The sequence below is a fragment of the Pieris napi genome, chromosome 8 (assembly GCF_905475465.1).
Source record: "Pieris napi chromosome 8, ilPieNapi1.2, whole genome shotgun sequence".
NCBI classification, from domain to species: Eukaryota; Metazoa; Arthropoda; class Insecta; order Lepidoptera; family Pieridae; genus Pieris; species Pieris napi.
The window spans coordinates 8,076,293-8,205,438 of NC_062241.1; the positions used below are offsets into that span (position 1 = coordinate 8,076,293).

At 32.4% G+C, this 129,146-nt stretch overlaps 14 protein-coding genes and 1 non-coding gene across 18 annotated transcripts; 7 read left to right on the top strand and 8 right to left on the bottom strand.

Moving 5' to 3' along the window:
• The first annotated feature begins 4,611 nt into the window (after positions 1–4,611).
• Positions 4,612–4,683, top strand: Trnap-agg. The gene has a single exon. It is a non-coding gene; the product is annotated as a tRNA-Pro (tRNA).
• A 3,994-nt stretch (positions 4,684–8,677) lies between these two features.
• LOC125051916 (uncharacterized histidine-rich protein DDB_G0274557) lies at positions 8,678–28,063 on the top strand. 2 transcript variants are annotated; one of them, XM_047652545.1, is made up of 5 exons: positions 8,678–8,995; positions 22,199–22,282; positions 25,688–25,751; positions 26,696–26,847; positions 27,664–28,063. In XM_047652545.1, the coding sequence occupies exons 1-5, from the start codon at positions 8,975–8,977 to the stop codon at positions 27,979–27,981; spliced, it is 639 nt and encodes a 212-aa protein (XP_047508501.1). In that variant the 5' UTR covers positions 8,678–8,974; the 3' UTR covers positions 27,982–28,063. The 2 variants fall into 2 exon arrangements, with proteins under 2 accessions (XP_047508501.1, XP_047508500.1); XM_047652544.1 differs by lacking the exon at positions 8,678–8,995 and adding an exon at positions 20,794–21,187.
• A 2,992-nt stretch (positions 28,064–31,055) lies between these two features.
• Positions 31,056–33,577, bottom strand: LOC125051830. Its single transcript, XM_047652407.1, has 5 exons — positions 33,356–33,577; positions 32,904–33,071; positions 32,615–32,732; positions 31,975–32,060; positions 31,056–31,131 (listed from the first exon to the last, which is right to left on the bottom strand). The coding sequence occupies exons 1-5, from the start codon at positions 33,428–33,430 to the stop codon at positions 31,114–31,116; spliced, it is 465 nt and encodes a 154-aa protein (XP_047508363.1). The 5' UTR covers positions 33,431–33,577; the 3' UTR covers positions 31,056–31,113.
• Positions 33,578–34,383: 806 nt separating this feature from the next.
• Positions 34,384–43,912, bottom strand: LOC125052007. The gene is made up of 8 exons (XM_047652648.1): positions 43,778–43,912; positions 42,989–43,162; positions 42,537–42,651; positions 41,998–42,080; positions 37,736–37,903; positions 36,208–36,325; positions 35,169–35,254; positions 34,384–34,521 (listed from the first exon to the last, which is right to left on the bottom strand). Exons 1-8 carry the CDS (start codon positions 43,835–43,837, stop codon positions 34,504–34,506), a joined length of 822 nt encoding a protein of 273 aa, XP_047508604.1. The 5' UTR covers positions 43,838–43,912; the 3' UTR covers positions 34,384–34,503.
• On the top strand, positions 39,783–41,581 carry LOC125051833 (general odorant-binding protein 28a-like). Its single transcript, XM_047652410.1, has 4 exons — positions 39,783–39,992; positions 40,642–40,756; positions 41,174–41,259; positions 41,474–41,581. The coding sequence occupies exons 1-4, from the start codon at positions 39,819–39,821 to the stop codon at positions 41,489–41,491; spliced, it is 393 nt and encodes a 130-aa protein (XP_047508366.1). The 5' UTR covers positions 39,783–39,818; the 3' UTR covers positions 41,492–41,581.
• A 1,015-nt stretch (positions 43,913–44,927) lies between the features above and the next one.
• Positions 44,928–52,433, bottom strand: LOC125052009. The gene is made up of 10 exons (XM_047652649.1): positions 52,279–52,433; positions 51,945–52,033; positions 51,622–51,733; positions 50,678–50,754; positions 49,181–49,185; positions 48,593–48,695; positions 47,615–47,690; positions 47,206–47,294; positions 46,684–46,795; positions 44,928–45,892 (listed from the first exon to the last, which is right to left on the bottom strand). The coding sequence occupies exons 1-10, from the start codon at positions 52,352–52,354 to the stop codon at positions 45,804–45,806; spliced, it is 828 nt and encodes a 275-aa protein (XP_047508605.1). The 5' UTR covers positions 52,355–52,433; the 3' UTR covers positions 44,928–45,803.
• On the top strand, positions 47,863–58,154 carry LOC125051829 (general odorant-binding protein 72-like). Of its 3 annotated transcripts, none has more exons than XM_047652406.1 (5): positions 47,863–48,121; positions 56,549–56,624; positions 56,985–57,073; positions 57,709–57,820; positions 58,048–58,154. In XM_047652406.1, the coding sequence occupies exons 2-5, from the start codon at positions 56,549–56,551 to the stop codon at positions 58,134–58,136; spliced, it is 366 nt and encodes a 121-aa protein (XP_047508362.1). In that variant the 5' UTR covers positions 47,863–48,121; the 3' UTR covers positions 58,137–58,154. The 3 variants fall into 3 exon arrangements, with proteins under 3 accessions (XP_047508362.1, XP_047508361.1, XP_047508360.1); XM_047652405.1 differs by lacking the exon at positions 47,863–48,121 and adding an exon at positions 55,804–55,911; XM_047652404.1 differs by lacking the exon at positions 47,863–48,121 and adding an exon at positions 56,289–56,458.
• Positions 53,354–55,662, bottom strand: LOC125051832 (general odorant-binding protein 72-like). The gene is made up of 5 exons (XM_047652409.1): positions 55,522–55,662; positions 55,377–55,452; positions 54,831–54,919; positions 54,346–54,457; positions 53,354–53,491 (listed from the first exon to the last, which is right to left on the bottom strand). The coding sequence occupies exons 1-5, from the start codon at positions 55,579–55,581 to the stop codon at positions 53,403–53,405; spliced, it is 426 nt and encodes a 141-aa protein (XP_047508365.1). The 5' UTR covers positions 55,582–55,662; the 3' UTR covers positions 53,354–53,402.
• An 808-nt stretch (positions 58,155–58,962) lies between the features above and the next one.
• LOC125051831 lies at positions 58,963–61,945 on the top strand. Its single transcript, XM_047652408.1, has 5 exons — positions 58,963–59,574; positions 60,041–60,205; positions 60,625–60,742; positions 61,735–61,820; positions 61,889–61,945. The coding sequence occupies exons 1-5, from the start codon at positions 59,524–59,526 to the stop codon at positions 61,907–61,909; spliced, it is 441 nt and encodes a 146-aa protein (XP_047508364.1). The 5' UTR covers positions 58,963–59,523; the 3' UTR covers positions 61,910–61,945.
• Positions 61,946–66,153: 4,208 nt separating this feature from the next.
• LOC125051595 lies at positions 66,154–70,788 on the bottom strand. The gene is made up of 5 exons (XM_047652021.1): positions 70,238–70,788; positions 69,611–69,756; positions 67,931–68,009; positions 67,189–67,398; positions 66,154–66,569 (listed from the first exon to the last, which is right to left on the bottom strand). Exons 1-5 carry the CDS (start codon positions 70,532–70,534, stop codon positions 66,477–66,479), a joined length of 825 nt encoding a protein of 274 aa, XP_047507977.1. The 5' UTR covers positions 70,535–70,788; the 3' UTR covers positions 66,154–66,476.
• Positions 70,789–72,924: 2,136 nt separating this feature from the next.
• Positions 72,925–78,423, top strand: LOC125051842 (nonsense-mediated mRNA decay factor SMG9-like). The gene is made up of 8 exons (XM_047652424.1): positions 72,925–73,004; positions 73,125–73,356; positions 74,508–74,639; positions 75,078–75,314; positions 75,725–75,938; positions 76,856–77,026; positions 77,579–77,745; positions 78,102–78,423. Exons 1-8 carry the CDS (start codon positions 72,969–72,971, stop codon positions 78,302–78,304), a joined length of 1,392 nt encoding a protein of 463 aa, XP_047508380.1. The 5' UTR covers positions 72,925–72,968; the 3' UTR covers positions 78,305–78,423.
• A 35-nt stretch (positions 78,424–78,458) lies between these two features.
• Positions 78,459–80,072, bottom strand: LOC125051841. The gene has a single exon (XM_047652423.1). The coding sequence runs from the start codon at positions 80,070–80,072 to the stop codon at positions 78,492–78,494; it is 1,581 nt and encodes a 526-aa protein (XP_047508379.1). The 3' UTR covers positions 78,459–78,491.
• A 5-nt stretch (positions 80,073–80,077) lies between these two features.
• On the bottom strand, positions 80,078–87,200 carry LOC125051843 (protein Flattop homolog). Its single transcript, XM_047652425.1, has 4 exons — positions 86,986–87,200; positions 82,051–82,264; positions 80,719–80,870; positions 80,078–80,168 (listed from the first exon to the last, which is right to left on the bottom strand). The coding sequence occupies exons 1-4, from the start codon at positions 87,010–87,012 to the stop codon at positions 80,115–80,117; spliced, it is 447 nt and encodes a 148-aa protein (XP_047508381.1). The 5' UTR covers positions 87,013–87,200; the 3' UTR covers positions 80,078–80,114.
• Positions 87,201–95,498: 8,298 nt separating this feature from the next.
• On the top strand, positions 95,499–96,343 carry LOC125052010 (helix-loop-helix protein 1). The gene is made up of 2 exons (XM_047652650.1): positions 95,499–95,617; positions 96,046–96,343. The coding sequence occupies exons 1-2, from the start codon at positions 95,499–95,501 to the stop codon at positions 96,341–96,343; spliced, it is 417 nt and encodes a 138-aa protein (XP_047508606.1).
• Positions 96,344–97,555: 1,212 nt separating this feature from the next.
• LOC125052041 (NPC intracellular cholesterol transporter 1 homolog 1b-like) lies at positions 97,556–101,454 on the bottom strand. The gene has a single exon (XM_047652689.1). The coding sequence runs from the start codon at positions 101,396–101,398 to the stop codon at positions 97,679–97,681; it is 3,720 nt and encodes a 1,239-aa protein (XP_047508645.1). The 5' UTR covers positions 101,399–101,454; the 3' UTR covers positions 97,556–97,678.
• Between the last annotated feature and the right edge of the window lie 27,692 nt (positions 101,455–129,146).

Here is a 129,146-nt window from a genome sequence, read left to right on the forward strand (position 1 = left end):
ATAATGAGAGATAACAATTTTTTTTTTCCCTTTTGGTTCGTTTCAAGTGTGTAATGCGTGTGTGCTGAGGTTGTAATTGGCACTGTATTATTCTGAGGAGCAGACTTTTCCACGACGCAGGTGACCACTTCTTCTTCTTCTTCCTGCCAGAGACCACAGCAGCTAGTTTCAATTTCAATAGCGATATCACCCAATATCGAGCTTTTCTTCCGCGTGATCCCGAGATTGTGACATCAGCGCCACGGATATTGAGAGAACTACGTTGAACTTCATTCAAAAACGTCGGTATCATCGCTATCCCAATTGGGAGCTACGGAGTATGGTCGCTGCTAATGTCAACATTGAAGTCGGTTCGCTATAGCTATTGAGGGTTTTTAAAATAAATTTTCTTTGGCTAATTCCCCGACTATATTCCCCGATTATATAGTTCCATAGTACCGACTCTCGTATATACCTGCTCTACCATCTGCATATACCATAGTACAATATAGTGCCGTTTGTAATTACAAAACAGAAACTCTCGTCTGCGTCAAGCTAAATCCATCAAGCCGGCGCCGAATAAACAATGTACGCAATATTGTGATATCTATACGTGTTCGGTGTGATTGACTCGACGTGTATTGTTTGTGAAGTTCACTCGCAATCACTCAAAAGTACTATATCAGATAGTGATGTCGCTAAACAATTTTTCTATCGATATCCTTAACCTTAAACCTTGCGGTAATAACACCTGTAACATTTCGTAACAGTTCTTAAATTATTCCAAATGTTTTTCGACATAAGAATTGTAAATGCTTGAATATATTTTTAGAACTAGTTAATAATAGAGAAGCGAACGCAGGAATATCGATAAACATTGTAGGTAGCACTATTTCACTAAGGAGAGGGTAGAAAAGGGGTTGGTTTTAAGAACTAAAAGCGCAGTATACAGGAAACCACAAAAGGCCTCAGTCACAATGTCTGTACAAAGAAAATGAGGTCTTTGCAATATGAAAGGAATATTACAATAGTTTCCACTACTGAATGATGCCTTGATTAAATTTTTTCAATGGAAGTTTAATATTAGTAATATTTTTACTCATTCAGCGTTGTTATTATGATGAAATGTTGCATAGCTTTTAAAATCCATCATTGCATCTACTTTTTCAAATAGTTTTTGTCGAAATATATCTCAGTAATTTTTAATCAGTATATATATATTAAAGAGCGATCCAGAAACGTATGTATGTAACGTGAAAATACAACCTAAAAAAACACTTTTATATGATTAAAATGTTCTTTTTTTAATTAATTGAGGTTTTCTGAGAGATTGAGCAGAGTTGGCTTAGAGGCAAGCGACTCTCACCCTGAGGTCGTAGGTTCGATCCCCGGCTGTGCATGTGTGTGTGTTTCTTTCTATGTGCGCGTTTAACATTCGCTAGAACGGGTAAGGAAACCATCGTGCGGAAACCGAAATGTCTTAGCCCCAAAAAGTCGACGGCGTGTATCAGGCACAGGAGGCTGATCACCTACTTGCCTATTAGATTGCAAAATTATCATGAAACAGATTCAGAAATCTGAGGCCTAGACCTAGAGAGGTTGTAGCGTCACTGATTTGTTATTTTTTATTTTATTTTTCTGAGAATATGTCCCAGTGTTTGTGATTTACAGCTAAAACACTAAATATAACTTTGTGTGGAAGCGAAAACATATGTAAGTAAAATATGTATCGCAAATATATTTACTATTAAGCTTCGAACCAAGCCTCTATCGTAGACAAAGGGGCTGCCATGAGCAGATTGTGGTGTCTGCGTTTAATGGTCAATTTTATATTGAATCTGTTAATAGAAAAATAAGTTATGATTAAAGATTTAGGTCCTTTGAAAATTGGGAAAATATATTTTAATGTATTATGAATGTAGTCCTAATAGTCAATTTAGGTAATAACCTGGCAATATGACATTAATATTGACATACCTCCGTTTAAATAAAGTATATGTAAAAAGTTTTATTTATCTTTACACTTCCAAAAAATAATTCATAAAAACACTTAGGAATCACGCCGTCAGCGCTCTTCGCCATTTAATTTATCATTCCCACACCGGTTTTTAAAACTTCTACATTTGTGAGGGGCTCGTGTCTTTTGGGAAATTTACGTTAAAGTTACGCTTTAAATATTTTAACTCGCATCAAGTTCGAGGAAGCATTTTTAACATGAATTTTGCTGCAAATTTTAAGTTGGATTTCAAATGGGGAGTTCTGTGGTTAGGGTGCTCGTTATTCATAAAGCTTTGTTTTGAACTTCAGTATCTGCTGTGGACACGTCTGTTTCTGACATAACCAAAACTAATACTGCTTTTCATCTATATTATGATACAAATTCCTTTGTATGAGCGGTAGTAAAAATCATATGAATTATGTATCTTATATGGTAATAGAGGGTGCCTGAACGAAGACCTGTCGTGCAAAATAATAATCCTACTTTGTATAAAAAGAGACAAAAATCATACTCAAGTTTGGAACTCACGCCCCAACGGTTACGAATCGAAGGTTATATTAATATGATATTCAGTGCAATATGTTGTTATTAATCTAATATATAAAATTCTCGTGTCGCGGTGTTTGTAGATAAACTCCTCCGAAACGGCTTGACCGATTCTCATAAAATTTTGTGTGCATATTCTCAGACATACCCAATGTCTGAGAATCGGACAACATTTATTTTTCATCCCCCTAAATGTTAAGGGTAGTCCACCCCTAATTTTTATTTAATTTTTAGATACATTTTTTTTTTGATACAGCATTAAAAAATACATACAACCCCCAATTTTCACCCCTCTACGATCAACCCCTATTTTTTATTACAAACGATATACATGGCAAAACGACGTTGGCCAGGTCAACTAATAAATATATATAAAGATTACTTAACGACAAAAGTTGTTTAGTTTTTCCCTTACTAGGAAGCCTGGAAGAGATCTCTTGTTAGCGATAAGGCCGTCTCTTATATTTTTTTTGTTTTTATTTGTTTTTGTAACGAAGTGTGAATAAATAAATAAAATAAAAGGCACTATAGGAATGTAAAAGACCTTTGTTGTTAGCACTAATTGAATTGATACAAGATAAATGGCCCGTGTTTGATTATTTGACGTATAAATTACGTATTCTAAATAGCATGAGTAATGAACGATTTTAAAACAGATTTAACACTTTGGATTAATGAGTAAAAAGTACGCATATAACTCCGCAATAAAACGTAATACCACGGTTACCTTCAGAATATATTCGTTTATGATAATTCCACACCGGTCGCATAATGTTATGGTGTGTTGGGTAGATTTGCGTAGATTTTTATATGAAAATCTGTGTTCTGGGTTTTTATGGAGGTGTAAAAATACCTCTCACGGAATATTGTTTTTTACGCTCGCTTTGTATTCAGATCACATTATGATATACGCATAACCAAGTATACGTTTTTAAATGTAATAAGGGTAGAGTCTTCAGGTACATAAGGCTCACAGTACAGTTGAGTTCTATTAAAGAAAATAAATGAAAGTGTAATTAGTCTAAATATTTTTGTTGTCGAATGTAAAACGTATCTGCTAGGTATCTAAAGCATAAGTTCAAAAAAAAGTAAGCTTGAACTTTAATGTATTAGCTTACAACTTCAACATTCATACAAAAACTTCAAAAAAAAACCTTTGTTAGCCCAAAACCAGCTTCTAACATACCTTTTATTTGGTATCTTAATTAAAAGTTTTAATATGACAAACCAATAAAACAATTCTATTATTCGTTATAAATACGTTTTAATTATAAAATATATATATCTCTACTACCCAGTTACCAAAACTGGTAATAAATTATTGAATAAAATCAATCATACGTCGAATAATCAAACACGGGCCATTTATCTTGGATCAATTCAATCAGTGCAAAAAGTGCCAACCAATTGTTTTAGCCCCACGCCTGTCAGTTCATATAAACGGTCCAAGAGTGATTTCACGTGATTCATGCCCATTGTTGTATTCCATTTTATTCCTATCACTGAACAAAAACAATGGGGAACACGCGCCATTAGTATTTCAATGAATATTTGTCGTAGCTTTTCAATCACATGTACTTGCTAATTGTTTGGAGAAATAGTACTCTCGCCACGCATTGGGCGTTCTATTCCGCAAAAAACTAACCTAAAAAATTGTGAGCTTCATCTAATACCAAGTCGGTTAATTTATTCAGTCCCTAATTAAGAGACCTTCTGTCTTAAGTTATTACGTACCTAATTAGCTAACCTAACAACATAATATAGGTAGTGGCCAAATATTACAAACTTTTTTTTAAAAGTTAATACATTGACTTGACCATCGTGCATAGCAGGGAAACAAAAAGTATCTCACAAGTTATACATGTTATATTAAATAAGATTGTTTAGTGCTTAACTTTATGATTTCATAGTTGTATTGTCTGAGTGCCGTCGCTATAAAAGGCTAACTTTAAATATAATAACAAAATAAAGCGATAGTAATAAGAGCGATTCAAATCTTGTTATACACATGCTCTCTTGTGAGTGAAAGGTATCTTTTCATATGCGTATAATCAACTTGGACAGATATTTTAACTACTATATCAAGCGGCTCGTTGGTCTAGGGGTATGATTTTCGCTTAGGGTGCGAGAGGTCCCGGGTTCAAATCCCGGACGAGCCCGCAACCATCTTTTATATTATTTTTTATTATGTATTCAAAACCTATTTATTCATCTAAGTACCTACACAACTTATGCAAGTGCCTTATAGTGTAACTTAGGTTGTTCGATGTGCACATGTGTGGACGTAGATTTATAAATTTACAAATAAAATTATAATAAATAAACTATATAATATTACCTGCATGTATCCGTGCAAATTTCTGTGAGCATATCTTCCAAATCGGATGACAGTGTATTCAATAACTAGAACAAAAGAAACATGTTACTTTCACATTCATTTATCAAATAGTAAATTAGATCAAGACTCCTTGATAGCATGGAACGTCGCGTTAATTCGTAGTATGACCAGTATAGCCGTTCGATTTCCTATTCACCCCTGGGCACATGTGGGTAACGGGAAATGAGTTAAGCCATGTTCACCACAGCTTCAGGTTTAGCTATTTGATGTATTGACATACAGACATACAGCCTATTTCATTTAGAAATAACTTTATTTTTTATAGACAGATATTTTCAATTTAGGTTCAGTGTTGGTGAAGCAGGACCATGTGGCTTAATCGTGCAATCCAAAGTTGACGATCCGAAAATAAAAATGACCACAGAACGGATTTGAGGCCAAGACACGATTGTAGCGATATTCGATTTTTATTATTAGTCGCAAATACACTTCCTATAAGCTACACGACAAAGAAATTCGAAAGAAAAAGCACTTACTAACAAAAAGCTTGGAAATATTGCAATTGTGGTATGATCCAAATATGAAATGATTTATTATGTCAATGTTGCGCAGAGGCGATGAGAACTTGAAGAAACTGATCGTGGTTGGTAACACAGAAGGCAAAAGATTACGTGGCCGTTCACCAACCAGATGTACCGATCAAGTGAAAGACTTATCGTCCTCAAAGCTGTCATAAGAGAGGCGCTGGACAGAAACCGGTGGAAACAGATAGTCCGCTCTAAATGCTTCGTTGATGACCACGACGGTCCGACATGACCTGCCGATTAAAGAGAGAGATGTCAATTATATTTTGGCTCAATTATACTACCTAAACGATATCTATAAAACATTTTTCGAGCCCGTGTGTATATTCTGTTAGGTATTTGCTTAGTTCGCAGACGGGGTGGCAGCGTAAAAAGTTTCTCAAATAAAAATCTCTCGTCAACCACTCCACGCTACGTGTTATGCTGACTCGGGGTTTCACTCGCACCTCCCCTCTATAAAACGACAAATTACCATAATTTCCCGGCTCATGTTGAATCATTCAAAATTTTCATATATAATTTTCATTACGCTAAAACTTTTTCCACTTGAAAAAACGAATGCGACACACTGTCTTTTATCGGTTACGTATTTTAGGTTTCAGTTATGTAGGTAAAATTATTAATAAAGAAAATATTCACTAACGAATATGTAGGTATATATGTGAATTAGTGTGTGTGAATTTAGTAATATAAAATGAAAGTTGTAAGGACCTCTTCACGAGTATAGGCCTAAAAATGATAACTAGATTTTCAAAGATTTAAGAGAATGGTTGAAGCGACCTTAGTACGGAAGTTTATGTTTAAAGAGTCAGCGATTTATGTGTATTTTTTCAAAAGTCAAAAATCATTTATTCATGTAGGTAACACAATGTACACTTATGAACGTCAATTTTAGTATCGTAATCAAAGAGTAAAATATGTGTGAATATATTATCCATTAATTACATTCGGAATATTAAAATAAATACAATCAAATTCTTTTTAAACCCATATTTATTATGTATGAAATAATTGTCAAATTACACTATAATCAGTTAAACAAAATTTTAAAACAAAGATCATTTATCCGTTTTTACCTAAATGTAGTTGGAGTTAACACCTGGCTCCAAGAAAAATTTCTAGTAGTTTTCTAAAAGTAGGCCATCGACCTCCCTTGTTTGTTTTCATGTTGCTTAGATACCGAAATATAACATTGAAAACGATCGAAACCAGGATGTAACGTAATTATGGTTAAAGATTACTTTTTAACGGTTTTTAAAACTTGTAACATCAGTGTTAAACTTATTACAGAATGGCTTCTATCGAAATTATCATTCATTAAACTATTTTTACAAGTACATCCGAACAAAGGCAATAACAGAAGCTTTAGGAAATATTGAGAGATATTTTAACTACATACTTGAACATACTACAAAGTACCAATTTATTAAGTCAGGATCGATATTATAAATCTATCGTCTTTTAAAACCAAGCATATTAAACGTCCGTAGAATCTGGAAAAGAAATAATTATAATAATTAGACGCGCATTAATTCTACATATATGTACATAGAGTGATTTTGAGAGGATATTATTATAAATGTCAAATTTATATACTACTAGTAGACCGGCCAAGCGTTGCTGTGGCTAAGGTTTTTGATATATTACATAGTAGCAAACTATTCAAGGGAAACGGTAGGAAAACATCAGTCATGGGGACCACCATGCTTTTTTGGTTATGCCATTAAATTGTAGCTTATTTCCAACGTTGGTACTTTCAACACAGCGCCATCTGTTAGAATTGTGACTATCAAATAATAAACAAATATTTTGCAATAAAATAATATTGCTGGTATAAATTGAGATGTAAGCTTTCCTATCTTTTAAGTTGGATCAAACTACACACGGTGTGCAAATTTGATTGATATCGGTTCGGTAGTTTAGGAGTCCATAGCGGACAAACAACGTGACACGTAATTTATATATATTAAGATTATAACTCTTTCCCTAATGATGAAGTGGTTGCCGTCTACTTCCTATCTATAAACAATATTTAAATGTAACCCACAACACAAATTAAATAAAAGAGCAATTCAGCGTGAACTGGCTATTCGACGGAAAATTGTTACAATTACGTTTACATACGAATAAATTAACAAAACAGAAATACAGCTTCCTTGTATTTTTGCTTAGCTAGTATATTAAGTTCATGGAGTAAACTTGTATTTTAACAGTAAATTACGGTCCCCGAAGCGGTATGAAGCTAACGAGGCAACTCTAATTGTTTGGAAGTGTCCCGTAATACCCAGGGCGGGCTCTACTTATTTCTTTTTAACATTTAATGTTATGAGATAATATTTCATACAACATAGTATATGAAAGATCAGATGCTGCCTAAAAAATATTTCACTTTTTAAATAGCATGATTTTGCTTTCATTCTGGTGGTACTGGTTTCGGAAACCATTAAAATATAATTGGGTTTTTGCATGTTTAACATTCAATATATATATAAAATAATATTATTGCTACATTCGAACTAATAACTATCTTATATTAATGTAGTGCACTAATTATTAATTGAAGATATAAAAAGGCGCTGTTATAAAAATAATAAAAAATTTCTGCTGACACAGCATATACAAAGTTATGCAAATTCTGACATTAAACTGGTCGTCCCCCCAGACTCCGCTCAACACCCATCGCATTATGAATAATGTGTTTCGTTACAGTTGTGAAAAAGCGTCATTTTCCGTGATAAATATAATGACATACATTAAATGACAGTACTTTAAAGTTAGCGCAATGTGAATGTCAAAATAAACACAATTTAAGATAAGTTATTGCATGTTACATACAAACAACATATATTAAGCGTTTTTAATTCTTTTATTTGCCATCTTTCATTACTGACAAGCAAGGTATGATTTCCCGTGGCTGAGTAGTTACTCTTTTCGCATAGGTACTCAAACCCAAAAGTTCGCGCCAAAACTATCCAGTGCGTGCCAAAAGAACATTTATTTATTAATCATACATATTATGCAATTAAATTAAAATAATTAATTAAAAAATAACTCATAATGTAGTCTATAACAGAAGAAAAGGCTCACTTGATACTAAGTGAAGAAAAATCTAATTAACTCACTATAGTAGCCTAGAATATTTAGTCTATGAAATATTGTCTGTGCTTGTCTGACAATTGAAATCTGCCGCTTTTCGCTTTTGGGCGAACAAGGTTAGTGTAGGATGTTTTAATAACCAAATAATATTTTATCCAATTTATTGTGGCTTATACTAATAATATAAAGCAGTTTGTTTATTTTTATAATTTTCTTATAAAAAACAGATTTATGTGCGTTTTAATAAAATAGGACCAGCAATTTCATTCCTGTGATATATTATTCTCATCCGCTAAGATCTCATAACAAACCTTTGTCCGATCAATATAAATGGATGACATTAATCTATTCTTGAGCTCCGCACGCTTGGGAATCTATAGGAAAGTATGAGCTTTAAATATCACTATTTCCTAACTGCGAAACAACGGCGGTATGAATCTATCTTTATTGTTTGTAAGTACTCCACTTAAACTATTTTGATGAGTAATTACGCGTAATTTGCAAATTTTATGTGCTTTAAAATGTGGGAAAATACTTCTCCTTTCTACAAATCAAGTAACCGACATAGTTTAATTAACAAAAGCGAAACACTTTATTAGATATATGTTATCTCAATCTGTTTGAAGATGGGATATAAAACCTAAAGATAATTTCTCTCGTCAACTAATATTTGTTATCAGTATTTAGAACGTCATTCAAACGTAGAACTCGCATAAAAAACCTTATTCATTTTGTTGCAATAAACAACAGAGCAAAGCAAACCTCTGTTTGCAATGTTGCAGCATAAATTAAGAAAGTTGTGCCGATCGTCGTCTGGTACGCGAACGGAAAACAATGAATTTTTCTAATTAAACAGGATTTTCTGATTCCAATTTCCCAGTGGCAATACCTTTGTTTATGAATTCCCCCTCGTTTGTATTGTTGATGCATATAAAATTTTTCTTTTTAACTTTTACGGACAAGAATGATAATAAGCTCATTGTCGCGACGAAATATATGGATTTTTGTCCTCAGCTTAGGGGCTGGTTTGTATTGTGTATACAAACTCATTTTTATTTACGGAAAAATACAATAGTCATAAAGACACTATACTTTTTTAGAGCGATACATCCGGTTACCTTCAGATTTCTAGAAAGTTTGTAGGGAATATCAGTACTAATGAAACCTTTATTTTGTTTAGATTCAACTTTGGTGAATAATGACAGGGGTTGTAAGCGATAGGTCAACACAAAATTCGTCTAACTACGTTACGAGAAACCGTTAGTTGAAGCAATTGCCTATGCCGATATAGTTTTTATAAAATATATAAACGATCTTTCTACCCAGTGCTTTCTTAAGCCAGTCGTCGCGGAAAATCGTAATCGCGTTACACCGTTCTTATATTAAAATGTGTAGTCTACAATTAGAAAAATAAAAACGAAAAATCTGAAGTTTTGTAACGGTAGATAATTTTGACATTTGAATAGGTAAATCAAAATTAAAGGAAGTTCCCAAGATTCTACGAATCGTATAAAGTTTAAAACTTTACTCCAAGTTCCAAAATGATCATTAAAACTTTGACTTAGTCGTTGAAATAGTCCATTAAGGGTCGTAGCAATTTGTTCCATAAACAAACGTTATAATTAACTGTTGATGATTTACCATTTACCCTCTTTACTGAGAAGCGTTTGTTATTTTAACATTTAGCTTCGAGCCCCGGTCCATTACTATTAATATGTAGATATAGGTATTATTCATATATCAAACAGAGTAACGTAAATTTTAGAATTTACAGATCACCCTTATATGTATATATATATGTCTGCCCCAAGCCCCTTAAGGCCATGCCTTAATTACTTTATAATATTTGGTTATAATTTATGCACTGAACCGATTTCGTGTGTAGGTATATCACTTACGTAGTATTTATTATTTGATTTGATTCCTGCTTGATTGTCATCTACATAATAATAATTTACAAATTTCCAACGATAGTATACGATGCTAATTACGAATTAAATATACATATATATATGTATTACGAAAAATATATTTCAAACAATTCGTTGGAATGTTAGTACCAGGCGTTCAGAAATAAAAGGCGTTAAGAATCGCGTGCGAATACAAAGCTGTCCAATTTCCTTCTTAGCCACAAAGCGGCGCCGCGCGTTCTATTTTCGATTTCCAATCATAGTGTTTGTCTATTGAAACGTGAATTTCAAATATTTACCTTTTTAATATTAGAACTTTACCTCTACATGATTACTGTTTGTACTGCTTTGCTTTAATTAAATGTTCAGGCGCCAACAAATAGTTATAGCTTGCTGTTTAACTACTGTAAGGTCGAAATCTTAACATACATTTAATTCAATACTCGTTGTTTGCAAAAAACAGGCACATTTTTCGTCTGTTTTATTCTTGTGATTGCCCAATACAATTATTGTGTTGCCGTACTGAACTGGCAAACAATTTAAGTTCGCGTTTTGATACATAAACTGTTCCATTTATTTTATTCGGTAAACATATTATGAAAATTAATTTTCACTTCCCCCTTCCAAGCGTATATTTCCTACCCTATAGATTTTAATTTAAACCTAGTCATTCACGTGACCACAAGACTGGACTGAAAACGGGAAATGAAAGTGTCAAATACACGCAACCCTTGGCCAAAAGTCTATTATTACTGTTATTATAATTAAACTTTTGCTATACAACTAGGTATTATGAATGTTACTAAATATGTTATAACATAAACTTTTATATTCCTACATAGTTTAGGTTTAGAATATTATTATTTTCTTTTAAAGAAAGGTTAAGAGTAAATGCAACCAGGTGGAATATCATAAGTTAATTATGTTTAAAGCGACTTCGTATTCACGAGATACACTTGTCACGCTAAATCCTGAGGTCATGCGTTCGAATCATGTCGCATCACAGGATTTTACTTTCTATGTATATATATATGTGTATAATATGTCACCGTAAAATTGTAAATACCGTTAGATTGTAATCTATCTCGCGGAATTGTGAACTGTCGCAAGATTGTGAACTTCAACGTACTGCTTACAATTTAACGTATTATTATTCGGTAGATTGTAATCTATCTAAGCCGCGTATCGACTACGCGCTCCAAGAGGGCGAACATTGGCGCGCGCTTCAGCCGCGCGCAATGGATACCACTTTGGAACGCGCGCCAATGTGTTCGTTGGAGCGCCCGAACGCGGAGCGGTCCGTTCCGATGGGTGTCGGTTTTTTACCACGCATCAATCGTGGCGCGCGCGCCAGTTGGGACGGACATATCGTATTTTATGTGTTTGTTGCGCTCCCAATTATGGATAACCAAAGTTGCCGTAAATTAATACAACTGTATGGTACAAAAGAACTACTGTGGAATAGCAAAAGTTCTTCGTATCATCATAAATCGCTTAGAGAAGATGCTTGGAGAGAAATCAGTAGTGAAATGGGAGTCCCTATGCCGGAATTAAAGAAAAAAATGACTGTGCTCCTTTCATCGTACAGAAGAGAAAAATTGAGAGTATCTAACCAAGCCAAAGTGCCAAGCTGACTGGCTTCCATGATGAAGGGTCGAACACTGGAATGGTTGCCACGCGCGCCAGGCGCGCTTAGTTGATATACTTCAAATATTTGGAACGCGTTTCACGGAACGCACTCTCGGAGCGGTCCATCATGGCGCGCGCGCCAGGAGCGCGTAATCGATACCCAGCTCTATATATACAGCATCAAGCGTATGTTATATTTATATACCTTCATGTAAGACCCTCCAGTCTTCTCCTCGCAATGTCGCCGTATGTACCGCTGACAAATGTTTGACATTTTGAACACTGAAACAAAAAATAATTGGATTAATTAGCATGACCCTGCAATAAGTTTTGTAAAATAAATATATAAAATATATTTGATAAAATAAACAGGAGATTTGTTCATTGTGTATAAATGATTCTGATGAACAATAATTCCACGTCCTGGCACATTTTTTTTATAATATTCGCAAATGGTATATATGCTATATAAATCTAATCAAGTTTGAAAACTCCCGCCCTAAAACAAAATAGGTTTTTGTGTAGCTTTTCCGACGGTGTGGTCAGACTACGCAAAAATTACGCGTCGCGTTGAATTGATAACCTTCTCTTCCACTTTTTTTAAATCGTTTAAAAAAGGACCTTAAGGAATGAAAAACTAAACTATTAAAAATTCAAACCTTCTTTTACACTGTACCTGTATCAGGTATATTCTTAATCGAACTAAGTGTACAACGAAGAGTTCTAAACAATGTTCTAAATATAAAGCATACAATTTAGTTATTTTTAAACAATATTTCCTGCCAGCTTTCATAAGTTCAAACAAAACATCCTGGTATTTCCTTTTTATAAGTTTTTTGTTTTTTGGTTTGATTTTGAGCTTTACTTTTATTTAGTTTCCGGTAAAACTTTTTTCATTATTAAAAAGCTTTACCTCTAGCAGTGAATACTGTAACTATTTCACATATTGCTTAATAATGATTGGGGATTATATGAAGTAGCTAAACGTTGATTGAAATATCTTAACTCTACAATTTCATGAAACGATCAATTCTGCTATCCAGCCACGACATATCCTTGCCGAGTTAAATTTTTTTCACACATAAAACCGTTTTATTAATACACTACTATAATAAGGTGCTGATTTTAATTACAATAATCACATTCCAGTGTTGTCTTTAAACTTTATATTAAATTCATGATCGTAAATTGTATTTGAATCTATAACTCAACGTCAAAATGTTAAATTATGTGTCGCCGCTTAAGGATTCTAGTTAGCTGTCGCAATTTCCTTGTTACCAAAAATAAGCGTCATTTACAATAGGGGTAGCTATAAATATACAGAGTGTTCAGAAAATGAAGCACGAGTTTAATATAGAAATAATTATTTATTTCAAATTATTATACTGTCCTGACTCCTGACAGTCAAGCATGCTTGCCATATATGTACATCACGTACAGTTCAACAATTTAAAAAATCATAATCAAAGTCATTTTAAAACAGTAAGAAATCTTAATTTCGTGTAAGTTACATGATGTAGCATTCTTTTTAGTAAATATTATATATTTAATCTCTTTGTAAGCCACTTCTCAGGCGTCTTCTTTGTAGAACCAGCAGCCATTAGAAGTTTTATGAACCAAACCAATATAACTTAGGCCCCTTCCAGAGTAGAGCATATTCTCTAAAGACCAGCGACACACCCGTAAACCTTTAGGCAATGCACTTCTTTCTAATTGCCCTTCTGTCCCATTAAAAAAAACGACGTGTTGCACTCCGGGAGTGCCGGCAGAAGTGAAAACTTGAATATTAACGTTTTTGATATTTTGGAATGTTTAGGGAATAATTTTGCACGAATTGCTTTAATTATCAGTATAAAAGTACTATCATTTATGTGGTAGAATACAATATTCATTTATTGCGCTATCGTACACAAACATGACAATTTATACTACATTAAATACGCCGCGCCAGCTGTCTACTCTCCATCCGTCTTACGAATTTTCGATCAGGTCTCGTGTCCTGACGCGAGTTTAACATTTTTTACCCATTCCAATAAAAGTGTACAACGCCGCTAAAGAAGTTTTCACTTCAAAAATATACATATCCGGAATCATACAGCAACAGCTTAAATAATAATTCCTAAAAAACACCCTGTCTACACCGACCGTGCGTGAATGTAGTCCTACCATAAACTGTAACGATTTACATAAAAGGATAAAAGCTTTCTCGAGATGAGCGTTTATTATACAGGGATAAACAAATTTACACAGTCGCAGTACCAAGTCACGTAATTTCATTCATCATAATGGTTATAAGGAAATTACTAATACAATGATTACATTGCATTATTAGCTTTGGTTAGTTGGTTTCTATAACAAGTAATCAAAATAAGTATGTATTACTTTGATTTAATCTCTCGATGCAGTAAGAAATGTTGAGTTCAGGACTCACGTTGAAATTGATATACTTGTCGTACGTAATCGATGTCGGAAACCTTAATTAATAAATAATCAAAAATATGAGAAAAGGAGTTACACCGTTAAACAAGAACAGAAGTAAAGAACGCATCATACAACTATTGGAACGAAGTTCCTTATCGCGCGTTGTGAAAGGGGGCTAGACGGAAAAAATTGTTACGAAAAGTTGTCACGACACTTTTTTGCTATTTGCTATTGTAATTCACCGGTTCTCGTCCGATCACCGAAGTTAAGCAACGTCGGGCGAGGTCAGTACTTGGATGGGTGACCGCCTGGGAACACCTCGTGATGTTGGCTTCTTTTTTTCGTCGTAAGATTGGTGTCGAGAAAATCTATCATACTGTTATGATACCAATTAACATATAAAGAAATCGAAAGGAATTTCGTTCCATCCGGGCGTCCCTTGACACCTCTAAAGTTTTTTTTATTATAAATCTTATTTATTTTGTTTGGTTCTTTATATTAAAGGTGAATTTATAACATTATTTACGAGTTTCGAGTGCTATTTTTACTGAAACTCCGTTCGTATAACAGTATCAAATCCAAATTAATTCAAACGACAGAACACCTGCCCAAAATGAATACCGCAGGATTTGTTCATAGATATGAAACGTGCCGATTGCACTACACTCAATAATCCTTCGCCGCAAATTAAACGTATTGTGTTGCTAAATTTTAACTCAAATTGAGCTCCTCGTAAAACTTTATCGCTTTATTTCATGTAAAATGTTTGTTGAAATAGCTTAGCATGTAAATGATACGTTAAAACTATTATAATTTATATAATACTAGCTGACCCGGCAAACGTTGTTGTTATGTTATTATTATTTCTAGGATACATTTTTATATAAAGAGTAGGAGTTGATCGTAGAGGCGATCTTGAGAAGGTGAAAATTAGTGGTTGTGTGTATTTTTGTATGCTGTATCATAAAAAAACAAAGAAAAATCTAAAAATTAAAAAACAAATTTTGGACACCCCTTATCATTTAGGGGTTTGAAAGATAGATAGTAGCCGATTCTCAGACTTATACTGAATATGCATAAAAAAATTCATAAGAATCGGTCGAGCCGTTTCGGAGGAGTATGGGAACGAACATTGTGACACGAGAGTTTTATATATTAGATTGATGATGTTTCTAGGACAATAATAACTCACATACATTTTGCGTAAAATATTTCATAGGTATGTAAATATACATTATTTGAAGACGATAATTCAAGAATCTCGTCAGATATTTGCCGTTATATTTACGATATTAAAAGTGTGTACATAATTAATTCAACATCGAAAACAAACTAAATAGTAAAAACACCAAATATCGGCAAATATGGAAAAGCCTTCATAAATACATCTTAGTGCTTCTGCGCAAATCCACGCGTCTGTCCGAGGTGAGGATTATGGGATTGTCCGGAGCATTTTAGGTTTGCGATTTATTTGAATTGAACCTTGCATGATCACAGATTTTGTCTGGGGTTGTATGATTTATGTTTTGATAAACGTTCTAGTTTATGTTTTGTCTCGTATAGCTAAACAGGCAGGCAATTACGGAATTTGAATGATTAATTTTCTTAAATTCTATTTAATGAATATCTACAATTCTAAAATTCCATACTCCACTAATATTTTTAACTTGATTTGTATTTAGTATAAAACAAAGACAATTTTCAGCGGACATATACGGAGTATATACATAAATTATGTTGGTGTAGTAATGTACTTATTTAGTATTGTCTTTTATTGACATAACTTTTAGACATTTAAAAACACTTTTTTACCGGATTTGAAGTTATGTTTTATTATAAATTTACAATTATTTTACATAATTTTAAATTTAACCGACGTTTCAGCGTGCGTGGTCACAGTCACCGTGTATCCGGTAAAAAAGTGTTTTTCTTGATTTGTTTTATTAACTGGCAGTAGTACAAATAAAATATGATACATAGACTTTATATATCCCGCTGGATACGAGTCAAAAGATAATTATTGCCTAATTTAATTGTTTTGGCCTTAAAATCTTTAAAAAAATATAGCAAAACATGGCTATATATGACAATATAACGTTTACCATCTTGGGTTAAGTTTCAGAAGCAAGATTTGTGACGCGTGACTCCCGAATGTCAAAGTACATTACTTTTTTGTCGTACTAACTCTCGACGAACTTAGCTCTATGCCTATCTGAATCTTATCCTTAGTTCATTTTATAACCGTAGAATCCCACTTCATTTGAATTGACTTTACATTAATTATGATTTATTATTTTTCCTGTTATGAATAAAAACATGAATTGCATACATTCCTTGTTATAAATACTTAAACCCGCCGGTACCCATCTTAAGATTCAATAAGATTGATTCTGTACTTAAAAAGTATAAATCTTTGAAGTGTATTAGTACTAGTTCAAAAAAGTGCTAAGTAAAAAAAAGTTTGATATATATTAATCCTTATATTAACCTAGAGCTGGCTTTAACAGTAGAAGACTGTGACTTCAATGTGAAAGTATCGGACACTATTCTTATATAAATCTACATTAATTGATTTACAAAAATATTTCCTAATAAATATGAAGGCAAACTTCATATAAAAATCCGTAAACAAACGCGTCTGCAGGTGATGCGTCTCATTAGCCACTCGCATTTGTCAACGCTCCCATTTCCCAAATACACGTTTTTTATTAACGCCAATTCCTCGAACTCTAATGAGTGTAATTTTTCACCAACCGCAGGCTTTCCTTTTTCTGCTTACGCAATCAGTTACCGGTGTTTACTTTTTGCACTGTGTATGTTAACTGATTCTTTGTATAAGTTGAATTTAGAATTGAGGTTTAAGTTATTTTTAAAACAATTCTTTTACAACAACTTATATATATCAAATTTAAATATACAATCCGGAATTAGTACCTACCTTCAATTGTCATGGGTTGCTCGATAGACGAAAAATATAGCACAGAGCGCCCTACGCTTTTTCACAATAATACCAGTATTTTTTGTTCATTACCATTTTCAGCCTAAATTAGGAATTATTTACATTATTCTTAATTAATATTTATTAAAATTTATTTTCTGTTTTTTAGTTTAGTTTTCTATATAAAGCGTGTGTTCTAGTTTTTTTTAAATATTATTTATTTTTTTAGTTAATTTTTTTTATTTTTTTTTTCGGATTATTGCATTGTCATCGATCTTTGACAGGTGCGCAAAGTTTGAATTAAATCTGTCCGTTAAAAGTGGGTCAAAATCGAGTCCGAAGGAGTCGGTTACATACATACAGGTGAAGCGTATAATAACTAACACACACTATTAAGGCGTACATATTTCCTACTCAACGAATACTTAAGTTATAATATAAATCCAGCTAAATTATTTTTTTATTGAACTCTTTGTGTCAGATCAATATTTATTCATATTGGTAACAATGTACACTTATGATGGCCAATATAAAAAAAAGAATATTTTCTACTAAACCATAGACACCGACTTAATCATAGAACATCTTATTTGGCTATTTAGATTTATAAATTATTTTATTCTTGCAGTTGAAATTATGTGACTTCCTAAGTCCTCTATTCAAAGTGATCGGCATAGCTTTCAGTGTTATTGGTTTTTTCATTCATATCTCAAGCCCTCATTTTCATTTCGAATCTCGACACATTTGCACCCCTACATCTGCACTAATGTTTGAAACATGACATTTTTCATATGAATTCCTCCTGATATTTCTGAGACGTCATTTGACGCTGAGAGCTTTTATACTTAAGCTAATGAATGCTGGAATGTCGGATGAAAAAGATTTATTTTTCAAAACAATTTTTCTTACAGCTTTCATTTGTTTTTGATGAGATAAAGTTTAATTGAAAGCCTACCCAGCAAGCAACTACTAACTTTTAGTTTTTAAAACAGTTACTATGTTCTCGTCGTATTTTTTTGTAAACGTTTTTCCGAGCCGTGGTAACTATATATTCACGCTTGAGTAATGCTTTGTAAAAAGGTTTTTGACGATCTACAATCACGCCAATCAAGACAGGACTGATTCCTCACCATCAGTCAAAGTAAACCTGGAGAAGCAAATCCCATCTCGATAACTACTCCATCCATCAGGTGACATTTTCCAATAGCTAAGTCAGTGATTGATGCTTTCTCTAGATGTGAATTGGATAACAACGTTAATACGTTCCTTTAATGTTAAGTACTCCGACACGAGATTCAGAAGTAATAAAGTGTTTCTGGAACGAATCTAGAATTATTTCATATTTGAAGAAAATTTATTTTAATGAAAAATCCTCTTAATTGTATATTTTTGTATTTATTTAGATATTTATCTACATAATAACAAACATATTAAATTATATAGTTATATTACTTTATGAAGAAAAAAGAAAAGGTGTAGAGATTAATCATTTTTTATTTCGATAATTTAACGATATCAATGAAGAACATGCGCTTAATATTCGGACACAAACTCTAAAATTTAATTGTAATGAATACAAGAAAATATCTTTTCTAATCTTTAAATTCTGATTTCTATTAATTGTATTTAAACAATATCATTTTACATTATTAGAATATAGTTACACAATTACCAATTCCTTTAATCAAATACTATCCTAGCAAGTATAAAGGCAACCATTGTAATAGTCTACTTTTTCACCTTAGTAGGTACCACGTGAGGAATTTAAGCCATAAAATAAGAGGGAAGCGAAATGGGTAAGGAATACACCTGAAGCTGATAATATAGGATTTAGTGATACTGGAAGAAACAGGAAATACTTCCTGCCTACTGCATACTTTTTAGGTCCGGGCCTCAGATTTATATATCCGTTTCATGATCATTTGTCAATCAAAGGCAATTTGGTGATCAGCCTCCTGTGCCTAAAACACGCCGTCGACTTTTTGACGATGTTTTCTTTTATCGTTCGAGACAATGTTAAATGGGCACATAGAAAGATCGAACACACATAGAAGAATCGAACCTACGACCGCAGGGATGAGAGTCGCACGCTGAAGCCATTAGTCCAACACTCTTTCATGTACATGTTTACTTTATCTTATTTCTCTAGTTCAACTATGCTTACATTATTACATATTTATATTATTATTCGTTACTTTACCATAATATCATTATAATAGTTATATGTTTTTCCTCTAACAATACAACCCCTGAGTATGAAAATAATTCAAACTTTCTAAAACATTGCAGAAATCATATATTTTAATGACAATATATCACACCTAAAACCGCTTTAACAATAACAGTAAACTAAAATACTAATCTAGTTGGTCATGGCATTACACGAGTTTAAAATCTAATTCTTCGTTGGTAGGAATTTTATTGGCTGGGTTGGTAATATATCGCGGTGCAAACCGTAAATCTGATGCCGCGAAATAAATAATTTAAAACCAATAAAACTGGCCTTTTACGGAAGGTGGGTTAAATTCGTTAGATTCATCTCAGCGAACACAATTTATAATTTATTTGTACTTTATTTTTTATTGATTTTAGCCATAACTTTGTGACATAGGTTTTTAAAAAAATTCAAAGACATTTAAACAAACATTTAGATAAACATTATACAGTCGACAAGAACGAAATCTCTATTAATTCGATTTTTTATTACATTAATAGAGTTTCGATCGCTATACAGCAGTCGGAATGCAGAAGTTTTATTCAATTCAAACCAAAAAATGTGTATATATTACAATGATAATTCGTATATTAAAACCCAAACATAACACTCAAATATACAGTACATATTTACAATTTGCTTAACCTACATAATAATAATTAATAATTATTTTGGTCCCTATGGCAGTGTACCTTTAAGGCTGGCAGCATTTCCTCGCTGTATTGCAAGGAAAACACCAGCTCTGGGGTCACCGGTACTATCTACCAGGCGCCAACTCAAACTCTACTCCAAAGGGAACAAAATAGGAGGTGGAGGAAAGACTTATATTTGAGCCGTTTATTATTTCCCGCCTGCTCTGCGGCCGCCCCAGCTTTTTTTCCTTTTTGCCGAGGGAGGTGAGATGGGGCTAATGTGTGCCACATAAGTAGCATCCCATACCATAGCCCGTCCCATCCTCCAAGGGATCAACGACATCCCATCCCGCTTGCCATTGTCTCTAGCGATGCCTATTGGCTCCAAAATGGCTGGAACATTGACGTCAGCAAGAGAGCGGCCTACCAAGTCAAGAAGTCAAAAATCATTTATTCATATAGGTAATGTACATGAGCGCGGCGTGGCGTGAAAAACGACCTGCACTCTTTTCGCTATGGAGGCCATGGTGTCCAAGGCTACATACTTCAAAGCCACAGGGACACTTATATATGTTAGTTGTTATAATAAAAACATCCCTAACAATGTGCATCCTCCGCGAAGGAATTTGCAATACGACTATCATAACAATGAAATTACTGCAAGAGTCAACTATCTGTAACTATGATCATTGTGTATCAAATTATCTTACCCCTCCAAGGCAATTTTATAAAACAAGGCATTTTCATCAAGCGGCTTATTGTATCTTTTGATTCGGAGTCATGTCTGACAGTCTAGAATTTATTCTTGTGTTCGGAATTTTACTGTCTTCAACCGAATCCAATCCTATTACGAATACCAATTTCAACGAACACATCAGGGAATATTCTTTGAAGGATAATGTAAGTTATATTAGTTTATGTATTTTGTACGAGCCAAGGATTTTGTGTGGTTTTTGTACATATGAAAATAGCAATATTTAACCTCTACTTGCCTGAAAAGAGTTAGCAGTGTTAGTCTAGTGGTATCGGAGTGCGGCACTCATCTCAATTCAATCCCCAGCTATGGACTTTGACTTTTTGGGCCTGTCGTACGATGAAAGAAAATATCACACTTAGTCACAGACCACCTACTTACTTGCCTATTAAAAATACTATTGATAACGATAGATAAATCTGAGGCCTAGATCTAATAGGTTGTAGTGCCACTGGTGTTTTTGCGTGAAAAGAAAACCGGACCATACAGAGTCTTCTCATAGCTACTAATAACCGAATTAAATTAGCTCCATAGAGCGGTTAGAGTACGGGGCATAGAAACGATAATTCAACTCTTGATTCAAATAGTTTCATACTTTTACAGTTTTAATTTTTATTGTTGTGTGTATTATCACTGTTTTTTGTACTTTATTTCGCTTGTCGTGTCCGCATATTGTAGAGACGATACGGTACACATTTTCATATTTTTGTTGAACGTCAATTTGTTTGTTGTATCATGCGTTTGTCCTAATTCTGTAGTAAAAAAATGTTTTGAGAACGTATTTTCTTACATGAATAACTTAACATATATACGAACGAGATACACATCGCCATCAGACAGCCGTCTTAAGTTTAGTCTACTAGGCTCAGTCTGATGTGTATCTTTAATGCCCTTTTGAATTGGTTAAACATGCCAATATTACAAATTTTAGACCGCAATTGCAAAAAATATAGTATGATCCTAGGGTCAGACATTTGCTGTGACCCAATCGAATTTCCTTTCCGTGTGCAAACTTACCGGCCTGTTTTATTTTTAAATTCGACATTTGTCGGGCATATAAGTTTCATGTACTTTCCTAAACATTTTTGTGGTTATTATAATATATATTGTACTCTTGTGTTACAATATAGCTGAGTGATATTACGATCTTATTTCAGAATTCTACTAATGCTAAGGCATTGCATAAAGAGGGGTTAGGACAGTATGCTAATTTTGCTCGAAATAATCCTGGAAGCATTAAGGTAAGATATCTGGTTACTTTGATGTTACATAAATCGAATATATCCCTGACTTATGAAGAATTGTTTATTCGTACACATTTGAGTTCATTAATAATGTAGCTTTGTTAAAAGTATTTCTTGCTATTGCGTATTATCATTATACATGTCTGTGAATTTATATTCATTTTAAATAATTAATTGTTGATGATGATAATCACCATTTCCTAGTCATTATTCCCAATTGCAATTTTTTTTATTTTAATTAAGACTGTCAAAGGCGGAGATTTTTCTTACTTTGATAAGTACTTATTTCTTGTTATTTTTCTATCATTCTATTCTGTGGCTATAATAGTATGAGGGTGGCAAATCCGCGCGTAGTTCTGTTGGCCTCTCATATTTTTCTTAACGCGCATATAAATAATATCCTCTTATCTTTGAGCTATAACAAAGTACGTTCTATAACTCATGTTCATATTTCGTTGAATTTTAAACCTTATAAATTATTTATTACTCATATTAAATAGCGTCACACAACCATCTAGAACGTATGAGAGATCTGTCCTTCCTCCAAACAGAAACAAATGTTCTCTATTTGAATATCGACAAATTTACATATTACTAGCTGATCCGGCAAACGTCGTTTTGCCATGTTTATCATTTATAATAAAAAATAGGGGTTGATCGTAGAGGGGTGAAAATTAGGGGTTGTATGTATAAAAACAAAAAGTTTTGTCTAAAAAATAAAATAAAAAATTTAGGGGTGGACTACCCCTAACATTAAGGGGGATGAAAAATAGATGTTGGCCGATTCTCATAGATACCGGATAAGCACAAAAAATTTCATCAAAATCGGTCGAGCCGTTTCGGAGGAGTATGGCAACGAAAACTGTAACACGAGAATTTTATATATGTATTAGATAAATGCATTTAGCATATAACTTGAAATGTTAATTGCGTCGAATAGAAATACAAGGTAGGTGGGAATATCATGGCCCACATTCCAGATAACTTGTCGGAACGGAAATGTGAGTCAGTGCGCAGTAGCCGATATATTTTTTACCACATATCAATTATAATATATATTTTATATACATTTGAGCTTACCACTTCCATTATATATGTTGCATACTATGATTGCATAGACATTACATTTATTACTAACAAAACACACAAAATATAATAATCAAAAAAATAAAAAAAATAATGAAAGATAAAAAAAAATTCTTTTAAAAAACAAGGTTGTAATTGGCCCTGGCTCAGCATTATGCTGCGAAGAATATAATAATAATAATAATACTTATTAGAAAAAAATAATATGAGTAAAAGTTAGCAGTATAAGTAATGAAGTCTTGTGTAAAAGTATATATATATGGAAAATAAAATTAAAAAGAAGAATAATTTTTAAGAAATAAATAAATATTTTATTTTTCGGATTTAAAGATTTAAAGCTAGATTCCCTGGTATGTGTTGTTATAAAGTTTCGATATGTATAATTAAAGGTTTATTATACCCTGACACATCACTAGTAGTACGACTATACTTCTGACCGGCCGTGGCTGGTTTGGTCCTGTCCTGTCCAAAGTGGCGCATCGAGAGGCAACCCCCATTAGCACAATACGAACTGAATTACAGGTTGATTTGTTAAGTCGCTTCCGTGACGGTAAATTTTGGTGAATTGGCTTACAGACTATAGAAATGCCTGTAATAACTTTCAGTCACACTAAAAAACACAAATATGCAACATCGAAATGTAAGGTAGAGTAATAGCACTGTGTAGCATTCACAGATTTGATCTTCTGTGTCTATACAGCGTCTCGAAAAAGTCAAAAGAGATAAAATCCTGTCCATATATGAATGCATACATTTGATTGTAATATCAGGGACTAATTTTAGTACTATAACTAGGTACATATTATATCTATTACATTCCCCAACGTAGAACAAAATATGTTATTCTGAATAATTAGTTTTGGTACCTATAGCAAGCGTTTATTGCATATACAATGGTGGACAACAAGTAGGTCTAAGGTAATTCCCACCTTGTTCCACTCCCATCGTAATGGGGCCAAAATTGCTCGCGGCATACCTCAGAATAGCCTCCCATGACCAGTGCATTGTGGTGTAAAACATTTCCCAGAGCTCTCCCGAAGGACAAATAATGAACCTATAAACCCGGGACTTCAAAAATTACTGCTTTATATAAGCAATTGAAATTGATTAAATTATGATAATTATTAATAATGTCCGAAAAAATATCATAAATAAAATAAAATAAAATTGACAAACAGTCCTGGCTTGTGTCACGATTTATATCGAAGAAACTGTTTTACTATAGTTCGTATCACTATAAATAAGAAGTCTGAATCGGAAATCAAATTTCTTGCTCCTATTAGATGAATTCTTAGTATAGGTTTTATTCGCTATATTAGCTAATATTTAACATTGCATTTTAATATTGATAATTCTATTTTTTCTTCTTCCTGTCCCTTGTAGAGTTTTCTTTATTTGTTAACACAAATACACATACATACATAATATATAACTGAGTTTGACTCACTGATACTCTCCCGTGATTCATTAATTATCGACAGCATTCTCGGAAACAACTGTCTAACAGGTGACTGTACGTAGAATTACCGAATATTTTAATTCATGCGTTTGAATAAACATTATTTGTTATCAAAATAAGATTACATTGCAATACAAGCCTAAAATCGCCGCTTGTATTTGCTTCTACTATCGTGAAGCATTAAAAATTTCTTTATGGCGCAAAAACTTAACAAATTTCTGTGTTATTTATATTTAAATATTCGCAAATTTTACTCATGTTATCAGCCCGGAAATCGAACTAAAAGCCGCCTTAGCCATGCATATTTTAACCAACATAGCCATGGGAATAGCACTAATACGTACCAATAATGATTCACGTCAAAACGTGTTGCGTTTGACATACAGAAGTCATAGTTCGCGCTAAGTCTGAATGTTACCTGTCAGGTAACATTCAGACTTATGAATTACGTAGTAATTTAGAAGTCTTAGATTAGTTAGGTATATCTTCGCTACTTCTGGAACTATTTGCTATTTAAAAATTAAACTAAAGAAATAGTGTGCTCTTACAGGTTCTAATACCATAAACAATAAGAGCTTCAATCGGAAAAGAAACATTAAGGGCCGTGAGAATAAAGGGCAGAGCTCTGAAGCGTCTTGATAACGGACCCTAATTTAATTGACCTATGAGAAATTGAATGTCGCAATTGTTCATAAAGCCATGTTTTATATCGATAATAGAAAATTCAAAACAATTCCCATTGTTTCTATAAATTAATATGCCTATAGTGTACACAATAGCGATCTAGAGAAGTTTTTGATCGAAACGGCGAGTAATAAAAATATATATTGTTCATTGATGAGTTATTTTAATTTCAGTTCTCTGATAATGCCATAGCTGCCTCGAGTTACAGCAGAGGTTTCTCACATCATGAATATCCAGGTATAATATTATACTAAGGTATCTTCTATTTACTGGGTTGGGTAAAGTTTTTCTACGTCATTTAATGCTAAACTACTGGACTTGTTTTGACGAAACATATTTTCGTATTTTATCAGTAAATAAAGCGTTTAAAACGTTTCAAAGTATTCCAATATGATTCATCTAGTACATGCAGTTCCATTCTCTTTGAACTTACGTTATCGATGTTGTGGTCTGATCGTAAAATTGATCATTTGTGAAAAGGCCAATATTATGTAATAGTTGTATTGAAATGGCGAGCAAAACGAGATAAATTATACTTCAACCAACGTACATTGAACAAATGGTTCGTGTAAGATTAGGTCTAATTTTGACGCCAGTTGTAATTGTTTGATGCTCCTAAGAGAGTTTTGTCTATTTTTTGGTTAATTAAGCTCTGTAACTTTAAACAAATTCTCATCTGATTTTGAACAGCACATATTTATCTACTACGGTAACAAATAATATATATGTAGAACAAAGCGTCTAGTGAAACCGGTATCTTATTTAATACGAAAAATAATAATTTTGTGAAATAGCCACACTGTAAAGTGATCAACGACATCTACAGTATTTTACTGAGACCCTATTAGCCAGGGAGATTCGCTACAAAAAGCCCTTATTTTTGGGCTGCAGCCCAGGGCCCCCAGACAAAAAGGTAACAATAGGCGATATTATTAATTAAAAACTAAATAAATAACTGACATTTTAAGAAAAGCAATGATAAAGTTGGAATCCCTTAGATCTCAACCAACTTATGTGCGATGCGCGTCTATCGAAGGGATCGGGGAAATCCCCGCCGGTTGCTTTTGGCAGGTTATTTTTTTTCGCGTGTGCAGAGCCCCACAAATTCACAATCCGCCCATGCTATTAGCATAATAAAAGAACTGCATTTTGTAAAACAATATATTTTCCGTTTGAAATAGGTAATGGAATATATGATCACGAAGAAACTCCATATTATTACGGTCAAGAACACCATAGGCCAGTTGATCATGGGATCCATGGCTTTGAGCATGATTACCATGAATCACATGGTCATCCTAACCACGGTCATCATGTTGGACATTATCATCAGGTAAGTTTCAAATAGAATAGTCTTATTATAAATTATTTAGTTTTAAACTCTTACACCTAGAGGAGCTTTTCTGGTTCAACGAAATCTTTTAATAACATCTATCACAATTTTATTATTTTAATGTACATCAGTAGGGTTTACCGTTAAATTAAGGTAAATTCTAATTATGTTGTTAATAATATATTAAGCATATTTTCGGGTAAAAAGAGCATAAGGATACGTAGATGTATTAGATGCGTATATCAATGTAGACATCCTACTAATATTATAAAAGCAATTGTTTGTAAATATGTATGGATGTTTGTTACTCATTAACGTAAAAAATACTGAATGGATTGTAATGAAACTTTACAATAATATAGCTTATACATCAGAATAACACATAGGCTACAATTTATAAAGATACTGTGTGAATTGTCCGAAATATCAAGTAAGTAGGAAAAAATCTACCATCTGCGAGCTATTCTGGCGTGCGCAGCCAAAACCGCTAATTACACATATGGAAATGTTTATCTCCAATAGTCAATATATTTTGTAGTTTTTTTTTCTACGCCACGCTAATATAAGATACTCGAAATTCTAATTCTGCGCAGACGAAGTCGCGTGCACCAGCTAGTTATTAATAAAAATCGCAGCAGTAGTATTAGAGGAAAATGTAAATTAATCAAACGATATATGTACCTGATATTAAGCACGTGCATTTGTTTCGTCATAGCTCATTAACAAGAGGAATAAATTCAATTATAACGTAACTAAACTATTTAGTTTCATTGGACATAATTAAATCTATCTATCTAACTATTTTTTATATTCAAGTCATTAGCAGCAAAAGCAGTTTTGTGGCCGTTAGCAGGGATTGCCCTCCTAGGGGCAGCTGCTGCCCTGGTTTCCAACCCAGTTTTACTTCAACTTGGGGTGGCTACTGGTAAAAGAAGACGACGAGATGCAGATAGAGAGCCCGACGTGTCTTTAGATTGGATACAAAATACTCCTGAAACGTGTGTCGAAGAATCATGTATTGAAACTAAATCAGTACAACCTAGCCAAATGCCTAGCAAAAGAGTTAAGAAAAAAAGGAAAAATAACATTGAAAGGGATGTAGACTACATACGAATACCGATTCAAACAAATTAAATGATAATTACATACATAGTGACAACTTATTAACGTAACAAGAAAAACATCGAATTAAACCTTTGACTATTTAAAATTGTTTAAAAACCGTTCTTGCAAAAGATTTAGATACAATCTTCTATCAAATTGTATATGTAATTCTAATTTAAAAGAGATATATACATTACAAGAAAGTATCTACTGCCTACTACTAACTTACTACACTAAATTAACATTAAATTAAGCAAATTAAATGACAGCATGTAAAAATAAAATAAAATATAGCGCTCATATTGAATTGTATTTTTCATTAAAAGTTTACCTTTTCTACTCGCCAGGCATTCGATAATGCTGTGTTACACACACTGTACAATATATTTGTATTAAACACAATAAATATCCACATAAATCACTATTACACATAAAAACAAGAGAAAATCTCACTAATTATCGACAAAATTTTGTTTGTAAACCGTGAAGTTGCAACGCTCAACATAAACTGTCAAATCACAAATGCATGAAGTTGTTTGACCTTTCTCTGTGTGCGACGTGCGTGTGCGTTGAATAACTTGCTCTCACATGCGTTTATAATCAATACATGCACTGTACTACATAATAGTATGGTTTAATTTCAATAGGTAGCTGAAGAACATGGGGGAGAAATATTTTGAATATGCATTTCTTAATTAAGCGATGAACTTTTCTTTGTAGTTTAAATATTTAATAACTTGTAATATTATTGTTTTTTGCTCTTATATACAGTCTGAAATATAGGTTTAAAGAATATTTAAATTGTTGATTAATTGAGTATACAGTGTACACGCTTTATAACGTTATTCGTTATAAAGAAAAACAAACAAACAAATATAACGTAACTCTCTAAAACGCTCTATAAAAAAAATTGTTACATTTGTGTGGTTTAACACATAACACACATTAATTGACTCTTTATAACTCCACAGCCAATCTCTATAACGAAGAAATATTTTCGTATTTAGACATCAACAACATACTTAAGTGTAATTGTTTTTATAATCAGCTTACAAAACTAACCTTTTGAGGTGCCGAAATTTCTAAGAAAGACCCCTGAGGTCATAAATAGCTAGGGATGTGAAAAAATAATCGATTATTAAAAAAATCTATTAAAATCGATTATTTTAATCGCGGTAAAACGCGATTTTTATATTTAAAGTAATCGATTAATAATCGATTATTTTTATAATTGAAAATCAATCATAGTCGATTTTTCATCTGCCACCTCCCGACAATGTCTGGTCTTTTATAACCCGGACCTCGAACTATTAGGGATATTCGATATACATCGATGTTTACAATGCGATACATTGAATCCGATTCTTTGAAGATGTATTGATATACCTACTCGATGCATTGATATTTTTTTGTAAAACATCGAAAGGATGATAAAACCAGTTAATTTTACAAAAACTCAAGTTTGAATGGAACACTATAATTTAAAAGTAAAATAAATTTATTCAGCAGCACAAGATTACATACAATTAAAAAGACAACAAAAATACTGCAATGTGCTACTGAAAAGGCATACTCAGCATTTATCAAATTTCGCCTAAAATCTATCAAAACGAGATTAAGTTAATTTCGATTTTGATTATTCTTAAACGTTAATTTGTGTTTATAATTTCTATTGTTAATTTTTAATTTAAAAAACCATGAAAAATAAAATATTTAGGGTGTTTATTTTGAAATTAATTCAAAAAATTGGAAAAAGTCGATTATTTTTCAAAGAAAAATCGATTATTTATTAATAGATTTTTCATGCTAAAAAAATAATCGATTAATAAAAAATCGATTTTTTATGCAGAATGTCACATCCCTCTCATAAACAGCCGTCTCGCCTTTGTTATTGTTAATTGCATTAACACGTGTGCAATTATTATTAGATTACATGCAGGAAATTTTGGTCTCGGTTACAAAACGCACCACACGTGTATTATCAGTCGTAAACAAACTTTGAAACTGTCAAGATGGTCAGTAAAAGAAAAGTGTTATTTATTATATGTTTAGAATAATTTACCTATTGATAGTAATAAAATTAGAAATTATTTGTAATTGATTAAATTTGGTTGTATTTTCTCTCTCTTCCCTATAACGAATACTCTCTATAACGAATAAATACCTAGTCCCTTGACATTCGTTATAAAGAGTTTACACTGTATTTAGTAAAATACAATAATATTGTACAGTGTTGGCCAAGTGGCTTGAGTGTGCGCCTTTCAACCATGAGGTGTTCTACTCATCGTTGAGCATCAACGGACTTTTCTTTCTATGTCCACAATTTATTGTCGCTCGTACAATGAGGGAGACCCTGAAGAAACCGACATGCCTTACATCCAAAAATCGTTTCATCTACTTGCCTATTTAAAAAAACATTACAAAACAGATACAGAAATATGAGGCCATAAATAGATATTATAACGCCACTGCTTATTATTTATAAGCACCAAATTCTTAGTATTATTTATCTGTTTATATTATATCACAGCCAATTCGTTCATTGGATCGTTTTATAATACAAAATGCTGTATACGTTCACTATAATTTTATTATGTCATAATAATATACATAGGCAACTAGGAAAAAATCAAATAAATGAAGAGCTAACAATTAGTTTTGAAATAGAATTATTAATATTTCATTCCTAATATATATTTTAGTTGAATAATGTTTTTTTGTTAAATTTAAACAATACATATACCTAAATTTTATAAGATAATAAACCTAGTATTAACAAGCATTTTCTTTATTTCTCATGTTTAAATTATTAGTGATTTTAGCGCCATCTATCGTCATAATATAATAATTCCATTTGAACGTTATGATTCTGATGAAACATTTAATTCATTTGTAATTTAAAAGGTGTCTCTAACATTAATAAATATTTTTAACGTATTGTAGCGCCATCTTTTTTACAACAACGCGTCGGAGGTGTTATGGCGCCATACGACTGTACAATAACTCTTACAAAGTTTACAAGATGGCGCTAAAATTAATAAAAGTTTTCAATAGAAAAGTTAGATGTCTATGCAGTACGTAGAATATTAAAAAACCATTTCATTCATCATATTCTTTAATTATTAATTACATACAGTGGAGCATTGTAGACCCATAGCTGCATTAAACTTTGAATCCAAACTGAAACAAATTAGTACGTCATACACGAATGAAACATACATTGATGACTTTATATTAAAATTAAGATTTATGTTAAGTCTCCCGACAGAAATGTACTGCATTAAGGCCGTTTCTCCACTGCTCCGGTCCGTCAAACGTTAATTACCGATCCGATTTAGAAACTCACAACAGTACTTACGTGCTTCTCCACTACTCCGGCATCCGGTTTTTAATGATCCGATAACTTGCTAGATCGGAACGCGGTGTTTTATGTATCCAAGTTTTAAATTATTATTCACAGGTTTATTTATAGTTTCTTTAATTTGAAAGAATCTGGATAACCTGGACCAAACCAAATTATGTTGCTATTTATGTATATTTTTATACCACAGTATTAGTGAATTATTTATTAAGTAGATTATAATATTTTAAGATAGACAATATAAAAAAAAATAATAAACTTGTCAGGGCAATTAAATACATATTCAGAATTTAGAACGTTTTATTAAAAAATAAAGTATGTGGGTTTTAGTTAATATAAGTGTAGCATGATAAATATACAAGTATCGATTATTGTCGGATCGGATATAGTGGAGAAGTGCAATCCGGCGTCCCGATATTTTTGTCATGACTCATTCCGGTATCCGACGCCGGACCGGAGCAGTGGAGAAAGGGCCTAACAGTATTTAAATATTAAAGTGTGTCTATTGACTTATTTCTTCATATTTCCCTAGTGACACAGACAAAATACACAAATTACTCGAACATCAATCAGTCAACCAATAACAACAGTGATTTCCATTATTATTAAATACGTCATGCCTACACAAAGATAAACGTAAACATAATTAAGTAAAATCTTACCTTAGGAGCATTTTTGACGCTACATTCAAATATTAATGCAGCTCTGTCACAGCCTTTCTCCCCGTCAGTTACTGTTTCATCGTTCACTGAAATAAAATAAAATAATCATTCCAATAGACATAATAATGGAAATATTCACAAAATGTAACGTTCAAACCAAAGACAGTTTAGGTACAAAGGTTTTAAGTACAAAACATTTAAATGAACTTTATATTACATGAAAGTTGTCTCTCGCTGACTGTTAAGAAATTTGTGTGACAATTAATTAAGTTAATTTAAATAAAGTAACAAAGTGTTTAGTATTATTAATTGAATTTATTAAGTGTAACTAGTTCGCATACTGTTTATTGTACTTAGATAGATAAGTTTATTATTAGGTATAAGATCAAAAGATTTCCCATGATTATACTTTGTATTTTTATGAGAAGTAAAAATCTTTAAACCTGAATATAATGTGCATAGAAGTAATAAAAATATAAAGTCAGCATTTCTTTTGAGATACTACTTCAGTTTAGGCAAATTTACATTATTACAAAAACATCCATATCGTTAAATGTCAGACTAAATTGTCTCCAAAATTTTGTATTAAAATTTAAAATGAGGTGAAATAGAAGAAGAAACCCGCATAATCATTATATACCTAAAGAACACGTTTTGGCCAATTCCTTTCCTTTCTGGATCCTCTTTTCATCGCCTTTCTGGAGTTCTTCAGATATTTTGTATGCCCTTTCCAAATCGTAAAGCCCCTTGTCATTCATCTGTGAAAATACGCTTTATTTTATTAATTAGTGATATACGCATTCAAACGCAATTACTTGGTATCCCATAAAACTCTACAAACCACCATAATAAGCAATTATGAAGACGGAAAATTGATTTCAAGCATTATTAAATAGGGCCTGTAAAGGGGAGATTCGAAATTATCTTACCGTTCCTATATCACGATAAGCACAAGCCAAAATGCATTTTACTTGAGGATCGGTGGGCGTTTGTAGAGACGCCAAAGTCATCATATCTTTCATGTCCGCTTTGAATTTGGAAGCACATTTTAAGATTACTTTGGTGAACATAGCCTTTACTTCTTCATCGGTCATTGCCTAAAAAAAATATCCGAAGAAATAGAAAGTTAAAACGACATAGAAATTAATACAAAAAATGTGATGCAATATACGAGTAGGTATATTATTTTATCAATCGTGCCATAAACAAAAAAAAAACGATTTCTGTTGAAATCAGGGCATTTATGAATTTTATCATTATCAATCATCAATTATGTTTTTTTTAAGATTACTCTAAAATACACTTTAAATCGGGATTCAGCAACGTTTCAATAATGCGAATTTACATGTTTAATTAAATTCACTTAATAAAAAATACTTACTCCACTCACAGTTCCACTGCATGAAACCGAAAAAATGAAACAATAAATAATAAACGACCCTAAATTGCTCAACATGGTTGTTGATTCTACCAAATCGTGTGTTGCCTTTCATTTATATACTAATATGATTTTATCTTTATAATAACATAAATTGTTATATTTTTACTTAAAAATTAAAGATAATTATATTATTTTTTATTGAAATTTTGTTTGGTTCAGTACGTCAACCAATTATCCTACAAGATGAACGCACAAAAATACTAAGGGTCAAATGCGCTAAACAATAAGTAGTACTGAATTAGTTTAAAATTCTTAAGGTTTCTTGGTACACAAGAAAAAAATAAACATAACTTTTTTTATAGAACAGACATGAAGACCTGATGTTAAGTTATAACGCCTCACTGCCACACTCAAACTCACAGAGGCAACGGGCAACTGCTTGTTGCGTTGTCGGTTGCGCTCTTTTCTTGAAGGACCGTAAGTCGAATTCGTTCAAAAATACTTTAGTGAATGCAATAAACCGTGGCGTGATTTGTTTTGTTTTGTGTCGGAAAACGCAACTCTATTATGAAATCTAAAATTAGATAAAAATAAAAATAAATCTTGGTTTCCTCGCGATTTTTTCCTTCACCGTTCGAGTAAATGTTAAATGCGCACATACAAAGAAAGTCCAATGATGCACAGCTGGGGATCGAACCTACGACATCAGGTATGAGAGTCGCACGCTGAAGCCACTAAGCTACAACTCCACGGCGCTGTAGCAGATTTGTATTGTATAAAATGTTCAGTTCAATACTTCAAAGTAATAAGATACGTAGGATCAAAGGATGGATCAAATAAGGATTGCTATTTATAAACAAATATGTATTTGCAAAAGTATCTACGTACGTGCATATAAATGAGTTCATGATTGCACAATTTATAACCCTAATTCGTTATACAATCTTCCTATCTCTTTGAATAACAATATAAATACAGTTAGAAAGTTACAAATGAGAAGGTATTTCATTAAATATTGTTAATATTTCAAAAATATTATTGTTTCTATGAATTAAGAGGGATGTTCTACATTTTGGATATTGATGACATCAATTTCGTTGGAATCCTTTTTAACTGGTATATGAATGAATAATCTTCTCTCTCTCTATCTAGAACGTGAAGCCGTACTGAAAAAAAGAACAGAATTAAATAAACATTCAGTTTAACAAAAGCTTTTGTGTTGCCATAACCCGCTTAGTATTAAAGTAGTGTTTTAACCTACTTTAAAAAGGAAGGCTATTAGGAATAAATTCAGACTAGGGTTTTATGTTATTAATTTATACATTCACGAAACATTTACATTTAAGTAAGTACCGTGATAAAAATAATTTAGCGTATATTAGATTCCAGTAGGCAACATACATCGCAAGAGACGATGGCAAGCGGCCGGATGGGATGTCGTTGATCCCTTAGAAGATGTGACGGATATGGGATGCTACTTGTGTGGACACGTAAGCCCAGTCTCACCTCCCTCGGAAAAGTAGAAAAGCTGGGGCGGCCGCAGAGCAGATGGAAAATAATAAACGGCTCAAATATAAGAGATTTTCTCCAACTTCGATTCTGTTCCCTTTGGAGTAAAGACTCTTGGGCCGTGGGGTCAAGTTCACAGGCGCTAATTAAAGATTTAAGTTGGCGCCTGGTAGATAGTACCGGTGACCCCAGAGCTGGTGCTTTCCTCGCTCAACGAATAAGTATCGAAATACAGCGAGGTAATGCTGCCAGCGTTATAGATACTTTTATTAATTTTTAATTTTTATTACAATTACATAATTACCTCTTTAGCTTTGTCATTGCTGCATTTAAAAATCAAAGCAGCTCGCTCGCAACCTTTAGTACCATCGCTAACTTCTTCGTCATTTACTGAAAGTAAATAAAAATACGATTCTTAAGAATAATTCACGAACATAATCATTTTTATTTCACCAGGACGCATCGCCGAACTGGGGCTTTATAGCGACAAAAATTAAAGAAATTTATTGGCTATTTAAAGATTATAGTTATATGTCAAGCCGTACTATTAACTAGCCATCTATTCATATATATTCTTCAGCAGTGTTGGCCTGGTGGCTTCAGAGTACGACTCTCATCCCTGAGGTCGTCCCCTCGATACCCGGCTGTGCACCAATGGACTTTCTTTCTATGTGTGCCTTTAACATTCGCTCGAACGGTGAAGGAAAACATCGTGAGGAAACCGACATGTCTTAGACCCATAAAAGACGACGCGTGTGTCACAGGAGGCTGATCATCTACTTGCCTATTAGATTGACAAATAAACAGATACAGAAATCTGAGGCCCAGACTTAAAAAGGTTGTAGCGCCACTGATTTATTATTAATATTAACTATCATCCATAAGGCCTATAAAAAACAGTGGCGCTACAACGATCGGTCTTGGTCGCAGCCTTGCGATTCTGTAACTGACTTTTCGAAGAGTGATCTGATTCTGATAAGGAGGGAGCTTGTAGTTTATTGTTTATCAGAATGCCAAATCGTAAAATGACTGCTTCACGTCTGATTTGAGCGCGACCGCCGCTGCGAAAACCGCTGTGAGAGTTCGAAAAGTGAGTTACAGAATCGCAAGGCAGATTTCTGTATTCATTATTTTTTCACAGTTATTTTTTTTCTAATGGGCAAGTAGATCAGTATTTTGGCCATGACACACGCCGTCGACGATTTTGGGTTTAAGGCATGCCGGTTTCCTGACGATTTATTCAGTGTACTTGCATTACAAACCTAGTAACATTATGATAGTGACAATTTTATGCAGATTATCTTAAAGAAATTTATCTGATCTGTATTTATTTTCTTTCTTACCAGATTTGCAAGCGTCAGTAAACGCCTTAGCCCTCTTTAGTTGTTCTTCGTCGTTGGCTAAATAAGTTTCAGCCAGTTTGTTTGTACCCTCCACAGATAGCTTTCCGTCATCAGTCATCTGAAATTAGATCAAAATAAAGAACCGCTTTTCCAAAGAAAATAAAAAAGCATGTGTGTGTACTTATGTACACGCGTTGGAAGTTATACTTCTTTGGCGTAACAAGATAAAAATATTTTTAAAACTTTTATCTTTCGCCTTATTCTACGTTTGTAGAAAACACGACACTAACAATAGAAAATGTATTTAATACATTGAAAGTTTTATTATAACGCATTGTAGTTAAATAAAGTTTATTTAAATATCCGAGCCTTGGCAAGCTTTTATAAATAAATAAATAAATAAAATATTTCAAAAATTTTATTTTTGTTGATTCATGAGCACCTCAAAATCAGGACTGTCAAAGAGGAGATCAAGACCTGGAGTATGAAATACAGAAAAAGGCCAGAAAAGCATCCTAATAAGCTAGCCACGACAAATCCTAAGTCTTGATAGACACGGTTGAAAGAGAGGAGCAGTCTCGATGGAGATTTTGCTCTGAACGCCTAAACAGGTCTCAACACATATGCTCATATTCTAGCTGACTAATTGCAAGATAAAGACTTATATTAAAAAAAATATCTCAAAAAAAAAATTCTACATTATTAAAGAAATAGACATTTTTTATTTTAAAATGTTGACTATGCTAACTTCAGGTTGTCGGTGTTTTGTGACGATGTGCGCGCGCATCGTAAAAATTTACTATCTTCATTATTCCCTAACGCGCCACAAGAAGTATAACTTCAAAAATTATGCTTGAAACCAGAAAAATGTATCCGGTATGTTTTTTGTTTCTAGTGTAATGTATTTTTGTCATATTTTGAAAACTAATATTGTTTTGATTACACGGATCTCTGATTCACACATCCGGTGTGTTCATAATGGTGGAAATCCTAATTTGTTGTGACATTTAGGCGTGTAATTGTTAATAATAACCTTGCTCTGTATATCGTACGATACACAAAATAATTGTCACTGGCTGAATAAAAACTTCATAGAAAATAAAATTTATGATTTTTTACCTAAATTGTTTGTTAATTCTCACATCTTGCACAAAACAATTGTTCGATTTTACCCCATAAATAAAGACAACCTAAGATAATTCTACTTAAAGTTCTATAAGAAAAAGCGCTTTCTTAAGAGTCCGGCAATGCACTCGCGAACCTTCTGGCATTCTGAGTGTCCATGGGTGAGCGGTATCAATTAACATCATATAACCCTCGTGCCAGTTTAAGCCCTTTTATAAAAAAGAACAACGCAATTCATTCTTTATTATTCTTATTAATAATGAAAAAAAATATTTAAACAATAGGTATATCTTTACCGAAAGGTTTAATTTTTCAATAAGACACATGAGTCACATAATTCCAATTACTATGGTTTAACGTAGTTAAAATTAATTTTCTATTCGGAATGTTATAATGTACTCACCATACCCGCCTTCTTATATGCACACGCGAACAAGCATTTGACGGACTCCTTGTCAGGCATTTGTAGGTTCTTCAGTTGTTCAATGTCACTTTGATCGATAGGATATTCTTCCATACAACTCATTACCAATTCCGCATACTTCTGCTTAAAGGCATCCATAGCGTCGCTCTAAAATAAAAATAAATAAAAAATTGTGTCAGTTTTATACTTGAAGCGTCACATTATCAAATGTTATATATGCTAGAAACTTTAATTATGATATTAAAAACATGACAACTAAAAGGAAAAGGCATGAAAAATCTTCCACACCACGATAGACGTAGACAAAAATAGTACAGAACCTTTTCAAAGTACATTGAAATCGTTGACATGCATAATTATTTTACCAACCTTAACAAAAATCATATTTATTATAGTAAAAAATAAAATATAATGTGATTTATACATCGTAAACACTTCTCACTTTCACGATTGCAATGTGAAAATGTGTGAATTATTATAGAAATTATATTTATATAACATTATGCCTATTATTATAATGGAATACAAAAGGAACGTATTACAAACTGATGCAATACGCGTTTATTGAAATATAGACTGTATGTTATTGGAATAAAATATAATTTTAATAAAATAAAACAATGAGTTCATTGATGGAAATGGCTCATTATCGCCATTAAAAGTCCCTTAACATAGCTAATGTCCCTAGAAATCTACAGTTATTGTTAATTTGTTTTATATGGTGTCAATATGAATCTACGCATTAGGCTGTTTCAAAAAACTAAACGAACTTTGTTAATCCAAGCTTAATACCTTGAAGATTAGAATGTCTTATAATTCAAATTCAATGGGAAATCTCGTAGATAGTTTGGTATACCAGTTGATAGTCCGTTTGAAGTCTACGCCGCTGCGACATTTATAAATCCAAACTAATAAATGAAAACAACCCTCGTAGCCTAAGCCGTCAATGCCCTATGGAAACCGGCGCCTGAACATTGCCATTTGGTGATGATGGTGTAATGAAATTATTCTTTATAACATACCGATATTTAAACCGACTTAAATAACCCAATGAAGGTAGGTAATAACAAAAAATAATACGGTTACCGAAATCGACATTATCATATATCATCTGGGCATTATAATAAGCTATATTTTTACAACATACTCTTTTCACCTTGCTATTTACCACTGGCATGAAATATGTATAGATTTTTCTAATAATCACATTTTAATAACGTTATCATCAAAAATTCAAAACTACAAAGCATAACGTCAAGTTAAGTTAAAAGCTAGCCTTTTCAGCAAATGATAATTATATACTAGTATCAAGGAAACAAAAATTACGCAGTTTTTACCAAAGTCATATTCGAAAATTGTCAAATAATGTATGTAATTAATTAACATGATTCTCATTTATCTTCCATAAATAATGGCTGCCCAAATATGAATATACATTGTCTTTTCTGTCGTAAACGAAAACACACAAGTAGTAAAATGTTTTTAAAAGTATTGTTGACTTTGGGTCTAATCAACATAAACTTATATGGAACTTACGTGAGTATCCAGAGACAAGGGAGAGAGGTTTAGGGTTACATTCAGAAACGAGACTTATCACGAATATGACTCTTGTTTCCGCATCGGGGGTCGCTCTCAAATCAGTCCTGAAGCAGTCATTTTATGATTTGTCATTCTGATAAGGTGGGAGCTTGTAGTTTATTGTTTACGACTGATTTGAGAGCGACCGCCGATGCGAAAACCGCTGTGTGAGTTCGAAAAGTGAGTTACAGAATCGCAAGGCTGGGCTTGCTTTATGCCAAATGATACGGCGACTTGAGCGAGCTGAAACCACCAACAGGACAATTAAGTTCTTAAAAATACAAATCTTAATTAATGATGTAATGTTTAACATGATACATAGATAAATATATAAAACTATAAACGGTCTACAATAAACTAAATTTTATAAGAACAATGTTGAATACGACTATGCTGATTGGCCCAAATCGGCGTGGTCTCTGAATCTCAACCTAGTATCGCAGAAATAACTAATTGATAAAATGAAACACTTGTTTTATAGGCAATGACTGCAGACCAGAAGGCGATGATCCATGCGCATTTTGAAAAAATTGGAGCCGAATGTATCAAGGAACATCAAATATCTGTGGACGATATAAAAAACTTGAGAGCTAAGAAGTTGCCAACGGGCGAAAACGCTCCGTGTTTCCTGTCTTGTGTATTGAAGAAAATCGGCGTTGTAAGTAATACACTGTAAAGTAAAATTTACTCTTTACACAGTATAGTAGTAATACAGTCTAACTTGTACAACAATTATGTCACATATTTTGGTTTAATCAACGAGTTTGGTGGCTATTACAAAATTTTTTACATTTGTGGTCATATCAAAAGTCTTGTTAGAGAGTAAGGTTGTCATATTATTATAGATAAGTATATCTTCTATCATCTATGCTTTCTAAGCAACAATTCTCACTTTTCAGTCGGTAGCTCATGTCTGAGCTTGGTCAGTAAGGAAACATCTGCAGAGGACAATCTGTCTCCACCGCTTTCTGCTCTCTTATTACAATGTACAGCTTTTGATGGGGATGAGTCTTTCGCTTGATTGGTTCATCTGGTTGGTGATCAGTTTCGCCAAGTTCTCATCGCGCTTTTGCGCTGCGCATTGTGCAATATTGTATATGTATTTCGCTGTCGGAAAATGGTAGAAAGGAGAGTCTATAGCATTTTTATTCGCCTCCAGCACCAACCAACAACTGTTAGTTACGCGATAATCAGTCTCTTTGTATTAAAATCCAATGAATAAACCAGTTGCTTGACCAGTAGCCATGTAGCGTTAAACGTTTAACGTATCTACGTTTTAAGTTATTTATTAGATTAAATAATTACAGATGGATGACAAAGGAATGCTTCAAAAGGAGTCAGCCATAGAATTAGCCAAAAAAGTCTTCAATGATGACGAAGAGCTTAAAATGCTTGAAGATTATCTTCATTCCTGTTCCCATAGTGAGTAATGCTCAGAATAATAAATTGGATTTACTACTAGTAAAATGTAGGCCTATCGAAAAGACCTTTTAAAAGCTTCAAATTTTTAACATCAGGCGTAAAGAATATGTGGTAACGTCTTCTCTTTCATCTCTTTTGGTTAATAATTTTATTATTATTAACTACCATAAGAGATGAAAGTTAAGACGTTACAATTTATATTAATAATTTTATTTTTAATTCCGTTATTATATTTATTGCACACAATAATACAAAAAACGTAAAATTCGGAAAACAATTGCAAAGGGCGGCCTTATCGCTTATAAGCGTGCAACCCGTGTCAAAAGAGAGCTAAATGTAACTCAGAAAAGTGCAAACCGTACGTACAAATCTTAATTAAGTTTTTAATATGGTGAGTAAAATATTTCATGTTCACAGTAAACGGTGAAAGTGTAAGTGATGGTGAAAAGGGCTGTGAGCGCGCAATTCTTGCTTTCAAGTGCATGTCTGACAATGCATCCCAGGTACAAAATTTTAATTTATTATAGACATCAACTGATTAATATTACCTATGAAAAATACTTATGGATAAAAAAGTTCAAACATTTTATATGATTGACGCCAATTTATTAACCCAGAGAGGACATTCTCTTTTAATTTAGTCTATTATGTAAAAACAAATTGTATAAAGAAGTGAAAAAAATTGTATATTTATTAATCCTACATATCTTTTTTCAGTTTGGCTTGGAGTTGTGAGTTCGTTTCTTCATCCAACTCGTTGTAACATCCAATTCATTTAATTATAGATAACAAATTAGTTAATAATAAAAATATATACAAATGTTATGTATTGGTTTTATTCTCCTATACTCTTGTGAGTGAAAACAAAAGACTGTAAGTAAATAACATGTTTTATTCAGTGTATTGTCTCAAAAACCAGTGTTTACATATCATTTCGATTTGTATCTTCTTAACGAGAGCCTTCAAACTGAAAACAAAATGAAAGTACATTAATACAGGAATATACATACATACATAATAAAGTAAATTCTAATTATTATATTATATTTTTTTGTTTGTATTGTTAAAAATTACGTATACAGTTTTTTGTATAGTTTTTCAGGTAAATTTCTTAGGGATTTTTTAAAGATAAAAACTATATACACATATATGCACAATAAGTGTAATCATAAGACATTTTTTTAACAAAAGGTGCAAAAATTTATGAAAAGGTTAGTTAATATCTACTATATTAATACTACCTCCTTTTTGAATGGCAGGAAGCACTCCATTAACATCTTGGACCTTTGGCAGCCCTCATTGTCGCCAACAGGTTGGTCGTTTACTGTAAAACAGGTAAATCATACTTTACTCATTTCATTTGGAGCAAATCTTAGACCATACAAGTGTACAGGGAGTAACATTTACAGGCTTAGTCGAGAGTATCGGAGTTTCATTTGCACGTAGAATCGAATAGGTATCACATATATCACATGAAATTTGTATAGAAAACGTGTGCAGCGCTCACTACTATTTGGATCTAAAGAACGAACATATATACGTTATCATAGATTACGTGTAGTAGATATTTCCTTTGAAGAACATGATTTTGCTACTAAATCTGAATCTGTTTCGAGATTCGTCAATAAACTAGATTGTGTCCTGGAGTCAGTTCCAAAAGAATTAGTAATCCAATTTTCATTAATGACTTTTACACGTAGAACCGTGACTATAATAATCTATATGACTTAGTTAACTAATTTACATCGACTTTATTTGAGGTTATTTTGAATTATCTTACCAGAGACACATCTTCCGATTATTTCCTGTGCTTTAGCCTGGTCACCAGAATCGGAGAGGTACTTCGAAATTAATTCCTTCGACTTTTCAACGTCAAACTGCCCACCATCGTTAATCTGTTAATAAAATTAATTATTATTATTATCTATAAAACATACTTTTCATATAATCTACTCACTAAATATTCTATTTTTTTATCAAAAACCCATTTAAAGCAGATTTTTTTAAATTATTGCAGTTTTACAATCCCTATCCGGATTGCTCGGATTGTTACCTGCATGGTCACATAACGTAGATAGTTCTGGTTATATTATACTCTCATTGTTAACAAAACGCCATGATTTCTTTCTTTAATATCTGCAACACTGATATCTCCAACTAGTTACGACAACTTAATATTGGGAAGTTACAGTGTAAGGATACTGTTCTTTCCTAGAGTATTTTTATACGTACCACTCCAGCTTTCTTGAATACGCAAGCGATGAAGCAATCGTCCAAATTGTCTATATTTTTCGACTCCTTGGACTTCTTGATGTCCTCCTCGGAAACTCCATACTTGCTGCTACACTCTTGAACGGTGGGCAGTATAATCGCGTAGAGCTTCATTTTGTCCACTTGGTTCAAGGCCTTAAAAATCATAAGTGTTAGCAATCACAGTTTCTACGGGACGAACTTACTTCCAATTCCTAATCTTATGAACAGATTAAATAAAAAAGGATGGAAGATAATGTGTCAGATGATACAACAGTTATACCCACGAGAAATCCAAAAAGTTAAGTAAAACAGTCTTGCGACCCCGTCACGGTGAAATTATATTAATATGGACATAACGCGCTATTTTTAACGAACGATTTTTTGTACCTATGTAGTTTGTTTTATTATTTTCTTCTATTATTATTTTTAACAGACTGCGACCCCCTTATAAAACAAACTCGACCCCCCGCTTGAGAAACGATGATCTAGCGATTCAGCGATTACACTTTCCTGAGGTGCATTCGAATCTAGTATATACACCAATGTACTTTTTAACAATCGCGCTTTAACGTCCTTATAAAGTAAAGGTAAATGAATGACATATAACTTATAAATGATGAAGGAACGAGAAATATCAGGTCTCATCCAAGAGTTGTTGTGTCAATTGTTTTTTTTTACTACAGCTATAAATCGCTCGAAATACAAATGTTCATGTATGAAATTATATTTATATGTAAATATTAAGAACAAAATATAAACAAAACTTACTTCTACATCATTAAAAGCCACCGCCAAAAATCCAAGACACAGCAAAGCGAAACGCAACATTTTTTTACTTTTATATTTTTATTTAAATACGCGAGCGTCTTATACTCATCCAAATTCGTATCTACCTCTGTGTGAAGAATAACAAGTATTTATACTAACGTCGAGTAATTTTTTTCACATAATTATCTTAAAGCGCATGTATGCAAGATATTCCCATTGTTTCAGTGTGATGCAACAAATTGTGATCGGAACTGCACATTACCTTAAACAATTGCCAAATCTTAATCGGCGGATACGATATCGAACCCGGCAGTAATGGGCTATTCGCAAAAACCAAGTTCATTAACAAACAAATTACCAGTCGTTTTATTAGAAATAGGTTTTAAAAATATCAACGGTGATGTCATAATATATAATGTCACTACAACATTCTAAGGGCCGATTTACATTATCTTAGTGTTTAGGAGAGTGCTTTAGTACAACTTGAAAGGCAAGTTCTTTAGCGTAGCGTTTACTAAAGCAAGTAGCGTTTACATGTTTCAACTAAAGTACTATCCTAAAGCACTCTCCTAAACACTAAGATAATGTAAATCGGCCTTGCCCTTAAGGTTTGGGCTTCTGATTTCTGTATGGTGCTTGATTGACTTGACTGTATTTTTTTCTAATATGCAATTAAGTGATCAGCGTTCTGGGCATGACACGCCGTCCACTTTTTGGGTTTAAGTTAAGGCTACCTCACGATGTTATCTTTTACAGTAGCAAGTGTTAAATGCGCACATAGAAAGTCCATTGGTGCACACACGGGTTTTGAACCTACAACCTCAGGGATGAAAATCGTACGCTGATGCCACTAGGCCAACACTGTACCCTTCATCCTCATTCCCATGCTGATGTCACAATACCGTGTCATTATATTAATATTTGGCTTTAATCATTAATCGCGCAGTTGATATGGTACCTGTTTTACTAAGAGATAATGTAGTAACATAAAACATGGGCAAACTGGAGGCTCGTGTGATGTTTAGTGATGCCACACATGCCATGCCACTCACATTACCAAATAGCTCGCAAGTGCATTGCCGGCCTTTAAATTTTGCCGTTATAATGAAAAACAATAATTAAATTAAAAATATTTAATTGTCACGTAATATTAATATACATTAATCGATCGATAATGAGTTATAACAGCGCGTTCGCTATTTCCATAATTATATTTTACAAATAGGATAGAAAAACATCAAATATTTTATTCATACATATAGCAAAAGCATTTTCACACTGAAAGGATTCTGAGAAAACCTCTATTATGATCTAATTGTTAAATTGCGTCTATCTAACATTAAATCTCGGACCTTGATACATAACAACTGGCCATCAAAGTCGGTGTAATTATCCAGTGTGTTATTAGCGCAAAAACACGATGCATATTATCAGACTGAATATCATTTTTACGTATGGTTTAATTATGTAACCAGATTTATGCAGACACAATTAGGACCAACAGATGAAATGATTTCCTATTATAAATATAGACTATAAACATCATATTATTTCCTATAGCAACGCTTTATAAAGCATGGGAAATAAATATCGTAGATTAGCTTAAGCTATACGCGTTTTTTTTATATTTATTAAAGTGCATCCCATCATATACATAACACTTTCTACAGTATAAGTTACAATCTATATATTCTAAAATACCTGACAATTACGGTGAACATAATTTAAAAAAAAAATTATAAAAATAATACGTTCGACTACACATTTCTTTACCTATTTTAAAATACTTATAGGCTTAACAATGCGGATTAGGTATCCGATAGGCTAACTCTTTTTTTAATAGTACAATCGATGCAATGGTCTTTTTTTATATTTTCATAGACTGGCCATAAACTTACAGAGGGGAATGTAGGAAGTGTATTTTTTTCTGTAAAGAATTTTCAGCCAGAATTAAGTTGTATTTTTGTAATAAACTGAATAATTCACACAATTTAACAGTGGTTTTTCATAATTGTTTATCAATTTATTATGGAAACAAAAAATTCTTGGGATTATCTTCATAAATACATTTCGCTGTCCAATAAGCTGACTCGCACAGGTCCTTGTATTTTTGAACTGTAAAGGAAAAATAACGTTTTTAAATCCGACATGCTACTACGACTTGAAACTATTAATTTAGTGAATTCGATAATTGAAATATACAATGAACAAAGGCGAAACTAAAATGCATTTTTTTTTTGACTCGGGTGAATGAATTTTTCTTTTACACTTATTTTCAACAAATTCAGTGAAGGGAAGTGGGGTCTTAGAATTTCAGATCTGAGTGTCTGTTTGTTTGCTTTTTAGAACCGTTATCTAGATGATTCTTAGCTGAGCACAGAGGGCTGGGCTGAGCTATTCTGGTTCTGATTGATATCTGATCTGCTAGCTCGAAGGTTGACGGGGCTTAATTATAATTTTTTTGCAAGATTTTTGAAGTTATACTTCTTTAGGCGCGTTATGAAAAATTTATGGGAGTGAAATTTTACGAAGCGCGCGCACCGTGACACAAAATTAACAGAATGAAGTTGCCCACGGAAGATGCTACGGCATTGGACATAATTTAAAAACATCATTCGAATAATAATAGAATTTATGTTACACTTAATGTAAGAGACTCTAATAAAATGCGAATCGAAAAAAGGACCGACAACACATTTGCATGTCTGATAATGCTCTTGACATTTAGTGGCGGTTAGTTTTTTTTATTTTTTTATTTAATGTTAGTTAGGACACGCTCGTTTTCCCCGTCCTATAAACAAGATAGCACTTTGTTCTTTGCTTAGGATTGATAAATTTCAGACCAAGATGGATTATATTTATATCACCTGCAATTAAGACAATTTGCAGTACAAATAGATACTCACGCAGTCCTTTACAATTCTCTATGGAAATCAGCATACCTTGCTTCATATCATCAGGATAATTAATTTGTACTTGTTTCAAGGATGCCTCGTAATTTATTTTATTGTTTTTGACCTGTATTTACATAACTCATAAGTGATTATTTTACATAAATGATTTTAATTTCAAAGTTACGTAATACAAGCAATTGACGTGCAAATTGTACACATTTTTGAAATGTAGTGGTATTTAAAGCTTGTGATTTACGCTTACAATCGATGTGTTAAAATATTAATTCATTTTCTTACATAAGTAGTCTGTAATGACGTGAATTTTGAATAAACTGTGCCACCAGTGCTGTGAACTACAAATTACAAGCGAGTACTAAGAGTATATTTATGTATTAAGCCCGAAGATTTCGATTTAGAATGCACAAAGAACGGGTCATAATTATTGGTTGTAATTAATCTTTGATAACGATGCAATCATGTGCTCACCTACAGCCCAATGAATAGAATTTGATTAATACAAAAAAAATATCTCACGATTTGTGTTGTCTTATAAACGCAGGCGATGTAGCACATGACAGGTCTCTCTTCAATAAACTTGCCTTTTTCTATATCACCAATCAAATCTATAAATAGTTACTCAGTAAGGTACCATATTCTATAAATGATAAGGTAGTCAGACCATATTTTTTAAAATTATTTTTTAAATCTTCAATAACCCAAACAATACATCCCCATAATGACCCTTTAACGACTCATACGCCCTAACTCATCACTGTGCACTATCGACTTTTCTTCCAATTATTCGATGAGAAAAATCATTTGGAGGTTAAAATAGATTTTGATTTATTAACATAACAAACTTCAAGTATGTGTTAAAAATATACAAGTCAGTAAACAACGCTTGAGTGATCGTAGTGAAGTTTGATAATGTAACAATACTTACCTTCCGTAACATTATTCTTGTTCATACAGTTCCTTTTCACGATTTTAGCAGCATTTTTGATTTGCTGCCTTGTCATCTGAACATTTTTATGAAATCAAAGTTATTAAATATCATCAATAATATTGATGCATTGGATGTGTGGTTAACATGTTTTGTTGTGATCGTTATCGTGAAATAATTATGGATTATTCCGTTATTATATAAACAATAATGCACAGGCACAGAATAATTTGTAATTCATATTAATGATATTATAAATAGACGTGCATTTAATATTAAGCTTCTATTCGGTATTTAACTTTACTAATTTATTTTATCCTTATATATTTTAAAGCATGCAAATACAGTGGTCTAGACTCTGAAATAGCAAAAAGAGATCGAAGAGCTGGCTGCTACTTCGGACAAAGAATTAGTCTAGCTATTCAAAGAGAAAACGCTGCCAGTATCTTTGGAACCTTGCCTAAAGGAACTCCTATTAATAATATATTTTAGTTATTCTATTTGAAGGTTAGTTATTGTTTTTTGTTATATAATTTATATTATCTGTAGGGTTATAGAACATGATGTTTTTAAACACTATATCTAAACTAAAGAATATAAGATTAATATAATCTATAGGTACATATAATATATTCGAGTAGCGTTATAACCCTTGACCCTTAGAGTGAGATTCAGAAACGAGAATTATGACTCCCGTTTGTCTAAATGCAATATATTTTTGGCGTTCTGGAGTCAGATTTAACGTTAAATCTTCTTTCTAAATCTAACCCTAAGATGTCCGTACCCGTTTCCATGACATTTTTATAGGCAAGTAGCTTTTGTTCTCTGACATATACACCCTTGATTTGTAATTTATGTGTGAGCAGGAGTAAACTGTGCCGAAAGACAGAAAATCCATGTCTTGAGGATTACACCACTAGGCGAACACTGTTCTTATCTACCTCTAAATTTCATTACCTTACAATTTACAATACTTACGGAATCAATTTCACCTATCAACAGAGCAATCATTATAATTGAACAAAATTCTTTTCCTTCCATTACAGCGAAAACAAACAAATGAATGTCGATTTCTTGTTCCCTTGATATAACGTCAGATTAATTGTAGAGTGCTAGTAATAATCAGTCTTTTACAAGATATGTCAACAATTAACAAACATAATAATTAATAGGATATTGAACAGCAAGGCTACTCCATAAAATGTGTCCTATTCTAATTATTGATGTATAAACCGCTGAAATTGGGTTCTAACAAAGCTCCTACTTGTTTCAGTCTTCGTAGGCCTTTGTTTTTTTTTTTTATAGAACAGGGGGCAAACGGGCAAGAGGATCACCTGGTGTTAAGTGATACCGCCGCCCATGGACACTCTCAATGCCAGAGGGCTCGCGAGTGCGTTGCCGGCCTTTTAAGAATTGGTACGCTGTTTTCTTGAAGGACCCTAAGTCGAATTGGTTCGGAAATACGTCAGTGGGCAGCTGGTTCCACAAAGTGGTGGTGCGCGGCAAAAACTGCCTTGAAAAACGTTTGATGGTTTGTTGTTTTGCAAACTTTTAATTATGTGGTACAAGAGCTAAAATATATTGAATTTGTAACAGTGTAAGCCTGCAGAGTTCGTCATTCACAGTAGGTAACGTATGATTCCAGTACAGGTTTTTAATAATAATAATAAATAACAAAAACTTTATTCATGACAGAGATAGGTTGTGACAAAATTAATCTATCGCTTATTTCCCACACTAGGTGTCCCTGTGTTGTGGGTAATTAGATATTATTCCGTGATACATGGTACACGTTTAAAAACGTTTTTTTACTGTTTTAGTGTTACAAATAATAAACATAAGTCGTGTAAGACATTAAGTATGCGTGAATGTGTTATTATTTGAATGGGTGTGTTTGTATTTGAGACTCTGTTGTTATAAGCGTGCCCTGTGTCTGTGTTAGTTTTTGGAAGCTCAGAGTCATGCCAAGATTCATAGTAAGGATCGAAAGATTCGAAATTCAATTCGGCTAGCATAATTTTTATTTGATTTGTGAGTTTGTATCTGGATAGTTGGACTATCTCGGAATCGATTATAATATATTATAATATAATATAGATTATAATTTATAATAGATTGGGATATTTTATTATATCGGACCCCTTCCATCCCCTAGATGCATATAAAAAATAAAATAAAACAGTGGCGCTACAACCTCTTTAGATCTTGCCCTCAGACTTCTGAATCTGTTTCATGATCATTTTTAAAACTAATAGGCAAGTAGGTGATCAGCCTCCAGTCCTGACACACGCCGTCGATTTTTTGGGTCTAAGACATGTCGGTTTCCTCGCGATGTTTTCCTTCACCGTTCGAGCAAATGTTAAATGCGCACATAGAAAGAAACTCCATTGGTGCACAGCCGGGATGCCTAGATATACATGAAGTTTTATTTTAGGTATGATCAAGCTGTTATGTATTGAATTACGTCTTAAAAATATGTACTAAATTTCAGATAAACATTTTATAGTGCAAAGTCATCTTCATTATAAATGTTTGTTCACTGTTCAATGTTCACTTTGAGATAACTATCTTGCATTAAATAACTACAACTCCGCGGAGCGTGCAGTTGTAATGCACTTGTTTTAATTTTAGAATAATTAGTTTTCTACGCAAATGCAAATAGAATATAAGTTTAATTTTTAAAATGGTAATAAAAATAAATCACAAAATGATTGAAAAATAAATTAATCCAATATGACTATTATTTTCAATATAGAACTCAGGTTATGCGTATATCTCTAAATTAAATCAATTTATCAGTACATATACTAATAAAACGATAGTTACATGACAAATCCTTAAATATCCGTCTGGTGTAATTTAAGAAAATTGCGTCTTTGACTTATTGCTAGAGACTACAACATTTTGAATGTTACCAATGCTTATTTAATTATTTCGGCTACAAGAGACTGATAAAAAACAGACACAGAAACATACGCCAAGTCATTTTATTCACAGATCTAGATAAAATTAACAAAAACTGTTCATTTAAACATACTATTATAAATTTCGTTAAGGAAATACAAAACTGGCCGGATCACTTTGATATAAGCATTTTGTTGAGTAGAAAATCCCTTCGCACACATCGTCGTATTTGTACTCTGAAACATGTCAAAATTCGTAAACACTAGTGCATAAAATACACAATATAAACAGTTAATTATTGGGATTGTGTTATTATATCATAATAATGTTATTATTTAGCTACTAAAAACCAGTAATGTGACTCTCCCCCATACATATCTATATGATGCGAAAAGTTGGTTAAAACCTGCACAACCTACAGCCGCTATAGTACCCCGTCTTGAAAAAAGGCATGCAGTAAAGAATTTTTTTTTTCTTATATGTTAATGTTTTTTTCTATTTTTATAATTGTAGTCTACGTATTAGTCGTGTCATGTGATGTAGTGGTCCGATGTAGGAATACCGTATCTCCAAAATATATTAATGTAGTTATACAATAAGTATATAAAAATATACCTTTCTCACTTATTACTGAACTCTTAATTTATACTACTACATATTTCACTTCGTTATACCCTAATACTATTACTGTTTTGTTAATAACTCAGCGCAGATATATTTTCGTATGTTATGTTGTTCTGTTGTGTAATAATAAATGTGTTTTTTTTCTTCAATTTTCATCGACTTTAAAAAACTTCAGAGGTTCGCTTTTCTAAGTCAACGTGTAAATTTTGTGTCTGTTCACGGACATGCTATCGTGATGATTGAGCTGATATTAAGTGAAATGTTTTTAGTGTATATTTTCATAGTATTTCTAAACCTAAAATTAAATATGTCGATCTTTAAAACGTTATTGATTTTGTATAACTTAACTATGTTGTTTATTACTTAGTGATGTAAAAAAATAAGGTTTATAATTCTGACGAAATCCATTTAATATATACGCAGAATCTCGGCAAGAAGCTATCACATTCTTTAACGCTGGCATTTTGTACTATACTTACGTATATCAAAACACTTGTCGACTCCTTTCTTAGCGGCTCCACGTAGGTCTTGTGGATACAAGGCATCTATTTGTTTGACCACTAGATCCCTATCAAGCCTATTGTTTTTCACCTAGAATTTCACAAATATTATAAGAGCCAAATAATAATTTAAAAAATGTTAGGATATAAGGACACACTTCAAATATATATATATATATATACGAATATTACTTCCTTACTATATTTCAATAATTTTTATATAATCGTTTGCATATACATAAATAAAAATGATTTTCATTTCTTTAAGGCACGGATTTTTATATACGTATTACGTAACTCACCACTAGTGCAGCTTTGTAGACACAAGCAATATAGCACATGACGTTGTGGTCTTCGATGAATACACCTTGCTCAATTTGACCTACTTTATCTGCAATATTTAGTTTGTAATTGGTTTTCTTACAAGATTTTAGGTATAAAAAAATAACGTAATCTTTGTTCTACTACTATGGAGTATGCACAATATCGAAGCTGATCTTTGTTTCATTCATTATTTGATTATTAAACTTAACAGTTTTAAACAGGACGCGAATGCCGGCCTTCTGACAGGCCGGGGGGCGGGGACATCTTAACAGTATTGAATTGAATTCCAAAGCAAGTCAAAATATTATATACCATTATTAACACCATGTTTCGGCATACACTGGTTCTTCATTATAGTAAACGTTTTCTTTAGTTGAACTCGTGACATCTAAAATGATACTCATTATTTAATCAGTTGTTTTTTACAAACACATATCGTAATACATTAATATCCTTGTTAAATAGATATGAGGTTAAGTAAGTCTGAGAATAAATAAATATGCACTGGGCAAATATGTATTGGGCTTTGACATAAGGGACACAGATCCAACTAAGTCTTATTTCTTAAAGTCACCTGAAATGCCCATTGAAAATGACCATAAACAAATATAGTTATACTTATATCATTCTTGCAGTTCTTTTACCGATATGTCCAAAACATTATTTACAACTTACCGCGAATGTCACAGGCAATATAACTAAAAAGGTTACTAAAAAGGTTACTAAAAAAGCAAACATTCGTGATTTACACATTTTGTAGTTTTGCTGCCTCAAAAACCTTTTGGACTAAAACTGTTTTTGATAAATAATGACTTTAAATAGCTGATTTAACAAATACTTGCTCACAAATTAATGGTTGGCGGGGACTGCAATTTAGCTAAACCGTTTAAGAAAATTATAGCTGAAAATTTAAGGTTTAGTCTCTGAACAATACTTGATGATAATGCAAATTATTCTCGTGAACAAACATTTTATCGCCAAATCATTCCATAATTGCACGTTTATTGAATTGAATTTTTAAGATGACCGATGCAGTATCACAGGCTAGCAAGTGCCCGTGTCTTTTAAGAAGACGGGCAAGTTTGCAGTCTGTGGCTTGTGACAGTGGAAATATAAAATTGGCCTCGAGGCCTGGTGAAGAAACTCTACCGTTCCAGCATTTCCGATCTCTCTCTGGTATATACGATGTAAAAAATCAATGATAAAGGAAAGTCCCTTGCAAATTTACCCAATATTAAGTTATAATAATAATGTCAAAAAATTATTAAATTTACATTTAATAATTTTAATTCTTTACAACAAACGAGATACTGAACTGAACATGTTACACATGATAATTCAAAGGACAGTTGTTTCAGCCATGTTAAAATGTATTAAAACCCATAAATAATGTTGAAAGTAAATATTTTATTAAAGAATCATATTACAAATAAGGCTCATGGAAAAATAAAGTTCTTTGGATCGTAATCGTACATACATTTAGCCGTCCAATAGGCAATTTCGCATATATCCTTATACTTTTTACCTGAAATATAAAACAGTAATGAGATTATTAAGATTTTCTAACATGTAGCGACGGCTGCCATTCACCGATGCGTCACCCACCCTGAAACCCAGTTCAGGCACCTAGCGACTATTATTTGTTGCAAAAATGAAGATGTGGAATGAAGTTTTGCGACGATGATGAAGTGAAGTCGGCAATTTCGGACTATTTTGATGACTAAGACTAATCTTTTTTTTTTACGGTATTAATATGTTATTTGACACATCTGATAAATGTATTAGGGTTAAGGTTAACATTGAAAAGGAAAAATAGTTTAATGTTTAATTTCATTACCCTTCCCTGTCTTTCTGCGAACTTTTCAACCGCCCCTCGTATATATGTAAATTAATGTTACAATTGTTTTGTGTATTAACAAAACTCACGAGATTTACTCTAATCATCAAATACTTGCCTCTCTCAAGTACGGTACGGTTACTATTTGACTATCTTTACTACCCGTTATTTACATTTTTACGAAATTTATTTAAATAAAGTATATGTTTGGTCTACAGTGTGTCCTGGGACACTTAGGCCTGTTCTAGATCTCTCCATCCCGATTAACCATATGCCACACACACTTAGGATTTCCAGATCATCCCTTCGTCGCCCGACCTGTCTACCGGTTTTTCTTTTCCCATCCCATAAGGTAGCTAAGTCCCAAATAGATTACCAGTTGTAATTGATAGGAATCGTCTCATTTGCTATAGAAAACGCATTTAGTATATAGTAATGTCTGCATTACTATTAAACAATCGACTGTAATTTGATCTAAAATACACCAACTCTAAAACCATACTAACTCTAACCCTATTTTATTAATTATAAAAATAACTTACTAATGTCTTTACAATGAGCAGCGGAAGCTTTTACGGCATCTCTCATTTCCACCGGAAACATAGTATCGATTTGTTTGATCACAGCGTCATATGAAAGCTTATTGTTTTTAATCTGAAAATATACAGACAAGTTGCATTTTGGCTTTTATAAATATTTCATAACAAAGCTATAGAAAATTGCGTATATATTTTAATGACATAGGGTGTATCCCCAAGATGCTAACTTAATCCGACCGTCATATGTTTTCTACTAATCACGGGAAAAAAACAAGTTTCGTTCCCTCAAACCTTGTATGTATGATTTGTCTGTATTTATATATCAATGTTGTGCACATAAATTACTAATTTCACTAGATTCTTTCTTAGAATAGTGATAAAAACACTATATTGTTTTCTTTAAAAAATTTAATCTAACTGAAAAGAGAAGAAGATAAATTGCATAAACCCGCTAAGCCATGAAGACGAATGCTGTAGTCTTTACTTACCACCTGAGTCATAGTGTAGATGCAAGCCACGTAACACATCACATTTCGTTCTTCAATAAATTTCCCTTGCTCTATTTGACCGACTTGATCTGAAACAGTAACCTATTACAAAGAATTCAAACTTTAAATTTAATTATTGCTTTATTAAGAATAGTTTACTTATAGGTCGGCAAGGTATTTATTCTAGATGTGATTTTCGAAAATCAAAAATACGTAATTTTGTTTAACTACGTGCTAAAAATTGACAGTGAAACTCGGTAAGCAATTCACTGTTTAAAATTTGAAAACAGTCAACTGCATTTTAAAAGTTGATAGCAGTTGACAACCTCAAGAACACATCTATTTCGTATAAGTGGATTAAAAAGGATATATTTTAGGGATAAGTTTATTTATACGTATACTTTGCTTTGATATTTAAATCCATTAATTTATCAATCAAAAGTATCTCAATGGTATTGAGTAGTGGGGAAATTTCGCCATCTGCGCCTCTTATGATTTTGACCGACTTATTTGCACGAAACGAAAAAAAGTAAATACAATACCAACCTTCTGTCACAGAATTTTTGGGTATACAACTTTTTTTCATCAATTTCCCGGAGTTTTTCAATTGTTGTCGGGTCATCTATTAAATAAAATGTTTATTAATTTAAATAAATTCGTTATGAAAATTTTCTCTAATCTCACTACTCACCGCAAAGATCAAGGGCACAGAAACTAAAACTAAAAAAAACAATATTTTTTGTACAAACATTTCTTCTAAAACATAAAAACTACAACACACACCGTGTCTCAGTCATTATATACTTAAAGTTCTAGACTACTTGATGGTTTGATTGATTGTAAGTGATACATTGCATAGAAAAAGTGAGGTATTACCGCCTAATAACTTAATATTATGACGTTTAATTTTACGTCCATACTATATTTAACTACTAAGTAGCTGTACTAATTATAGGCATTCTATTCAAGTTAGTTCAGAGTTTAGGTTCGAATAGTATCTTGCCAAGGCTTAAGTATAATGGCGAAATGTTCATATTAAGTTAATAACTTATGCAACCTTTTTTGTCTATGTATGTTTACGGTAAGGTAAGGTAAAAAGGCAGTGTAAATAAATAAATGAACGTAAGTGATGGATTTTGACATACAAAATCATAGTTCGCGCACCGTTTTGCTTTTGATTTTTACCGTTATGCCAGCCTTCCACTGCGAGCAGAACGGACCCATTTCGGACTCCGCTATACTCGTAACGATGATTTTCATACATTTTCATTTCGGCGGGAAACTCGGTCTCTCCGCTTTGGTGGTAGCACATGTATGAAAATCATCGTAACGAGTATTAGTCTCGACTATTAATCTGAGAGCAAGTGCTTATTATATTTAAACAACCATTTTATATAATGTTTCGTACGGTCTTTTCGTAGCCATTCACAAATTGGTGGTTAGCGATTCCTACTTAATTATCTCAGTAATAATCAACGTTGTTAATTAATGCAAGTGTCATGTGTGTTATTAATCAATTATCACCTGTTCATATAAGTTCACACCAATCTAGAACTATCCTAGTTTATGCCATGTCAGTTTCATTTGTTGTCCTCATAGTCGTTATAGTTCTAGCTTTGTGTGATGCAGTAAGTTTGGTCATACGATACGATTTTTTGGAATCATTTAAAACTTGAATCGGTTACTAGTGTTTATTTATATGTTTTAACGATATTCAGATGACGATGAAACAACTGAAATCGACGGGGAAAATGATGAGAAAAACCTGTCAGCCGAAAAATAATGCTGAGGATGGTACGTTGTTCATAAAAGTATTTTACCATCTCATGTTTTAAAATACTCTTTAGCTTAATTTACGATATATACGTAAGTTTTCTCAATGTCTTCTTTCACTTCTGTTCAACCACACCACACAGGTCACACTCATATCACACCAATTACATCATAGACGCTCTACTGTAATCTTTAATTATCATCAGTATTGCGTAGCGTATAAAACAAATAGAAAATCTGACTGTTATGTATCCTTCTACTACCGAATACAACTTGTATGTTTTTACCCATTTTTGATCAGATTAATTTAATATATATATATTGAAGACGCTGTATGGCTAAAATTATTTGAAAACAGTAATTTAAACTTCGATGTTTCAGAACAAATAGAGGCAATATCAAGAGGCGAATTCAGGGAAGAAAAGGAAGTGATGTGCTATATTGCCTGTATTATGAAAATGGCTAATGCGGTATGTGACTGACAAATGTTACAAACACCTTATACATGTTTATAAGCATTTAATATGAAATGCAAATATATTATTTATTTATTATCGTAATGAAATCATGCGAATATAAGAAGAAAAAAATTTACTATAGTACTAGCTCTTCATTTTATAAGGGATAACAAGGCTGGCTATATATTGCTAGCGACGTGCCAGACACATATTAATTATATTTCAAGCTAATGAGTTAAAATGTTATCGAATTTGTATTTTTAAATAATATTCTTAACCTACATAGAGACAATAATAACAACTAAAAATTAATAAATAGTAAATTTAAACAAATTTTAAAAGTTGGGTCTCCGTGGCAGTGTAACTTTAATGCTGGCAGCATTTCCTCGCTGTATAGCGATACTTATTTGTTGAGCGAGGAAAGCAGCAGTACTGTCCACCAGGCGCCAACTCAATTCTTTAATTAGCGCCTGTGCACTTGAACCCCACCAAGAGTCTCTACTCCAAAGGGAACAAAATCAAAGTTGGAAGACTCTTATATACTCTCTCTTTAAAAATACTGTATTTGTGTGTTGGAAATACAGTGATTCCATTTTTAATTGATGTAAGAAATCATTTCAGTACATAATTAAGCTTTATTTTCCCAGATTAAGAATGGCAAATTAAACTATGAATCAGCTATGAAACAAGCAGATTTACTACTTCCAGAAGAAATAAAAGAACCTACAAAAGCAGCCATCACTGCATGTAGGAAAGTAGGCGAGTATATTTTTTAAATACAAATAAATTTATATAACCATAGAAATTAAATAGGTATAGTCTTAATTAGTAAAGGAAAGTATGATTCCCAGGAATCCATATAATTTTGATCAAACAGCTAAACCACCGTAGTGGTAGCATAAAACTATACCATGAGGGGTTTGCGTTTACTAATTTCATACAATTCCGATATACCTAATGCATAATTAATTGTTGTATTTTTTTAGCTGACTCATACAAAGATATATGTGAAGCTTCGTTCCACGTTACAAAATGCATTTATAAGGAAAATCCGGATGTGTTTTTCTTCCCTTAATAAAGGAGATGTTGATTATGTTATTTATTTATTTACAACGTTAAGGGTGGAAAATCAAGTCATGGTTGAATAGTTACAACAAAAAGAAATATCGCTATTCCGTGAGTGTGTGAGTTTTAAGTTACTTATCCCTAATAGGATTTCCAGAAATATAAAATGTGCGTTAAGGTATGAATTATCGTAAAGAAACTCGTAATTTCCCGATCCCCATAAGTTATAAACATAATTGCAATAACACGTGCGAAAGAAATTATAAAAATTAATCTGATCCATTTGAAAACATAGACAATATAGTTAATTAATGTATGTGGATAAATTCCACAGTTTCGTGTAGGTACCATTAAAATATCAGCACCCCAACATATTGAGCAAAGCCCTATCTAGCTAGGTTTTTATTATCAAAATAATCAAAAGGTAATTGCAATGTATTGAATTAATACGTAATACCTACAAGTACAATAACTGCGGGAAATAACAATCATTTCCGCTCCGAACAAAAGGTATATTTTCATACGTCAAGCTAATATTTTTCCGCAACCATTATGCTGGCTCATATCAAGACAATTATATGCAATTTTTCTAATAAGATATCTGATATGCTATTAAAATGGCACTACGGATGGCTGGTACTTAAAAACTGCTGTGTGAGTTAAATATGAGTTTCATGCTGCATTATTATTCTCTAAGGTTGTTTTTTGTAGCAATGATGTAACAATAGCAAGCAAAATCTTTTATATATTTGAATATAATTTCTCACAAATTTTATGTATTTTTTGGTTACGTAAAGTTTCAATACGCAGATATTGGCGAACTAAATTGATAAAAAATCACAAATATTAGATACGATTCATATGTTTAATTGTGGATAATTTCATATCAGCAATAGTACTTGATAAATAATTAAGCACACAGGTGTCTAAGTTCCTTCAGTTCTTTATCTATTTATAAGTGTATTTCATTTATAATTTGAAATCATAAGAGTAATGTTTTGAAGTTGATTGCATAATTAATTACTAAACATACAGAACTTGTAAAATTTTCAGGGATTCCATGAGAATTCTTATAAAAAATAATAAAATTCGCTACGATATTTTTAACAAAATTCCAATAATAATAATAAATAAATAAATTACTCTTTAAATGAAATGTATCCTAATTTAAAAGAAATCGTTAGAAACAGACAAACAACCACTGATCCTCAACTCCTGTGGATTCAACTGATTTTGTAATAAACAACCAACAAAAAATCTTAGTACTTTCAGGGTCGAAATTATTATCATCCATCCGACTAATCTAAAAAACATTAGCCAAAACATAATGATGTTATAATAAAACATCATATATATATAGATTATTCGGATAAGTATCATCAGTGTTGATACTGAAGATGAATATGATTTATGTATTGTTGTGCGTGTGTTTTGCGGGGGCTGCTTTTGTAAGTATCTGTTTATTTATAAATTCATTTTAATAATAACTACATAACGCCACAAATTTAGGTATTTAACTTTTCAACTGTTGATAATTTTTATTTTATAAACCTATGACTCATATCGTCGACTTCTGGGTCTAAGGAATGATTTTTCAAGATAATTTACCCTCCCCGTACGAACAAGAGATAATTCACACATCAAAATTAACACAGAGAGAAACGCACTTACTTATCAAACCTGATAAGTCCTGGAAAATTACTCTCTCAAGTGATGCTTTTTCTGTACTTTAAATTCATTGTTATTTGAACTAATTATTTGTTCTTACTATTTCATTCAGGATGTCGAGAAACCGACAAACTCGACTGAATTATAATCTTTTTCAATATTTTAAAATCTAAAATTATTGTATAAAGGCGTAAAGGTCTATCTAAAACATTAGTATTTATATTATTAGTCTAAAAACTATCGTAGGGATCCGAAGCAGATGTAAAAGCATGGTTCTTGGAAAAGGCGATTGAGTGCAGTCAGAAACATGCGGTCAACAGTGAAGAGATGAAAATGCTCAGCAACCATAAATTCCCAGAGAGCGATACCTCTAAGTGTCTTTTGGCGTGTGTCTTCAAAAAAGCTGAATGGGTGAGCTACAATAGCATTCCATAAATCGTTAAATAAGTTTTACTGTCAACATTCTCGTCACTTTTTTTACTGAATCATCCTTATAGGGACCTACTTCCGAAAATGTAATCGAAACGTGTAAAAAAACATATGTAAAATATAGACAAAAGGTCTTATACACAACTAATCGAAACCTAGACGATATTTCAGGTTTCTAAACTATAGAAGTCTGAAATATCGTCTAGGTGTGACGAATGAGGAACGATGAATTCAAAGCTATTGAATGTTTAATCTATTCTGACTGATTATATCTTGTTGTTGAGTAAAAATAAATATTAGACAATACAATTAAAGTTACTACTTTAATCTAATCACAAAGGAGCGCCCGAAGTAAATTTTATTCTATAATCAAAATACTTTATAAATATTGATGGTTGCAGATTGATGAAAATGGCATGTTCAATGAAGACAATGCTTACAAACTATCATTAAAAGAGTATCCAGATGATAAAGAAAAACTAGCAAATGCTAAGAAACTATTTGGATTGTGCAAGACAGGTAATAATTAATCTATAACATAATAAATCATATAATAAAGAACTCTGAATTTAAACCAGGAGAAGTCAAGAAAAACCTACAATTTATCCACGAAAAAGGTTTTATAAGATTTCTCATTTCACGTAAATAACACAAGTGCATTTTACTTTCTCGTGGTGTTGTTTTCAGATCTGAAGATCTGATATCGATTTGCTTGTGTCAGCCTTAGATTTTGAGAAATAATTAAAACGCGTATTTTACGAAAAATTTATTGTTTATTTGGAAAACCGTTAGAAAAACTACTAATACTTCTTAAAGAAAATCTTTCATAAGATTTTCTTGGTTAGCTTAGTTCTTGAGGTCTGTTTCTTATGCTCCAACAATACTACTATACCGCCTTCACGTGAGCATTCCAGTGGTAGCAGGGTGCTAATGTTCCTTCATATTTCGAATGTCTTGATGGAACCGATCCACTTTTTCTTCACTCAGATCACCAAGATTTTCAGGGAAACTGTCTAAATGGATGTGTAGGTATTTTACCTTGATGCTCGTATGCCGGTGCACCAAGCTGCCGGAAGTGTGACATCAGTTTAATATGCTCCGCAGCTTTCATCTTTTTGTTCCCCAGAAATTTGTGGAGTCCAAACGAATTCATTCCAGGCATATTTTCAATATCAGTCATGCAATGATTAAAGTTCATCCTTATTAAATTAGTAAACAACATGCATCAAATTCCATGCAACACAAAAACAGTTTATTGTGTTTCCCTTGTGTATCTAATATTTAGAATATTTGAGATATTTCGTGACTTATCAATGAACTTATAGCGGTTTCAACACATACAAAATAAACAAAAATATCTCAATATGAGTAACTGGAACGACAATTGAAGTAAATTAATTGTGTTTGGTAACATTAAGTTCATACTAGCTTTACTGTAATACGAGTGACACTTTATCTACGACATCACCGACACGACTGTTCTTTGAAACCAGAATATCGTATCTTTTCAGTCAACGATGCAAATGTCGGAGACGGTAACAAAGGGTGTGAACGAGCTTCACTACTTGCTTCATGTTTAGTCAAAAACGCCGGACAGGTAATTATTTTGATATAGTGTTCGTCTTATTCACTACGTGAATTAATTTGATTATATTTTCCTTTCAGAGCGGATTTCTTATTCAGTAACAAGATTTAACTGTTTAAATAAAATAATCATTGTAATAACTGGTTTTTCTTATTCTTAATTAACATCCAGAATGAAATGCCATATAATCATTATCAAAAGAAGGTTATATACGTATTTGGGGGGGGGGTCCTTTTGTAAAACGTTACGATGTGGAGCGGGGATTGAATTAAGCGTTATTGTTAATATTATTTTCGACTTTCCAGTAGGTACACCACATAATGGTAACTTTTAGGTATAAAGAGTGACTAGATGGTCACGAAACGTTTTACTATACTTGGGTACAGAAAAACGTTACGGCGCCTTACATGGGGGGGGTCAATAATCTCCAAAAATTGCAATACGTAATACTTGAACGCTCCCTTAGCAGTAGAAAGTTGCATCAAACCATTCTTTTGAAACTGTGTGAAATTATTTTAGCTCTTATTTAGCGATAATTCCTATGATATTTTTAATTATGACAGGGCTTACACAATATTCATGGCATGTTAAGTTAAAGTTAAGGTAAGTTACCTTAATTATTAATTATCATATTTTTAACAATAAAGTGTAAGTAGGTACGCTTTCCTTAAGGGAGTAAGATAGACCTATAAATGGGGCACCGTTCTTATATGTCAAAAGGATTAAGGAAGTGAAAACACTTTCAGTAGGTACACACTCTCAGTTTAAACAACTTCCGTGTTGGGTATTAAAAAATATAATCTCCATATATATAACCCAATGTATACTCCAATATAAGCAATGTACGTCATTAAGGTATTATAAACCTAGAATAAAAGATGTTCTTACTACGAATTGCGAACTTACACTAGTGTTAAGGACTAATCATTTGAAGCATATAGAAGTTTTCGAACTAATGTAGAGTTCAAAACTTAGTTTTAGGGAATTTTATAATGAAACAAATGTTTATATGCTCAACAAATTTATTAAAAGACTTGATACACACAGAGAGTTTGTGCAAATTATAAAATGTATCTTATTGCACATTCACACTAGTATAAATTGGAAAATAACTTTAAATTTAAATTGTATACAAAAATTCACTGAAAAACACCTAGTTATACAAATTGGATACAAAAATATTCATACTACACACATTAAGTGATAATACAATAGATATACACTAGCGGTCTTACTAATAAAAAATCACTATACATGCGTTATGACAAGGTGATAGTAATTCAGTGAATAGAGCTTGTACAGGGCATAAACTCCTCTTTGACCAATAATCGATGTGTATTGGTTGAATAACAAAACGACCCTTATTTATTGTTACCCTGGCAACCCGCCGTGTTTGATTGACGTTTGATTTAATAATTTTGATACGACTCATAATTCTAATGTAAGTTGTATTTATTTTATCAACCAAAGCAATTATATACACATTTACTCAATATACTAATAACATTTTATTATTTGCAGCTAATAGAAACTCCAAAACCTCAGACAAAGAGGACTAGAATTTTACATAAAAAGCCGCGTTCTGCAGTACAAAAGTTAGAAGAGGTTAGTATCAATGTGATAGAGAAAGGACTATTTCATTCAAAATCCCTCAACGATCATACTTAAATAATTTTTTAGGCTCAAACAGAAGCGACTCGCCGAAGCTCACGAAAGGGCTAGACAGAAGCATCTTCTAAGGCTCAAATTGTTACAGCAGCAATTAAATAAATAATTACATACTTATAAAAAAAATAAAACCCCCGTTTTAAATGAAATATAACTTTTTATTTATTTCAAGTCCTTAACTATCCACACCTATGTAAATAAAACAGCCTTAAAAATATGTTTCAATAAAAGCAGCTCTAGCAGCTTGTCTAGCCAGATTGCTTGGGGGCGTCTAGGTTGGCCTTGGTTCTTCTGGAGCATTCTCAGTGTCATCAAACGTAACATCCAGGTCTTCTTTGATATCAATAGCAATATTGTGGAGGATTGCTAGTGCTACTATATATAATTTGGCATTTTCTAATGACACTGAGAAGCCATGAAGAAGACACCTAAATCGAAAACCCTCCACCTCTAGTACTCTTTTCGACATCAGCTCGCACTCTGTCACAGATCTTCATAACATACTTCTTTGAAAAGCGGTATTTTGTTTTGAAATCGCCATGCGAAAGTAATAACGGATTGCACCGAGTTTGGTATGTTCTTTGACTTTCCTTGGAGGCGGCAAATCTTCAATCGTATGTATTAGCTGCATATCAATATTATCTAAATCTTCTATTTGATCTATAAAATCTATTTTCAACAAACACAAATATACACTAACTTAAATCTTTCCTTGAACTAAACAGTCAAAAAATGCTGTCAAACGCGAAATCAGATGAAATTACGCAATTTTTGTCTTATACACCCGTTAAACTAGGCCTCTGCGTTGTATAAGCATTGTACAAGTCTTCATACAAACCAGACACTTGTTATAACAGCAGTATACATCAACCTTGTCAATTCAGACATTATTAGTAACATTTTTCTTATAACAGGCTTATACGATGTGCATAAATCTTTATTAGTAAGGCCGCAAATATCTAATTCAAACAAAATTTAAAACCAAAAAGCGGCAATACCGCAAAAATATTTCTAAACCTATCGATATTCAAATTCCAATTGTTTTTTCTTGGCACAAATAAATAATCATATCCAATTATTACATGGCAAGACTTATTTATATGTAAGAAATACCAGCCTTTTCCTTCTTTCCTTTTCCTTTAGTATAGTAAAATATTACTGGCCTTGGCATAAGCAAAAATTTCGACAATTTCATACTTCAGCAATAACATATATTGGTAAATTTGATGTATAAATAATTTATCTTTATGAGGTTTTGAGCAAAAATAAACCGAGGACGGTAAATGATTAAACAGAGACAGATTCTGTTTAAAAATGATGTTTAAACATAACAACAAACAACTTAAATATCTCACAACGGGTTTGTTTCATTTACGAACATATTTAATGTCGAATAAATAAACATATAAACCCGCCATTATATAATTCATACTAAACCATGAGATTAAAACAATAGAGAAAAAATTATGCTACAAAAAGATATTCTTTTAACAAGTTGCCTCAATTATGACGTCGAATTGCCATTTTTTACCATTATTTTTATTTATTTTTTTACTTTTTTCAGCCAACAGATCTATAATTATTTCGAATAAAGGTCTTACCTTGTTAGTTACGAGCGTTGCTGGTCTTTACGGATATAGTACGTACTTTTTTACGCGCGTCATAACAGAAAGTAGTTTCAGACTGATTCTAAATTTTCTAGTTTAAGATCTTCGTTATCAGTATTTAACTGAAAGTTGTACCTAATAACGTTTACGTATTGGTAAACATAATATATTAATTAGGCCCAAAAAAGAATTCGTAGTCCTTCCATCACATCTCTTATTTTCCACTCCTTCCTTGAAGGGTTTTTGCAAATCCAATTTCAACCACGAAATGATTATTATTTGCTCGTAAAGGGACATATCAATATTGATGGAAAGTGCTTACGTAGGAACTCGATAAATTTATTGATTAAAATTAAAATATTTTAACCAAATAATAAAAAAAATATTTTTCCGTTAAAATATTTTACCAAGACCTTTAAAAAATCTCTATTGTTTTATCTATTTATAGTACATATTATGCAAACTAGACTAGTGAGGGTAAACCAAAGAGATTTAATTATATAGAGCGGGCATTTAGCATACAACTGAATAAACAAACTATTTCACTAGAGCCCGAGATATTTTAATTTCTCTTTGGCGTAAAAAAATATCACGTAAAAATATGATTTCGATTTTTTTTAACAGTAAGGTAACATTATAGTAAGTATATCATTTCAAATATGGAGATGCTGATTTATTTATACGATATGTTATTTAGGGCCCATTATTTAAATTTAACAATTCATAAAAAATACTCTTATCAATATTTTAATTATTTTGACCAAAACACAAAAACAAAAATTCACAAATTATTCAGTTTTCGTCGTTATTTTTCGCGATTCGTATTTTTTTAACTTTACAGGTGCATAAGTAGACAAAATAACACTTTTAAGTGTTTAATAACCATGTTGGACTGAATTTAAAAAAATAACTTAATTGACTCCTAACCTATTGATTGATTCGCAACGTACGATACGTTTTATTGACGTCTTAATTTAATGAAGTTAAATTAGCTAATAAGCCAGATATTTGACGAATCATGACCAAACTCATTTCAATTAAAACTGAATAAATGCGAATTGTGTGAACAGGAATTTTTGAATTTCAAAATATCTTATAGAATCGTATTCTTATATTAAATCGACTTTTAAACTCCCAAGTATATTTAGAAGTATGTAGACTTGTCTTTAGAAAACTCGAGTGCTATCTACGAAAACCCAATCTTTACAAACAAAATAATATCTGTCCCCCTAATGGGGACTTTAAAAAAATAACCACAAACCCAAATTGAATCAAACCTTTAGTCTAGAACAGAGCTACAAAAGTGGTCCAAAATAAACGAATATTCGTAGATAGCACAATTCTGAGAAGTTCTTTACTGTATGAGGAGCTGAAGTCCTTGAAGATCCTGCTGTTATATGCTATCATAGCTGTTAGGGTCCGGTGACGTCACAGGACCAGAACTGGTCGGCAGCTTGAATCCATTGATAGCAAATGCCCAGCCATCCTGAAAAAAAAATAGTTTTCTTTTCATGTTTTTTTCTACTGCTGGGCCGTTGAATATCTTATTGTAAATAAGGGAATTTCCGGTTAAGAAGACCTTTCTTTGTTGAAAGCAAGTTAATAGAATACTTTAAGTTGCGTTTATTGAACGTACAATTTTAGTTTTATGTAAGAATATTAGAAAATTATGTTTTCTAGAAAGTGATTCATTGTTTTTTTCTGTGAAGTTCACTTCCCAAAACAAAATCATCGTGAGGAATCCGATATGTCTTAGACCCGAAATGCCGTATATCAGTAAAACACCTTATACGATTCTTGAAAAAAAAATGTAAGTAATTATATCTGAATTAAAATTCACACACGGTAAAATTGCGTGTGTATCAGATCATTGATATATGACTTTAATATTAATAATAATGATGAAATAACCTATATTATTATTATATAATTTGTAGACTGATTCGGTTCTGTTTTTTCAATTACCAAAAATGCTCAGCTTTGCTCAGGCCTAACCTTTTAGGCAATTGTCATAAAATTTGGTCTGTGCTACCATTATACGTCAACAAAGCGAAAATACTTCAGCAAATCGCAAAAAAGTTCTACATAAAGAGATTTTAACTTACTCTGACAAGATTAGGTAGATCACTCCAAAAAGCTAGATTTGGTATGATTTCTAATCCAGTCGCTCCCATCAGGAATTTCTTAGTACAAATTCCTAGGACCAGATAGAAAATCACACAAGAGAAGAAGACAATAAGAAGTGTAGAACCGAGAGACCTTCCAGATTCTTCAATCACTTTCAGACACGCGTGTCTTGAATAGAATGCTAGTGCCTGAAACAGTATAAAAATTGTCACCTTAGTACACAACTTATTAACATTTTCTAATATTGTGTAACTTTTTCTAGATATATATATATGAAGTCAATAAACAGGTCCTAACAATTGATACATATCAGCTAGAACTGATTTATATAAAAACTATAAAAGAGCTCAAAATAAATTAAAAAGTTAAATTGTGAATAAAACTATGTTATAGTATATACATATATGTTCATATATTCTGAATTACTAGTAATGCTGTTCAAGATTTGGTTAAATTTGAAAAAAAATGTAAATATACAAAAATTCATTATATTAAACATTTAAAAATTAACTACTTAAGAGGAACATAACATATATCAATTTAATAAAATCTTGCTTGTTTAAATTTATACTACAATTTAAAATTCAAGGTGGTGACACTATTAATACTTTAGTTTTCCCCATTGAAATTTGAATTTGAAATTTACTTTTTATCAAAAACAGACGTTCTATTTATATTGATCATTGCACATGTGGATGATTGTAAAATAAAAATACTCACAATTTTGTTAGGATCCATAAGAGAAAACACATTAAGTTCCCCTTCTGATTGAGCACACACCAACATTACTATAGTAGATCTGTAAAATATAACATATGTAATGAGTTGACATACTTTAAATAGTTTGTGATTATTATCGCTATAATTGTATTAATTAATTGTGTTTTATTTAAGTGTGTCTATCTTAATATTACTATAGCCTAAATGGTTAATTGTTAATAAACGCATATAATCTGAGGTTCTTGGTTAAATTGTCAACAAAACTGTAATAAGTAAGAAGAAAATAATGTAGATCACAATTAAGTAGCAAAATATATCTGCTCAAAATAATTTTTACTAGTAAAAATAATAGGCCAGCAAAATATACAGATGTGCATGTAAAGTAATATTCTTTATATTCTTTATTTTTCTGTAAATTTTGAAATCAATAACAAAATTTAATTAATGTATGAATAACTGTTCTATATTATGTTTATTTTAAACAGTAACACTTTAATATCAAGGTCACAAAATAAAATGTGGTTAAACCAGTTCCATTAGTCTCAGCTTTATCAACAAAACATCTTTTATATATGCAAGTAACTGAGTAAGATAGATAATAAAATAAGAAATATATTCTTTCAATCACTGATATCACTCTTATTTATAATAACTTACCAATATATAATACATAAATACTGTTTTAACTTTTTAAATTATCATTGGTTTTAGTAAATAAGTTGTAAATTTGTTTGATGTCATGCTGGACAGAATAACTATGTATAGTTTATATTTCTATCACACTATTTATTTAAAAAAAAACAAAATAAGTTTTTTTTAGACAAAACTGTTACTAAGCTACCCATTCCTACTATCCTTTAAAATAAGCACTTCTATATTATTATGTGGAATAAGTTATTAAAAACTGGAGTATAAAATTACAGTTTTTTATTACAAGGTGTACTATATTGCAAATATCATTAACCAAAATGTTACTTTTTTTGTTACACAGGTTGTAAATTGTTAATGTGAATTTGGTTTGATTGTTAGCGAAACACGTCTTAGTTCAAGTAAAAGTGTTTTATAAATTTTAGACAAACTTTATAGAGACTACTTATAGATAAATAATTGAAAATATTCATATGAATATATATGTTATATTATGGTATGTAAACTTCCATGTCTCTAAAGAACACAAGCCTAATAAGTTTAACGAAAATTTGCCACAAGACAAAGTTTCTTACATGTTATATTATAATGTATTATTTGAAATAATAGTGTAATCATTGGATTACACCATTATCAGTAGGATTGAATGAACACAATTGTAATTATATATTTAGCTGCTTGGATAAGTAAAGTATATGCCATATGGCTATGTATCTACAGTAATATAAACTGAAAAAAATATTTTTTGTATTAACCTAAAAACCACTGGACTGATATTTATCTTTTTAAGAACTTATCATGTTACAAAATATCAGTCATATTTAATTTAAATTAACTAGAAGAGAATTTCTTAATAACTAATATAATTGACCAACAGAATTACCCATTTGTTTTTTTTTATCATTATATCATACAGATACATATTTTTTTTGTAGACATACATTTTTTTTTATCATATATGTTTAAAGAAGAGTTTTAAAAGTTGATTTGTTTTGATAAAAAATTATAGTAAACTACAAAGAGTTAACTTACGATGGAATATTTGAGTAAATAATAGATTTTCCATCAGCACTAAAGGTTGATCCATTTGTATCTCCCATTTTTTCATAGAGGCCACCATCAGATAAAAAACCTTGTATTGTTGCGTTATAGTTGAAGTGAGTTGTTTGCCTACATAACTGAAATTTTACATAAACCTGATTCAAGACATACAGACAGAGGGACTAAACTTAAAAAATCAAATACTCTATATATTTGAAAAAAAATCTTAAAATATCAAAATAGAATTTATAAACTAGCACAGTATTGGCATATAGACTTAAACATGTAACTCTGAACCCTGAGGTTGTGCACAAATAAATCTTTCTTAGTACATGCTCATAGTGTGAAGGTTAACATCGTTAGGCAACTGGTATAACATTAGTCAGACAGGAAAAGCTGATCACTTTTCTACCAAATGAAATGATCCAAAAATGAGATCTGATTAGATGCTATTTGTCATGGCCAAGACCCTATATAGGGTTAGACAGCCAATGGATTATTATTATATTTACTTAATGCTTTACGGAGCCATGCTTGTGAATTATTTCTAGTTTAACAAGTTAAGTAGGTAGGTACATAACAAAATAATATTACATATGGATATTACGAAATGCTTACCGATAATGGGCTGTTGCAACCACCGGGGTTTGTGCTGTTTACACTTGGCGTAACATCGAAGCAAGGATGGAAGAAATATGTAGTAAGAGCGTACTCAGCACCAGCCATCCTTAACTCATATGTTTGAGTGGTGTAAAATGTGGCCTTAACCGCAGGTGACAAATCTATGCCGGTCCCATTGGAATACTCGCAAGTGCAAGGCCCCTTTTTGACGCAGACATCTTGAGCACCAATAATAGTCGAAATAATCGAGAAACATATTAATACAATTCTAAACATTGAATTTAGCGTTGTCATTGCGTTGTAATTTATATTAATAAACTAAACTGCGCAAAAGTTTCGTTAATAGTTGCTTATTGAACAATGACTAACATTATTAACTTATACTCGTTAATTAATAAACCGATTACTAACAGCTTTCCAGAATTAAGAACTCTTTGCTTAATTATATGATATATGTAATATACTTGACTTAATACTTTAATAGTTTATTATTAAAATAGGGAAATCAAAAACTTCGCGTTAATCATTAATGTAACTGTGACTTAATACCATAGAGTACCACAATTTTGTAACCAAGGAACCATAGAATAATATGAATGACAAGAAGTGTTTGATTTTTTTTATGGTTCTTTATTTTATTATTATATAATTTTATAGTTTGGCGGAGGGCTACTATAGGGTTTATATACCTACTATATAATGGTAACATATGTAACTTAAATTGAACTAAGATCAACAGCTATAAAAAATTGCTCTCAATATGTGTCGGGTCAAAAATATTTTCTATTTACTACTATACTACGACAGGGCATTTATAGTAAAGTATGCTTAGCCTCGATGACTGATGAAGCCTCGATGACACGGGGCTAGTCACAGACCTGCTAGTCCTAGTCGGCTAGTTTACAAGCTAGCGAGTGAGTATAAAATATAAAATACATAGATTATTCTAACATAAAAGAAAAGGATGAAATTTCTAAAAGTCTCATAGTTAACAACTTACTATGGATATGAGTGCCAAGCAATGGAAGGCAAAATAAATCATTGGCAAGATGTACAGTCAAATCTGGGTAAGTGAGAACTGGATAAGTGAGAAAACTCTATAAGTGAGAGTATTAGCCGGGACCCGTGATTTTTCCCAAAACCTCTATTAGCGAGAAACAGAAACCTCTGTAAGAGAGAGTCGTTTTTCCCTCATGGACCTCCGTAAGTGAGACTGCTACTTATCTATACTTCTATAACCGACAGTCGAGCTTTATTTATTTATATTATTTAGGAGGAACTATAGCTACAATAAAAATACAAGCAATATTCGACAAAATTTACGAGTTAGAGAAAAACATTCAAAATACAAAAACAGAAACTAACACGAAAATGACGGATTTTTTTAAGTGTACATAAGTTCTAAATAAAATAAATAATATATACATTTGTTTCTGCACTTCTCGCACGAATCATGTTTCTTTTTTTTTTATTTTTTTTCTTTAACTAGGGTTGCCTGGAAGAGATCGCTTATTAGCGATAAGGCCGCCCGTTGCATCCCTTATAATTTTTTTTTTGTATTGTGTTTGATTTATTGTTTTTTTGCAATGAAGTGTTAATAAATAAAATAAATAAATAAATATATGTTGTGCACAATATGTACATAATATACGTTCTGCACATTATGCACATCATACATTATTTACGACATTCGTACTCGCTGTGTACCTCTATAAGAGAGAAACGCTACCCACTACCCAGTACCCATGTACCCGCATTAGCGCGAAACTCTGGTTAGAGAGAAACCTCTATAAGTTTGACTGTATACACAAAATTAAAAAACCTAAATATATGGCCAACTGGCGCAAGCACTTCGGGTAATCTTCATCTTCATTTGAACAATTTCTAAGCGCTTATCAACAGGAAGGAGAAGAAGAAGAACAAAAAGAAATTGAAGAAAACATGATTGTTGAAGTTGAATAATATGAAGAGTATGAGTCAGATTAAAGTAATAAAAAAAAGTTTGAACGACAGTTAAACTCAGTAACCCATATCAATAATCTTCATACTATTAAATAATTATTGTTCCTGAAAATAACAATCCAAATCCATAATAAAGTTTCGTGGAATAGGCCTACCGGGGATACCACGTTAAAAAAAAACGCGCCGAGTACACTACCTCACAGGTGGTGAGGAAATGTGTGCATACTATGTAGAACATGATTCTTACAAGCGCAATATCTGGGAAATAGTGAGTCTTAGAGAAAAAATCATGGGGATCATTTTTATAGAAAATTTTAAGATCTACAACTTTGCTCTGAGGTACTTTTCGATAAAACTTACCGTTTTCGAGAAAAATCTAAAATTTTGACCTTTGACCCCGAATAAGTCCCTAAGCTCACATGGGACTGATGGGGACTTTTGACACTTTATTCCTTGTGGTAAACCTAAGGTCTCTACGAAAATTTGGCTTTGTCGGAATTTTCTTTATTTGATCACTATTTTTATGTCTAAAATGACCGGGCTAGGTGTCAATGTCGTATTTTTTTATATAATCTCGCTGACTTGTAGCTTAAAAAATAAAAAGTTTCCCCGTGTAAACGAGTCTTAAAACGAAGAGTACTATATTCTGTGGCATTAACCTAAAAAAATGACATAAAACCAGAGCAAGTAAATAAAAATAAACATACTAGAAAATAATAATATTTGTAATTGAAAAATTATTAAATATTCAATTTTCAACATAAATATGTCAGATAAGAAAAAAAAGGTTATAATGACTAAGGTTCGTACAAGCATAAAATAGTTAACACTATTGAACCGTTTAAGCCTCAATATCGCTCAACCAAAAGGTAGCTCTTCCTACTGTTATTATATATTTATTTAAAGTAAACGTTAATTTCAGGATGTTGTAAGCGTGGCTACGCCTAAGAGGCCTGTTATCCTAAAGTCTGATAGAGAGACAAAAGAACAAAATAAAGATAAAGTGGAAAAAGAAAAGCAACCAACCATATTAATAAAAACTCGGGAGCAAAGTACTCCTAAAGAGGAAAGGCCAGTGAGTCCCAAGTCTCATGTGTCAGATGATACTCAACAGCCATGTAAAATAGCACAAAACGAGGCAAAAGAAAAAAAAGGTATTTTGTACAACTTTTCCAAACTAAATACAGTCAAAACCGTTTATAACGACATCGTTTACAACGACCTATCGGTTATTACAACCAAATTGTATGGTCCCGTCCGAATCCCTAGTAAACTATTCAGTAAAGAAACCGCTTATAACAACATCGGATACAGCGACATATCGCTTACAACGGCGAAAGTTTATCGATATTCATCGGTTATAACGACCAACCGCTTCTTGTCTCAGCAAAACAAAACAATACAAAAGATTTTAAATCTTATTTATAAGCATTGAATGAATATTTAGGCTTATTATTACCTACGCACTTTCTCCCAATGAACAGTTTCAGTCAACAACGATTTCCGAGGCTCTTAACGCTGTAACGATTTTGCAAAAATTTGTTGCCTTTAACCTTTTGATACTGGTGATACTCATACCTTGAGGAGTATGAAACGTAAAATGCAAAAAATATTTGAGACGGCTAAAGAAATCAGACTGACTGATTACTTTTGTACCTAATTATTTCGTAATAAATATTTTTGTTTCTTTTTTGACTCGTTTACATATTATAATATTAACATACCATATTATAACCCATACCTACCTATTCTAGATCGATAACTATGTACATACATATGTACTGTACTTCTGTATATGACATTGCTTATAACGACTATCGCCTATAACGTCGGCAACTATACGGTCCCTTCAATGTCGTTATAACCGGTTTTGACTGTATTTGTATAATAGCTATTAACAAATTCACTGTGTAAGATATTTTTAGATTATTATTTACATTTCAGTTAATTCCTTCTTTTGAATAATATACAGGATTGTTACAAACATATTTACTTTAAGTAACCTGGAATCTTTAACAAATTTGAACAACGAAACAATGGTTATAAATGGTTTTTGTGTTTCTCATTCATGTTTTATGGTTTTCCCAAAATAACTCTTGTACAACAAGCTATGCTGTGATGGAACTAAACATTATTGTTATAGTAGGGCCTTTCTCAACAACTACACCCTGACCACTGTATTTACCACCATAGTTTTATTCCTCATTATTTGTTCTACAAATAAACTTGGCCCATTGAGTCACTAATATGGCTGGAGTAGTCATTAATATAAATTTCACATCTTTTCTTTTGTACTTTTTTTTAGAACAAAAGCCATGTATTTTGAAGACCATGTCAGAGCCAGTCAAATTGCTAGATGAAAATTTGGAATTCAATAACACAGCTCTAGAATACTTAAATGATAATAACAGTAACTATTTAATCATAGGAGTGATTGGTAAGAGTTACTATACTGTTAACACATTTAACATGTTTTAATTCAATATTGTGAAAATATATTACTTTAAATATATGTATATAGAACTTTTCAAGTGGGCAGATATATTTATTATTTAGTTTCATAAATCATGTTTTCTTATAAGCTAGTAGGTTACCTGTCTTCTATGCCACTTGTTCACAGATTACAAGCAAATGTTAATTTCGTATGTGAAATAAGAGCCATTGGTGTATGTATAGCTGGTATTACTTAACTACTTCTATATAAATATATATTATTATTATGTACTAAGATGATTTGATATCTTTTGAACTATTACACAATGTAGATTCAAATGTAAAGAAAAAATTGGAGGATAGTTGTAATACTTTCAAATTACAAAAGTAAATTACTGATCTGATAATATTCAGTATAATATATTTAATAAATTATTTGCAGGTATGCAAGGTGTTGGAAAATCTTTGATACTCAATCTTATCAACCAAAGTATGCCAATAGAAGACATTTGCCATACAATACTTCAATCTCATGAAATGCCAGATACAAACGAAGTTGATGAAAGTATTGAAAGTCATACGGAGAAACTAAACATAGACAAAAAACAAGAAAGACCTCACTTTAAATTTAAAATGCAGGATATTGAACAAATTGAAAAAGGAGTACACTGCACTAAAGGTAGTTTAAATTTATATATATATATGTAATTGTATCTGGCAAAATATTTATAATCTGACATAAAAGTATTCAAAATTGGACCTCTATTGGAATAAATTTGTATCATTTTAAAATTATATTAGAGAAAGTTCATTTTTAAATAGTATAAAAATGCACTTATAAAACAATAGTGTTAAAATATAATGGGGGCGGCCTGGCATAAAATTGTATCAAATAGCAAATCAGATACAGCTGTGTCCATACCATGTGAATAATATGAAAACTTGTCATATGTGAAACAACTTCTTATATTTTTGGTTGTGTTGTTTGGTCTACAAATACTAATAACTAACTAACAATTACTAATGTACTTAGCACATTTGATAAGTTTATTATGCAACTTTTTTAATATTATCTCTTTTTTATTACAGGTGTTGATATGTATGTAACAAGTGACCGTGTCATCCTCCTTGACTGTCAACCGTTATGGTCGCCATGTTTGATTGACACAAATTTAAATGCTGTAACATCTAGAAGTGCGAACATTGTGACTGTAGATTGTCTTCAAATAGCTTCCTATTTAATGGCCATATGCCATGTTTTAGTGGCTGTCCAAGACTGGTTTTGTGACTACAATTTCATAAGGTATTGTATATGCTTGTTCGTAATACTTGTGTATAAGAAACATAAAAAAATATTTATATATATTTCTGTCTGTTGTTAGTGTGAATGACTAAAACTGTATGCTTTTAATTTTAAACCATTTACAATGTAATTAAAGCTGCCTCTAAGGTTAAAGGAAACAAACATGATACATGAAACATGTGCAGAAGTGTGTCTGCAGTGCTATTGTAACTTCAATACAATCCGATAGATGGCGCTTAGATTAAGAGGATATGTAACTCAAGTGACATACATTTTTATTTTGATACTAATATATTATATGTCGCAGCCAACTAGCTTAATAAGCCGTTCAAGTAAAAGCCTAGTCTCTTAACTAAACAGCGCTGTTTAACTAGTGGCCTGAAAGATATTCAGCCAGTTGATCAAACAGCTAGGCAAATGACATAGATCGATAACGTTTCATTACTTGCCTAGCCTAAGGTTCACTGTTAATTTCAATTTAGTTCCACTTTCTGCCACTCTAAAGTCTAAACTGTCAATAACGCGTCGGAAAACCACAATTTTATCGTGTTTTGTTAATGAAATATATTAGTGACAATAATAATGTGAATTTAGCTGTGACTGACTCAAGCAATTTCATTTTTAAAGAAATATTTTTAATGTCAGATGTTTCTTCTTTTTTTTTCTGCCATATGGTCACTCTATCGTACGAATGACCTAAGCATTAGCCAGCCAGTTTATTAAATGTAACAAATGCTACGGCTGAATCTTTCAGACCGCTAGTTAAACGGCGCTGTTTAATTAAGACGCTAGGCTGTTAATTAAACGGCTTAAATTGAGGGGAATTCTCAGATATATAATTCCCCTGTTGTAAGTTATAAGATACTCTTCAAAACTAATATCAATTTTTATTTTTAATATGAGATAGAATTTCCCAGATACATACAAGCCGCAGAAATGTTGAGGCCATCACTCTCATCCACAAATGTTAATCAAGAATCGGACTCTGTTCAATCGGAAGTTCACCCACACTTACTGCTATTACATAATAGATGTCAACTAGAGGACTTCACATATTCTAATGTCCATACTATTCAAGATTTTTACAGGTACTCCACAAATATTGATGTTTAATGGATTTTATATAGAAAAAGCAAATATCATTATCATAGCTATACAGTATGTGGGTTTTCGTGTACTTTCAGTTACATCAATATTAAAAATAGAATAGATATTTAGTATGATAAAAGCAGTATTTCTTTAAAAACTATTTAACTTAGTCAATAATTTCAGGATATTTTAATTTCTGTTCTTGTATATTTAATCATTCTAATTTTATGTTTATATATAGATTAGACAGAATTAAACAAAAATACATAGAATTGGGATATATTGTATAGGTTATTTATTTAAAAAATATATAATTTGAATAGAACCAACATAAATACATGGAGTTTGTTAATTGCCTAGTCGTTTTGAGTATCAAACTCGTTTATTCATAACAGATAAATGGATGAAATTAGGGTATTAAAGCAACATTCCTGATAGAAAAAAAAAATCAATCCATTTTAAGTTTAAGTGAATTTTTTTTTTATAAATATCGGTTGCTTTGCGAAATGGCCAAATGTCCAAGGCACCTCAAACGTAGTATTTTTTTTCAGAAAAGCATTTCAGCGCTCAAACCTGCAATTAAAATCTGGCATGTACTTGTATAGTGATATAAGTAACAATGGCGTCAATGTTGATAGTGTTAACAAATGGTATAGTGTTGAAAAGTGTGGACACCCTATCAATTTGTTTCTGTTACCAGAAGTATATGAAGATTATGGTACGTGTGTAGTAGAAAAACTTTTTACCAAAGCAATTTGTATCGAGATATTAACATCATTAGATAATTAGAATTTTTATTGAAACCATAATTCCTGTTCCGATGCCACATTCCAAATTTACATCAAACTTTAATATTTACGTAGAAAATTTACTCAACAAATCATGTATGATGAACATATGAATAGCAATGTTAGTCCTACAAATTATTAAAAAGTAAAAACATTTCTGTCTTAATTATTAAATTATTAGCGATCGGTTATCCAAAAATGATGAATGCTTATTTATAGGTAATTTGACGTTTGAATGTGTCTGCAATACTGTGAGTTAATGCCTAAATAATGTGGAATTTTATAGATAACAAGGAAATTTACCGGGGTCATCCAACATTTGAAGAATTAGCGAAAAGACTGCGTTGGATGTTATTGGGCGTAAACAGACATCAGATAACAAATGTGCCGAATTTATCGGAAAAAGGCTGGTTCCATTTTTGCAATAAAGCCTGGGAGTCTATCAAGAAATGCACATTTTTCTTGGAGTACGAAAGGTTTTTGCCTTAATGCCTCAATGAAGAAATTTGAAATGGTTACCGCGCACCGCCGTATTTTGGCATGGAAATGTAAAATATACGTTTGTTGGGCAATTCCATGAAATGCTTGAAGAACTGGAGAATGTTTAAAATAATTTATAAAAATTGTGTAAATAAAACCATAATTATATCTAAAGTTTTTTATTTTGGTCCCAACATTACTGATATACACTATTAATAAGAGGTTTTCGTCTTTGTTCTGGTGGCTTATAAGCATGTTGATAAACACTGGCTAATCTCCAATGTTCAGGATAGCCAGTAGCATTCGCATCGCGCCAAATACTAAATGGTGGTGCCAAAGTGGGAATGGTATATGATTTCTTTGTATATGGATGACGCATTTTTGGCATCTTAACTCCTTTGGAATCGTTGGAGTTTGTGCTTTGAATTGAGTTGGGATTGCCAGCTTTAAATGCGAACTTATAGTCTTCTTTCTGCTTTATTTCTTTCGCAACTTTATCGCCGCCACAGGAATAACAATGACGATGCTTCCCGTTATTGTTAGATGATATACTGTCTTTTGGTGAATGGGATATTTGAGATTCATTCGGGGAACTTTGGTGCAATTTCCCCTGTGCCAGAGGAGTTTTGGTATACGATTCTAAGCTGTTAATACGTCGACTTCCACGGTTGTTGCTAGTTTCTTTTACGTATTTATCGGGTTTGTAATCACGGCTTGAGTTCTTGGAAGACGAAACAGTACCGCATCCATTTACACCATCACATTTTCCATCTTTCGATGACTGTGCCGAGCTTTTCCTACTAGAAGACTTGGATCTGGACTCTTTACCATTATATGTATGTTGTGGACAATTTTGTAAATCGCATGCATCCTTCCTCTTTTCTTTCGTCATGTCTTTTTCAAAATGTGGTACACTGTGACGGCCAACATCTTGTCCATTACGATTCTGGTTAAAAATTGATTGTGAATGGCCAGTTATATATTCCTGTTCGTCCTTCGGGGTGTGGACCATTGTAAAAACTGCCGGTGCCGTGGAGCCATTTGAGCCATCTATGTGCTTCGGGGGTTTTGGTTCTCGGTGATCGTCAGTTTTGAAATCCCAGCATATGGCCAAGTCCATGAGGGATAATGGCTTTTTGTACTGTCCGCCTAGGTCAAATGATGTTGCTGGGCGTTGCTTGCGTTCTTCCGTTTCAGGCTTTTTGGGGTCACACGTTTTTGGTCTGTGTACACGCATTTTCGTGCAACACGTCGGACCAGATGCACCATATCCTTTCCAACCTATCGCATAAGGTTTGACAACGATATCTGAATCACGATGTTCGCCCACCTTAGTTAAATGTCTATAGCCCAAGGTATCTGGCAAGGGTTGGTGTTCAAGATTACCAGCATGCATATTTTTAGCAAAACTAAAATTTTGCGTAACATTTACATGGGGCAATGTTAAGGGTCTTTTGGTTTCTTTCATGTCCTTTACATGTTTCGCATTTTCGGCAACTTTACGCCAAAATTTTTCATTTGGTTCTTCCTGAGGGCCGTGAATTTTTTCAACCGCGTCTTTCACTAAAAGATCATAGCTTTCGTGGCGTTTGTCTGGTTCTGTCGCTGAACCTGGAACGTAAGGTCCGTGGCCTTCACTGTCTACCGGCTCCGCTGTTTTATATAATTCCAAAGGATCAGAATTGTGAGTATTATGTAAAACTTCCTCTTCACTTGCTTGAAGTGTATAGTCCTTAATGTAACAGACATGTAAAATGTAAGAAAAAATATAAAACATAAATATAATAATAATTATTTATTAATAAATATTTTTAATAAATTATTTTTTCTGCGAGTGCTTAGGCCTGCGTGCGTGTAGTGGGCATTGCTTGGGCTGCAAAAAAACAAAATATTATAAAGACAAAAAGCTAATAGGATAATAATACAGTAACTGAAAACAAAAATTGCATTTATTAATTTTTATTTTATTTTCTGTGCATTTTGCATATAACATCTAATCAGTTATTTTCTTAAGCATAATTAAATAATGTGATTGGTTTTTAATATTAAGATATTATAAAGCTGCTTGTTATCATTAACGGTCGACACATTGTATTTATCTTATCATTTATCTTGCGCAGGTGCACTATCAACATTAATTACTCATAGTTTCAAAACTTTGTTCACTAATCCTTCAAATAATAATAAACGTAATTTTAAATATGAATTTGAAAAATAATAGTCTCTTAGTAATAAGTAAGATATACGATAACATAAAAAATAATGTGAAAATTTCCAGGAATTAATTTGTAGTGCAGAATACTCGAAAGCACTATTTAAGCTATATATATTTGAGTCTACAAATGTAATTTAATACCTACCAATTTAATTCAAATTAGAATGATATCCAAAAAGCGCAAAACAGACCATAACTACGAGCTTACTTTAAACGACTGTTCCTCGGCATCTGTAGTTTCTTTCGCCTTTGAACCGCGCACGCGCGTTTTCGCCTTGCTTATAACTTTAGGCCTCTGAACTCGAAGATTAATCCAATCTGGGAATCTACCAGCCGGTGGTTCCTTCGCCAACTCTTCGGCTAACAAAACAAAAACATATCGAAAACAATACAATTGCGTGTCACGGTATATTTTCAGCCCTGTATGCGAACTACGTGTAAGCACGACATAAAGTTTGCAAAAGAAATAATTTGCAATTGTATTTCCTTTATGCGTCTTGTGTATAATATTTTTTAAGCAGAATAGTAACGTCTTAACCACCGTATGGGGTTCGGACCTAAGCTAAGGAGTGAACTTAGAAGCTAATTAAGTACCGTTAATATGTATGTTTGTGTAAATAGCAATTGTATTTCCTTTATGCGTCCTGTGTATAATATTTTTTAAGCAGAATAGTAACGTCTTAACCACCGTATGTGGTTCGAACCTAAGGAGAAGAGAAAACTTAGTAGCTAATTAAGTACCGTTAATATGTATGTTTGTGTAAATTAAGTTTAAAATAATGTTTTGTCAACACGTATACCAACAAAACCAAATGTATAATAATATCTAAGTAACCTAAAGGTATCTAATTTTTTATACAATACTAGCTGACCCGGCAAACTTTTTGCCATGTATATTATTTCTAGAAAACATTGTTTTAGTTCAATAAAAATAATAAAAAATAGGGGTTGATCGTAGAAGAGTAAAAATTTTTTTGGGGTGGACACCGCTTATCACTTCGGGGTTTGAAAGATAGATAGTAGCCGATTCTCAGACTTACTGAATATGTATAAAAAATTTCATAAGAATCGGTCGAGCCGTTTCGGAGGAGTATGGGAACGAACATTTGACACGATAATTTTATATATATAGAGATTAAAATCGTATCAATTATTTATTAATGCCATTCTAATCTTAGGATTAGAGCGCCAAACGTCCGTGGTAATGGTATGACATATTACGTATTATTTACAGGTTCGATGTCAGGATGAATAACAATTATTTTGGAATGAAAGCCGCATAAAACCTGCCTGAAATAAACATATGTGTGATCTGACTACACCACGACCTATTATGGAGTTATCTTCTTCCATTGAGCGCAAATACACTGTTTTTGGGTACAGCGCCTTCATTTTAGTTCAATATAGTAGGAAATCTTAGGTATAATAAGCTATCAAACGATACAAATATTTAGTCGATACGATATACTTTTTTAGTAAAATGTTCCTGCTTCACTCCTTAATTTTAATCTGCAATAAAAGGGAAAATTACAATCATTACCGACTTTCCTCGTAATTTTCTTCGGCAAGTCCCATGTGCCTGTATAATGTCCGAAACACCTCGACGTCCCCCGGGGAGCACCGGGCAAGAAGTGTCCATTTAAGTCGCAAATTGGTTTTGGATCAGGCCGCATTTCGAGGGGCCGCGCTCTCGTTGGTGCCCAACGCGGTACTTGCCAGTTGCCGAGACGTTTGGGGGTAGATTCTCTATTGAACTGTAATAAAATTATTTTATTATGATTATAAAATAAATTATATTATTGTATATGGTATATAACTGAAACTAAAATCATGACGCAGACTGCCATCGTTATCGAGATTTATTTGGTAGGTACTTTAATAAAATCAATTTTATATTCTTGAGTATTAAACATACAACTTTGAATTGTGTATAATGTAATCCAAAAAACTAAAATTTAAAAGTTTTGATTTAATTGTTGAAATTGTATGATTTTACCACTTCATACATTTCTTATGATATATCCCTACTAAAGTGATAAAATAATTCATAAGAGTTTCCTCCTCTAATATTGGATTATTTGTGAAAACTTAAAAGCTTTAATTCGCGGAGAGACAAGTAATTTGAAGTCAATTTCGAATGTAGGGCACCATGATTTTTGTCGTGAATTTGACAGACTAATACAGTCATCGTATCAGGTGATCTAAATTTCTAATATCATACCGCTATTTGGATTCTACTTTCATATGCATTATATCTAATACAATAATTTTTGCCCTCAGTCAGTCTCTAGCTGGATTCAATAATGTATCGTAAAGTTATCTAAATTATATACACCGCTGGCGACTTTTAGCCCGAATTTGAACAATACTGTAAATATTATAAATGGAGTACGCTGGTTACCCATCATACTCGGTAAGCGGAAACAGGTCCCGATGAGGTGGGAATTCAAAACTCGTAGGAACTATGCTAGTCTCCTACTAGGGGCCATAAAATAAAATATGTTTATTATGGAATATAAGATACAGGTATCACTTATTCCACATCATTAAATTTGAATCGGTAGACATCCCAACTCATCGGCAAAGAAGACAGAGGGCCGTGTAGGCCGAGAGAAAAAGCCGGCGTAAAAAAAACTCTCGGTACTCTTTTAAAATAGCAAATCATCAAACAAAATGACTATGGCAAACAACACTTATTTTAAAACAAATATCCCAAATAAATTAGAAATAGCCGGTCTAGTAGTAGTCCCAGGCCCTTTTATCAACTAGATAAACGTTAACTTTATAGTAAGCTTTCTTGCTCAGCTAATCTTTATTACATTTCTTAAACTTATTTAAGGCAGAGATAAAAGAGCCTCTGGGATTTTTTTATACATGTGTCTTCACTAAGACATCATGGAATATTACGATCTAGCCTAACTTAAGACTAATAAGTAATTTAAGTCTAACCTAATTGACTAAAAAGGATGGGATTTTATTAAAGAAAAACAATTTTTTTTCCTTTTCGGATTAAGCATATGCGAAGAGGTACATAGAAAGACATCATATAATTTAATTTAGTTTTAGTTAGTATATAGAGAACGGCACCGCTTTTCTAGGAAACCTGAGATTAAGAATAAAAATAAATGTTTTTTTGACATACGAGGCTATAATTCTCAGTGACGTTATGCGGTGTTTTTTATAATAAATCAATCTGAATGTACCACTTTCTTTGCAATCTAAATAGATTATTAGTGTATATACAATTGGTGTTATGGGACTGCAATTTATTTTAAATGAGGCTGTTATTAAAATGTAAGTTAAACAAAAAGTAATGAAAGTCGAATAGGATAACGATCTTGATACCTAAAGATGAGCACAGTAGCAAACATTTAGATTACAAATTGAACAGCCAAAAGGGTAACTGCAAATATTGCGATGTGCGGTTATAAAATAGTCAAGAAATTAATAATAAATGACTTGATGAAGGGAGACACGCGACTGCGGAATGACGCACGCGCCGTTAATGTTTAATCATTTTGTAACAACTGTGTTTATTTTTAAATTGTACTCATATTTGGGTTATAATGTACAGTACAATGTAATATTTTGAATATGTCCATAGAATTATTCTTATTATTGAACTAAAATAAGATTATCTCTTTTCACCTGCGCAGCCCTCTTAGCGGCTTTCCAACTGTGTTACATAATATTAATGGGCTAAAAACGATTTAAGTGTTTATTACATTCAATAACGATTATGCCGTTATTTGTAACACATGTATTAAAAATAAAATCAATGGCGCTACAACCATTTTGGGTCTGGGCCTCAGATTTCTGTATCTGTTTCGTGATCATTTGTTAATCTAATCGGCAAGTAGGTGATCAGCCTCCTATGCCTGACACACGCCGTCGACTTTTTGGGTCTAAGGCAAGCCGGTTTACTCAAGATAGCTCCTTCACCGTTTGAGCGAATGTTAAATGCGCACATAGAAAGAAAGTCCATTGGTGCACAGCCGGGCGAACCTACGACCTACTTGGCCAACACTGTTCAAACTCATTCGTTCTCAGAAAACCTCACACACATGTATTACTAAACATAATATTGTACATTGGCTTATAATGTAATTTCCTGAGGCGTGACATTTCTTCTAAAAAGTCATCTAATTGTGCAAGTACATAAGATATATAAATTAACTTTTTAGTAATTGGAGATATGAACAACTCGAAGTTTACCTTGATTTTTATAAATCGATTCTGTAGGCAGCAATAAATATTTTTATTATTAGCAAATTTTGTGAAACTACAAACTCTATTTTATATTAGAATATCCCCAAATTTGAATGGGCTCTTGAAATAGTCACAGTGTAGACAAAATCGCATGTAATATATAATTTTAGAGGGCTTGACAAAATAATTCTAAATTATGACCAGCATTTAAATGAGGCAAATAGGCGTGTGACGTATATGGGGTAAATAATTATTTGCAACCCTTTGTTGGGGGATGATTATGACGCCTCACATGAAGGGCCCTGACACCTGCTTACAATAGATTTATTTTTTATTTGCCCTGTAAGGAAAGAATTGTCCTTAAGGGCTGAAATGCATATCGTGCATTTGTCTTTGTCTTAACTAAGACAATTAAATAAATTTGCAATAATGTTAATTTGCGAATTCTAAAAAACCTTTTTAACTATTATTGCGAAGAAATATTACTGTTTCTCTATACAATTATATTTCCTAAGTACATACGATTTTAGAGACTATAAACTGGTTGATCATTTTATAAAATTGCGGAATTTTTATCAGCATTTTTTTTTTGAGGACACTCTTAGGGTCTGTTTCACAATGTACGGATAAGTTCTACATAAGTTCCAAATTAGCTATTTATTACTTATTAGTAGGATAAACACTATTGTTGCGTTTCACGACTGTCAGATAGCGCTATTCGTCACATAAAGTCCATCATAAGTTATGAGTCCGATGAATGTCAAATAGCACAATTTATCTTACAAATAATTTATGTGTTGCATAGCTATTTGGTAGTTTATCCATACATTGTGAAACAGACCCTAAGACCCTTGTGATTGTTTTTAATGTCAAAAAATGACTACATTTAAGATATCGAAGTGTTTATTGGTCCCCGAAATCAGTAAACTACAATAGTAGGTAGGTAGGTATTGAAAAGTCGTTTATGAGAAATTTATAAAAATATCAATCTCTAGTAGTAAAATTGGATTGAGATTGAGTATAGAAAGTATAGAAAGCGGCCGTAAGTATGTCGCCTTATGGAGTAGCGTGACATCCTTCAACTTTACTATTTTTAGAATAAGTATATATAATAGTTGTCTGAGACCTCGCGTCCTTCCGGCTTCATATCACGCGATATTCATAGGTTATGAAATTATAACACTATGGTCTACGAGTTCTAGAAAAATCCGAATCCCTCTCTCAGCACGGATGCAATTACTAAACAAGATTATTTTGTATGTCCTTGATAATGTAACGTTCACAAGCGATCATGTATGGCTCCTATGGATATATATAATAATAATATTTTTTTATTATAATCGGTTAAGTTAATCATAATTGTAAGCTGTGGAACAGTCTGCTCCTTAGCATAATGCTGAGCCAGGGCCAATTACAACACACAGCATTACACACTTTCAACGAACCAAAGAGGAAAAGGGAAACATTTTTTTTGTTATCTCTTTTTTATTTTTTTTCTTTGATTATTTTTATTATGTGTGTGTGTTTTTGTAAGTAATAAATGTTATGTATATGTCTAATTACTCTTAAAGCATATAAACTCTTAATCCATATTATTTCTCCACTTATTTTCATTATCAATATAAGATGCACTTTTATATACTTAGATCTATTACTCGAACTAATCTTGAATAAATCTAACAATATAATACATTCAAAACTTAAAATTATTTGTAATAACGTCGGCTAATCTACGTGCCTAGTACCCATTTGAACTTGTAACAATGGCTTTGTTATAAAAATACTTTTTTATACAAACAAAACTATTAACTAAAGACCAGGACAGACGTCAACTAGGGATTACTATAATACACAAAACCGTGAAAAATTATCATTCTCTCGCAAATAGATTCGGCCCCCTTTTCAATGACCCGTTGTCACCAATTTTTGATGCAAGCAAAAGAGGTTGTTATTTATATATAGCTAAGGGCTCATTTCATAAAAAATGAATTCCAAAGATGTTTACCATGTAATTGGATGTATCTAAGTTGGATTAAAGGAATTACAATTTGTTGGCAAATAAAAAATGTGCCAAAAATAGGGGAGTTAATGGGAGTGCAGGTGCAGTGTTAAAAAAGATGGGATTATAAGTTGGATCAACTAGATTTCATGTGGGGATGGACAGCAATAAAACAGTTTTATACACATCTTTACAAAAATCTACAACTGTTTGTTACATACATTTGCCGAAGAATGTTTATACATTTAATATTTTGCTAGAACTTACCTGTCCACTGTCAAAATTAAAAGCCATATTTCTAAATCTTGAAAAAGAACTCGAAGACGTTTGAAGATGAAAAACACTACTCGAAAATATCACAGTTTTCACTAATCAATTTAAAATCGTCAAAAAATTGTAAATCCATCAAAACGCCGTCAAAATACATTTTTCTACATGTTGTTGGCTGAAAAGTTGTGTAAAATTATTGGAAAACGCTATCGGCCTAACGACGCTGTCGTCATGACAATTTTCCATTTTCATGAGTACTTGACAAGCTACAAGGTTTCGCTATAGAAGGGAAATTTTAAGCCATCGTGAAGTATCTTTTCCATGTGAATCTTATTGACATAATTTGTTTAATTATTTTTTTGTGAGTCTCTTTAGAAAAATTAAGTGACAAAAAAATATTTAGAGATAATTAAGATGAATATTAGTAGTGAAAATAATGGAAAACATTATTAACGGCCAGCTCCTGAGGCATCTAGAGAGCTAGCTGATAAGCGGTTATCAGCACAGCTGTCGTCGTGGTCGCTCAGCTAGCGGTCGATGCGCCAGCGGTTAGTTTAGATTCTGAGGAGTTGTTTGGATAGATACCTGCAGCTGAGTTTCGACATCACAGAATACGAAATTCCATCCGTATCACCAGGAAGTTCGTTGCTCAACAACTGAGGGTTTTTGTAAGCTGTCCATTGAATTATTTCCGAAGTCCGAACCAATACGGTCCTTCAAGAAAATTAAATATTATAAATGAAATTAATTATAAATTAACCAATTTATTGTAATAATTAACCAAATTAACCAATTAACCAATAATTGCACTTTTATGTGCAATAGTGTAAATAACACTATTGCACATAAAAGTGCAACTTATTAATTATATATCACGGCAAAAGCCTGTACAAGTTTTAAATAAAAAATAGATTTAACCTGACTCGAATATGGTTAATTTGATAGATATACGAAAAAGCAAATATTTCTGTACCTAACAATTCAAAAGTTCACAAAATTCACTTGATTTATGGAAATCTATTTTTAATCTAGAGCCGAACCGTTAAGATACCATTAATAATATAGGTTCTTTAACGAAAATTTTCAGTTTGCGTGATCCGTTGCGATGTCACAGTAGGTGAATTAACGTTGCCATGACCTTCTATAGACTTGTTTACGTAGATAACTTATTATACTATTAATGCTGAAACAACCTTAACACGACATAGAATTAATCGGAGAATGTCTCAGACCGGTACATGATTTTTTGCAAATTAATTTTCCGACTAATTTATGAACGTGAACTAAGCTGAAATACATAAAATATAATATATATTATGAAAAAGCATAGTATATATTATGAAAAAGTCTTCCCGTTCTTAAGAAATCGTTAACATTTGGTGGTATGCGTGCTATTTAATACTAAAATTTCAGTCGTACTAATTGAAGACGTGTTTTTTTTATAAAACAGGGGACAAACGGGCAGGTGGCTCACCTGATTTTAAGTGAAAGCCTATGGACACTCTCAATGCCAGAGGGCTCGCGAGTGCGTTGCCGGTCTTTATGTGAGCTCAAAAACTAAAATGAATTAATTGTCATTGTACCTATTATTCTTGTTTCAGGATGGGAGGCATCCCTTGTGCACTTGTGAATTACATATAACTTTTGCTAACACGACATAACTTGTCTTGAAAAGTACATTCTAGGTAGGTACCTCAGTTTTTTTTTGTTAGGATTAATTTGTAAAAAAAACAAATTGCAAACATTTATTCACAAAAATACGATAATGTCGAAAAAAAAATGCATAAAATGCACAAAATGCACAATATCGCTACTATGAACTCCCTCTGGGCTCTGCGAACATATAAAGATGTCGATAATGTCAGAGACAGCATTTAGTAGGCGCAACGTCTTTGTTAACGGAGATCTGTACAACAGTCTGGTTCTGGCCCTTTATATCGCAAACAACCTTGTTCTTCACCATCGCACGTATCCCCTAAGTTCAAAGGACGGTTCCTTTGCTTTCTTTCCTTTCCTTAGTTCTAGAAGACTTTAAATATATAGTAGGCCAACTTTAGGTCCCGTTTGTTTCTAATATCATGCAGCCCGTGGTGTACATTATGGGCAAGACAAATGTTGGGTACATAGTAGGGATTGATACCATATAGTCTGTAATAAAGAAAACGAGTAAACTTATTCTGTACGCCGTATGCGCTCCAACATAAGACAGTTTCATGTTGTGCCCACCCAGACAATTTACGCTCTAACGTAATTCTAACCAATGCGTTGTACAAGCTTCAGATGGCCTTAATGTTAGTAAACGTTTTTACCTTTCGAAGCACAAATCCATTCTTTTGAACGCATTCTTGCAAATTTCCAGTATATGATCCACATACTCCGATTATATATAATATTAGCCTAAACCAAACCCATCACTACCTTCCTTAAGAAATGGAGACCGTTCATCGCTCTTAACTTGAAGATAAGAATAAATTTAGTATCGACGTTTTTCTCTCCATAAGTGCACATAGTGTTACTAAGTTAACAAATGTTGCTACATCTTAATGCCAGTTTTTAACAATAATTAAATATCAAGATTCTGTTAAAACATCGTGTTTTATATCTAAAACTGTAGAACGTTTTGTCATGACAAAGTTTAAGGTCATGTCTAATAATGCAAATTTGAATTTATTGCGATGAAAGAACTGAAACGTTTTCGTTATTCCTAAATAGCATGTCATTTCACTATTGTATACAATTTTAACTTTTATTTAAATGAAATATCTAATGGGTAGAAGGCACATCTTTCCAAATTATATAATTTAGGTTTTAGGGCAAGTGTAGTTCATTGATTAGAAAAATTAATGAAATTACTCGGGTAATCAAATATCATCTGTTTGATCGAGATTACATCAGAATAAATTACTGTCGAGTGGAAACGTAAACATAGGCTTCCGTGTATCGAAAAGATTTTGGAAGGCATACATATAATAGCGCGATTAAATTCGAAATTCCTCATTTGTACCTGAGAAATTCCAATCACTCACGTACTCACATGTACCGCTCAGAAATGACGGCATAGTGCTCAGAGTTATTTTCAGATATAGTAACAGCATTCTAAGCGTTATTCACGTTGGTTCATTTCACAGGTATTTTTTTCATGGGCTTGTAGTCTAATAGCGCGATTCCAGTTTGTATCTTACCCTTATATGAGAAAAGTGGCTGCCACAAAAGGCTGATCACTTGCTTAAGAATTGTGAAGCAACCAAAAGCTCCCTATAGAATCTCGGGGAAAGAGTCTGTGGCACATGTAAATTATATTTTATACATTTTCCTTTTTACGACCATCTGTATATGAATTGAGAAATCGATATCCATCGTATTTTCATAAAGGCTGTGTAAATTTCCCGGCAACACCTGCGTCCTGGATCAATAGGCGGGGTCGCTCTTCCATTGGCTGATCTCCGAGGGGCGGATACACAGATGCTGCATGGTAAATCAGATTTTTTTAAGTTTCGAACGTTTTTGGTATTAAATATGGAAAATAATATAGTTATACATCTAGTATAATGTGATTTTATTTCCATACAGATACTAATATCACATTTTCTGCTTATCAAATTATATCGTAAATATCTCTTAAATAATCTTGTAAACCTTAAAGATCAAGCATAGAGAATGCAGGAAAGGAACAATGTAAATAATAAATTATGGTACTGTTGTAGAATAAAATATGACCCATATCACACTGACGATAGAAGAATGGAGTTTTATCTTTTGTCACTTCTCATTAGCTACAAATGGGCAGTAAAGTTGAATACTATAGAGTATACTGTTTAATTCAAATTAAATCTAAAATAAAATTATATTGGTCAAAGGTCTGGTAAATCAGCTGGAAGGTACTAAGGAAATATAAACCCTATTATTTAGCTCATAAGATCAAATTGCTGTACTTTTAATATCTGAAATAGACCTATTTTAAGAGAATTAGGCATTAGGACTGAACAATTACTCTTAAAATTAACAGCGATTATTTTATCTTTGCAATATTAAGCAACGCTTATTAATATGAAAAAGTTATTTAGAACTCTCATAATTGATTTTGACTGAGATAAGATTCTAGATCTAGAATGTTGCGAACGTTATAAAGACATTCTTAATTACCTTATTTAATAAATCATATCTACTACACTTGTGAATAAAAAATCCTAAAGGATACAAGGAAAGGAACCGCCCTCTGAGGTCCAACCCCTCACAGAGGTCATATAAAGAGAGGGATGCTGCAGTCCGTATCAGTATTTCACTGAATCTGCCGAACGGGAATATTAGTGAAGTGATAAAATAACAAATGATAAATATAAAGTTTTGTTCCTTATATTTTGTTTATTAATGTAAGTACTCTTTTAGTAATATAATGTTTTAATTAGACGTGTAAGATTTTCTGTTAACGTATGCTAAAGGATTTCAAATAAGTTCACCATAGATCTTATGGCAAAATAGATTTAGTCTAATATAGATACTAATACGGAATTAATTTTGTCCCTAGTTGCACCATTTTTAGGCATTTATGATGTGTAGGTAATCTAATAGGCGACATAAAGTATGGCCGTGAATAATAATTGTTATAATTGAAAAATTGTGTAATCACATTGTTGTTACCTACTTGATAATTGATAACTCAGTTCGGGTTTTTTAACCGATTATAATAATTAAAGATAGTTCTTTTCTTAGTATTCAGCCAACGAAATTATATAATTTTTCCAACATTAAACAACATCAAAGTTTGCCATATTTGGTGATTGAAACTTAACCCAAATGGCCAAATCATACACATATATATGTATATAATAATTACCATACACATACAAAAAGTGTATAATACCAGTAATTTTTTTTTTAAATCAAGTATTATTCGTAGTAATATATTCTATACTGCTTGTATCGTAAAAAAAATCATCCGGTTTTACTACAAAAATAGAGTGCGAGTCTTAAATGGTATTAAATCTCACTCAATTACTACCGTAATTGAGAAGTAATGAAAATTGGAATTGAATGAGAATTGGAAAGCCACCCCTAACCAAATGCCATTAAATTGAAAGAAACTTGAATGTAGATTATAGTAAATCATAGACAAGGACACCTTGGTCAATCTTTAAGTTGTCGATCATAGGTTATATAATATGATCTGTTTTATAGTTTGTTTATGACATGGGTTTATATGTTTATACGTATTTTGTGTTGTCTATTCTTATAATACGTTATGGCTGAGTAATGGTGAAAGTGGTTTCGAATAATAATTCATTATGTAACAGTTTTGTATGCATTCATTAAAATTATTCAAAGACAATATATGTTTGATTTATATACATTTACAAATATTAAGACATTATAATTTTAAAATACAGCGATTTCAACGAATTAATATTTTCATAAGTGTATGGTCATATATTATGATATAGTACAAATGCTGCTACAGTATATACAATTTACATAATTGTAAAAATTTCATAAACTTGAAGTTCGTTTATTGTATTATAATAAGATTTGCCTCGAAACTTTAAGATTGGTCGGAACAGAAGGCTCATCATCTTGAACCAAAAGAAATTGAGAAAATCATACGGTCCAATATAAAAACAACGTACCCAATTCTTTCGTCTGTAGCGTCTTTACCTAACACAGTAGTGTCTACTTCTATGTACGTTATAAAAAATACCATTAGGATAGGTTTTTAAATTTTTGTTTCACGACAATTTTTCGTACTACTCACATCCGAGGGAAACGTAGAAAATAAACGCTTCATTACGTGGAGTGTCGCGGATAGAATATTTCCTGAAACAGATTAGGTATACTCACTTGACACTTTTTACTATGCAGTTAATAAGCTAAGTGCACCATCGACACTAAATCTCATAAAACAGTTGAGAGAGAGAGAACTTAGAGACGGTACAGTAGAGCCGGTACCGTAACTCCTAATAGAAATAGCTATTGCGATCCTGACTTGATTGTTTAGTATTAGTACTGCGCGATCTCAAGGTTGCGACGTCAGCGTATATTGCGACAACGTCGGTAAGAGACCGGAGGGCATGATGTTTATTCCATGGAAGATGGGTCGGGTGCTGGTATGGAATGCAACCTGTTCAGACACGCCAGCCCCTTTCCATCTACATGGAACTAACAACAGAGCTGCTGCGGCTTGTGAAGCGGCTGGAAAAGCTAAAGCATGCAAATACAGGGGTCTAGGCTCCGAATATGATTTTGTCCCATTTGGTGACCGAAGGAGACCGAAGAGCTGGCAGCTACCTCGGACAAAGAATTAGTCTAGCTATTCAAACGGGGAACGCTGCCAGTATCTTCGGAACCTTGCCTAAAGGGACTCCTTTTAATAATATGTTTTAGTTATTATATTTTAAGGTTAGTTACTGTGGTGTATTAATTTGTATTAGCTGTAGGATTATGGAATTATTTCATTATCGTCTGTCACGACTCACGGGAAGTTATTGAGTACCAGCAGAGGCTGAACACTTGCCCACGCCACGCTTCACTTATTAAGTGTTCTCAATAAGAAGATACAATCGATTCAACATGGTTATAACATGATTCGATTACGAGGGGTTGCAGACATATAAAAAGAATAAATACGGATTTATTATCCCCTAAAGACCGCGTTTAGTGCGAGGTGTGAACGTGGAATGTATTATTTATTTGTACTGCGGCCAGTAAATTCGATTTGATCAGGAATCAAAACATGCCCGGGGCTTGAAAGGGTTTCCTTTGACAGTTGTGTTGGCTTGAGTGCCATAGAATAATATATAAACTTACCCTCTTATTCAAAACGGACTATAAAAGTCAGATATGTTACTAACTACTTTGTAAAATAAAATATTGTTTGATAAGTTGAAGAATTAATCTATGAACCTATGAACGCGGTTATATAAATTTCGAATACTAAAAAACCTATAAAGTTTCATTAGGAAGACCTATTGTAAATTGAAAAAAAAACTGCATATACTATAAGAATATTGTTCAATAAAAAATTAGCAAGATCGATTGAGGAAATTAATTGTAGATAATGCCTTATCATACACCTGACTTTGTGACGTTGTTAAAGAATATTAACAGGAGATTTTAGCCTACTCCTTTTAAAATATATTCCAAATGCTCAAAACTTAAGTAACAGTTATGAAATTCATTTATATTTTAACGGGAATTTTTTCGTTGAAAGTGTTGTCTTGCTTGTTTAATTAGATTTCATGAATTAAGTGGAGGTAGGAAGTTGCTACGTATGCTCCCAACTATAGGAAGGACTCCTGACCAGTCTAACCACTGACTGGCCGGCTCAAGGACCTAAGTGGCTATGGTGGAGAAATTGTATATATCTTTAGCGGTCGGAGTAGCTTCGTTAGCCCGTTTCAGGGTATCGCTTCGATCTAAGTGATTATAGCCTTGAATTGTAGGTGTTCCTCTTTATAAGTTTATTTTATATAGACTACCAATTTAAAGAAGGATTTACACATAGCTGCTGTTTTTCCATGCTGTAGGGCGTACCATTCAGATAATAATATTTAAAGCAGACTACTTAATGTATATCTAACCTACCCATTATTCGTCCTAATTAGTGCAATATGTAATCTTTACTTGTCTTTGGTAATACGTAAATACCTACATCTATCTTCAAGCAGCCCGCGTGAACTTCCTTTCGCCGTTATATGATTTTTTTACTTAGCCTTCCATTTTAGTTCTTACATGCCAACATATGAAACAATTTGCTATGCTAACCTATAGAGACTGTAAATTTTACTCTAGACAAAAACATTGCTCAGAGTTCAAGGAATAAATAAAAAAGTTGCTAAGCGCAAAAAGCTGTCTCGATTTTTGCGCTTAGCAACATGTTTTGCGATTAATTTTCATTTATAAAAATTTGATTTGTTTATCGCGTAGTAGTAAAAATTCATAGTGAATTATCAGATATTATATTCCTAATTACAGAACATTAGAATTATATTCTTCAGTTTTAAATTCAATAATAATAAATAATAGTTAAAAAAAACTAAAAAACACGCTTTTAACGGGTTGCTCGATAGACGAAAAATATGGCGCTTTTTCACAATAATACCAGTATTTTTTGTTCATTACCATTTTCAGCCTAAATTAGGAATTATTTTTAACTTTTTAGTTTGATGTGCTTTAAAGCGTGTTTTTTTGTTTTTATTAACTATTATTAATTCGGATTATTGCGTTGTCATCGATCTTTGACAGGTGCGCAAAGTTTGAATTAAATCTGTCCGTTAAAAATGGGTCACAATCGAGTCCGAAGGAGTCGGTTACATACATACAGGTGAAGCTAATATAAAGCGTGTAAAAACGTACGAAATGTTTGTCAATCTTTTCATAAATACATTCGTAATATGTATCAAACTAAAGTAATTTTGTGGGCCATATACCACTTTTTAAACACGTGTTACGTTATACATTATAGCTATTGCAAATTTCTATATATGACCTTGTCAACTTCTCAGAATTAGGATCTCATGATGAAGAGCTGGTTAGAAGCTACCAATATGGAGGACGGATCGTTGCCCTGTATGCTGGCTGACACAAGGGAGGCTTTGTTACCAATAACTGGTTGCGAAAACATGGCGCCTAGAAAAAGGTAATTTCGGATTTATCAAAATAAATTCTGGTTCAAAGGATGAATTAATAATAGATAATAATAGAATTAATTTATAATAACCATTTATCGGTTTAATACGCGTTTAATTATAATTGTCCCAACATATCCAAGCAAGCATAATCACGGGCTAAAACAAGCTGCAATAAAAATTAACAAAAATAATTGTAAAGTATTCGCATTATTAAAAGATAATAAAGTTTAAAAACATATGACAAACCAACGTAAAATTGCTAATTCTTAGGCTTATTTTTTTTTTAATTTATAACTAAATAGGATCCAAATACTGTTAAACCTATAAATGATTTGTTTCTTCTAATTCTAATTAATTGAACTTAGGCGAATAAACCTGGTCGTTCACATGGTCTTAACTTATTCAACATTTAGTTAAGAATTATTATTAATTTTAGAGATCGATCTTTGGAGCCCTGCGCTGTATCCGAAGAAGCTTATCTGTCTAGTGGAGCGGGATCACCGTACGCCGGTCTATCGCGAGAAGAGAGAAGACGAAGAAGGAGAGCCACTCTAAAATACAGAACAGCGCACGCTACAAGGGAGAGAATAAGAGTTGAAGCATTTAACGCAGCGTTTGGTTCACTTCGGAGACTTCTCCCAACTTTGCCACCAGACAAAAAACTGTCAAAGATTGAAATTCTTCGACTGGCTATATGTTATATTGCTTATTTGAATCATGTTTTGGATGCGTGAAGGATATATTTATTTATCCGCCCGTGATACCTAAAAATCGCTTCTGCGCAGGCAACATTTGTTCAAGATGTTTGCCGATATCTGTAACTTTTGGTCGTTTGTTTTTTTTAACACTGCGTACTGCATATTGGTACGATTCTGTTAATTTATAATTATGTGACAGAAAAATCAATAATACAATAGAGATAGTATGAGAAAATAAGGTTTTTAGTTAATGACATTTTCCTTGTACTGTTACGAAAATATGCATATTACACCTATACTCTATTACTTTGTATAGTCGTATTAAATTGATCTCATAGTATTCGATAATATTTTAAGGTCGATATTAGGCGGATTGCGGATTTTGTAAAGATAACAATTTTATTCAACGTAAAGGCACTACTACTAATAATAATAAACAATATCTATCACCTTATTCTATTGATAAGAGTAATTAATATGTAGGCAGGAAAATAACAAAAAAAATGTTTGATTCTAACATTCGATTATTAATAAAGTATAATTATAAAGAGCCATTGTTGTATAGATTTTGACATAGTATTGAATAATTAAATACATTTTAATAAATCAAAATCCTTGAAATCCGAAACTAACAAAATGTTTTCTTTTTGCATTAAAAATTGGTTATCTGCTCAATGCCATTTTTAATCTGTGTATTGGGGCATGTCTATTGCAGGTTGACATTTGGCGCCAAAAAGAATAACCTGCGTGAGTTTTGAATATTCATTCATTAAGTATGCACTATGCTGTATTTTTGTAAAAAGTTATTAATTTGTTTAATTCCTTAATAATAATATTGTTAATTTAATTGTCATTGTAAGTGTTTAGAAATAAAAATGTTTATTATTGAATAATATTTTATTGTATTATAGTATATAATTGACAAAATACGCGTTTTTTTAATACATAATATAATTGGGATAGGGAAACAATTTAAATACATTAATAAATTATAGTATAAGTTAAAAAGGTCAAGGAGAATAGTGTTTGGTCATAATATAGATTTTATGTCAATATATTAATACGAGGTATCACAGTCTTAATTTATCTTACATTACTAAATCGGCACATTACGTTTCCTTCGTGATTTCTACTTATCACTATTATCATAATTTCAAATTTATATATAAACTTATCAGTGCTTCGGTAGTTTTATTAAAAAATCACATTTTAATATTAAAACTCATATATCAGTATATATATATTTAAGATAAATAAAATATTCATTTTTATTTTGGTATAAATTATATCTGCAAGTCACACTGGATAATACATTAAATTATTTTACCATTATATTGCGTCTTATAATACAATAATATTCAGTAATTCGTTTTATATTTTATACTTGAAATTATTTATGTAACTTAACAGAACAGGGAAGAATATGAAACCGTGAAGAAAACCAAGAACTACTATACTAAACAGCATTCTAAAGAAAAATATCTCAATGAGTTGAGTGTACGAAAAGGCTAAGACAATTATAGGAATATTCGTAAATGTTATTCCAGTAATAATCGTAGCACCGACTTTTATAATTGCATCTTCTACTCTTTCTGATGGTGGTTTCTGACTAGTGTTGTAAGCATACGCTAGATGAGTGCAATATTCCACAGTAATACCTATTGCTACAATCAAATTAGTACAAGACACGGCATTTAGTTGAATATTCCATATATACATTATACCCATCATATCAACAACTACCATTACAACTGTAAACATCATCGCTAGAGTAGTCAAAATGTTAAACCCAGTTGCTATGAGATTTATTACGAAAGCTCCTATAAGACAATATAACAACGAAATAAAAGTATCATACCATACGGTCAAATATTGGGAGAAGTATACATAGAATACAGAATAAGCAAATACCTCAACGTCTAAGCCAGTACGACTTTGAATAGCAGCTGTTATATTTTCACTAATTTCATACGCATATTTAACTGCGGATATGTAATCGTGAGAGGTTTTCAGTGAAGAATGATACGCCATGAAGTTAGAGTCATGAACGGTCGCACGACCCTCAGAATCTAAAACATAGTTGAGATTAGAGTAGTAGCTAGCTAAACCACCTTTATTGCAAGTATTAGATGGAGCATCTTGCAAGAAGAAAGGAATGTAACGGTCAAGAGCGTCTTCGGCGGGTCTCAAACCATTCGCATAATCACTCCTTGCAATAGTACAATAGTCACATTCAGGTTCAGAGGAAACACTTGGACAAAAACCACCATCAGTAGTATTGTATTTACAACACACATTGGGTGTACTAGCCCAATCAAAGAAGTCGTCAAGCCATGAGTTTGATATTCTTCTCATGTATGTAATCTCTTCTTGTTGTACGGCTAAAAATATCTGCATAGTTAAAGAATCGTCATTACATAGCTGACCTCCACAAATAACATTCTGATGCTCAGGGTTAGAGAAGTTTAAACCACTCTTCAAAACAAAAAATACCGGTGGACCCAAGGGTAATAAATTATTTACAGCGTTTAGGTATTTATAAACGTAGGAATCTTCAGGCAATGCAAGGTTCTGATCAAGCCCTACTTCAATTTGTGGAATTAGTACGACACATACACATAGGAAAAGAAGAAAAATTATAACAACAAATACCTTTACACGCCATTTTAGTAAAAAATTTGCGTAAGGCTCCATCAACTTTTGGGTAACGCTCTCGTACGGGATTTCAGAATGTAATGGTTCATCGTCGTTAATAATTTTCTTTTGAACACAACAAAATATATCAAAACGACTCTTAACAGACCGTTTGTAATCAAGCGATAAGATTCCCACGACAGCTGTTATTTGAAATAAAAACAGAAATGTTAAAGAAACCGCTGCAAAAATAGCAAATGAACGAACTGCTGGAAAATTTGCTAAACTCCCAATAGCAAAACACGTAATCTGTGTCAAAGATGAAATAAACATTGATGGTCCTTCATTTTTCATCATCGTTCCAAAAATGAAGCGGCGTTTTTTTTCAAAACTCATACCTTCCTTGTATTCACTATATTTTGTAAGGTTTGTTTGTATATATTGTATGGAATTAACCATAAGAAAAACGTTATCGATACCAACAGATAGAATGAAAAATGGAATCACATTGATAGCTAATAGTGTGATAGTAATATTCATGAAACCTAATAAGCCCATGGCACAAGCTATCGCTAACAAAACAACAATAATACTAGCAATTGCAACACTTATTTTACTGTCAAGGAAAAACGTTTGAATTCTTCTTACATTGCCAAGAGCAAATATCACATATATAAACATAAGCATGTAACTAATTGCAACTGGAATTATTTCTGCTTCTGATATTCTCTCTATTTCATCTTCAATAGATCTTTCGGCTGCGAAAGCTACGTCAACAAAATCTGACTTCCAATTTTGTTCATAATCTTGCATTAATTCAATGAATTTCTTTTCCCATTCCAATGTAGGCTCTAGGGCTACTTTAGACAAATGATTAGTTATAGGGAAATTAATAATGAGTGTGTGTGCACTAATAAAATCTTCTTCATATCCACCCAGTGATAGTTCTGGATCAGCACCTCCACCCCAAGATTGTAAGCAACTAAGTGATAAATAGTTGTTTAAACAATTTTGTATATTTGTTAAGTACGTATTGTTATTAATAATTCTGTTCGGTATGTAAGCCGATACAGACATTGATACACAATCACTTAGTTTTTGTTCTGCGCCGCGAGCACGAAGAGGTGCGTAGCAAACGTTTTCCAGTTTTACAGAACCATCTTCTCGACCTATGTTTATTATAGCATCTTCCAATTTGATCAACTCTTGTATCGCTTCCACTCTAAAAGCAGGACCATACGTTGTGTTGTCTACTTGAATTGGCTCAAGGTCAATTGTTAAATATATTTGAGCAGCCCGATAGAATGGACCGAATCTCGAATTGAAATAGTTAAAATGCTGACGAGAAATCGATTGAGGGTCCGACCATAATTCTAAAGGATTTGCAGTTAACTGCAGGCGACCCAGACCAAAAAACAGTATAAATACTACCCAAGACATCATCATTATCATCATAATAGGATTATCAGCACTAAATGTACCGATGCTTTCAAAAAGGCTTTGAAAGCCCCTTGTTATAGTATTAACTTCATTTTGCGTTGAGTTCCTATTTTGCTTTAACTTACATTGTCTTTTATACTCTAATAATGTTAGTACAATAAATACAGTGATACTAATTACTCCAAAGGTTATTGCGACTGAAAAGCCGATACAATTTACAGAAAGTACAGTACAGATAGGTGGTATAATTATCTCACCAGAAGGGCAGTTTGCGGAGCAATCAATGCAACTGCATGGTATATCTCCTTCAATACTTTCATGGCATAATGGAGCGTGAACATGCATTGAATCTTCGGTAGAGTTTACTCTCAAGAAGTTGACCCTTAGAGATACGAATGGATTATTTTCGGTGTCACCTGTATATCCAAACCATGCGTCAGCGTCACAGACTGGAGCGTTCCCACACATTAAATTCACCGATGGCATTCCAGATTGAGGCAACATTACTTCTGAACAAGCTTTAAAAGCATTATCCATAAAGTCAGTATGAAGTCTGTAATTTATTTCATTCACATACTCTGTTCCGTCGGGGGCGGTTTCAACTACGGTATCAACAAATCGCGCCTGATCGGGTGAACAATTCAATTCACATATTTGTCTCATGAAACTTCTTAGACAAACTGGACATCTTCCAAGCACACTATCTGCTAGTAGGAGACTTTCAGCGAAAACTTCAACCTGTATCGGATCGCAGCAGGTCAAAATTTCGTCATCTGGAATTCTATTCCCTTCTTCATTAATTACCAAATGGGGACATCGTTGTTCTAAAATATTGTAGAGATGATCTCGTTCAGCGCCAGTAATGTTATTAAAAATTGGTGTTGGTTCTGAATTGACCGAACACGGCTTTGGGTGTCCGTTAATTGTAACACATTCACCTCGAGAAACGCATCGGGCGGTGGCGCAATCCCAACCAAGGAGCCAAATCCAGAGTAACAGGAATAATTTCGGGTTCATTGTTATTCCATCACTTTTATTATGCGGACACGATAACTAGACGGCCGCCCGTGGTAAAATGTATACTAAAGTAATCAGTGTTAGATTTACATAGGGATAGTCATTCGATAACATATCAGAAATTTTCAATAGCTAAGATAAAACTTCTTTAATCGTTTTTGTATATCGAAATTGGATAATAATTAGAACCCGGATTGTAAAAATTATTTCGGGTTATTTAATATCGATAACTATTATAGCACGTGTCTGAACCTAATAAATACACTTTACTCACAACGTATAGTAATCATATTTTAGTAGATTTATTTTTAAAATATGTCATCATTAGTTAGAATAATAGAATGAAAAAAATAAAATCAACTCGCAAATCATTAAGTATTTATTTTAATATATAAATAGATACATTTGATCATCATATATTTACGAAATAATTGTAAGAATGTGAAACTTATTCTAAATATTGCCTCAGACACAAACGAAAGGTACCACCCGCTTCGATTCACTTTGGGCATGGCTTGATGACAAGTCACGTGTTTAATAAGATGGATAACGTTCGAATCGTTGTCTAGGGAAATCTAGATGGGCAAGTGATGTGTAATTGATACAAGGGTGATTATTAGATTCCCACAGAAGGGCTAATTGCAATAGAAGATTAGGGTGTCAGTAGAGATACAAAATGCTAGCGACTGCCGCAACCGCATGGAGTTTTTATATCTACATACATGTTAAATGTATACCATTTTTTTTATCCTAAACGAATAAATTACAGAACTTAAACCTAAAGTCTGATTTGACATTTGAATAGTAACACAAAACAATTAAAAATACTATTTACTCGTTTATTTATTTCAAATGATGCCAAAAGAATTTTTTTACTAGTTTTATTTATTTTCAAAAAGAAAAATGTTTTGGAAGTCCTTTGTAATTCCGTCGACCTTGTACCACTAAACTACGGTCATAGAAGTTTTTGTTGATTACTACAAGTGGCGGCATCTAGTTGTAGGTGAGTCAACACAGAGTTTAAATTTTAAATTGATTTAAATCTCACGTGATTCTAAGTTTTATCAATTATCAGTTTTTTTGTTATTTTTATTCGTAGTCAACACAACGAATTTAAATTAATAATAATTGGCAAACACACTGGATGTATATTAACATATTTATAACTGACACCTATACTTTATGAGTATCATGACATCGTCCTGAGCAGCGACATCTATGAGTTACATAAAAAAACTTAAAGAAAAAAAGAACCATGTATATTATGCTATTCAACACTAGATGGAAGTAGTGTCTAAATATACAATTTCCAGAAAATTATTACAGTTTTTTTTCAAAATAAAACTAAATGGTAATATTTCAGTAAGTGTATCTAAATTATCTTAAACAGGGAAAAGTAGTTCACTGTAACAGAATTTTTACCCAAAAACGTATACTAAGTACATATCCATTTGTTATCGAAGCTTCGTTTCAAGATTTTCATGAACTAAAAATATCATTATCTATTTGTTCCAATTATTATATGATGTCTATCAAATGCTTCATAATTTAAATAAGTAAATAAACATGACTGTGAACTCAACTGCCAGAATTCACGGTCGGCAGACGAGATAAACAAATTAGAAAATTCGCGTACAGTGCCAAGTTTTGCAGTTACAGCACGCTGACGTCACGGGATCCTATATTTACACAAAACGAGTCCATTTTACCAGGGACGTGCATTTTATGTATCACATGATTTTACCATTTGCATAAAATACTTTAGAATGTTAAAACAGCGCGGAAAACACATTTTCCTTGTGATAACTAGTTTGAAAAGCGTGAGGTAGGTCTATCTTATCTATAAATAGCTCCGTTCTGCATTCATCTAGCTTTATTTAGTATTATTTTAATATTCAACGCTGCTATAAATTTACTATGCATATGTATTTACCTTTATTACATGCTAGTGAGGTTTCCTTATGTCACATAGAAGCTACACTACCTGCTTGGATTTAGTTGCCTTTTAGATAATGTAAAATTTTCTATGATTTTTAAAAATATAATCATAGGTTAGGCATTTATTTAGTAAGTTGATATAGGACAGAATTAAGCAGGGAACCACGAATGGTATTACTATTTCAAGTTGTACTAATTTTATCAACAAAATTCCCAAACGAAATGGAAACAAATTAATGTTTGTTAATTCACATAATTTCAAGTGAGCGGCGCCAAATTTTTCAGTGATCTTTACTAAATATAAACAAGGCCAAAGAAAATCTTTTTACATCAAGATCTTTATATTTTATGGGTATAAAAATTATTTGAAATGGTTGTCTAATGATGTCATAAATACAAAGGTATTTCGCAATATTTTACTAATGTTACATATTCTAAGTCTATTTACTTAATAAATTTTCCCAGTAAGGAATGACTGATGGAAATATAGGCGTTGAAATTACGTAGATGTTGCTATTATCACCATATTGTTTTAAAGTACGTGTCTTGTTACAAAAAGCACGTATTGAACTCAATGGAAAAACCCCACACCTTTTGGTACCTATTTTACATCAAGCCTACTGTAAGGGTAAGATATAAGAATGTAAAAAATATTGTTGTAGAAGGTAAAATACCAAAATTCTGTTATAAAAATGAAGCAATATAAATTCCAATACTTTTACTGTTTTCAGATAATTCTTGATACTTATATTATTATACACATTTTTAGATGTTATAAATTTTATGTTATTAACTTATTGATGGTTCTTCTGGAACATTCTCACCATGACACGTATAGTACCAGCGAGAATAAGTTGATAGAATCTGTCACAAAGTAAAATGTTTATAAACTTTATTGAAAATATTTATTCAATCCTTTCTTGGTCGCGCTTTGTGCGTTTCGTCACACAATTTTATCAATTGAATCGCAATTGAGAATTTAACTACTGTTTGTCCAATCTGCAATTGGTGCATGATTATGTAGGCCTAAATAATGTCTTCAATTTGTACCTACCTAATGAGGAGCCTTAACTTAATCATAAGAAGTAAAAAACTGTCAAACAAACTAAATTTAGTATGTTATAATATAACATTTTATGTGAATGTAAGATAAGGTGCTTACATTTGCCATAATATATTTACTTATCTACTAATTACTGGAACGAATGTAAAAAGTAATGATTAGTACTTTTTAACTACAATTTGTATTCTTTCATTTGTGGAGATGCTATAAATCTTATACAAAATATTTCCCCTACCGATTTTTGCGAAATAACCGATTTAATTACTTTACATCTATGTAAAGAACTGCATGGTTATTGTTTATTTATACTCGTTATCTCCATTATCAGTCGTTAACCTTCAAGCACGTGGTCGTAGTAATATTTAGTTGGATTTGAAGCTGTAGCTCTGCATCGAGAAAACAAAATATTTTACTCCATTCAAGTAGAGAAAGACGGCTAACAAAAATCATTTGCTTGACGACTGAGAAGTATACATAACTGTGAGCTATTCGTAAAATAGCATAACTCGCTTGGTCGAAAGAGAAAGACCTATACAATGCTTATGAGTGGAAGCAGTGAAGAATAGCTGGGTCAGAGCGCCTGCGTCGATTTGGAGAGAAAAAGAGAGGTTTATGTGACTAACTGTGTGTTAGAGCGGCAAAGAATTTTGTTACATGCTTAAGCATGGAAATTTCCACTGCCAACGATGAAACATTGACCAATGATGTTTTAATTTATCGATAGTTTTAATTCAATATAATAAAAATAATTCCTTTCTGATACCTAGTTTAATATAAAGTAAAATTGTTATGTTAAATAAACCTAATAGTTATGACATTGAAATACAACTAAGCTAAGCAAGTGATTTCTGCAGTTTATTCTTTTACAACTTAGATTAAAGTCGCACGGCAATCTGCAGTTTCCATACTAAATTCATATTCGCAATACACAACCGCATATTGCAGTCGGTCTTGACTGCAACATGCGGTCCGTGATCCGTCTATGGCCCGCTTAATCTCAAAATCGCTATTATATTTGTTGAATCCTTCAATTGGATCATCAATTCAGATAAATACTGAAACAAGCAATTCAAGAAATAATAAACACCTCTCAATTAAGGACAGACAATTGATTTTGAATAAATACTATATCGAATTAATGAATATGTATGTAGATTTTACTTCGTTACTTTTTAGGATAAACATGAGAAATTCGAAAATGAAAATAAAACATATTTAAATACAAATTTATCGATAACGCCATTGAATGACCTCGCTAGCTCTTCCCTTCAGACAGGCAGTGTGTCGGCTAGCAAGCCGCGTCTCAAGCAACCGTGAAACTTGCATAATTGCTTTAACGGTCAAATCCGTTTAGCTCCATCACTACGTACACCTTTTCTATAATATAACAAAAGTTAAGAATTATGCATTTTACAGAGAAAATCGCGAAAAGGGAATTCAAAAGATTTTTTTTAAAAAGGGGTTTTATAAGAGAACAATGATGTAGAATTAGAGCATAAATATATGTTTAAGTTCGAATGAATTTTAATCAAGATCAAGACTTCAAGGAAAATTTTATATTACAAAGTCATTTTACCTTCTCAATACTCGCTCAATATATTAAGTGCGTTGTTTTTCTTTTCAGTAACTAAACTTTGAAATTTATAATTTGCAGTAAATTTGATTATCTGTAATCCTCCGTTTTAAAATGTGTTTGCAATTGTCATACGAACACAAAAAACACAATTGAATAGCTTAAACGTTGATTGTGTCAACAAACTATGCATAAAACCATCCCAGTAGTTATTTAAGATAGGTCAGTTATTACCTCATGCTAGAATTTATTGTCTAAATAAGTCAATTGTGACGCTACTTGTTAAATAAGCGACGTATGCGCACGACATCTTATTGATAATAATTATTACAATTACAATTTGACGTCAAAGTTGTAACGGTATTAATTTTAAATTAATTGATACTATACGAATCTTTTTTATGGCAATAGTTTTAATTTTATGCCAGTTTTGCCAATGGACTTTGTATCCGGCTAATAAATAAATTAAAAAAAAAAAAAAAAAATATGCCAGTTTTTTTTTTTTTTTTTTTTTTTTTTAATATTATGGCAACAGCTTCAACTTTATGCCAGTTTCAAGTAAAAGGTTGGGAAACTACACGCGAAAAAAAATAAATAAAGACATCAGAAGGAAATAAAGGGATAAGCTGGTTAAAAATAAAATATGTACATAAACATATTACATCTTAATATTATTATAGATTATGAAAGAAGATAATACATTATAATACAATAAAGGATTAAGCAAAAGGCAGGAGATTTTAGTCGGAAACGGAACATGAAGTGATTGTAAAGAATTCAGAAAGGAGGTACGGTCATATTGGGAACAAGAAAAGAAAATATGGTCAAGGTCACCAATATCTTCTCCACACTCACAAATATTACTATCAATAATACGAAGCCTTGCTAAATGATGAGGTGTACAAACATGTCCTAAACGCATTCTGGAAATGATAGAAGTGACAGTTTTAGAACTTTTAACCTCAAAGAACCATGGTCTACTGGGGATCCTGGGTTGAATTTCAGCATAATGTTTGCCTTTGAACTTGCTGCTTCTCAACCAAACATCATTCCATGACTCCCAAAGATGGGTTTTCGGAAGAGCAGCTAAATCATGACAATAATTAATGTATGGGACTATGTCTCCATCCTTTATAGCTTCTTTAGCAAGCTCATCGGCTTTCTCGTTTCCTTTAATTCCACTGTGACTTGGAATCCATGCAAAGATAACGGTGTAATTTCTTTGAGAACATATTAAAAGCTTATCACGTATTTCGCAAATAATAGGATAACAAAGTTTCATTTGGAAAGGAAATTTTTCAAGAGATTGTAGTGCACTTTTAGAGTCTGAAAATATGATTGTACTTTTAGATTTTAATAAAATAACTAGTTCTAAAGCTTTTAAAAGAGCAAAACACTCTCCAGTAAAAACCGAGGATTCAGGAGGAAGTTTAATCTTTTGAATTATTTTATGTTGCCAATGAATTAGACCAACTCCAACACAATCATCAACAGAGATTTTAGAGGCATCTGTAAAAATATAATCCCAACCTTCCCAATTTTGTTCCTCAACGCTACTCATGAAACGAATATTTGTTTCCAGAATATCTTGCTTACGGACGCCTATATTATATCTTATATCCGGATCAAGAATTAAAGAATTGAATTGTGTCATAAATATGGGTAATGATGGAGATCGATGAATGCGGCTGTGTAATGTTAAAAATTTACGAAAGCTTATTATTAGACATGGTAATGATTTGTGACGCCAGTAACGGGATGTATAAATAATATTGTTCAATTCATGCAGCCTTCCATGTAGAGGGTGGTTAGAAAACTGCATAGATTTGAACAAGAATCGATCACTTAAAAATTGCCTTCTTAATTTTAAAGGAGGATCGCAGCATTCTACTTGTAAAGCATTGGATGGGCTTGATTTCATTACTCCTGTCACAATTCTCAAAGCTTTTGACTGAATGACATCAAGTTTTCTACTTCCCAAGACACTTCCTCCATCTAAGAGAAATGTGCCATAATCTAAAACAGATCTTATAAGAGCGTTATACACAAGTTTCATAGAAAACGGATGAGCACCCCACCATACACCTGAAAGGCATTTCATGATGTTAAGCAGCTGTGCACATTTCATAACAACATGTTCATAATGGGCAAGTCCAGACAATTTTGAATCCAATATAACTCCTAAAAATTTAATTTTTGTTTGGAGTGGCAAAGATTGACCATTGAAGGTCACATTTATTATAGGAGTTGTGCGTTTTTTGGAAAATACGACTATAGAACTTTTGGAAACTGATAGATCTAGGCCATTTTTAACTAACCAGATATTAAGACAATTAAGTGAACTAGACATGGAATTGCAAGCCTTAACCACAGATTTATCAACGGAATAAAAAAGAAGATCATCTGCATATTGTAGCACATTTATATGGGAATTTATAGATAATTCTAAATCATACGTGTAAATATTATATAAAAGTGGGCTTAGTACCGAACCTTGGGGAAGGCCTTTAAAAACTGTACGCTTTAACTCGGTAATATTACCATCTTTCTGAACGATTAATGATATGTATCTGCATGATAGTAAATTGATGATAAAACGTATTAATAACGTAGGAACCTGTAGCTCTAATAATTTGCGTTGTAGAATAGAAATGTTCACATTATCATAGGCGGCAGAGATGTCCAAAAAGGCAGCAACAATATCTTCATCACGCGAAAAAGCTATGCGAATATCTGTGGTCAATATAGCTAAATTGTCTATTGTAGATTTTGACTTCCGAAAACCGTATTGACTATTGGCTATTAAATTATTGTTTTCTATAAACCATTCCAAACGATTCTTCACAAGATGTTCAGCAATTTTAGTTAAAACGGAGGACAACGCAATAGGTCTATATGAGGCAACATCATTGGTAGGTTTGTTAGGTTTTTTAATCGCTATAACTTCTTGAGACTTCCATGTTTCAGGAATATTACCTGTGACCATGACGGAGTTTATTAAATTTAAAAAATACATTAAGGCAGTATCACCAAGATGAGATAAAAATGAGTACATAATACCATCCTGACCAGGAGATGAATCTTTAACATGTGAAAGCACACCTTTCAATTCATGTAATGAAAAAGGAGAGTTTAAAGAGGAAGTGTCATCTATCAAAGACGATTCCAAAGGAAAGTAGATCGATTCAGCAGCTGATGGAGGAGCTAATCTGTCTAAAAAGGCATTTGTTAAAAAAGGGGGAAGTGAAGACGATGATAAAGATTCTTTGAAAGCAGATCGAAAACGTTTAATACTTGTCCAAACTTCTGAAGGGCACGTAGAAGGAGATAAAGAAGTACAAAAATTTTTCCAGCCTGCCTGCTTTTTATCTCTGAGGAATTTACGTGTGGTACTAATAACTTCATTGAGAATATCTAAATTTTCATTGGACATGTCCTCAGCATAGACTCTCTCAGCTTCCTTTCTTCTGCTTACAGCAACCATACATTCTCTATCCCACCATGGAGGAAAAGGAATCTTATTAGACGGATTTCGTTTGACAGAAAAAATCTGATCGGCAGATTCTATTAAACATGTAGCCAAAGCTTTAGAGGAATTGGTCTCACCACCGCTAACTAATTCAGGCAAATCATTTATTTTAGATTCGACAAGGATTTTAAATGCAAGCCAATCAGCATTATTTAATTTATATTTCACACGAGGTTGTCGTTTTTGATAAGGAGAGCGTCTAATAGGTGAGGATATGATAATCGGGAAATGATCACTGCCAAAAGTAGATGATGAAGTGTACCAAGAACGAGAAGAAGCAAGATCTGGAGTACAAATTGATAAGTCAACCGCGCTAAGCTTTTCATTAGGCTTTGTACGTCTGGTTGGTGAGCCAGTATTAAGTAAACACAAATTATGTAAATCTAATATTTCAACTAAACGTACACCATTGGAGTCAGTAGTGCCACAACCAAACATTTGGTGATGAGAGTTAAAGTCACCCAATAGAAGGAATGGACGACTAAGTGAAGAAAGTAAATTATTAACGCTATTGAGAATAACAAAAGAGGAACGAGCTAGGTAAATGGAAACTATAGAAATATTATCAATTTTTATGCCGACAATATTAATGGCATCATTAGAGATTAATGAAGAAAACGCTATTTCAGAAAAATTAATTGAGTTCCTGACAAGTAACGCTACGCCACCATGGCCATCAAATCTATCATCACGCAAGCAGGTATATCCTGGGATCCTTAATAGGTACCCTGGCTTCAACCACGTTTCAGATAACGCAACAACAACGGGAGAATGTTTATTTATCAAATATATCAAATCATGTTTCTTTGGAACAACACTCCTGCAATTCCATTGAATTATCTTGGAATCCATTATTTTTAATAACATTAACTGATTTAATTTTTTCATTAATAGAGGCAACGTGGGACGGTTTCAATAAGTTTGAGTTTATTAAACTAGTTAATAATGCTAGTATCATTTCTAATACATCAGATTTTTCTTCTTCTTTATTTTTGTGTCCAACCAGAGCACTGCCATTTTTAGGCTCTGGAACTTGGAAATCTTTTAAAACATTATAATGAGCAACACGATCATAACCATGTTGTGGTTTACGAGGAGAGCGAGGTTTTAAGAATATTGTCTTTTTATTTGAGGCATTAGTAGAATTATCACGAGATACAGACTTCGCTGCGGAAGGATATACGGGTTTTGGTACTTCCGGAATTGTTGAACTTAATGCATCTGCGTATGAAGGCTTAATAGAAGAAAAATATTTACTGGCTTCGGCATAAGACATGCAGCTCTGAGCCATTTTAACTTTGATTTCTGTCTGTCTCACAAATTCTGGACATGACTTATCTATCGCTGAATGGGACCCTTCGACTTCACACATTACACAGTACAGAGGATCTTTATCTGACCTGTCACATGATATACCTGCATGTTGACCTCCACAGCTATAACATATTGGAGTCTTAGAACGACATTGAACTTTGGTATGACCATAACGGCAGCATTTATAGCATTGTATGGTAGGATAAATATATATTTCTACTGGAAGAGCATTATAACACATGAAAATCCTTTTTGGTAAAACTTGCCCATCAAATGTTAATACAACTGATTCTGAGGGTTTCCAAGAAACCGAGTCATTAATTTTTACCTTGCGATTCAAACGTCTTATTTTAAGTATTTTGCCGCAGCCTATAGGTACGGATACATTTTGTTGAACTTCCTCTACACTCCAATCTACAGGGACCCCGCGAACTAGACCCATTCTTGTTACGCTAAAAGTGGGAATGAAGGCTTTTAACTTTTTCGTTTCCAAAAGATTGCAGTTAAGAAAATTATTGGCGTCTTTATAATCGGAAAAGCCAACTACGCACCTGTTTCTTCCTATACGCTTTACACTTCCGGGAATAATATTATTAAATTTGTTCTGCTTTAAAAAATTGCCAAATGTTATTGGATGGAGAATAGTCCCATCGTCAGGTGAACTTTGAATACGTTGAACATGTATAAAATAAGGGGAAACATCGGTAGAAACATATTCAGCACGGCCAATCGAACGGGGGTCCGTATTGGTTACTGAAGTTGTGGTGTTGTTTAAATTTCCCGCGTTAGAGTCTTGAGAGATATTTGAATTTTCCGTGTAAGATGTTGATGGTCGAGAGGATGTGCTATGTGAATTATTATTATTTTGCAAGTGTGGAGATGACGTGGATTGAGATATAGGTTTTGAAGTAACCTTTTTAATTAAAATTGACTCATCTTCTACATTGCATAAGCTTTCGCACTGACAGTAATCACCGCTAGAGCCACTACCTTTCTTTTTCTTAATTTTCGTACATTGCCGACAAAGGCGCAAATAACGTGTTCGTTTACGACTTCCTTCACCTGTTTGAGATGATACCGAACAATCGGTATCCATTTTGTCAAATTCATCTTGTGAACCAACAGATACATTTGATCCCACAGGGAGATTCAAGCCAACAAGGCCATCATCCCCCCGACCTAGATCGGGGGGCTTGTTCATACAATATTTACAGAAATTACAAAAACTTACCGACTACACGATGACACTATACACAAATATGATATAAAGATTACATATAATACAAAAATTAAAACTACCAGCTTATCCTCTGCGTTTTAACTAGTAAAATTAAATTAAATATTCAACACCGTGAAAAATACGTCTACCATGAACGAAGTTTCCCGCGCTTTTTCAATATGCCAGTTTCAAGTAAAAGAATCTTTTATGTTTAAAAAAAGAATAGTCACAGATTATCTATAGACCATACATGTTCCTTCTAATGCTACTAGACAAGGTCGTTGACACTCAATGCTTTCTATTTCGTGACTACTCTGTGCAGACGCACAATCTTTTCTTGGAGTCTGAGCTATTTTTAGAAACATAGCAATATGCATTATCTTTACGTCAATACGACAGGAGGTTTTATTATGGTATAGTAATAAAAAAAAAAAGTAAAAGTTGGTCGAAATTTAAAAATCGTTTTTAGGCCAAAAAACAATATCTGTTATTAAATAAAATGTAAAATACGTTTCTCCAAAAAAAATTTTTTGTTCTAGTATAGTTGTTTTAGTAAACGAAAGTTTAATAAAAATACCGTAACCTATAAATTAATGCCAAATTTGAAAATAAAAAATGAAAACTGGAACGGTGCGGTTTTTAAGCACGTGGCGAACAAGGTCGAGTCCGTAAACCAACAATGCTACCCTACATCTATTATAACTAAGAGCAAGTATATTTATCTCTTTCATAAACATAGGATTTAGAAGAGACAACTGCTTCAATGTGTGCGAGTAGCACACAGCCGCACACACCTGTAAAATTATATTCAAACTAAAGTAATCTTTATTATAGAGAGATAAAACATTAATTCCGATGTTGTGATTTACATGTTATTAAGGTAAGGGGTTATGTAAATTGTCTGCTTTGCGTCTGCCTTCTGATTTTATTCGATTGCAAGTTTGTGTATACAGCAAAACTGGGATAATATGACTTATAAAATAATGATATTTTTTATTCACAAGGTTCTTGAACAGAAATACCATTAAATGGTATTTAAACGAATATGGTTCGATAACTATAGGGGAATCGATAAACGTGTTTAAGTAGTAGATACGCATAGGTCCAAAAATTTTACCCAAAACTACTTTTTGTAATATGGCCTAAAGCAGTGTTTCCCAAGGTGGAGCTCATGCCCCACAGGGGTGGCAATTTCATTGTTAAGGGGGGCTGTTCGAATATGTATTTAAATTACTTATTTGGATTTTAAATGTCAGTTTTTCTTTAAGTCTTGAAATTTTATTTACTGTGTTTCTTTTTTTTTCTTCTTTTTTTTTAAGACAATTCACACCAATTAACAATTTCTTCCTCAAACCTATAATTTAAGTAACTTAAGTGAACAATTCAATGTTTTAATATTAAAAAGATGTATAATCTTAGAAAGTAAAATGTAGTATTGTCTTTGATTAACATAACTCATAACATTAAAAGAAAAACGCTTTTACCGGATTAAAGTTATGTATTATTATAAATTTACAACTATTTGACATAATTTTAAATTTATCCGACGTTTCGCGTGCTTTACAGCGTGCGTGGTCACGGTGACTGAAGACAAAAGATGTTGAATGTCAAAAAGTATCACAGCTGCAGAGAAAGTTGCATTATTTGTATTTATTTCCCCGGAGTTGGTATCGACTAAAAGATGGAGGGTTTTGGCAAAAATGGCTCACGGTGTCCTCTATTTTCGCGGATTGTTTTTCTTTTTGAGATTTTAATTTGGATATTATTGGATCCCAGGTGTTTGACAATTTTAGGCCGTCTTCTCTATTGAAATTGGGGTGTTTTTTGATTTCAATGGCTTCGCGTACCAATCTTGGGAAGAATCTTTTCTCTTTCGCAAGTACTTTCGGTTGGTCAAAGCGTATGTAGTGATTAGGCCTATCTAGTATGTGTTCACAGACTGCTGATTTTGTGTGTCGTCTATGTCTTATGTCTGCAATGTGTTCTTTGAGTCTGCTAGACATATTGCGTTTAGTTTGCCCTATGTAAGACAGGCCACAGTCGCAATCCAGTTTGTATATACCTGCATCTTGCAATGGGGTGTTACTTTTGATTGGTCTTAGGAATTGCTGAATCTTCTTGTGCGGCTTGAAAATTGTATGAATAGAAGCTCGTTTTAGGATAGAAGTAAAATGTAGATTCGCATTATAGGTCCAAAAATTGTACTCAAAACTACTTTTTGTAATATGGCCTAAAGCAGTGTTTCCCAACGTGGAGATCATGCCCCACAGGGGTGGCTATTTCATTGTTAAGGGGCTGTTCGAAAATTTATTTAAATTATTTGGAATTCGAATTTCAGTTTTTCTTTATGTCTTGAAATTTTATTTACTGTGTTTCGTTAACAATTTCCTAGTAATTTCTTCCTCAAACCTATAATTAAAGTTACGTAAGTGAACAATTCAATGTTTTAATATCAAAAATTATGTATAATCTAAGAAAGTAAAATGTAGATACGCATTATAGGTCCAAAATTGTACTCAAAACTACTTTTTGTAATATGGCCTAAAGCAGTGTTTCCCAACGTGGAGATCATGCCCCACAGGGGTGGCAATTTCAGTGTTAAGGGGCTGTTCGAAAATTTATTTAAATTATTTGGAATTCGAATTTCAGTTTTTCTTTATGTCTTAAAATTTTATTTACTGTGTTTCGTTAACAATTTCCTAGTAATTTCTTCCTCAAACCTATAATTTAAGTTACTTAAGTGAACAATTCAATGATTTGATATTAAAAAGATGTATAATCTTAGAAAGTAAAATGTAGATACGCATTATAGGTCCAAAAATTGTACGCAAAACTACTTTTTATAATATGGTCTAACGCAGTGTTTCCCAACGTGGAGCTCATGCCCCACATGGGTAATTTCATTGTTAAGGTGGGGCTGTTTGAAAATGTATTTAAATTATTTGGAATTTGAATGTCAGTTTTTAATTATGTCATGAAATTTTATTTACTGTGTTTCGTTAACAATTTCCTCCTCAAACCTATAATTTAAATACCTTAAGTGAAAAATTCAATGTTTTATTATTAAATATTATGTATAATCTTAGAAAAGCTAAGGTATGGCATGGGGAATGGGACAACAAAGGTTGAGAATGTTAGAACCACATTATTATTTTTTTTAGATTATTTTTTTTTAGATTTTGTACAAAAGCAAAAAAAAAACATTTTTTTTAAATTTAATTTGATTACGCAACTTCGCAATAGTTTGCCTCATGGCCATACTCCATTACAGGGCTTCAAGTAATAACCTGAGTAATGCAACAGCTACGTACTTACTTTTGACAATATTCCAAACAACTTAAAATTAAACGCACATTGGCGACAAGGCTATCACGCAGCTGAAGCATGACCAAACTGGTATATTGTCGATTGAAATACCCACTTCAAATTGTTATCAAGGAATTTAATGTTTTAATTGATTAACTACACTGCGATGAAATATTACATTAAGGTCTTTGATAATTTGAGGAAAACTTTCGTTCAAGGTTGTTTTTTGGGGCCGAATTTATTTTAGATATTTTCGTCAATGTCACAACGATAATGGGAATCCCTAAAGTATTATTTAACGCATCCATTAATTGTTTTTTTGAAATTATACTTCTGTAGGCGCGTTATAAAAAATTGATGAGAGTGAAATTTTACGATGCGCGCGCACCGTGACACAAAATTAACAGAATGAAGTTGCCCACGGAAGATGCTACGGCATTGGACATAATTTAAAAAAACATTCCAATAATAATAGAATTTATGTTACACTTAATGTAAGAGAATAATAATAAATATTAATTTATTTAATTTTTCAAATGTAAACTGAACTTTATTGTCTATAATGACTCCTTTTCCAGTCTTTGATTATTTAATTGTAATTAATTATTTGCATGCATAAACTATTTTTAATAATGCCAAAGAAGTATAACTTCTTACGCGCGTACATAAGTACACACACCGTTTTTTTTTTAAATACCTCCAGTTCTTCCTGACGCACTTATATTTAATTATAGATTATTATTGTAATCCATAGGAACCATTACGCTTTGTAATAAATAAATACGATAAATACCAATAACAATTACGATAAATAACGCGCACTAGCGGGTGTGTTGCCGACCTGTCAGGGAATGGTACGCTCTTTTATAAGTATTTATTCTAGAATATGTACAGGCAACAAGAAGTTGAGCTATCTAAGACCGAAGGCAATGAAAAAACTATTCATCATGATGAAGTTAAGGACTTGACATATACCATCTTGCTGCTGATCATAGAGCAGTAACTGACTCCAGAGAGACAAGACGGTCTTAATATTTTTAGGGTGTATAGAACAATGCTTTTTGTTTTAAGTTACTTTACATAATGGCTACGTACGCAATAACTGACTCGGAGATTTCTCTATAAATAGATGCATTACGTGTCACAATGGTTACAAAATACATAGTATTATACAAATAATAGACTACTCTGAAAAGCCCGCTGTCCCTGAAAATACATAACAAAGCAATAATCTATAGAATATATTTGTATAGTTGGTATAGATCTTTTTGTTTGTAATCTATTCACATCGCTTCCGGGGTTAACTGATGACTCGATGCGGTTAAAGTTTGAGTCCCGAAGAAATTACATAACTAGCTGACCCGGCAAACGTTGTTTTGCCATGGATATTATTTCTAGGAAACATTTTTTACCTCAACAAAAATAACTATCTACTATAATAAAAATAGAGGTTGATCGTAGAGGGGTGAAAATTAAGGGTTGTATGTATCTTTTAATAAAATAAAAAAAGAAAGAAAAAGAAAGGTTTGAAAGATAGATAGATAGTAGCGGATTCTCAGACTTAAAGAATATGCATAAAAATCGGTGGAGCCGTTTCGAGGAGTATGGGAACGAACATTGTGACACGAGAATTTTATATACATATTAGATTTATGGGATTTTGAAATATGGGCCACTATGTATAATTATGGTTGTGTCGACTGAAATAAGAGTGGTCTACTCGTTAGCCCCCTAAACCCTTTATATACATCTTTAAATTCCTGGTTTTACGAAAGCTATCGATAATAGCCGGTGAGCTCCAAATTATTTAGAACTAGTACAATACCGACGATTGGTTTCTTGTGGGGTAGAGACTCTTGGGCCGTGGGGTTCAAGCGCACAGTGACACTAGAGCTGGTACTTTCCTAGATCAATGAATAAGTATCGTAATACAGCTAGGAAATGCTGCCAGCATTAAAGGTACACAGTGACCAAACAAATATATATAAATTTTCTATTGATATAATACAAAAACCTTCCTGTTAACCATAATTTTATTTATTACCCTTTTGATGAGATAGAATAGTGAATACATAAATATATTAATTAAGACAGCTGAGAGAATTACATTTTGATGTTTAAACCAAACATTAGTACTCAAGTGTACATTAAAGTCTAGTAGGTACTAAGGTACGCTGTATCAGGTTATGAACATTACGTAAACGTGTGTTCGTCTACCATCTACGTCGACGAAAAATCAATAACACGACATACTATATGGGACAAGGACTTGTTATCGTCAAATCGATAATGATAACTTTTATCTTTGTATCTATATAGATTGATTGATATGTATTTCAATTTACAAAATTAGTGTCAGATATACATAAACTAATGTATATATCAACCCTATAGTAATTATAAATATTGATATTGTTAAACGAATCTTTAGCCCCGATAACAGAAGCCGTAATGAATTTTTTTTTTCTTTATGGTTCTGGCACGGTTTGTGCATTAGCCAGCGTCAAGTATAAATAATGAAACATATTCACGTCGGAAGTCAGTTACATAAAAAACAAACAAATTTAATCTAGTGCCACATAGCTAAACAGGACAGACTGCAAAAAAAAGACAAAAACGTTGCTATCGACGCGATGCTCTATGGAAACAAAAGCACGCACCATAGAGTTGACATAGGGTGAAATTAATTCACCAGGACGCAATTATACAACATCGTAACAATTTCAAAAATAAATAGGAATAATGTTGGTCCCTGCAGAACACCATCTTTTTCGAATTTTCTCGCTGCATTTCGAGTTCAGAAAAACGCCAGTTCAGTACATTACTATCAGAATTACTCTTTTCAAGTTTTTGTTCTACACAATAAACATATTTCACTATTAACCGCGTGACAGTGTATTTTTAACAACTATGAACTATTACTGAAAGATGAACGAGTTTATCTGTGCCAAGCTTTTGGATCAATATAGACTGTAATAATCATTTAAACGTGTTTCCTGAATCGTATAGCATTCTCAGAATGATTGAGATTTTTCGTAAAATGGTACACTAAGAAGTAAATTGACTGATTAATGTGACCCATTTTCACTGTGATATCATCAATAAAAATAAAAATGGAGAGGAAAATCGCTTGTAAATGTTTATAAAGTCACAAACTGTATATTTATTATGCATTTAAAATAGCTCCATCCACGCTGTGACGTACATGTTATTTTAAAATACATTATTCATCCAAATGCTTTCATTCTGCATCGCTTCATAAATCCACTCTCTTCACAGTTTGGTGCGATAAAAGGTAAAATTGGTCCAATCTTTACTATTCATAGGATTTGATAATGCAATCACTTCGAAGCTTTAGTGCGTTTCAAAATGCTTATATGTTTCCTCTAGGGCCCCCCCGCCCCACAGTAGTGGAAGGAGGGTTGGATTACACCGAGGTCCCTTGCTTGGAATGGAAGTTACTCTCGATAAAAGGTCGTAATCACGGAGTAGCAAACGCAGGCACTGCAAAGCTGCAATTTGTGACATACTTGTACAATCATACTTAAAAGTTTTAGCACATGTATTAATTGAATCAGTGTTGGCCTAGTGAAGCACCGTGCGTCTAACTTTGTGGTCGTAAGTTCTAGCCCCGTCTGTGTACCGATGGACATTCTATGTGCGCAGCACTCGCTCGTACTGTGAAAGAAAACAGTGAAGAAACCGGCATGCTATTGACCCAGCAAGTAACGGTGTGTGTCAAGCACAAAAGCCTTATCACCTTCTAGACTATAACAAAAAAAAATATCACGAAACAGATACAGAAATCTGAGGGTGGACTTGAAGGTTCGTTCGCTACTGATTTTTTGTCTGAAGCAATACTGGGTCTAGTAAAACCAAATATCTACCAAAGGCCTAGCAACAAATTTATCTATTGCGTGATGGTCCCTCCAACACTAGTTTTATAAAAAAAATTAAAGCTACTGAAATACTGTGGTTCGAGTTTAGGAGTTCAATGACCTACGGCATGTTTTCGCATCGATTGCGGAAAAACACGGGTGTCTATTTATGTATGAGATAAGAATCTCAATCAACTTAGAATATTAATCACATCACATAGTCATAACTCGTAATAGAATTTTCCTAATTGTATAAAGGACTTGTTAAGACTTTTGTTTTTTTTGTTTTTTTGTGTACATCTTTCAAAAGTCAATGACATGACAATGTTTTGCGAATGCGTCTGCGTAAGTATTTAAATTAAAAAATAGCTTTTGTTCTACGCCTAAGAAATTAACCGCCTTAGAAGCTTGTGTATTAACGCATAATGTCTGAGTGAAAAAAAACGACGGGTTGCACTCCGGGACTACCGGCAGAAGTGAAAACTTGAATATTAGCATTTTTGATATTTTGGAATGGTTAGGGAATAATTTTGTACAAATTGCTTTAATTATCAGTGTAAAAGTATTATCATTTATCTGGTAGAATACAATATTTATTTATTGCGCTATCGTACACAAACATGACAATTTATACTACATTAAATACGCCGCGCCAGCTGTCTACTCTCCATCCGTCTTACGAATTTTCGATCAGGTCACGTGTCCTGACGCGAGTATAACAATTTTTATCCATTCCAAAAAAAGTGTACAACGCCGCTAAAGAAGATTTCACAAAAGTTATTTCGGGTTAAAAGAAGCAGTGTTGACAAAAACATTTGGGAACAAAGTAAGTGCCAATATGTGCCTATTGTGTCAAGAAACACCGATTTTAAGACTAGTAATGAGTCTGACCCATTTTTACGTTCCAATAAATATATTTTAAGCGATTCCACGATGTGTGGCTGTTCGATTTACTTTCGCCGTATATCGAACCCACTGCCTATGCCGTTGGCAACGAAGGCATTGAAACATCTATTTTAAAATATAATAAAACAAAATGATAAAGACATAAATAATAAAATAGTCCTTGAAATGGTGATTAATAGTATGTTTATAAATAGTTGTAATAAGTTAAGAATGTCACTAGAAATAAGTCACCCGTTTAATTAGATGGTATAATGACTCATGCGCATGTCAAGATAACCTCTAATTTTATCTAACCAACCGTCACCCCACGTCGACATCGGTCACGTTTTAGTTCACGCTTCCATTTTTCCGACAAAGCATTTTCCATCTGTTTTCAATAGACACTTATTTCTTACGTTTATGAAGTCTGAAAATTTCTTACAAAAATAGATTAATGTATATTTAAAGACTGTCAAATTCACAACCTTGGTACATTAAACGAATGGTATAATGTAATAAAATTTAAGAAAATAAACATATATGTATAAGCAATGCAAATGTAACTACTTTATATAAAGTATATTATGTAAAAAAAGTAGTTTACAAATCGGTATCAAATAGGTAGGTATATAAAGAAATATGTCCAAAAATTTGAGTACTGTTACTGAAAGTTGCCTAGCAACTGTATTTTTGAATGTATTAAAAGAAATATATATTTTTATTTATACGAGTACGCATAACTGGACCACAATCACACCTGCCGCTTGAATGCCCTCATGTTAGGAAAGATCGCAAAGAGTTCCAAGAAAACCTAAGAAATCTGTCCAAAATTTCGAGTACTGTTACTGAAAGTCGCCTTTCAACTGTATTTTTCGAATGTATTAAAAGAAATAACAGAAAGATATATTTTTATTTATATACAGCACTGCGAATCTGTAACTCACTTTTCGAACTCACACAGCGGTTTTCGCATCGGCGGTCGCTCTCACATCAGTCGTAAAGCAGTCATTTTATGATTTGGCATTCTGAAAAGGTGGGAGCTTGTAGTTTATTGTTTATGAGTTCGAAAAGTGAGTTACAGAATCGCAGGGCTGAACTAGACAGACCGTTGCCCACAATCACACCTGATGTTAAGTGAGTTGCGTCATATCGGAGGGCAAACTGTCCAGGAGATGCCTATTTAGCCGCTTGAATGAACTCATGTTAGGAAAGATTGCAAGGAGTTCCACTGCTTTGCAGGTGTTTTTACAACAACGTGTGTAGTGCAGGATGCCAACAATGATGGGGTGAAACTCCACTCTTGAATGTATACAAAGAAGGGCACTGTAAAACACTTTTTACTGACTAAAAATCGATTATGCGAGTCAAACACAAAAGGTTCTTCACCTACTAATAAAGAATAATTAACTTTAATTACAAACGCTTGTGATGGTAAGTCGAAGTAAATCTCCAATCTCATACGGGACTTCCCATAATACTTGCGCGAAATGAATAACCAAGTACACTATGTATGTCTGGTATGTTTCCATGGGCTCCATCATTTTATGTAAATGTTTTTCTGAAACCTTAAACGTCACTTATCTTTATGATTGAACCGCACCCACATACACAAATAATATCGTAAACGATGTTTACAGCCGGCTTAGTTTATTAAATTGATATGAAATTATTAACCTAACTTTGTACCTACAGTTGAAATATGTTTACCATTAACAATTTTTGTGCTTAGAGTTTATTTGGTCTACTATGAACTTTTGATGAATTTTACCTCACAATTGGCTTTAAAGTGTGGCTAAAACTTAAACGAATTGCAAATTTGTCAAGATACACATACTTATAATTTTTTTTTATTGATTTTTGATCTTTGTTATTCTACCATAACACAAAGAAGTCGATTTTAAATGTATTCATTAGGGAGAGTGTACTAAACCCTCGCCATTTTGGGGTGGTTCAGTTGACCTTGCCCGTGTGACCTTTGCGATAACAGTTCAGGGATGAATAATATTTTGCTCTCAACATGATAATATTGTTTTCAGGCCTTCAAGTATCAAATAACGTCTCTGTTTGTATTCCATTATGACGAGTTATATGAAAAACAACTTAGGTAGCTATACTATTATTATAAAGAGGAAAGATATGTATGTAAGTATGTTTGTGACGAATTGGCTCAAAAAGTACTGGACTGATTTAAAAAAATCTTTCACCATTTGAATGCAACAGTATCACTGATTAATATAGACTATTTTAATTGCAAAAAAAAGAATCCTTACCAAACTACAATAATGTTACCCAAGGTGTAAAAAATGCCTATAAAATATCTTTCATCGCACGCGCTGCGAAAACTATTGATGATAGAACAAAAAAAAAATTCCACAATATTAAAGAACACATCAATATCTACAAATTAAAAAAAAATCCACCCGTGCGAAGCCCGGACGGGCCGCTAGTATGGTATATACCCTCTTACAAATTAAAACTAGTACATAGTTTAATTGCATTGTTTTAACTAGAGCTTGTTGATTTCGTTCTGTCAAATTGTTTATGCTGTGATGAAAGGACGCAGAACAACATTATTGTTCAAGTATTCAAGCAAAATAACTTTTATTAATTGAATTTGATAACTATGAATTGGTAGGTAACACATATAAAAATTGTATGCTAAAAGATATAATAGACTGTGTGTATATGTTAACGTAAAATTGTAAAAACCGTTAGATTGTAATCTATCTCGCGAGATTATAAACTGTCGAAAGATTGTAAACCTCAGCGTACTGCTTACAATTTAACGTATTATTATTCGGTAGATTGTACTACACTAACTTAGTTATCATTCAAACTTCTTTGGTCAATTACAGATTAATTTTACTTCCCAACAATTTCATATAACTACCGAATAATAATACCTTAAATTGTAAGCAGTTCGTTGAGGTTCACAATCTTTCGACAGTTTACAATCTCGCGAGATATATTACAATCTAACGGTGTTTACAATTTTACGGTGACATATATATTTGTAATATATTCCATTTAGCGATTTCGAAAGTTTTTCTAAAGTAACATTTTATAGGAGTAGACAATTTCTGCGTGTCATATTGATCTCTTTATTATAATTTTTGCATGTAGGTGATTAGCCGCCTTCTGTGCCAAACCATATTGTCCTGCCAATGCCATTTCTTGGATGCCGTTTTGGAGGGATTAATACTATTATAACAATATAGAAATTTTGATGATGAATTATAGATAAATTTATTTTTCAAAATAAAATTATGTTGTACTATTTCATACCATATAAGATTCAACATACATATGACACCAATAGTAATAAGTAGCTAATAAGGTTTCTTTCCGAAGCCATTGGAAAATTTTCAGAAAAATCAAACAATTAGTATCGGAGTGATATTTCTCACCCAATACTGCAAATTAATTTAACAGTTTTGTAAATAATACGTTCATATTACTTCTATTGTAATATATTAACGAAATATGGTAAGAAATTATCATAAAATTTATAATGCTTATACTTAAATAGTCTTAATGACATATATTTTTCACTACAATGAGCATGACGTATAAAAACGGATATCGTAAGAGGTTGATTAGACAATTTAATTAGCCTAGGTTTTTATTTTTAATAATATTGATATCTATTGCATGTCTAGAAATACTTGAGCCCGCCAAATTACGCAATGGTTCGTAATGACTTTCTTTGCATGTTTGAAAAACTATACCTTTTGCTACCACACAACATATATACAATACAGATAACCTTTTTTTGGAGTATTCTTTCTTTCCAGTCAGTCATGTCCAGCCATGCTAGATCTTAAAACATTTAGGATCTTTTTCACAATGTATGGATAATGAACCAAATGCAACACATAAATTATTTGGAAGATAAATTGTGCTATTTGACACTTCATCGGACTCATAACTTATGATGGACTTTATGTGACGAATAGAGCCATCTGACAGTCGTGAAACGTAACAATAATTGTGTTTATCCTACCAATCAGTAATAAATAGCTAATTTGGAACTTATGTAGAACTTATCCGTACATTGTGAAACAGACCCTTAACATCGTTATTCTACCGTTTAGAACATTTATATTGAAGCGCTAATTTTAACATGACATATACAATAGCGTAGAGTAAACTATGAATTAAGTGTACTACAATTCGTGCAGTTTACTTTTCATTGCCACGTCACGTCACTCGTTCGGTACATTCACACGTGATGCATAATCGAATTATTTTATGCGCATTTTATTTATATTATCAACTGCGCATTACATTTTATTATTATAAATAGTCGTATTACTTTCGCATATTGCGTGACAGCAAACAGAAGATGCTATTCCGATTTTAAATCCTGTAATTCGGGAATCAAATTTAAAAACGCTAAATTGCCTATTTTAGTGCAAAAGCAATTGAGGTACTGGCTTAATGTCTAATTATTTCATTTACAAAATATTTAGACCTATTAATACTTCGAAGATTGTTTACTAACATTTCTACGAATTTTTGCGAACTTTTACTTTGTACATCCTTAATAGACGGGAACGATTCACAATTGATCACTTATTTCAGACTAATCCGTCCATTATTTAATTTTAAAAACTAGTCTTTTACATAATCTTGTGACATAAAATACGTTAAGTATTGTTGTGTAATAAGGAGTAATTATTGTGTATTAGTTATTTGATCTTTAATCATTCTAGAACTGCGGTTGATAAGTATTTTTATCTTTAAGTGGCGCCATTGTGACGATGTTTTAAAGATTTTGAAAATATTAAATTAAGATTAATAAATGAAATTAAGATTTTTTTATCAGGGCTAATATGTTGGTAATTTTTGGAAGGTAAAAAACATCTCTAGAGTCAGTTTTGTATCATCCATACATAAATATTTATTAGTTCTCAAATTAATAAATAATTTCCTTTAGGGTAAGCAGATTAAAAAGCAATAATAGTGCAGCAGCCCCCGACCCAAAAGGCCCTTCCCTAAGAGATATTATGTTCTATGGATAAATATGAAGTCTCCCATACGCATTGGGCTAGCGTGGGGACTACAGACCATTCCCTCTCGCCTAAGAGAGGAGGCCTATGGCCATAAGTGGGACATATACAACGTGTAATTGTACGCTGAAAATCTCGAAGTTTATTAAAATTAAATTGTGACGAGTTTTACTGATAGGGCCGGAAGAATTTGCCACGGGCCCCCGATGGTATAGTTACGCTACTGAGCAGGAGAGACATTTTTATGTCTGTTTTAAATCTAAATAGAAGTCATTTAAACCTGTTAAATCTAGTAGGCTTTATTTCCCCGCAATTACGTCTAGAAGTGTTACTTCAGTTTTATTGATAGACAACAAAACAAATTTGCTTGTGAAAATATGTAGTTTAGATGAAACCCTTTAAAATATCAAAATATGTAATATATAATCTCTTACTTTTTAATTTACTCATTCCGTCTTTTATAATAGTACAATATAATGCAGAAATTGCGAATTAAGATGGAAGGATCGATTCTAAATTAATTAATAATTCTCTTAGTAGTTACCCAAAACCACAAGGCATTTGCTGTTGTGATAATCGTTAAGAGATCTTTGTTTAAAATGAAGTTAATGCTGAAACATTACTATCTAAAAATAAATTTGATTCAAATTTACACACATCAAAGGCCCTTTGAACATTTTCCAACATATTCAGGGATATGTGAAATTTATTTATATATCATATATTAATAGATTCCCTTTAAATAAATTTTCTAATTTAGTACAGACACAACAGTTTGCAGAAAGAATAATTTAAGCACCACAGACTTTTAGCAACCTTCTGCTATTCGATCGAAAAATATAGATAAGAAGATAGATAGATAGATAGATAGGTCGTCGATTTTCAGGTTGATTTTCCGGAGAGGCATGTTGAAGCATGTTGATCTCAAAGGATTTTTGTTTTACGGAAAGAATTATTTTTGTAAAATATGAATATTTCATAAAAACAAATCGAAATTTATCAAGTGTTTTTAATTTTGCCCGCAAATGTTAAACCAATTCAACAGATTATAATAGGTCTATATGTACCTAGTCTTTACTAGTTATAGAAAGAAATAGCAAAGTGTGAATGGTCGTGTCCAGAAATAACTGATCATTGTTATTGCTTCTGAGACAACACTTGGGACCTGACGTCACCAAGTAATTTGTGTTGAGTTGACACGAAAGCATTTGTTTACTGACAATTAATGCGCCAAGACTTATAGATACCTATATCATAGAAATATATATGTCGACATCCAACGACAACATAGTCGGGGAATTAACTAGAAAATATATATATATATTATATCATGAAATTGGTGCAAAAAAATTCTAACAGAATTATTTAAAAAAATGGCGGAGAGTTTATTGCCAGTTATTCTCTTCCGTTCTACTCCCTTGATTTGGGAACTGGCAGTAAATGTAAAAATAGAAACATTTCATATATATAATTCTGATATATATGATTTCTCTTTTTGACGTTGATAAGTGTACGTTGTGTTACCTATATGGATAAATGATTTTGAATTTGAAATAAAGTAAAAAAAATAAGCTCAAACGCGAAATGGTGGCATTTGATTAGTGTTGCTGGCTATGCTCATGGTGTTTGGGTTCCAATCCCGGCGAAACAGTATTTTTATAAGGATGCGCATTACTAATTAACCACTTGCTTTACCTATATAATGCGAAAATATGTTGGACAACTGCTCCGTTGCGGCCTGCGGGGTTTAGGAACTTCATGACAGTGAAGTAAATAGTTCTAATTGAATATTTGATATTCAAAAAGAAATCTTTGCTTTCTGAAATGTATATACGTTGTCATACATATGGGCCGAGTATTATTATATAAAACATGAAGAATGAAATGGTACGGCCAAATTTATAAATTTCAATAATGTCAAATAATAATAATAGTAATAAGCCTTTTTATTTCCTGTTTTACAATAGTTGCTATATTACAGTAACCAAAAATATTTATTTAGTTAGTAGGTTAGCTTAGATTATGTTAGTAATATACATATTATATGATAATGTCAAATAGTTTTGTAAAATCAGAGTTTGCTCAACCAATGCTTGAAAGATTTTTGAGGTCTTGAGTTAAATGTAGGTCGTATTTACCTTTACAATTACTAGATATATAGAGGCCTTTTAATATTCAAGGAAAGCGTAACGAGATTAAAGGTATTAACGCTTATACACTTTCAAAGAAACCTTATATTTTATAATTTAGTTTAAAATATCTTAGTATTCGTGGAGCAAAATGCTACCTCATGAATCATTCTAGATATTGGTGAAAACTGCAATAAATTCCGCAATATTTGAGTTTATCGCGATCAGATAGACCGACGCCGCGGAGGACTTTTTAGAAGGAATTCTCTAGAACAATCATATCTATATTATCTCTCATCGTTAAGGCAGCGTTCGTAAGAAACGTTTTCATTCGATAATTTTTCTCCGACATTGCACACACAATTAACATGGTTTTCTATTGGTAAAAGAATTATCTAATCTATTAATTTCAGAGATTAAAGTCAAAGTCAAAATCATTTATTCATTTAGGTAACACAATGTACTCTTATGAACGTCAATAAAAAAATCATATTAGATGCTAATTTTACATTGCCAGTTCTCAAATCAAGGGTGTAGAACGGACGAGAAGAACTGGCAATAAACTCTCCGCCGTTCTGTTTTATCCCCTAAAAGCTCACAAACATATAATATTAGTACTCTATAGTATTTATTCGATCTGCGCCGCACTACTAGGGTAAGATTGAGAAACGATACTTAGCGTTAAATCTGACGTGTACCTATGAAAACTACCTTGCGATTCTGTAACTCACTTTTCGAACTCTCACAACAGTTTTTGCAGCGGCGGACGCGCTCAAATCAGTCGTGAAGAGAGTCGCGAAAAGTGAGTTACAGAATCGCAAGGCTGTACTGGGATTTTGACATAAAGGAGTTATAGTTCGCAATAATCCCTCCTGTAATGATTGCACTTATTCAAATTTTTTGGTATGATCTATCTTAGTAATTTTTTTCTGAAAACATTATCGACATATTATGATATTTTATCGCGTTAAACACAAAGTGTATTGGATAATGCGCAATGATTTCTATGAAATAATGATTAATTTGTAATCAACTTGTGATTAATTTTGAATCATAATCGTGACACGTCTAACTGATTTTGTCGAAAGAAAAAAGTCTACATTAGGAAATTTATCTGTGGTTTCGTTATTTCAGACTAGGAAAAAATACATTTCTAAACCGTTAAGACAAATTGAATCACAAATGTATAATCATTTATTTTGATTAAATTTTTAACAACCTTATTGATAATTGTAGAAATGTGATAATGAAACTCGTTCAATCCTGTTAAAGGGTATTTGCACCGACTTTAAAACCCCTAGCGCGATTATAATTTGTGTAAGTTCCAATATAGCTCCTTCGGTTTTGGACCAATCTAGATGATGTCAAATGATTCAGATTCGCAGCCACCAACTTATACTAGATATTATAAGTATATAATGTAATGAACACTATACATTTATTTCTCTTAAGCTAATCAATACGATAAAGAAATAAAATTTAACAATAATTTAATAAATTTTTAATGCATTTTGGTCATTTATTTTATTACTTCTGCAATGGTTTAATCAAAGAATATAATCAGGCTAAATGGAAAATTCCCAAAGAGACCATAATGTTGCCGTCAGTGTTTCTTACGTTGATAAATTACGATAACACCTATTTCACTTGAACGATAATATTATCGATATCATATGTAAGGCAATTCACCTACTATTATGTTGTTGTAAAATCTTTAATTTGTTTGATTTATTAAAAGTTACAAAGTTAAAATATCAGTTTTTAAAGTTTTTTTTAATTTAAGTAAGGGATACTTGGGTAAATTTTAACATCTGTGTCATTTATATTTAAGCTTTTAGCTTTAACCCGTTACTATTATCAAATAATATAATACGTTATTCAGTAAGTCAGTATAAAACAACA

Bases quoted from the DNA above. Each gene is read 5' to 3' on its own strand.
- LOC125051833 (XM_047652410.1), top strand. From the start codon at position 39,819: ATGACTGCAGACCAGAAGGCGATGATCCATGCGCATTTTGAAAAAATT. The intron at 39,993-40,641 runs GTAAGTAATACA...AAATAATTACAG, and splicing joins TATTGAAGAAAATCGGCGTT to ATGGATGACAAAGGAATGCT. The intron at 40,757-41,173 runs GTGAGTAATGCT...TCATGTTCACAG, and splicing joins TCTTCATTCCTGTTCCCATA to TAAACGGTGAAAGTGTAAGT.
- LOC125052041 (XM_047652689.1), bottom strand. From the start codon at position 101,398: ATGAACCCGAAATTATTCCTGTTACTCTGGATTTGGCTCCTTGGTTGG.
- LOC125051829 (XM_047652404.1), top strand. From the start codon at position 56,330: ATGTGTGTTATTAATCAATTATCACCTGTTCATATAAGTTCACACCAA. The intron at 56,625-56,984 runs GTACGTTGTTCA...TCGATGTTTCAG, and splicing joins GAAAAATAATGCTGAGGATG to AACAAATAGAGGCAATATCA. The intron at 57,074-57,708 runs GTATGTGACTGA...TTATTTTCCCAG, and splicing joins TTATGAAAATGGCTAATGCG to ATTAAGAATGGCAAATTAAA.
- LOC125051843 (XM_047652425.1), bottom strand. From the start codon at position 87,012: ATGGCTTTTAATTTTGACAGTGGACAG. The intron at 82,265-86,985 runs GTAAGTTCTAGC...ATTTTATTACAG, and splicing joins TTAATTTTGACAGTGGACAG to TTCAATAGAGAATCTACCCC. The intron at 80,871-82,050 runs GTAATGATTGTA...TTGTTTTGTTAG, and splicing joins GAAAATTACGAGGAAAGTCG to CCGAAGAGTTGGCGAAGGAA.
- LOC125051916 (XM_047652544.1), top strand. From the start codon at position 21,068: ATGTCTGACAGTCTAGAATTTATTCTTGTGTTCGGAATTTTACTGTCT. The intron at 21,188-22,198 runs GTAAGTTATATT...ATCTTATTTCAG, and splicing joins AATATTCTTTGAAGGATAAT to AATTCTACTAATGCTAAGGC. The intron at 26,848-27,663 runs GTAAGTTTCAAA...TTTATATTCAAG, and splicing joins ATGTTGGACATTATCATCAG to TCATTAGCAGCAAAAGCAGT.
- LOC125052009 (XM_047652649.1), bottom strand. From the start codon at position 52,354: ATGTCACGAGTTCAACTAAAGAAAACGTTTACTATAATGAAGAACCAG. The intron at 52,034-52,278 runs GTATATAATATT...TAAATATTGCAG, and splicing joins GAAACATGGTGTTAATAATG to ATAAAGTAGGTCAAATTGAG. The intron at 46,796-47,205 runs GTGAGATATTTT...ATGTAAATACAG, and splicing joins TTTATAAGACAACACAAATC to GTCAAAAACAATAAAATAAA.
- LOC125051842 (XM_047652424.1), top strand. From the start codon at position 72,969: ATGTCAGATAAGAAAAAAAAGGTTATAATGACTAAG. The intron at 75,315-75,724 runs GTAGTTTAAATT...TTTTTATTACAG, and splicing joins AGGAGTACACTGCACTAAAG to GTGTTGATATGTATGTAACA. The intron at 75,939-76,855 runs GTATTGTATATG...AGAATTTCCCAG, and splicing joins TGTGACTACAATTTCATAAG to ATACATACAAGCCGCAGAAA.
- LOC125051830 (XM_047652407.1), bottom strand. From the start codon at position 33,430: ATGTTGAGCAATTTAGGGTCGTTTATTATTTATTGTTTCATTTTTTCG. The intron at 33,072-33,355 runs GTAAGTATTTTT...TATTTTTTTTAG, and splicing joins GCAGTGGAACTGTGAGTGGA to GCAATGACCGATGAAGAAGT. The intron at 32,733-32,903 runs GTAAGATAATTT...GTATTTTCACAG, and splicing joins CTTATCGTGATATAGGAACG to ATGAATGACAAGGGGCTTTA.
- LOC125051831 (XM_047652408.1), top strand. From the start codon at position 59,524: ATGAATATGATTTATGTATTGTTGTGCGTGTGTTTTGCGGGGGCTGCT. The intron at 59,575-60,040 runs GTAAGTATCTGT...AAACTATCGTAG, and splicing joins GTTTTGCGGGGGCTGCTTTT to GGATCCGAAGCAGATGTAAA. The intron at 61,821-61,888 runs GTAATTATTTTG...TTTTCCTTTCAG, and splicing joins TAGTCAAAAACGCCGGACAG to AGCGGATTTCTTATTCAGTA.
- LOC125052010 (XM_047652650.1), top strand. From the start codon at position 95,499: ATGAAGAGCTGGTTAGAAGCTACCAATATGGAGGACGGATCGTTGCCC. The intron at 95,618-96,045 runs GTAATTTCGGAT...TATTAATTTTAG, and splicing joins AACATGGCGCCTAGAAAAAG to AGATCGATCTTTGGAGCCCT.
- LOC125051841 (XM_047652423.1), bottom strand. From the start codon at position 80,072: ATGTTTTATATTTTTTCTTACATTTTACATGTCTGTTACATTAAGGAC.
- LOC125051595 (XM_047652021.1), bottom strand. From the start codon at position 70,534: ATGACAACGCTAAATTCAATGTTTAGAATTGTATTAATATGTTTCTCG. The intron at 68,010-69,610 runs GTAAGTTAACTC...TATATTTTACAG, and splicing joins ATTTACTCAAATATTCCATC to ATCTACTATAGTAATGTTGG. The intron at 66,570-67,188 runs GTAAGTTAAAAT...TTTTTTTTTCAG, and splicing joins ATCTACCTAATCTTGTCAGA to GATGGCTGGGCATTTGCTAT.
- LOC125051832 (XM_047652409.1), bottom strand. From the start codon at position 55,581: ATGTTTGTACAAAAAATATTGTTTTTTTTAGTTTTAGTTTCTGTGCCC. The intron at 55,453-55,521 runs GTGAGTAGTGAG...TTTATTTAATAG, and splicing joins CTGTGCCCTTGATCTTTGCG to ATGACCCGACAACAATTGAA. The intron at 54,920-55,376 runs GTTGGTATTGTA...TTACTGTTTCAG, and splicing joins CAAAAATTCTGTGACAGAAG to ATCAAGTCGGTCAAATAGAG.
- LOC125052007 (XM_047652648.1), bottom strand. From the start codon at position 43,837: ATGTTGCGTTTCGCTTTGCTGTGTCTTGGATTTTTGGCGGTGGCTTTT. The intron at 43,163-43,777 runs GTAAGTTTTGTT...ATGATTTTTAAG, and splicing joins TGGCTTTTAATGATGTAGAA to GCCTTGAACCAAGTGGACAA. The intron at 36,326-37,735 runs GTGAGTACATTA...ATCTAATTTCAG, and splicing joins CATATAAGAAGGCGGGTATG to ATGACTGATGACGGAAAGCT.